Here is a 122,259-nt window from a genome sequence, read left to right on the forward strand (position 1 = left end):
TAGAAGTTACTACTTTCTTAAGTAAAAGTGGTGCAAAAGTAGGCATTGCAGAGCAGGTATGGTCATCATGGGCTCGGGTTCCTTCTAAATCTTTCACAATCTTTGCATGTGGCTTCCATTCTTAGGATTGCCCTGTGGCCCAAGATGGCTACTGGAGATCTATGCATCTTGTCTTCACTGGAGGCCAGAAGCAGTCCAGAAAAGAGGGATCCTATCCCGAAGTCTCAAACAACACTCCAGCTCATCAGTCAAAACTTGGTAATATGATGCATTCACCTATAGGGAAGGTGGGTAAAGAATTTCTCAGTTGGCCTCCCTGCCCACGGTTCTGTTACCAAAGAAGAGAATGGAGTGGCAACTCAGATAGGATCACCCTTTTATTTTTCTTTTAAAGATTTTATTTACTTATTCATGAGAGACACAGAGAGAGAGGCAGAGACATAGGCAGAGGGAGAAGCAGACTCCTTGCAGGGAGCCTGAATCCGATCCTGAATCCCAGGATCTAGACCTGAGCCAAAGATAGGCGCTGCCGCTGAGCCACTCAGGCATCCCCTTTTAATTTGTTTTGAAGAATTGGAGGCAAAGAGCAGCCCCGGTGGCCCAGTGGTTTGGCGCCGCCTTCAGCCTGGGGCCTGATCCTGGAGACTCGGGATCAAGTCCCATGTCTGGTTTCCTGCATGGAGCCTGCTTCTCCCTCTGCCTGTGTCTCTGCCTCTCTTTCTGTGTCTGTCATGAATAAAAATACATAAAATATTTTTTAAAAGAATTGGAGGCAAATGTCAACAATATGAAGTCAGCAGAAAGTATAGTATGATTTTTAAATCAATTTACTTGGCTTTATAAAATTAAATGGCTGAATTTGGAGCTGTTAAGTTTCCACACTTTAAAGAATTGAAACCCAAAAAGGATTTAAACTTAAAAAAATGCTATGGGTTATATCTGAGATCCATATATAGTTCTGTTTTTCATCATGGAAGTTCATTCTATGATGAAATGTGAATGTCAGTTATTATCTTTAGAAAAAGTATGGGGGAGAAAAGTTTGGATTTATTCTGATAATGAACTACTTACTATTTCTTTTCTCTCTCTCTCTTTCATTGTTTTTCTCTCTCTCCTCCTGCCCTCCCTCATTCTATTGCTTTGCTTAATTTAGGAGTCTAATTTTCCCATTTAGCATTCTAAAAATATATCCTAAGCACAGGTCCCTATGAACTAAATGAATCTTAGAATTGAGGCAATTATCTAAATAATCCAGGCAGAAATCCCACTTTCCCCTCTATTATTCAAATAACTCAGATAATACCAAGGGTTTTGCTTGAATTCCTTAGATAACTGCTTCATTTTTCAACTTTACAATGCCAGGATTATCACCCAATAACAGATTTAATTTTGATTTTTGTGAGCAATATTTGGACATTTTTTTCCTTGAAGACTGAAGGCTCCTATAACTCCTAGACATTTACTTGTCTCAATTTTTGTCTACTTACTAATTTCCTAAATCATCCTGCCTTTTCTTCAATCTCATTCCAGTAACTCCATTAAAAAGTGGATCAGAAGAGCCAATTTACCTCCTTCCTTCCGTATAGGCATAGTTGCTCCCTCCTTTTTAATAATCCCATGAACTGGGCTTCCTCTGTCCAAAGCAGTGGGTACTATATGATAACATTTTTAATTATTCTAGGTTTAGTCCAAATCTAAAGAATATTAATGAAAATGATTTTAACAAATATTGTTTTTCATTTAAATAATTGCCTTTTAAAAAAAAATAATAATTGCCTTTTTTAGAACAATTATTCTCAATTTTCAATTACAGCATTTGGAAGGGAAAATAGATTTCTTACAGTGATGAATAATAAGATTTAATCCACATGCCATCCTGCACATTTGAAGGTAATCCTAAAATGGTGGTGATAGAACAACTAACATAATCCATATTCATCTCCTTGTTTGATAATAGGAATTTATTTAAGGTGACTATGAAAATTGATAAAAGCCCCTATTCCCTAGCCTCACTGGCAGCTCTGCATGGCGAAGTGACTATTTATGGCCAGTATAAGCAAAAATGTTGTGAGGACCAAATAGGCCTTAGAAAGAACTGACTTAACTGGAAGAATAGCTCTTTTGTCGTTGCCTTCTGCTGCTGGCTGGCTTGAAATGAAGGAATGATGTCTGTAGCAATAGAAACCATGTTTGACCATGAAGTGACCTTGTGATTGGAAACTAAGTGCTGAGGATGATGGAAGAGGAAAATAGACTAATAGGTTAATCAGCCCATCTTTAGATAGCGACACTAACAACCCTCACATTCCAACCCAAAACTGTTTTCAAGAGGAGGAAATAAATTTCTATCCTAATTAAATTGCTATCATCTGGAGTCTTTCTCATATACAGCTGAACTTAATCCTGATGATCAGTATTTTTATTGAAATGATGGAGTTGCTTCAATAGTTCCTTCTACACTATGGTCACACAACACTACTTCCAAAAAATTTTTTTTCTGAAGACATCATTTACATTGTTTTTTTGTTTGCTCCTTTGCTTTATGGTTTAGAACACTACACATTTCCCATCTGGTATTCATTCTCCCTTTTTACCTTACTGACAGAACCACACTTTTGTTTAGAGTAGCAATGTGCCCAGCTTCCCTTTGGAAACCATGAGAGAATAGGAATGAGGACAAAAGCCACAGCTAAGGATGATAGATCAGAAAAATAGGGGACTGAAACACTTATGACCTTACAGAGCCATGGTAAAACTCTCAGGCTGCCTACATCCAAACTTCTTATTTGGGGAAAAAAGAACTCCTTTGCCTTAGGCATTGCCATTGAATTTCTGTTATCTCAGTTTCATGAAACTGAACAGAATTCAAAAATCCTATTGTTTTGCAACCCCGTTTAACAAGGGACACACCATTCCTGATGGCTGTTTATGAGCCTAATTCATTGGAAATAGTGGTTTTTCAGTAGTATACAAATGTGGTACATTTTTTCATAATGTATTACAGAATGGTAAGCTGGAGTGGTTTCATGTCATTACATTTCCATTCACAAACTAAACATGCTAAAAACATTAGCCAAAATCCAGCCAAACACAGTTGGTATTTCATGTAGGATTTAGTGCACAGAGATGTAGAGGAGGGATGGGGAAACCAAGGTCTAGGAGCTATTGCTAGGGTTTGAAAAATTAGGAAGAGCAGGAATCATGGGGTATCTCTCCAATGATCTTTGTCCCTGTGGCAGCAAGGTAAGTCTCAGAGCTTCCTGACATCCCAAAACTGCTGGTATTACACCTCATCTGCCACTTGTTGATAACTATAAGGTTACTGCTGCTGAGATTAGTGATTTCTTTTTCTTTTCCTCCTCTTAAATTTTACACCAGTGCCTCTCCTTGGTAGAATTTAGTTTGGAATACTACTGACCACAGAATCTGAGAAATATCTCATACAGGGAGAGAACATAGAACGATGAGGATGGTGCTGGATATCAATAGGCAATATTTGGCACAATGTCTAAGCCATTTGGCATACATTCTGAGGTACCCCAAAACAAAACAGAATTATTATGTCCATTTTTTCATCAATTCATTCATCGATTCATTCATTGTATCTGTTAAATTTAGAAATGTCTGTGCCTCTAAATAAGATTGAATATGTAGAAATATTTATCATGATATTACTCTTTTGATTTCATCAACAAATCCCAGTTGTAAGTGCCTTGAGCTATCCTTCAGATTATTAGGGAAACTGCATGGTAGTAATGTCAAGGTCATTGTTTGATAGCCCCAAAGTCACTGAGGAAATGTAGGTTTACATAAGTGTCCATTTACTTCAACCTAGATTTCTACATCTAGACTCCTAATATTTCTGGAAACCAGTGTCAAAACTATTTCTGAAAAATCAGACCTTATTCTTCCCAACTATTTATTGCTTTGAGCATCATCTAAGAACAGTCAAATAAGAGCTACTATATATAGAAAGAGATTATGTAAAAAATTACTAAAATTAATCAGTCCTCAAAATATTAGGTTTATACATTCTCCTTAAAATTTTCATACTTTTAGGTATTCTTTTATGCACTAGTCACTAACTTCAACTTTTTTTACTGACTTTTAGGTAATATTGAAAGATAAGGCCCATATGTAAGCCTTTCTAATTGTCTTCGATAGTTGCCTAAAATGAATTTATATCTTACTAAACATTCATTCAGTTCAGTTTTGCCTAGAATATGAGAAGTGTGAGTTTTATTTGGCTAGCTTCATTTTAGAAATCTGATATCAAGTATGCAAGTATTTCTTCTTTAACAATGCACACATTTCTGAGGGGAAAACAACTCTTGTTTTACAAAATTATCCCCTAGAAATAACTCGCCACTTCAAAAAATGAAAAGACAGACTAGGAGGAAATCTTTGCAAAACATGTATCTCATAAAGGACTGCAAAACTCAATGATAAGAAAGCCAATCACCCAATTAAAAAGTGAAAAAAGAGCAGCCCTGGTGGATCAGTGGTTTAGCGCCGCCTTTGGCCCAGGGCCTGATCCTGGAGTCCCGGAATTGAGTCCCACGTCGGGCTCCCTACATGGAGCCTGCTTCTCCCTCTGCCTATGTCTCTACCTCTCTCTCTCTGTGTCTCTCATCAATAAATAAATAAAATCTTTTTTTATTTTTATTTTTATTTTTATTTTTTTTAATAAAATCTTTTTTTAAAAAAAAAAGTGAAAAAAGATCTGAACAGACATCTCACCAAAGAAGATATAAAGATGAAAAACAAGCAGAAGATGTTTCATATCTCGTATCATTAGAGAATTGAAAATTAAAACAATGAGATACCATAACATAGCCACTAAAATTGCCAAAATCCAAAACATTGACAGTACCAAATGCTGATGAAAAATGTGAAGCAACAGGAGCTCTCATTCATTGCTGGTGGGAATGCAAAATGGTACAGTCACTTTAAAGGGTAATATAGCAGTTTCTTACAAAGCTAAACATAGTCTTACCATTCAACCCAGCAATCTCACTCTTAGGTATTTACCAAAATGAGTTGAAAATTTATGTTCACACAAAAACCTGTACATGAATGATTACAGCATGTTTATTCATAATTTTCAAATATTGGAAGCAACCAAAATGCCCTTTAGTAATTGAATGACTAAACTGTGGTATATCCATCTAGTGAAATGTTGCTAAGCAATAAAAAGAAATGAGCATCTAGCCATGAAAAGTCAAAGAGGAACCTTAAATGCATATTGCTAAGTGAAAAAAGCTAGTCTGAAAAAATAACAGAGTCTGTATGATTCCATACAGACTAATTCTGGAAAAGATAAGACTATAGAAAAAGTAAAAAGATTGGGCAGCCCCGGTGGCTCAGTGGTTTAGCGCCGCCTGCAGCCCAGGGCGTGATCCTGGAGACCCTGGATTGAGTCCCACGTCAGGCTCTCTGTATGATGCCTGCTTCTCCCTCTGCCTGTGTCTCTGCCTCTCTCTCTGTCTTTATGAATAAATAAATAAAATATTTTTTAAAAAGTAAAAAGATCAATGGTTTCCAGAGGTTCATGATGCAGGTAGGTGAAAATGAGGTGGGGGACAGATATTTAGAGAAGATATTTAGGGAAGTAAAACTCTTCTGTTATAATACTATAATGGCAGATGGATGACATTAAGCATTTGTCAAAACCCACAGAATTGAACAACACAAAGATGAACTCTAAGGTAAACTATGGACTTTGTTAATAATAATGTATCAGTATTGGTTTACCAGTTGTAACAAATGCACCACACTAATGCAATATTGTAGATAGACGTAACTGTGGGGCAATATGTAAATAGATAAAACTGTGGGGCAAGTGGAGAGGAGGTATATGGGACCTTTCTGTACTTTCTGATAGATTTTTCTGTAATTTTAAAACTGCTTTAAAAAAGCAAAGCCCACTTGGGATGCCAGGGTGGCTCAGTCAGTTAAGCATCAACTCTTGATTTTGACTCAGGTCCTGCTCTCAGGGTAGTAAGATCAAGCCCCATGTCAGGCTCCAAGCAGATCATGGAGCCTGCTTAAGATTCTCTCTCTCCCTCTCCCTCTGCACCCCCACCATCTTTCTCTATCAAAAATAAAAAATAAAGCCAACTCAATTAAAAAATAACTGAAAGTGTTTAGGAAAAGAAAAATCATATTGGGGGGAAAAATGTAGAACCCATGAAACTTCACAACCAGAACACCACAAAAACATTTACAAACCTAATGAAAATTTAGCAGTTAAAAATATACATTGCAATATATCTAGAACTTCGCAAGAAAATACTTAGTTAAAAAAGAATGATAGAAAAAGTGAAAGGAAAGGTTAAATTTTGAAAATAGGGACAAATGCACAAAGATTAGGAAGAACTGATAAGTAAGCATTTTCAAGACAGCATGTGGCCAAATTGAACCAGGAGTAAAAGGAGTGAATGGGCATGTGTACAGGACCGCTTTCCTTCATAGTTTACTGCATTCAGCTGTTAGTGTGAACTTGGGATTAAGCTGCTTTTACTTGGCAGTCAAACCCTGATATATGGAGGAAGACTATATAAACTAATTGATTTCCACATTCTATTGACATATATATTTGCCAATTATGTATTAACTAATTCATATTACAGAAACATACACTGCAGCAAAATACACTGCTTTTGTTTCTTTTTTTTTCTTTAACCTAGTAAAATAAACCAATTAAACATTTTACACCATGGTTATGGCTCACACGCTTGTGGAGATTGTACCCAAGGTATTCTATCATACATACTAGATTCAACGGTAAATATAGTAGAGGGCTTGAAGTATACTTTAAATGAAACAATTTAAGGCTTACAGGCTGTAAATTAAAACCAATTAAATGAAACTTCATTTAAATAGATCACTCTGAACTGAAGCATTTAGCACATTTTTTCTTTGCAGAGAAGTTTACCAGCAAAATATAACATCTCATTTTCAATGGTACTCATCAAACAGACCAGCATTAGATCATTATCTACACTGAAGTGTCATCATGCTCAATTCACTTGTGAGTCCACTTACTTTAATTTCTTCACTGTTGATAAAAATCCCAGTCATTTTCTAATCAAATCTAATCATCCTATTACTGTACTCTCTAATCCTATAGGAGCATATTCAGCATTGGCTACTCTAAAGATAAGACGTTAAAATGACCAACAGGAAAAACTCCAAGGAAAGAAAATAGAAAATTAATAGAATGGTTAAAAAATATATATAGGACTTTAAGCCAGTCAATACTTAGTTGCAAAACTGAGAACAAGACCATTCATTTTTGTTGAAATTTTTAAATCATTCCTTGGATTCCTTTGGGATTATAGAAATGGACTTCCAAGGGCCCATGAATGCTCAGAGTTGTGAGCAGAATTTCCTGCATATATTTTTAGGTAGAGGGAATATATTTCTTATTGTATTTCCAATTTAACCCTCTAAAAAAATTAAAACCACTCCTGTAGAGAAAAGGGCATGGGTAGCTAAAAATAATGCTAAGAACAGGTAAGAATGCATTTTTAAAAGATAAATAGGTGACTTTTGGAAATAGCTAATTATCTAATACCATCTAAAGCCAAATAAGCATTGGATTAATTTTTAATGTTTATAACAAAAATAATTTGTCTTTAATATATTTTTTAGAGTTCAACATTTGAAAGTTGTAGTGTTCAATATTTGAGTAAATAGTAACATTTCAAATAAAAAGACACAGTTACATTAAGATATTTTAACTTAGAAAGAATAATCAAACTTCAGCCAGACAAGATGTAGATTTCCATGAAAAACTGAAGGTAACTTGTTGGCCTATTAGGTTCAAGAGATAATCCCACTAGAAAACTGGAGAGCAAGAAGTCAGTTGGAGTCAGGGTGGCAAGAATGTACAGCAAAAAAAGTTTTCCTCTGAAGAGAATCCTAAACTGGCTTGTTAGAAGAAATTCTCACTTTTAATTCCTTTGTGATACTCTTATTCTAAAGTATATTTTAAGAGTGGAGCTGTCATGTTCTTTACATTTCCGTAGTTGCTACGTCTTCTAACAAGGTAGACAATCAACACTTCAGCTCTCTGATATAAAAAAATGGCCTTACTCATATAAATGACACTATTTAGGATATAGAAGGAGAAACAGAAATAAAGTGTTTTGAAATAAAGCTGGTCTATAGTTAAAATTTCCATCTGTTAGGTTAACATTTATTATTTAGTCATAATAACTTATATTTTTATCTTCATCGCTAACTACATGATTGTTTTCTCTGTATTTTAGCATCTTGGTTTTTTTTTTTAAGATTTTATTTATTCATTCATGTGAGACACAGAGAGACAGAGAGAGAGAGAGAGGCAGAGACACAGGCAGAGGGAGAAGCAGGCTCCATGCTGGGAGCGAATGTGGGACTTGATCCCGGGTCCCCAGGATCACACCCTGGGCTGAAGGCAGCGCTAAACCACTGAGCCACCGGGGCTGCCCTCTTGTTTTGTTTTGTTTTGTTTTAAAGATTTATTTATTTATTCGTGATAGACACACACACACACACACACAATGAGAGAGAGAGAGAGAGAGAGAGAGAGAGAGGCAGAGACACAGGCAGAGGCAGAAGCAGGCTCCATGCCAGGAACCCGACACGGGACTCGATCCCGGGACTCCAGGATCGGGCCCTGGGCCAAAGGCAGGCGCTAAACCGCTGAGCCACCCAGGGATCCCTTATTTTAGCATCTTGATAAAAACAAATTTGTAGAACAACTAACTATATATACCCATACAGTAGTCAACATTTACGGCCAAAAAGTAGAAAAATAAATGTACTTACTTACTTTTAATTTATTTACATCATTTCTTTTTTTTTTTTAATTAAATTCAATTTACCAACATATGGTATAACACCCAGTGCTTATCATATCACATGCCCTCCTTAATTTCTGATTTTGTGAGGACATTTATATGACGACACACATAAAAACAGTTAATGAAAAGAATACCACTACTTGAGAAGACAAAATTGCAGTAGTCAGGAAATAAAGAACACAAAAATAAAAGCCTTAATATTTTACACAGTTACTAATTTTTAGCTGTTAATTTAACTTTGACATCCCTAGTAACTAAAAGAAAATAGGATCAATTATATGATGTGCATTGTGTATAAGAGGAAGACATACCACTTACCTTTGGATGGTTTAAGTGAGGAGGAGGAGTATGAGAGTTCAATTCATTAGATTGGAAATGAAAGAAATGTTTTTAGAGAGATCTCATATAAGGAATAGTAAGTGCTGTCCAAGTCTTTAGTAGCAACCTATAATACACATAGAGCAAGGCATGTAAACTAAGGATTGTTTTATACAGAATATGTGCATATAAACTGAAAATGTAATGTTGATCTATTTTGGGAAGGTCTAAACAATGAAACCCTCTTACTTACCTTTCTAATAATTTGGATTGCTCTGAAAACAAATAATAGACTATCCAGAACTACGGATTAACCACATGTGCTTTAGAAAAGCATTCATGTGTTTCATAGCTTTCAAAAATATTTTAAAATAAAAATTGACAGCAGGAATTTATAAGGACCTGAAATGCAGGTATTCTGGGTTTTATCTATTTTTCTATTCTTCATCCTTCTTTGGCAATGGAGAATGAAATATAAATTATTAATCTCTGTGCTCCTATAAAACTTGGTAGAATTTGCCATGTTGTTTTACAATGTATCACATCAGGATCAGAGACCAAAGATTTTCTATCTTTGAATCCCAGCAACAGTAAGGAAGTGGAAATAGATAGATCTATCTATAAAAAAATAGATTTTTAATTCATTACATTTTCCTCATTGAGCCACTTTGCAGAATTTCCAGAGCATCACCACCTTTCATATAGCTAGAAAAAAATCAAGATCATGCACTAACTAATGCCAAGGAACCTAATACATAGTAAAAACTCGCCTTTGGCATCAATTCAAAAGCTTTGACTAAAAAATACTGTCTCAACTGATATATGTATGGATTATTTTTTAAAGAAGAAAACCATCCAGAAGAACCTTCAAAATCTAACTATACATGTGTTATGTCACTGACATGACAGGTCAGCATACACTCAAATGATTTATAAAACAATGGTCTTATCTTACTTTCTAAACTGGATGAGAATTAGATCTGCAACATTCAGATTTGTAAAATAAGTATAATAAACAGTTATTATGAAGCCATAGAAGGACAAGTCAAAATCTTCAATCATGACAACAAATCCTTGGCATGGGGCCCATACATGAGTCATAAAATCATGTAACTTGTTTTTTTTTCCTTGAGCTTGGATTGCAAAGAGGATGCGTGGTTGCAGGTTATAGTATGGATATAGAGAGTGATGTAAACTGTAGTATGTTTCCAGACAATGTCAAAATCAAAACCAAATGATCAAATTTTTAAGCAATTTGAGTTATAAATAATTTGTTAATATTGTGCAATTAACTTCTGAACTAATATGAATAGAACTTTCTTGCAACAGTCCAGAAACATACAGAATCATGGGTGGAAGAAAACTACCTCCTTTCCCATACTCTATGAGTGACTGCATTGCGAGAATACAATATTTCTAGAACTTTGCTATTTGAAGTGTGGTCCTTTGCTATTTGAAGTGTGGTCCTGAACTAGCAACCTCCAATCATGTGGAGTATTGTTAGAAATGCAGAATCTGAGACCCAAACTCACTCTTACTGAATGAAAACCTGCATTTTTTTTTCAAGATCCTGAGAGGACTTATGTGCACATTAAATTTCAGGAGGCATTGCTCTAGCAAATACTACCAAAACAGGATGGGGCCCTTAGCAAGCTAAAAAAAAAAAAAAAAAAAAAAAAGTCAATAAAGCCATGGCTGGGAACATGTTACTGGAAGAACTCCTTCCATTCTCTTCATTGGTGGGCAGTTCACCTATATTATAGGGTCTTTAATAGTTTTATTTGGGGGATCCCTGGGTGGTGCAGTGGTTTAGTGCCTGCCTTTGGCCCAGGGTGCCATCCTGGAGACCAGGGATCGAATCCCACGTCGGGCTCCCGGTGCGTGGAGCCTGCTTCTCCCTCTGCCTGTGTCTCTGCCTCTCTCTCTGTCTCTCACTGTATGCCTATCATAAATAAATAAAATAAAATAGAAATTTAAAAAAATAGTTTTATTTGTTGAAGATTTATTTATTTATTTGATGGGGGAGGGGCAGAGGGAGAGGTAAGGGAAAGAATCCCAAGCAGGCTCCCGGCTAAGAGCTGAGCCCACTGTGGGGCTTAGTCCCACTACCCTGAGATCATGACCTGAACTGAAATTGAGTTGGGTGCTTAACCAACTGAGCCACCCAGGCACCCCTAAGGCGTTTAAGAGTTTTTTTTAAAGATTTTATTTATTTATTCATGAGAGACACAGACAGAGAGAGAGGGGCAGAGACACAGGCAGAGTGCGAAGCAGGCTCCATGCAGGGAGCCGGATGTGGGACTCCATCCAGGGACTCCAGTATCATGCCCTGGGCCTAAGGCAGGCGCTAAACCACTGAGCCACCCAGGGATCCCATGTTTAGCAGTTTTAAATGAAAAAGAATAATTTTTTTGAGTATAGTCTTACATGAACTCCCAGTTATACATTGCCCATATTTTGTAAGACCATGAAATTTCCTAAATTAGTAAATACTCTGAATGACCATATACATTGCCTTCACCTTATTATTGAATTCTAACACATCTTTACATCATGTGCTTTCAGCATTTTTTACATGAACAATGACCCCATTCTGCATCTACATTTTCCCCAATCTCTGAAAATTTAATAATTTACAAGGTCAATAATTAAGTTTTTAGAGAATCTACAGGTGCTTGGAATTTGAAGGTTCTGGATATAGTATCCAAACACAAATAGAATTGGATCTTTAAAATTGAGCTGGACAAAAAGTCTCCTAAGTAAGGATGGGGGAAGAGGTTTTATTGTTGTTTTATCCCTTTGGTATTGTTTTGCTTTGCTTTCAATGTCATTTAAATTTGGATTCTATGTATTCAACGCTGTTTAGAAAACGTGCCTTGCAACTACATATGGGCTTTTATGGAGCATTCTTGTCCTGGTGTATTCTAGCTCAGAGGTCTCACTACGCAACATTTCAGCACCTCGGACAGCGCCTACACCAATCCCTAAAAAGCTTGCGGGGTTTGGGGGCAGAGAGGTGGGGAGGGAAGGATCTGGTTGGGTTTGCATGGAAAAGGAAAGGTGAAGAGTAGGAGAAAATAACTCCAAATGACGCATGCGGTCCCCAGTTAAACCAATACACTTTCACTCTCGTCTTTCTCTCGTCGGATGAGCAGAAAGATGTAAGTAGCGTCTACTCCCCGACTGAGACTGCGGTCAAGAAGCGCAGCCAAATGCCCGCGGCACAGCCACTGATGCAGAGGAGAAGAAAACAAGGGTTTTAACAATAAATTAATTAAACTTCCACTGCCTTAGGAAACCAAATGGGTGACGAACTCCGATGGCTAACCTGCAGTGAGTGTGATAGGAGTGAAAATGAGCAGCTTTTTTTTTTTTTTTTTTTTTTTTTCCTTTTTTGCAACACTGAGGAATAGATGGAGCCTGTTGCTGCGGTGGCCCATTCCCTTCCCCCTCTCATTTACCAACTCTTCTGTGTCACAAACACAGACGCCTTCACAAACGCGCGCGCGCGCGCAAATATTTACACTCGGCCGCAGCAGATCAATCCAGGCACAGGTTCCTGCAAATACACTCGCGCGCGCACACGTACTTCGCGGCCGCCCACGTCCTCTCTTTCTCACCGACAGATACAGACATTTACACACGTAGGCCAGGAGACGCTAACCACGGTCCTGTGACTCCACGCAGGTTCCCAGGACACGCCTCATACATTGTTACTGAACCGATCAGCGAACACAGACAAACCTGCCAACACTTAGACCTACTGGCTGGATTTCATCTCCATGGCAACAAGCATGGAAGGTGAGACATCGCTGTCTGCGAAGTAACTTTCTCCCCCTACCCTCCGCAGTAGCCCACAGGGTTCAAGCGCAGGTCCAGATGAAGCCTGTTCTCATTCTCCTGTATTTCTGAAGCTAGGGAGCGGAGAAGGGGGGTGGGGGGCGCGGGGATGGAGCCTGCAGGTCTGGTCAGTTCAAATTCTAAAGGAGAAAAGAGCCCTGATGTTTCCGCTGCTGCAGCTGCTGTTGCCAAAAAGGAAAGAAAAAAAAAAAAATGTGTGTTTGCAGTTAGCTTGCTGATGCTTCTCCTATAATATTTTGTAGGGGGTTTCTATGCTTCTTTAGTTTAATATGCCCAAAGAGAAGTGGGGACAAACAAGGCAGAATGATGATGACAGTCCAGGTTTCTCTAGTGAGACATTTTGAAAATTTTCAGACCTGATATCCAGTGCTTCGAAAACATCCAATGTCAGAGTCCTTGGGGAGCCATGGGAAGACGCTCTTAAGGTTGAAATCTGAAAGGTTAGAGAGGGGGATTCTGACAAATTCCAGGGTTTTGGATCTCTGGGAAGGCCTGCAATTTATGTACTTCATCATGATGAAGACATCTGGGTTTGTAATTTAAGGTTTTCCTTTAATTCCAACACATTCCATTCCTAATGATTAACTAGCTCCGTGCAGAAGTGGCCTGAATAATTCTTTTTTTCCCTGTTTACTTGGAATGGGATTTAATAACCTTGATATTTGGTAGGGTAATGTTGTGTATGTATTATGGGAGGATTCATTTAAGCCTGGGTTTTCTTATATGCCTCATTTCATGAAATCATGAGTCTTCATATTATTAGCATCAAAGATTACTGTATCTGATAACCAATATCAAAATACTTTTCACTGAAAATGCCATATTCCACTATAATAGTTGTTATTTCAGATATACTGTTTGGACTATCATTAATAGATAAATAAACCAGAGGGAAAAACCTGTTGATTAAAATAAAATGCAGGAAGTTCTTTTTTTTTTTTTTTTTTAATGGGCATATACTTTTCAATATTGGTATCTGCATGGGGCACCTGGCTGGCTCAGCTGGTGGAGCATGCAACTCTTGATCTTGGGGTTGTGAGTTCGAGCCCAATATAGTGTGTAGAGATTACTTTAAAAATAATATCGGCTCCTGTAGTTGCACATTGTAGCAAACTATAGGTTTCTGGAAAGTGAAATTTTATATTTCTAATCAGTAAACTTATTCATAGAAGAAAAAAATCACATACAACATTCATGTGTATGAAAGGCTATAAAATATAAAATTATAAAAATAGATTAAAATACTGTTATTTTTAACTGCTCACAATAGTATGTATGACTGATCATAGAAAGACTTTGCTTATTGGTTATTAACTACAAAACTATTGAGTGGGATTTTGGCCTTTTGGTCTACAGGTATACCATTGGCCCAATCCTATGACTCATCAGGACTTAGAAATCCCGGTTCCTGACAGTTGCCATGAAGGAAATGATGTACTTTCAACTCAATTGCTCATTTCTAAAGTACCTAAATGTTGATCTTCATATCCATTTTTTGTGGGGTAGCATATTTAAAATAACTTTTACCACACTATTTTACATCTACTCTTTTTTTAAAAAAATTCATTTCTTTTTTCTTAACAGGGTTTATTTATCCTGGTTTTATAACTTCACAATTTAAATGTCTCTCATTTTTCTTTTTCCCAGTAAACAGGATATTAAGATGATGCTTTCTCTCTGAGGTAGGCATTAAAATGTCTGTTTTACAGAACCTATTGATTTGTTTTTGCTTTCTCCTCTCTGTCATGGATTAGAGAAAGTGAAAATGTGTCTTTCATCCACATTCATTGAGTAATTCCAGATATCTTATTAATTATGAAGAAGTCAGTATTGTAAATGGAGAGTTCTACTAATTTTTAACAGTATTTTGTTATTAGCAATACTTTTTTTTTTTTTTATCAAATTGTGCTCTATATCAACAGAAGGGCACAAAGCTCATTGCACTTAACAATATAGCCTCAACAACTTCAGGTTTGCTGTTGAAATGAGACAAGTTGTTCATTTCACACAACAAGTAAAATGCAAAGTTTGGGCAAACATTTGAAAAATTTAGGGCTGAAAATACTCGTATTTCAACTGCTACACATATCACTTAAATCACCAACAGCATCTATTTGCCAAACATATTGTTAGGCAATCGCTTAACTTTTTACTTATTTGCTTGTGTAGACACTTCTTTTCAACCTTTAAATACTACCTTTTAAGTTGTTTTCCTTGACTTGAACTTTGTTTTCATCTTTAGTATAAGGTAGAATTTTAAAATGAATGTAGAAGTCCAAATTCTTCCCTCCTCTTTATCATTCCAATTTTTGGTTAAAAATGGAAAATTCCTAATTCTTTGAACCCCAGTGAATTTACTTGGCTCCACTTTTAAAAGCTGAATATATAATCATGTCCTTATTATCGGAAATAATTGGTCTCACGATCTCAACTTTTGCACTTAAATTTTTGTGCAAGTAAAACTTCCTTTGTGTCAGGTTTCTTTTATCATTTGGCTTCACTTATTCATTACCCATCACTCCAAAACCCTCTTCAATATAGTGTCACCCCTGGTCATTCAACCAAAATTTTTACAGTGATGAAAAACTTCTGAATGCCAAACCCAATGCCCTGTTTTTCAGCACTTAGTTTCCACCAGCGCTGCAGAATTTGACACTGTTTACCAATACCTATAGAACCTCTAGCTTCCTTTATTCCAGGTGACTTCCTACTACAGATCCACTTATGACTCTGATCATTCCATATACAATTCCACTAGCAGATCCTGCTTTCTTCTTGTAAGAAAGGGATTCTTTGAGGCTCATTGCTAGGATTCTTCCATTTTCAGTCCTTTTTGGTGACTGCAAATAGAACCTTAATGCGATTACATCAAAACTGCTTTCTGGATCAATCCAGAATGAGTAGATCTGGCTTCCTACAGTAACACTTCAAATATTTGAAAGCAGCTGTCATCCTCTTTGATCTTCCCTTTTCTGCAAACCTCAGCAATTCTTTCCTTAAATTTTGATCTGTAAATGCTTCTATGTATTAACTTTATTTGACAATAATATCCTTAAGATAGTCTCCCCACCAGCAATTTTATGCTGGACAACATGATCTGGATTAATTTGTTTAAAACTGCCTATTGACTAGAACTAAACTTTTCATTTACTTTTTTTAAAATTTTTATTTATTTATGATAGTCACACAGAGAGAGAGAGAGAGAGAGAGGCAGAGACACAGGCAGAGGGAGAAGCAGGCTCCATGCTGGGTGCCCGATTTGGGACTCGATCCCGGGCCTCCAGGATCGTGCCCTGGGCCAAAAGCAGGCGCTAAACCGCTGAGCCACCCAGGGACCTCCACACTTGTCCAGACTTAATGGAGTACAGTCATCTTTGATACCTCTCTTTCCATGGCCTACTACCTTCCATCATTTGCCAAAACTATCCCTGATATCTTTATAAATATCTTTCAAATATCTTTCATTTCCTCTCCCACACACCTACTTCATAGTCCAAGCCCTCATTGCTTTTCACTTGGACCATTTCTTTCCCATGATGCTCCTTCCCTGAAATCTATGTCTATTTTGGCCTCATCATAAGTTTAGACTTTTGGCAAAGAAATTGTAAACTCTTAGCTTGACAGTCAAAAGATTTTACATTTTGGCTCAACCTACCTTTCCAATGTTTTGTTTCTCATATTCCCCTTTGCTTGTGCCAAACTGCTCTGAACAAATTCAGTACTTTTCTGCTTTCATATTTATTGTAATGCTGTTTCCTTCCTCAAATATCTAAATCTTCTCTTTCATGACTCAGCTCAAATAAAATCTCTCACAAGAAAAACTTTTCCTGATCTCTAAATGAATGAAATCTCTGTTCCCTCTAGATCTTTGCATCTCTTTTGTCATCAAGATGTTAAAGACAATAATACTAATCCCATGTGGTTATTATAGGGATTAAATACAATAATAGGGCAGCCCAGGTGGCTCAGCGATTTAGCGCCACCTTCAGCCCAGGTCGTGATCCTGGAGACCTGGGATCAAGTCCCATGTCTGGCTTCCTGCCTGTTCCTTCTCCCTCTGCCTGTGTCTCTACCTCTCTCTCTCTGTCTCTCACGAATAAATAAATAAAATCTTTAAAAAATAAATAAAATAAAATAAAATAATAGATGTAAAGCAATGTTTGGTATCCAGTATATGTTAAATACAATTTTTTCCCTTTTCCCTTTAATTGCTTTTGTAGAAGCCTATGCTGTTTTCTTCCTGTTTGTACATGGATCCTCTCCCCTGCAGGTTGGAATTATTTGGAGTAAAATCATATGAATCTTTGTGGGAATGCTTTTATTAATCAATCTGATAAAAACAAGCAAGAAACACTGAACTCTGAGCTTCTGGATTTTGATATTTACTTCAAGGCCAATTTGTTTTTTAAATCAAACTAAAGCTTTCTTATTCATTTCAACTAAATGTTAAATGTTTTTTGACATGTTTTCTGGATGTCTAAAAATCAGATTTTCAGAACCAGAACTTTATTCATCAAAACTTAAATTTTTCAATAAATTTACTTTGATTCAGTTCAAATATTTATTGGATACCCATGATATGCCGGGAACTATATTCAGTACCTGAGAGGTAGTTATTTTTCCATTTAAAAAGAAAGTAATTCACTTCACAGATTGTCTGAGATTCTCAGAACAAGGCAATATATGGTATGGTAGATAATTTAACAAGGAATTTTGTATCTCTAACTAGGAAGATACTATGTTTTATTTTAAAAGTAACAAATGAGTTGAGTGTTCTATTGCTACAGCTAGAAAATACCTCTTTTATTTGTTTGTTCAGTTGATGGGTTTTATACAAATAATACAGTCTAGTAGATTAATCATTTAGAGCTAACTGACTTAACTCATCTAATGATCAGCTATGACCCTGTGTCTCTGTCTGCATTAGGATTCTTAAAAACAAATACATTCAACTAATATCATAATTATACGTAGAAGAAAGAAAGAAAGAAAGAAAGAAAGAAAGAAAGAAAGAAAGAAAGAAAGAAAGAAAAAGTTCTTGTTAAACCCCAAGGTCGTTAGATGTTCAGTCCGGTCTCATGTCTTCCACAGGATAAATAGAACAAGAGCTCAATTAGAAAAATCACTCTGAGCCACATAAGTGATACTAATTTTTTTTTTAATTTAGAGTATAGTCACTATGCCATATATAACAGGGAAGAAAAATGGTTTGATGGAAAGAAGTTTAACAGAGAGGTTTGAAACAATTTTTTCCATTTATTAAACAAACAGTATATCCCAAGTGTATTAAATGTTTCTAACACTTAAGATTTGAATATAAAGCTATTTTGTAATACAAACAATTATAAAATAAAATATTGTTTAATATTAACTGGTTTATTCGTTGGTAAATAACTTTGAAAGCCACGGGTTTGTTCTTATTAATTACTTCCTTTCTTTACTCCTTACATGCCATCCCTCTTCTGTCTCAATTGCTTTCTGAAAATTGAATCCAAAAAAATCTGAAGGGTCAGTTATTTTAATAAATAATTCTTTACAATTATTATTAGAAAAAGCAATAATAAAAACTCAAACACAAACATTTGATTATTCTCTATTACTGGATGACAAGCTATTTGGTAAAAGGTCCTCTCAAGAAGGGTGGCTGTGGGTTAGTAACCATTTGATTTAATTAACTGATCTCAATTTTAATTAATTAATTTAATTATTGTTAAGGTATCAAATGGGAAAATCTATTTTTTGTTCATTCAACCCATACTTTCTGAACACTTTTGCTGTAGTTTTAGAATCTCAGCACAGAAGGAGCTTAGGACTAGGAATCTGTTTGGGAAGAGAACTGGGAAGCTCATCTTGAAGTTGAATGTTTATAAAAAAAACATGCTGTTTAACTTGGGTTTTATGTTTATTTAGGGTGTTCTGAAAGCTAATGGGGATGGTGGGGAGATGGCTAATGATCCACAGCTATTGCTGCCTGCTATTTGCAGGATACTATAATAAGGTACTGTTTTTATTAAAATAATTTAAATATATATATATATATCTTTAAGAAATTCATATTTACCACTATAGAGTGGTAGTGGGAAGAAAAACACAAGTACATAAGTCAAAAAACTAAGAGAATGAAAAAGAACGAAGACATACCTATTTAAAAGTATCAGAGTCTGTATCAGACAAAAGGCACTGGAGACAGACCTTAAAACATGGACCTTAGAGAGCTTGACCAGTTCACACCCTATGATTATTTATGGTGTTATCTGCACGTGAAAAAATGAAGTAAAGATTAGATGACAGTTCAGGTCAAGGAGGCAGTGACTTAACTATCTCACAATGAATCAAAAGCTTCTGGGGTTAATTATTTGAATATTCCCTTTCATATCTGATTTTATATTTAGTGCATGTAGGTAAGTTTTGGATGTCCACAAAGGCCATTACTGTCATTACTGTAGTCTGTCATTACTACAATAGAAATAGCATCTCCAATGATAATTTGATCCTGATCCATATCTGATGATGTTTTCATGTGTCTTTTGTGAATTAAGTCAAGAAGGTTTGAAAACTGCCAGATTTTAGAAAGCAATTACCCGCTCACTAATATACATGAATAAGACTAAACTGAGTCCAATTTTGTATCTAGGCCAAGAGGTGACTCCAGCAGGAATTCTGAAGAGCCATAATGATGTGACAGTGAATAATGAGTAGTACCTACTGTGGCAACTCTTCAGCTAAGATGAGTGTCAACGAAGTATCAGCTTTTTCATTGACTCTGGAGCAAAAAACTGGCTTTGCTTTTGTTGGAATTTTGTGTATCTTCTTGGGACTTCTTATTATCAGATGCTTCAAAATTCTCTTAGACCCATATAGTAGCATGCCTTCCTCTACATGGGAAGATGAAGTTGAAGAGTTTGATAAAGGAACATTTGAATATGCACTTGCGTGAGAGTTCCACCTTTATGGTTTTTAGGCTTATACCACTGGGACACATGGAAGATACATTGTAATTTCCTTGAGCATGCTGGAAGAGGCTCATTTCATTCACTAAATTCAATAAACATGTGTGGTTGGACAAGTCATCTAATCTCTATGGACTTCAGTGAGGAAGCTAATCAGAGGATTTTTAATGTCCTTTTCAAATCTAGTGCTCTATGAACTCTGTGAATGTATCTGGAAACCCAGAGATCTGAGATCAATGAAGATTTAAGATATCATGAAAAGCTTTCCAGTTTAGGAATCTAAACTCTTATGATTTGAATTTTAATGTTGACTTAGTCAAGAACTAGCTTTATGACCTAGAAAGCTAGCTAAGGGGCACCTTTTCACATCTGCAAAACAAGGATAAATAAACCTATCCTTCATATTTTACAGGAATGTTGAGAGGACCAAATGATGCATAATGAATGGGAAAGCAATTTGAAAACCAGAAAACGTTGTCAAAACATACCTTGAAATTATTATTTATTCCCCTCATTGGCAATAGTAATAGAGATTCTCAAACTTCAAAAAACAATGGCCTAGTGTAAGATATTCTCTTTTCTATCTTAATTCTCTTCATTTGATAAATGAAAATATAGAATTATTTTATTCTAAAATTCTTTCCAACTACAATTTCTGACCCTTTATGATTACCAAATGGAGGAATATAGTAGGAGATAAATCAATACAAAAATATTTGTGTCACCAGAACGCACAACTGCCAAACATACCAAAAAACGAATGACTACTACTTACTCAGAGTTAGCACTAAATTGGATGCTTTCCATTTATTATGTGACTTGACATACTTATGAATCCTTTGAGTTCAAAATTACTATTTCCATTTTATTTATTACCTTAATGTCCCAGGTGAGGAGCTGAAGTTGAGAGAGCTTAAATAACTTCCCAAGGTCATCAAGCTAGAGAATGATTGTGTTAGGAATTGAATGTGGGCAGTCTAATGTCAAAGTCATTGTTTGTAAACATCATGCTATACTCCAAGACACGATCCTCAACATTTTTATATATCTTACAGAGATAGTTACTGCTCAAGTCTATGGCACTCCAAAACAAGCTGTCTCATCCCTGATACTTTCCAACTCCTAATATACTTAGAACACATCTGTGTTGGTTGTTAATCTTCTGGACCAAACTCACACCTCAAGGAGCTCTTTGAACCCCAGTAGGTAGAGGAGTGTCAGCCTAGGACACCTTATAGCCAGTCAGTAGTTTGGTCCAAGAACATTTCATTGAACCAAGTCAGCCAGACATACTAGGAGTTGTATGTGCCCAGGATGCTAGGTATCTCCTTCGTGACCCAGGTTTCTAAAGTACTTGTTAAGATATATGCCCAAGTACAAGATGCACCATTTTCCCCAGGGAAGACATTGAACAAGACCGTCCATTTTGGTCACTAGAACATAACAAGACCAGCTCTACCCTTCAAAGAAGAAAGACTCTAAGACCCAAAACAGAAGATAACTTCATGAAGTATGAGCATTGTTTCTGAAAGTTCACCACTCACAAGCTTTCCAGATATCATCAATTCGACCATAGTATTATTTTCAATCCCACTAAATGGAAATTCTTTTAACCAAAATTGTCCTCATCCATGGAATTTATTCATGATCTATTGTTCACCTTAGATTTTTGGGGGGCAGCAGATGGGAAAGAGTGGTCAGTGTCTATATTTTCAGAACCAGAAATAATACAAAAAATATGAGAAATGGTTATAGTATGGATACATCATGGAAACTTCATGAAATGCTAATTCTTTTAGGAATGTCCAATGTCATAGTTAGATCATTCTCCAGCTACACTTTCCCCAGAGCCCTGTCAGGAAAGACAAGAGGAAAATTAAAGGATCATACCTCCAGAAGTTTTCCTCCTGTTACCTTACCCACATACCTGAAAAGCCTAAATTGGGTTTACCTTTCAAGGTTGGCTTTATGGATGGTGTAATTTCATCCATATCCCCCAAACCATCTCCCATCTGCTCTAGAATGTCTGAATCCCCTTAATAGAGAACAAAGACTTTCATTTCACAGTTAGAGATAAAAGGCTTAGAATGAAAATGTCTGGTTGATGTAAGACCAAGACTGAAACTAATTCACAGGACACTGTAGTCAGGCAGGCAAGCAGCAAGGATAAAGGAAATTGACCACCTTTGGATGCATTCACAGTCCTTGGCAGAGGAAAAAGTTCAAGGAACAAATTGGTGGGCTCCTGAAAGAGGCATTGAGGAAATGGTTGAAGGAAAAGGGGACTAGAGATGGTAGAAATAACTGCCAGTGAGTTCACAGCTTCCATCCAGGGCCAATCAATAGGGTTTGTTTTGAGTCCTAGCCCCATCTTAGCTGTTCTAAATAGCAACAGCCAGATGATTCTGAAATGAATTTGAATCTGAAAGGCATAATTCTTATGCCTTCTATGCGGGGAGTCAGAACCCTTTGTTGAATGGATAAATGGCTTGTATTTAAGAACAGACTGAGTTAGTGGTACATAGTTGTAATTCTGTCTCTATTTCTGAAACAGCCTTATGACATTAGCCCAATTGATTAGTATGACATTTATCTAGTAGAGTCTAGGGCATTTTACTTAGGTGTCTCCAAATCCTTTTCTACAGTCCAGCATCTTTTCACCCATCTACCTTTCCTCCTACTTTATTAGAATAGTACCTATCCCAATCTCTAATGATTCACCCTGGAATCTTTGACTAAGTCAAAGGTTTTTTTTTTTTTAAGATTTGTATTTATTTATTCATGAGAGACACACAGAGGGAGGCAGAGACATAGGCAGAGGCAGAAGCAGGCTCCCCGTGGGGAGCTGATACGGGATTCGATCCCAGAACCCAGGGATCACAATCTGAGCCAAAGGCAGAAACTCAAACACTGAGCCACCCAGACACCCTCAAAGTCTTCAGTCAATTGTAAATATTTCCAAAATAATAAAAGTGTGAAGTACAAACCAGTACTGATCTAAATCCAACACACAAATTCACTCATTTAATCCACTCAATAACTGTACAGCAAAGTCGGTAACATTATTATCCACCATTATTGGTTGATGAGAAAGTTAAGGCAAGAGAGATTGATTAATTTGCCAGAGCTTACACAGAAGTGGCACAGCTGGGCTGTGAATTGAGTATACTGACTCACTTCAGAGTCTTGCTCCTAACCACTGTGTCAAGCTCCAAGTGTGCTGCTCAGGCAGCTGGAAATCACTTGGATAGCTTCTAACGTAAAAGACAAGGAGGATCCATTCAATCACCTCAACTGAAAACCAATGACAGAACCTGCACAGCGGAATTGTTTGTGCTGTCTAAATAATCACCACCTCACAGATTTGAGCAAAATCTTTCTCTCAATAAACCAAAAATACCAGGTTTGATATACATGTTTTGCCGGGTAGAGACAAAAAGACCACTGGGAAACTTAGTCACAGTTTCATTATTGCTTGAAATAGTTTTCCCACTAAGTAGAAATATTTTCAATAAATCACTGATTTTATATTCAATCTGCTCACTTCCTATTCAGAGAAGAATTAATCTAATATCTACTACAAGCAAGATAAAATGATTTCAAATACCACTTTCTAGTTACAAAGTATAGAAATTATCTCTGGAGGCCTTTATTTTGCTGTATGTGCTAAGCAATAGGAGGTCACCAGGAATCATGTGAAGACAGTGGGATTCAATTTATTTAGCACCAAACAACTGAAGCACTGCTTATATTTTGTTGGGTGATTAATGCTGAACAATCCAACTCCCCTTACAAATTAAAGAAATTTTATATGACTTCCTGTCTAAATGGATTAATGGTTTACTACTGGTTACTAGCTGAGGTGGTACTCAGGGCTAATGACTGGGGAGGGCCTACAGTATTATTCCACACCAATCACTGCTCAATCACCTCTTTCAATGAAGATTCTAACCAATAAGAAGAAGCCTATGGTTCTGGGCTGAAAGCTAAGTGCCCCATATATGCCTGGGTGATGTTGAAACAGGTAATCCTTCCTGAGAAGAAGGTTCCTTCTTCTGGTGGTAAGTTAAAAACCTCTCTGGGTGGGATAAAAATCACAATTAATATTATGTCATAAAGTAGATTCTGAGTAGTGAAATAAAGGCAAAGGATGTCAAGGACTATGAAGAGAAGTGAGATGTTCTACAAAAACTAAAGAGATGACAGCTTCACTTATAATTTTCCCCATAAAAGTTTATTTGCAAGTTGATGTTAAGATTTTTTTTTTTTTAGTTCAAAGAAATAGCCTAATAGTTCAAAGAAATAGAAATAACCTCAAGAGGTAGGTGCGTTTTTGTCTGTTTTTCTAAAAAGCCAAAATTTAAAATATCAATAAAGACATATTACTCTCATGAAAGAATGTTCTAAGATGGGCTCATATCATGGATTGTAAAGTGATTATATGGTTTATTTATCTCATAGTCAAAAATAAGCTTCTCAATGAATTTGAGACTATTTCATTGAAGGGAATCCATAGGGCATGGTTATCTTACCTAAATAGAGCATAAAACTTTATCAAGGATTGAGATTTATTTTCTTACACTGAATACTCGTATTTTTTTTAAAGATTCCTTGATAGCATTTCTAAAACATTCAAGTGTTTGAGCAAATGAAAGGCTAGTAAAAGATCCAAGAATTTATAAAGCTATCTTCTTCACAGGATGTATTTTTATAAACTAATAACCTGTAATTTTTAGAAGTTTTAAAAATATTTTTTTTTAATTTTATAATCATCATAGAGTATAATCATCATTATCACATAATATGTGTTCATATCAATGATAAAATACTTTACAGTTTCAACATTCAGTACTGTCAAGGAACTGTATTTCAGACTGAGGATATTCTTATCGGCTCTTACTATACTCAATTGGTAGAGTTATTCTTTTCTAAAATCATATTAAATCCAACTGCAATGAGTCTAAGCAAGTCCTATAAACAAAGATAACAGTTTCATGACTGCATTGAAAATTGTTTGCTTAAGCAGGTCCCTAGTTATTTATTATTGGATTTAATTGCTCAGGTGACTAAAGTTCCTGGACAGGTAATTTTTAAATGAATTTAAAATTGTATGTCTTGCGACATAAAACTGTTCCCTCATACCCTTATCCCTACTTAAGTGTATTTCTATTTCTTGAAACAAGTTTAATTTTCTTTTTCAATGGCAGCTTCGAAGAACATTCTGAAGATTATATAGGCGACAATGCATCAAGAATCTATTTATTGAGTCCTTCTAGAATAAAAGCCAGGAACTCCCTAATATAAACACATTAGTGTTTATTTTGAGGAGGAAATACAAAGATTAAAAAAAGAATAGACTAGTCAAAAAAGAAAGAAAGAAAGAAAGAAAGAAAGAAAGAAAGAAAGAAAGAAAGAAAGAAAGAAATCCACTTTGGAAGATGTCTCTGAACAACTCTTCCAATGTGTTTCTGGATTCAGTGCCCGGTAATAGCAATCGCTTTCAAGTTAATGTCATAAATGAGAGCCATGAGAGCAGTGCGGCTGTGGATAACAACACCGACCCTCCACATTATGAGGAAACTTCTTTTGGGGATGAAACCCAGAATAGATTCAGAATCAGCTTTAGGCCTGGGAATCAGGAGTGCTATGACAATTTCCTTCAGAATGGAGAAACTGCTAAGACAGATGCCAGTTTTCATGCTTACGATTCTCACACAAACACATACTACCTACAAACCTTTGGCCACAACACTGTGGATGCTGTTCCCAAGATTGAGTACTATCGCAACACGGGTAGCATCAGCGGGCCCAAGGTCAACCGACCCAGCCTGCTTGAGATTCACGAGCAACTTGCAAAGGTAAGCTTCAGGGCACAGGCAAGTATCCTCCCTCACTCCTTCAGGTGATCTCCTGCTCTGTAATAGTGCAATGAATGTCACAGTGTCTGGTGGAGGGGTCTATTCCAAACCACCCTTCTTCCTTCCACCACAGGCTCTAGTTTCCAATAACCAGAAAATGCAGAGAAGCGTCTCACAAATACTCACTGACTAAGCACAGAGAACTCAAGAATTAGCTCTGAAAGTTAGGCAATGTGTCGTATCCTGTTTATGTTTTCGTCCACTCGTTTGCACACTTGGTTAAACACGTCCAGCTAAATACTAAGCTGGTTTCACCGTAGTATCAATGCCTCCACAACAGTTTAAAAAAAAGGGGGGGTGGGGAATCACTGGCACTTGCAGTAGTTAATACTGTGGTGCCAGCCTTTGGAGCACATGGGTATTTTATATTCTTTAGAGAGCGAAGATTTGTAAGATTCAGCGTTTTATCCCTTCCTCTTCAAAACTTTGCCTGAGGCTCCTGAATGCACTTAAGCATGTAAAAGTAACTAAATTAAATTTAAGTACAGAAGCAACAGACGTGGCTAAACTTTTCATTATTTAAGGAATATAGCCAGGGTTCCCAAATCTGCTAGAAGCATGAGGCAGCACTTTTTCTAATCTTGTAGCAAATCAGTTATAAACTTGGTAGATTTCTTCTTCTCTACCTTGCTCTAAAATACTTTGAAGCACTTTATCTTCCTAGAGCACAGTTTGGAATGAATATCATTCTTTTTTTTTTTTTAAGATTTTATTTATTTATCATGAGAGAGAGAGAGAGAGGCAGAGACATAGGCAGAGGGAGAAGCAGGCTCCATGAGGAAGCCCAATGTGGGACTCGATCCCAAGGCTCCAGGATCACTCCCTGGGCCGAAGGCAGGAGCTAAACCACTGAGCCACCCAGGGATCCCCTGAATATCATTCTTTATGGATATAATTACTTGCTAAAAAGAGTAATTAGCTGTCACATAGCCAAATGGAGTTTACTTTTGCTCAAGTGTTGAGGTAAAATAAAAAATGGACTGAAACAATTCCTTTCATATTCATTCATTCAACAATTTTTTTAAATTAATCAATTACCCACCCTCGGGAGTCTGGGAATATTGCTTCACGAAAGACACTAATAAAAGTGAAAATGCCCCTTTAGTTTCTTTTCATTCTTCTTTCCACAAGGAAACTCATCTCTAAAACTACACAGGGCCCCTGACTCTGCATCCCACCACCAGAGACTGAGGGACTTCTTGAGGAAACCCCATGTTGGGAACTCTACCTTAACCTTTCTCGCAACAAGTCTTACTTGTTCCATATACCACATTGGCAATATTCAGCTTAATACTGGTTTCTTTACACATATAAGATTTAGGCTTTATCTGGGATATTTAGTGTTTTCATCAAAGGCAGTTAGCAATGTGACAATGTCAGAAGAAAAATAGCAGCCCCCATTAAGAATTTTGAGAAAAGGGTTGATTTGAAGTTCCTGAAATCGGACTGAGGTGTCACTTGGCTTTCTGTAGGAAAGAGGAGAGAAGAGAGAAAGGGGAGAAGGAAAAGAGAGAAAAGTTGGTTGTGAGAAGGGAGCACGGGAGTTTTCAAGATATGGGAAGAGCAGAAAAAGAAATTTAGGACATTATACAGAGCTTTCAATTTATGCTGAAGAAGTAAAATGAGCCAAGGTTATCTTTAAAAAAACCTAAAATTCTCTCCCACCATAATCAAACTCATTACATATGATAATTTTTAAAGCTTCAGCCTTTGTAAAGTCACCATCAAAATTTAAATATTCTCACTCACATTCCTCCCCCAATTTACAACAAAGCAAAGTAAAACTCTAATTCCATTAAAAAGGGAATGGAGCAAACTCACACAGATCTTTCGACTAATGTTGAGAGAAACGTAGCTTATTTACGATTCCTAAAGCCACAGTTTATGTAAATCTTTACATTGGGGGGGGGGGGGAATTCTCAGGGAACAATGGTCACTTGTTCAAAAGCCATCTGAATGACCATGATAGAAATGCAATACATGCATTTGACAGATTGCACAGCTGTTTGTGACATCGTATTCTTTTTGAAAAGATAAAATGAGACAAAGAATTAACTTTGACTCAAAGCTCTTTCTTCTCATCTGCAAAGGAATAGCAAATTAAATAGTTTAAAAATTAGCTTTGGTCCTAGAGTGCGTGGGTGGCACAGTCTGTTAAGCATCTGACTAGGTTTTGGCTCAGGTCCTGATCTCAGAATGGTAAGATGGGCTCTGCACTCAGTGTGAAATCGGCTTGAGATTCCCTCTGCCCCTCCTGCTTGTGCTCTCTATCTTTAAAATAGACAAGTAAAATTCTTTCAAAAAATTAGGTTTAGGCCCAGTGCCCTGAATAATCATTCTGAATGAATGAGTATAGTAATAAGTCGCTCTTTTTATGAATTTAGCCCGCACTCATCAACATTCATCTTGATTAAATCATACAGAAGTATCAACAAATTGGGAGCAGAATTCAAATACACCCATGGAATCTACATTCTAGTGTTTCTAAAACTCTAGGGCCCAGTTCACCTCTCTATATGTTCTACTTCTGTACTATCCTTTGATACCAGACATGAACAATCCAGGCCTTCTTCAATTCACCTCTTTCTTCCTTGTTAGTGATTTTGATCCTATTTCCCCCTGCTTACTTCCCCATAAAAGATGAAGACCTAGAGTGGAATGGAGCAGCTAATGTGCTACCTCTTTGTGGTCCTTGACATGTTTATGGTGGTCCCTCAAACTACAGCTAGAAATCATCAATAAAGCAAACATTGTATCATAATGCTCAGACACATCACAGATTTTGTATGCAAAAAATTATAATGTGAAAAAAATTATAATGCCTAAGTTATAATGTTTACTTAAACAATTTAAAAGTGGGAAGCAATAGACATAGTACAAATTTGGTGACATTTTTTTGTACCCATGATTCTAATGCTTTAAAAAGCCATATAGTAATGATACATTCATACTAAATGACAGGACATATTTAGACAGAAACCAGTTGGATTTGTGCAAATCCTGGTTATTACTTCCAAGTCAGAAAAAAAATTACATGACAATGTTTACCTAGTAGTAGAAATGAAAAGTAGGTTTAAAAGACATTATTTCAAGACTACCTTAACTGAAGCTCTAGGAATGATACATATTGACAAAATTTGTAATCCCAATGATTTGAGATCATAGTTAAATAAATCTTTTCATTTTCTATGTAGTAAAGAGCTAAATGCCTAGACGGGTGGCTATGAATTATGGATTTCCAAAAACTCTAGTTAAAAGCAGGAAAAAAATGACTCTATCTTTTGCTTTCTCTGCAATATTATACAAGCTACATAACTCCAACTGATATTGTAGGATGTTTGTGAATACTATAATTTTTATGTATATACAGTCTAGTATGTTGACTATAATGGATGGAAACTCAATAAATGATTGTTGATAATGATGATGGAAATTTTTGTATTAGCTGATTTTTATTTAAAAAGTAAAATATGGGCAGCCCAGATGGCTCAGCGGTTTAGCGCCGCCTTCAGTACAGGGCCTGATCCTGGAGACCTGGGATCGAGTCCCACATCAGGCTCCCTGCATGGAGCCTGCTTCTCCCTCTGCCTTGTGTCTCTGCCTCTCTCTCTCTCTCTCTCTCTCTCTCTCATTCTGTCTCTCTCATGAATACATAAATAAAATCTTTAAAAAAAATAAATAAAATAAAATAAAAAGTAAAATATACACTGATAAAATATTTAACAAGTACTAAAAATTATAGAGATGCCTCTTATCTCATAAAGATCTTCAGTTAGTCTCTACATGACAATCATTATTGGCAGTTTCTTATAAATCCTTCGAGACATTTTCTATGCCTATACAAACGTACTTACTTAAGTATCTATATTACTACCCATCTAATTTTCTGTCTATATTTTTTAAACACACATTGAAGCATATTTTACACATTGTCCTGTTTTCACTAAATAATATGCATTGGACTTCTTTCCATATCAAAACATGTATAATGATTATTAAACACCTGGCAAAGATTAATCTAATATTTTTACTTTGTAAAAATAATTCTACTTTTTGTGTCCAGTATAGTCCTGTGGCCACCTTTTTAAACACAGTTCCTAACTACAGAGCTAACCAAAATGTTTTTAAGGAAACCAACCATTTACAAACCAACGGAAACAAAAACAATGGAATGACTTCACACTGGGGCCATTAGGCTGTTAGCAACAAAAAGAAATTTGTGAATAAAAAGCATTAGGAATAGTGATTTGTGGAATCAAACTCTGTTGTAAAAACAAACTTTTTATTGAGAATTTTTTACCTATAAGGGTGCTCACACTTGGCAAATTCTCATTCAATCCTTAGAACGATTCTTCAAAGTAGGTACTGTTATTATTGCTATTTTATGGTAGCAAAGATTTTATAAAATCCTATGAATCCTTTAGAAGAGAAAACAAAACTTAAGTCAATAAACTTCCAAAGTCAAGCCAAGGTCATGTGTCTAATAAGTTGAGCCCAGTCTGCATGACTCCAGAGTCCATGTACTTTCCATCTTCAGCTTACTCTCCCATAGCACTCTGCCTTAGCTCATCTGACAGCTACAGGAAATAGTGGAACTCAGGCCCAAAGAAGAAATTGTATCTCAGTCCTAATGGGTAGAACAAGAGATTCTGATTCCTTTCCTGGAGATGCACCAAAAGATAATGTTGCTTCTCCTACAGAATTAATTTTTTTTAAGATTTTTATTTATTTATTCATGAGAGACACACAGAGAAAGGCAGAGACATAGGCAGAGGGTGAAGCAGACTCCCTACGGGGAGCTTGATGCAGAATTCAATCCAAGGACCCCAGGATCATGACCTGAGCCAAAGGCAGATGCTCAACCACTGAGCCACCCACTGTTCCTCTCCTACAGAATTACTTGTAGGTCTCAATCATTTCCTGTCATCATCAAAAGCATTTATTAGTTTTCTGTTTACAAGAACTGCTGTACACAGTGAACTAAAGAGATTTGATCTCTACTCCCCAGAATTTTATACGTCAAATATCATTGTTATGGGTAGAAATAAAGGACATGTAGTCAAATATGCACCACAGAAACCAGTGTGTAAATGCTTATATTCTGTAAAATGACAAACAAAAGTATACAAGTGCATTCTCTGAAAAATAATAGTTTCTAAAGTGTTGCAAAGTTCAAATTTGGAACTTTAGCATTCAAATTGAGGGTATCCAAAATTGGAAATATCATGAAGCCAAATAAATTAGACATGAAAATTGAGGCAATAAATGCCTCAATTGAAACCCAGTAAGGATTAGTGGCCACTTCTAAAATATTTGTTGGAGTGAAAATTTGCAACTAGAGACTCAGAATCTAATATTTACTAGAAGCTTTAGTTACAGTTTTTAGTATTCAGTAATAGATGGTGAGTAAACTAGGGGTTTCCTTGAAGTATATATGGAGAGTATTAAGAATCTTTTAGTTTTATTTTCTTATGCTGTTTATTTCACACATAGTTATCTTTTGGCCTAAGTTATCAAAAATATAAGTCCATTTGTGTGTAAGCTACATATTTTCAGACACAGTAAAATACTGAGATTATAAATGGTGACCATTGGTAGTGATTTAGAGGCATGGTTTATCTGTTGAAACAAGGAAGAAAAACCCCTCATTTTCATAATTTTAAATACTCCCCTATATCATAAAGGGCTAGTAATGTATAAATATAATAACATTGATCAACAAGATATAGAAATGTGACTAGACTCATGCTTTTCATTCTGAAATGAACCTTAGGAACTGATTCTTACTAGCATTGGTTTTAAAATAATCCCAGGGTTGTGAGAGGTTTAAATAGAATAATATTGGCCATGTGTTGATAATTATTGAAGTTGAATGATAGGCACATGAGATCTAATTATTCTCCCTACTACTGCATATATTTAAATATTTCAAGAAAGTTTAAAACAGTTGAGAGGGAATTCTGTAGTCCTAAATATTTATGGAGCTACTTCTCATTGATGTGCTAAGATTTCTACCATCCCAAGACTAAACAGTAAAAACCTAAAAACATGTATAGTAGCTAATATTATCTAGTTAGAATTTATATAATTTATAGAATAATTTATAGAATTATAGAATAATAATTTTTTCTTCTTTGATAACAGCTAGAAAGTATTTGTCATTTTTATGGGGTCTGAAAAATCACATATTTTATGTTAAATAAAATAATTTATGTGATTGAAGCTTCACTAATTTATCAATATTGGAGGGGAGACATGGCCTATTTCTTTTTCTTTCTTTCTTTCTTTCTTTCTTTCTTTCTTTCTTTTGCACTTCATTTTACCTTCTCTGAATACTTAATGCACAGGTAAAACTTTTGGTAAATAAATAATCATTCCCTAAAGCTATGCAATTTAAAATGCATTTACAAAAGGTGGAAGGGTCATCATTTATGGTAATGGAGTGTGAACAAACAAATTAATTCAAAGTATGAGGGGAAAACTGGTTTCAGGCAGCAATCATAAAACTTTTAGTCTTTGAGACTTTGGTCCCAAGTACATGCACCAGCCAGGAGCCTGCCAGCCACTGGTTATAGCTCACAGCCATCAAGTACCCACAAACCCTCGACCCAAAGTCTTTTCAGTACTTTGATGATAAGTTGACTTTATAATTGCCGTATGGACTTACAAAGGAGGCATTTATTAAAGAGTGAAACCAAATTTTGCTTTGCCATGTTAGAAGAGAAGATGACAAACATAGAAAAATGATTTTGCCTTAGAGTAAATTACTTCAAAGTAAGATTTTCAGAAAACCCATTGGATTTATCCTCCTTGGCAGTATCCAGGAAAGGTTAAGTAACTTGCTGGAGGACACACCCTGAATTAATTGCATAGCTGAAACTAGATTCCAAGTCTCTTAGTTCATATGGTACAGTGATTTTTCAGCTCCTGTAAGACAGTAAGCAATGGAAATGGATTCTGTACTTATAAATTTACTACCAGCCCTTTATAGTCAAAAGAAGAAATATACATTTAAAGGTTTTTTCCCCTCTATGGCATGCATATATTAAAAACTTTGAAACTCAAGCAGTTTGAACACATTCAACGAAGAAAGAGTTGAACATCTACATTGACTCTATTTTTGAATAGTTTTAGATATTTATTGCCTTACTAACTTCCATAAATGATGATTTCCCTGATATGCCTGCATAGAATATTCCTTTTGCTTCATATTGTGATGTCCTAGTGATAAATTGAAGAACTGTTAAATTGTGCCCAGAAGGGCATCTACCGGATAAAAATGTCCATTTAAGGGGAAATTTTAAACATCTTATTCATCCTTTAGCCTCTTTTGTAAGATTTTTTTTTACCATCATTGGTATTCTCATTAATCCAGATGTAAGGGTCATGGTTACCTTCGGAGTTCAGCTAGGAGTAAAGCAATTTCCTGGACCAAACCCTCAAGTTCAGGTTTAATCAGAAAACATAGGTTTTATTCCCAAGATTGCCTTTAAAAAGCAAGTGACTAGGGTTCTGTCTCATGGGATCCCCAATTAACTGAGGAAAAGGAAATTGCCTTCTCCTTGAATGAGTAGCTGCTGATAGTCTGGCCGTGAGATCTTGATTAACTAGAATATTGACAATTTTAAAAGTTTTTCTCTAATCAAGTCAAATAAATGAATTTCTTAACCAAATAATCTCTTCAACATTCATGGGCATTTTAACACATACCTCAATTCTCTGCTCTCATTGATTTTCTAGTTACGGAAAATGAAAGTTACATCTGAATCACTCAGCTGCCTTATGAGTATAGAATCTATTCAGAGAAAAATAGAATTTTTAATTGCCTGGAAAAAAAACTTCAAATGTTTCATCCATCTCTAATAGACTGCAGTGTATAGATAGGTGCACTCCAATATGATAGCGCCAGCCACATGCGGCTATTGAGCACTTGAAACGTGGCTAGTACAAATTGAGATGTGCTATCAGTGTAAACTACACACCAGATTTCAAAGGCATAGTGTGAAAAAAATGTAAAATGTCTCATTCATATTTTTTATTGATTTTATGTTGAAATAATATTTTATATAGGTCTATTAAGTAAAGTACATTATTTTTTAAAATTTATTTATAAGAGAGAGAGAAAGAGGCAGAGACACAGGCAGAGGGAGAAGCAGGCTCCATGCAGGGAGGCTGACATGGGACTTGATCCTGGGTCTCCAGGATCAGGCCCTGGGCTGAAGGCGGCACTGAATGGCTGAGCCACCTGGGCTACCTGTAAAGTACATTATTAAAACAGCCCATGATCAGGTTCCTCCTACAAGGTGGGATGCCACTATAGCTAATGAATATTACATTGCAAAACTGAGAAAATGATATTGTACAAAAGTTAAGTGTATTTTTAAAATTTAAAAATCCAAATCTGAATTCATTTATTTCACTAATTTCCTTTCACTTTTTAAAAAGGAGCTACTGGAAATTTTTGAATTACATACATGACTTGCATCTCTAGCTGGTACAGATAACCAGTTTCTGCCCTGCTGGTTCAGCCTCAATTTCTGTGGACTTTGTTTACCCGTATCTCATATTGGTGTGAACATATTGTGTCAGCCTTCAATTATCTGTGCAAATAGGGACTGAGGATGCTTTAAATTAAGATATTCCTCAGGTAATTAAAGGCAATATTATAACTATTAATTTCATTCAGTTTTACTCTGAATACTGCCAGAAAATAGTAAGATGATCTGACTTGAGATTCATTCTCTTCCCCTCCTTTTTTAAATGTGGGTTATAGAAAGGAAACAATGAGAAATGAAATACCCAATAGGGATGAAGAAAGAGAAAAGAAATAGGAGGCAAGAATGGATAAGAAACTAGGTCATCTGTTCTTCAGTGGTAGAGCTTGGGTGGCCTTCAAATCTACTTTATGGATTCAGTAATGTTTTCTGATGACCTGCAGTATGGTAGGCTCTTGGTTGATATTGAGAAGTAGCCCACATCCTTACCACATTGTATTGCACTGGTTACCCAAGTGGCTTACTAGTGTGAAAAAAAATCTTGTGGAATAACAAAGCTGGAAGAAATCCTTACTTACATAGATAAGTGCAAAAAACATGGAGACAAGAAGTCAGTCACTTGGAGCAAATAGCCCAAATTAGAGTCAGCTTACAGTAGGTATGCTAATGATACACCAAAGCCCAAAGAAGCAATAACCCTTAAGCATGGCAAGGACGAGAACTTTGGTCACCTTCAAATAAAGTCCTTCTAATAAATATTGGATATTTATTTCACACCAGACCCATTTTAGAAGGGAAAAATAATTGCCCTTGTCTGAGACTTCTTTAGCTAGGAATTTGGGAACACATCATCCCAGCCTTAAAATAATTTAGGCCGCTTAACTAGGATAAAGTTGTTCTTTAATAATGATAATTAAGTGCTGAATCTAAGAGACTTCCCCAGTGGTTTCAACCCCTTACTGGAAAAGTTTGTTTTGGGGGAATTCAGTGGGTAACTCAGTCTAACCATGAGAGTCAGGTGGGTGCCAGGTAGACTAAATTAAGTAGATGCATCTTAAATTATTCAAAGTCACATCTAACAGAGAAATTAGGGTTGTTCTTACCTTGAGAGAAGCAGAGCTATTTCCTTTCCCCATTAAATTCAGATTATCCTACTGACAAGGAAGGTCTTCAAAATCAGGTCACCAAAAACCACTAAATAAGCTTTTGACATTTTTTATACAACTCATTTTTTACTTCTACTCAGCTTACCTTTTAGTAGTCAGTCATGAGAACTTCTTACTCTTTGTGCAATACTACCAGCACATCCAGCAATTCTCAGGCAAAGGCCTAGCAAGTCTGAAAGAAACTTCCTTTATAGGAATAACATTCTTGTTGCCAAATAGTCCCTTTAAATCTTTTTAGAACTGTAACCCTTTTTCTGCTTGTTTTTGAATAAAATGCTTCTATGTGTTCTTTCATTCAATCTTCTTAAAGATGATGATTATAGAGGTTTTACTATCATTATTTTAGGGGAATAAAGTAAAGCCCAGGGAGGTTAATGGAAAGATGTCCAGATAGTCTGCATCAATGAGATTAACCTCCTACCATGCCTCAAAGACACTGATTCACTTTTTTTTAAGCTTTTATTTATTTATTCATGAGAGAAAAATAGAGAAGCAGAGACATAGGCAGAGGGAGAAGTAGGCTCCCTCTGGGGAGCCTGATGCGGGACTGGATACCAGGACCCCGGGATCATGACCGGAGTCAAAGGCAGACGTCCAACCACTAAGCCACCACTTCATTCACTTTTGATAGGCTTTCTGCCACACCTTTATTTCTTTTTCTCTCCTTTGTTCTTTTTGTATTCTAGACATACCCAAATCTGACCATTTTCTCCTAAGGTAATATTTTCACCAGTTGAACTGCCCAAGCTCCTTTGCCACCCTCACAGTCTCACTGTGCCTGAAATCACTCATAAAATGAACTCACCAGCTCCCAGGAGGAAAAAATTATTACCTTATTCAAATGCTAGAATGTTTCCTTTTGTGTGTATGTCTAAAATTTTATGTCATTTGTTTTGATTTGCCTTTGGAAATTCTATGGGCCCCTGTGTTGACCAAACGTTGTGTTTTTGCTACCTGTACAAACGCAGAATGTGGCAGTGGCGCCCGGCTCGGCTGACAGGGTTGCTAATGGTGATGGGATGCCTGGAGATGAAGAAGCTGAAAACAAGGAAGGGGAGGATAAAGCCGGTGCTGTGAAGTTTGGATGGGTGAAAGGTGTGCTGGTGAGAAAGCTCCTATGTTTCCACCTGAAATCTGTTTGTTCGGTGTCCTCAGAGACTGTTAGCAGAGCCCCATAGCAGAGCTGCAGAGCCAGCTAGGTTTTGCCCCACTATCATGTCTGACGTCCCTTTCCATGCCCCTTCAACCCACAGGTAAGATGCATGCTGAACATCTGGGGTGTCATGCTCTTCATTCGCCTCTCCTGGATTGTTGGAGAAGCTGGAATTGGTAAGCATGTCTCCCCATCCCCCGCGTAGAGTTTTCAATGTCAGCTATAAACTCCATAAGCAACTTGTTTTGACCACGAATGCTGAATGTGAGTTCAAGGTCAAAGAAGGAATCTGCGCTCCAGCTCTCTAACGTTGCCTCTTGGACAATGTTTGTCACAGAGGAAAAGTGAAGCGTTAACTTCTGGGAGACTGGAATTTTCCAGCTTGCCGATCAGATAAATGCTTGGGCAAATATTTCTATCTTTTCTTCATTGAGTTTTAGGTATACCAATACATAGAGACATGTATATGTGAAACAGCACTCTTCAGATTTGGGGACATACTGAGATGTGTGCATCCCCCTTATTGATTATTGGCAAAATTTCACTTGACAAAAACAACTTGTGGGAGAAGTGGTAACAGCGTGACCTGACTCATGCTGAATTAGTTGGACATTTTCCAAAGAAAATAATTGTGTTACTTTCAGATGCCGGTGGTAAGAAAACAAAGGTTAATAAAATATTGCCAGGTAGAGGCTTTAAAATAATAGATAAAATGACTAAGATAACATATGTAACGATTACTAATTTTTCTAAAGGAAAATGCATGACGTTGAAATTATTTCCAGTGATTATTTGATGTTTTTAAAGGTGATATTTTATTTAAAATATCATTTCCTGTGGCAAGCTTTTTATTTTATTGGGAGCATATTGATAAAAGTTCTATAAAAAAATTATTTGAATTTTATCAAAGTCCCTGATTTAATGTGTTACAAATTAATGATGTTCCACTCTATACATGGGAAATACATTATAGATCCACTTTTGGAGAAGCCAAATAAATCATTAGTATCAAGAACATAGAGCTTCAGATGTGCTTTTAGATACTGCTCCAGAATGTATCTTAATTCACATTCAAAGGTACTTGGTCATTATTTATTGCCTTTGCTCCTCAAAACATATTGAGCATCACCAGAAGACTAACTCGCAACAAGAAAGAGCTGAGCTATAAATTGAAACACTGGAACCAGTTCCCATAGTTTTTCCATGTTTCATGTTTGGCAACTGTTGGGTTCCTGACAAAGGGCTGCTTGCCAGCTTTATGATGCATATCAAATGAATGCTTATAGCCGCAGGGTACAAAATAAGTATATGCTGTTCCATGGAAAATCTGCATCTTAATATTGCCAAGTGTTTGCTCCAGGGTTTCATGCAAAATTAGTTTTTTAAGGGCAGTTTAGTAACTTATTGAGATCATCAAGCAACATTACTTTGTTTGGAGGTGTGAGTGTAGCCAAGGGCAAGAGTAATTCTTTCTAATGCAACTTATTTAACATCCATGCGTTTGGGCAATAATCTGAACTTTAATCAGATCTTACATTATTCTTCACAGTTTCATGCTTATTACAGAGTTATAAAATATGAAGAACCCTATCTTCTGCTAAACTGTATTGTACTTTCAGACATCAGTATTGTTTTAACAAGGACCTATTTATTTAAGTAGTCATACCCTACTTTAAATGGGTGTCTAGTGGATTTTCCTTTGAACAAGAGTTTGTTGTTGTTCAGTTCTCATGGAGTAGACTTTAGTGAGTCATAGAAACTTATTACCACCCTTACTCAGTTTTACTGGCCTTTGCTGTGAAATTAAAACTAAATGAGTTGATTAAGTCACCTTCTGGGTCCCATTTGGATTCCCTTTATTGGGTAAGAAAAGAAGCAAATACAAGTAGTTTCTCTTTGTTGTGGGGATAGTTTGGAGAAGAAACCTGAATACATTTTCAAGAGGAGACTCTGGGAACAAAGCCAGAAGGAAGCTGTAGCCGTGAGTCACTGTAGCTACAGCCCCTGGGTAGTCGTTCCAGGGCCATGAGTTTGGGCTGTCCTTTCCCCAAAAGCAAATGATAGAATAAACCACAAATGCCGTTGAATTGGTCTTCTCTGACCTGGAGACTTTGGCTGGGGCAAGATAGTTTCTAATAAACATCAAGCATGGAAGAAGGATATGATGAAACAGGTATGACCTGAAGCAAGTCATTTATATACTCCATGAGTTTCATTTCCTCATCTGAAAATTAAGGAGCTGGATTAATCATTTCCCAATCAATTCTTTGAAGATAAAGCTAAAGAACCCTGCTGTCTAGGCAGACACAAATTGAGATAGGCTAAGGTAGTGCAGTAATCTTCAGACTGTGGGGTACCTGAGAATTACCCAGGAAGCTAGGTTACAAAACCACAGAATCCTGGGATTCTCTTTGAAGGATTCACACTCAGTGAGTCTGGGCATTTTTAATAAACACTTCAGGACTTTCCTGAAGTAGGTGATTCAAGGACCTCACTTGGAGACGACTACAAACTGAATGTTCTTGAAGCTGCCTCTTACCCTGGGATTTCATGTTTGACTGTGAGAGAAAAGCAAATCTCTTGCTGTTTAAATGTATAAAACTTTGTTCCAGGATTTCAAATGGTTTACAGAAATGTATACAATGCAAACAAATAAGTAAGAATTGTTGGGGAAATAGAAGCAAAGGGAAAATAAGGGTAGGGAAATAATAAAGTCAGAGTAGCTTTAGTGTCCTGAAATGCAAACTATAGAGCTCTGTGTAGTTGCTGGGGTGAGCTAAACATTTGACATCAAATGTCCTCAAAACAAAATCAGAAGCAGTAGTGTGCAAAAGATAAGAAGAAATTACCTGTTGGGGTGCAAAGAACTGAGGCTACATGGTGATGCAGAGGTGATGGTCACCAAAGAATCCCTGCCATACATTTGAAGAATTTAGTGCAACTGTTTCTCACAACACCAAACTTGAAGAGTCTTTAGGGACTGAAGCAATATGGTCCAAGTTTGCATCTCATGCCTACAGTTAGTCTCTTCCTATTGCACTTCAAACTGTAAAAGAGCCTGGAGACTTCTTATAGAGCCAAGATATAGCATGGAGCATCAAGAAAGGCAGCCTCCAATGCCTTGTTTCCATTTCTGAATGTCCTTCCTTCTCCCAGGGCGTGGCCAGAGAGATCACAGCTTCCTTTAGAAGACTCCTGTTCTGATTATCTCTGGAATGAGAGAGCCTTCCAACAACAATTATGCAACATCCATTTCATGTGGGGGAGCATACCTAACAGACCCAGGCGAGAGCATTCTGGCTAGAGCCAGGGTGATTTCAGTGCCTGTGACCCCACACATCTTTCTGTAACACTGGCAACCAACCGCCTAACGAGAGAAAAACAACTGGAAGTTTATTAACTCACACATCATGTGTACACATGAGAAGACTCAGCAATGAGTCATTCAAAGGAGAGGGCTTATGTAGCATATTTTTTTTATTTTTTCTCTCTTTTTTTAAAAGTTTATTTATTTATTTATTTATTCTTGAGAGACAGAGAGAGACAGAGAGAGAGAGAGAGAGAGAGAGAGAGAGAGAAAGAGAGAGGCAGAGACACAGGCAGAGGAAGAAGCAGGCTCCATGCAGGGAGCCCGATGTGGGACTCGATCCTGGGTCTCCAGGATCAGGTCCCGGGCTGAAGGCAGCGCTAAACCGCTGAGCCTCCCAGGCTGCCCTTATATAGCATTTTATTAAGAGAACAAGAGAAGGAACAAGACAATGGAAAGGACTGAGTTTCTAGGGTGGCAAATTGCGGGAAGGCAGACACATGGGGAAAATAAGTAACGTTTGTTAGTAGGTTCCTCTGGTGCTACCCTAGCTGATAAGGCTCTAGAATTGGCTCTGACCATTACTTTCTGCCCTTCTCGGTATAGAGGAAAGTGGAGACCACTTTACAAACTTATATCTTGTTTTCAGGCAAAAAGGGGGGAGGTATCTGGTTTTTTTCTGTCACCTTCAGTTCAAAATAATCTTTCTGCTAAAGCGGTACATTTTGGGGTAGCATATCAGGCTACCCTTCAGTATCCTCTTGACTGTATGTTTTCTGAAGCTGAAAGCAGCCTTGTCTTTCTCTGAATTCCATTTATCACCTTCTCCCTCTTAGAATCATTGACCTTTGCACCATAAGATCCTTGAGGCAGCTTTCTTCATTTCATTTCATTTGTTCCTTGCATCTCGCATGCTACCTGACACCAGCTGGATGTATAGCAGGCTTTCCGTGAACAACACCTATTTACAGCTATCGTGGACATGACGAAAAAGCAGGGCCACTGGTTGTGTACTATGTTCTAGGCACCGTGCTAGCCAGCCACTTTAGACATGTGCTTTCAAATTTCATTGCTCTTTTTGGTTCAGAAAATAAGTAACTTGCCAGAGGTCACATAGCCAATCGGTAAATGTAGTTCAATTTGAATCTTTCCACTTTACTTATCTGCCAGATGAACAATTTACTACATTGTATATAAATCTGCACTCCCAGACAACCAAATGTACATAAAAAGATAGTTACCTGGAAGGATGAACATTTACTCTCCAGTGATATTAGCGGCTTAGAATTGTATTGACCAATTTTTATGTCTGTAGGCATCTAGAACAATGTAAAAACTGGGGTTCACATTAAATTTTGACCAGCCATGGTTGTTCAGTTCTGGGCAATTTTCACTGCACATCTTAGCTCTCCAGTTTCTAGGATCTGTGCTGCTACAGGCAGAAACCTTCAAAGCTGAACATTTACTCTGGTGGTTTCCAGGCCAACTTGTTAATTCAAATGTGGTCCTTTGGTGATTACCCTAGATTTGCTGGCTTTTATGTAAACGATCTAATGGATTGTTTCACTGCTTAATTGCCTTTATTTTTCCTCTCTCAACTGAGGTCTTGGTGTGATTATCATCGGCTTAGCCGTGACAGTGACTGGTATCACTGGTTTATCCACCTCTGCTATTGCCACAAATGGATATGTCAGAGGAGGTAATTAAACGTGTGACCCGCATGATCATTTGTAAGGTAAAGGCAACACAGGCTCAGATAGCTCACCACTGACCTTTCTGGAGTGTGTTCAAAGGTAATCCAAGTCCGTTCCTTTCTTTTCTCCTCCAGGCAAGAGAGATGCAAGAAAAATGGGGAAGGATTTAACCTTTGTCAAGCCCCCAACTTTCTCATTCAGGTTCCTCTCAAGCAAGAGAGAAGGTCAAATGTCATGTTTTCTCTTTTCACAGCCAGGGTAGTTCCTCTCCCAGGACACCAGCAGAAGTCAACTTTTCCTTTCCAGGGCTGCATTTTAGATTGTGTTTACTTTGGGAGACCATCCTTCATCATAATGAGCAGGCCTCCGACTTGATCTTTATGCCAGGCAAACCAGTTTCTCCGGAGCACAAAGCAACTCCACTGGGGCCCAAGGCGTGGAGGTGAAAACTTAAATCAGAGGCAGTATAGTTTGCAGCAATAGGGAATCCAAGTAAGAAAAGTAAAATGTACTATCTTTTATTTTTCATTGCTAACAGGTCTTGGAGTTCTCATAATTCTCCTTTCCACCATGGTAACTTCTATTACGGGGTTGTCAACTTCTGCAATAGCGACTAACGGGTTTGTTCGTGGAGGTAACATTTTTAAGATACCTAAATGCCCTCATCGCTTGCCACGGGTAGGAAAAGTTTTTATATACTTCTTTTTGACTGGAGCAAGCAAGTAGCCTCGATGTTTTTGATGCCTGGTGAACTACATAGGTGAGCTGGATGCAGAAGGAACCTAAGGTACCGTGAGTTCAGGCCTGGTCCGCGCTGGTCACCTATGGGATCTCCTCTAATGGACCTCTCTGGCACATTGCAGCTCGTGGCTTCCAGATGCTCAGATTCCTCTGGTGAATGTTTTCTTTTTCAGGCCAGTTTGCACACCCCTTGCCAGCAGTGTCTTGGGAAATGATCCCTGGACATGGCTTCAGTTTTAAAGTTCAGTACATTTCAGGGGCTCCTGAGACCTTTATGGACTGGGATTATTTAGAACATTTCAGGTTTTTCATGGGGAGACCAACTCTGCTGTGACAAGACTCAGACCACTGCTTCCTCAAGTGCTGGTGACTTCTTGATTTACCAGAACCAAACACTTTTCTTGGGGGATTTTGCAGGTCTCGGAGTCATCATCATTGGCCTGAGTGTGGTAGTGACAACACTCACAGGTATTTCTATGTCCGCTATTTGCACAAATGGAGTAGTAAGAGGAGGTAAGCCAACTCATTTGCTTATGACTACAAGCTTGGGTTACAAAGTCATGTCTAGAATTGGTTTAATGCTCGAAGCAAAATTTGCATATTCATAATTAGTCCCTAAAGCCTTAAAGCAAAGTGAACTAACCCAAATTTAAACATCAAGGCAAATTCTCTCAAATAAAATTAAGAGATCTCCAGAAGGTTTTCTTTGACCCATTTCCTGTGATTAAATATGTTTATAAAGAGTGACCAGGTGTCCAGAAAGAAGGAATAAATAATTACAGTAAAATATATGGTTTCTTTGTGCCTTGGCTGAGCCCCACTGGCCCTCTCTCATGCCCACTCCGCTCCCCAGCTGACACTTCCCATTTGGTAAGCCCTCAGAATTCACCCCAACACGATGCTCCCAGTGGCCCACAGGCCTGAGAGGATCCTTTAAAAGAAAATAGAAGCAAATAAACAGAACAAAAAGTTACTTTTAAATCATCCAGGAATAAGCAGGACTAGCAGAAAGTGAAGAGGGTGAGTCTGTCATTGCTGCTGTAACTCATCTTCCCCTCTCCCATTCTATTTGGCTCCTGGGGCCTCAATCTTAATCAGATGTTCCTACCCAGGCCCTTCTAAGAGCACTCTCCCTCCCACAAACACATATCCTCTCACAGCTTCCCCTGCCCCTCTCTCATTTTGACGAAGCCTAAGTCACTGGCTAGCTAATTTATTTAATGTAGAGTGGACAAAAGGGATAATGGAGATTTGCTCCACCAGAGAACTGGTTACATCTCTAAAGAGAGCTTTGACCCTTTACCCCAAAGGAGTTACTACAGTGGAGGAAATTCCTTTTCCATAAAAGGAAAAGTTTTTGTTCTGTTTTGAGATGTTTGTTTGGTATCATTCCCCTACCAGTTCTGTCCACCTCTGAGACTCGCTCAGTATAGGAAGTCATTAGTTTGCAATGGTCTGTTGGAACATCTAGCTACCTAGGCCTCTTGACATTTAGCCTTTTTTACCTGCTCTCAGCACCCTCTAGGAGTTAACCAACACAGCTCAGACTTTTGTGCACAGAAAGAAGTTCACAGCCATACACAGAACCATCTTTTCAAGGTCCAAAGGAGAAGCAATTGTTCCAAACCCTCCTAACCTTCCTTCCCATTTGCCATCCCCATATACATATGGATATTTGGCAATAATCATGCCTTCTTGAGCTAAAAACATAGAGAACTCATTCCAATTTATAGAGTGGATAATGTGTAGCACTATACAGAAAACTTTGTTAAAAAAGATTTATTAATTTATTCTGCGGGTGGTGGGGAGGGGCAGAGGGAGAGAGAAAATAGCAGACTCCAAGCTGAGAGCAGAGCCCAATGCAGGCCTCCATCCCACAACCCTGAGATCACAACCTGAGCTAAAACCAAGAGTCTGCATTCAATGGACTGCGCCACCAAGGGGCTGTGTATACAGATACCTGTTTATGCAGCAAATATGTACCAGAAAGGAAGTTAGAATAGCAATGATAAACTTCACCTACTTTGTTTTCTGCCTAGACCTGCCTGTTCCTGGAGATTTCAAATACAAAATTTTACTTTGACTACATTATTGATTTAAACTTACCAGTGAATTTTTTTGAAAAGGCAAAGCACTTTGTTTTGGTAAAGTTTACTATAGTCTTATTTGAAACATTTGTATACAATTAGGTTTCGATAAATCAGAACTTACTATGTATGTCAGGATAGTTCTACCATGTTCTGTTACAGTTCTCAGAGTACAAGGAAAGGCTAACTTACTCATTAAAGTGACACAAGATTCCTAAAATTATTAGGAAGTTGCGATATTTTTACTAGAATAAAAATTATCCAAAATTATTTGGTCATATAAACTAAATCCCTTAGCAGTTCCTTAGAGTAAAGTATGTTCATTTTTTTGTTTTAGGTGGGGCCTACTATCTTATTTCCAGAAGCTTAGGGCCCGAGTTCGGTGGGTCTATAGGCTTGATCTTTGCTTTTGCCAATGCAGTGGCTGTTGCTATGTATGTGGTGGGATTTGCTGAAACAGTGGTAGATCTTCTTAAGGTAATTACAAGTTTTTCTTTTCTTCAACCAAGTAAGATAATTCAATTCAATTTGCCTTTTTCAGAGCGCTAGGGGATATCATTATGGCAAGAGAGAAGAAATAGATTTATTCTGTAGAATGTGGATGTTGGATATAGTTGAAATTCTAGGCTTGGCCTCAGAACTGACTTGGAATCCTGGCTCTCTTATTTATCAGCTGAGACATTCTCAGCTAGTCCCTGTATTCATCTGAACATTGCCTCTCAAATCTATCATATGGGCTAATAATATTGATCTATGTATTTCATGGAAATGTGGTACAGAACAAATGAAATAATGTACATGAAATACTATGTAAAATATGAAACAAAAGATAAATAATGGGTTAGTTATTGTCAGCAGCAATATTACTACCATGGTTATAGATTTCCAAAAGGAAAGATAGTTCAAACGTTAAAACAACTCACTGCAGAGAACGAAGCATTTCCTGGTTTAGGTGCTCTGTCTACACAGCATTATGTATGTGAGCATGTTAACTAGTTGATATGTGAACTAACTTCTAGTTCTCCTTTCATGGTCATGATAATATTCACTGAATTTAATTAATAATATTACCTTTATTTGAAAATTAGATGAATAAATGAGTGAATTATATAGTTTATAAGGTATATTATCTTCAAGAAATGTGTTATTTCGTTTATAGAGTTTATTTAATTGAATATTTATTTTCCAATATTCACATTTAAAATGACTTATTTTCATTTCTCTAAGATTCCCCTTGATACACAAAAATAGTCATTCTTCTGAAGCAAAACATTGTATTTATATGTGTACCTACTTATCTTAGTGCTATAATAGTTTTAAAAGCTGTGACTAGAATGAGCATCTAGGATTTCCAACTCTTAACCTTGGCTACCAAAGGCTTATTATTATAGGACAAAATAATATTAATCTCCAATTTAAGGAGCACTTCATTTTTCTATTATCCTACATGGTCATTAGTGCACAGTTTTTCTTCTTTACTGTTCAATTCTATACTACGGCATTCGGGCAAAAAAAGCTCTGTCTCTAACCATTTTGGCGACTTTTGTTGTTGTTCCAGGAGAGCAATTCAATGATGGTGGATCCAACCAATGACATACGGATAATAGGCTCCATCACAGTGGTGATTCTTTTAGGGATTTCAGTAGCTGGAATGGAATGGGAAGCAAAGGTGATTTTCTCAAAATGATGTTATCAGCCACTGCTGCTCAGGTCTTGACCAAATTGCAGGAATAGAACATACCCCATATTCAAAAAGAATTGCTATTATTACTTGCTATGTCAGAAGTTTCAGGTTAACACTGGGGGGCAGGAGCCCCAAGCCCTCAAAGCATGATGTTGAGGCAGTCACGACTCACCGCTCATGTGTCACATGATCAGGCCTCAACTCTGTCCTTTGTGCTGTCATTACCATGACATAGACACCAAGGTGGCTGCCATCATCACACACAGACCCCGTATGATCGTGGCAACGGTACACTCTGGGAACACCTCAATCCCACTGTGGTCCTATTCTCAAGCTGACTGTGAGTGCTGAAGCCCAAAGGAAATGGCCTATGTGATGGGACAAGGGAATAGAGGCAGAAGCTATCATTCTCCTCTGAGACACAGTACTTCAGGAGCAAATTTGAGATTACTGTAGGTCCTGGAACTAGAGAATATCTGGACTTAACTAGTAGTAATACAGTAGGTAAAATTCTGAATGATGGGAGCATATCTTTTCCCTGATTTAGGACTCTCTAGAGTGACTGGGTGTAATCACAACAGGTATTAAGTGCCTGGAGATACAGTACCTAGACCTCAAGAGGTCACCAGCCCGCCCACCTACATAAGGCAATGGAAATCATTCCTTATATGGCATTTATTTGTGGGTTATTTAGTCACATGTCAAATGAAAATTAATTCAGTACTTGTTACATGCTGGGCATTCTGCTACGTACTGCGTATTCAGCTGTGACCCAAACAAGCACAATCCTGGCCCTAGTTGAGCATATGGTCTGTGGGGATATGAGTAACAATCAAGTAGATAAACAAGTAAATATAGAATGGTGAACTGTGAATGTGCTATAAAGGAAATAAACAGGGCACTGAGATAGAAAATAAGGGGAATCTGCTTTCAATGACTTTATTCCCTGAGGGAGGCAATGTAGCTTTGTGGCAGTTAGAGGGCAGATTTAAAGCTCTCGCTCTATTGCCACAGCACCTGGATTTTATTCTGGTTTACATCCGTATGATCTTACCTCACCTCTCTGTGCCTCAGTTTATCTTTAAAATGATAACAGTATTACCTACTTCATACAGTTATTGGTGGTATTATTTATCTGAAAGAATACTGGTAAACTTAAGTCTGTCTGTTATTGTAAGCCCTCAGCGAATGTTAGCTGCTATTATTTAGATTCGGTGGTCAAAAAAGTCTTCTCTGAGTAAGTAACTAAGACTTAAAGGATGAAACAAAGGAAATGTTATGCAAAGAGTAGGAAAAAGGTGCATTCTCTACAGAGGGAACAGCATATGAGAACGCCAAGCCAACAGACCCCAGAAATGTCAGCAGGGGGAGTAGGGGATAAAGAAAGACCATTTGATTGGTCAAACTTGCAAACCACATATGCTGGGCACACACATATGGCATCAAGGCATCACAGGAACTCTATGAATTATTGTGTTATTAATGCAACTGCTGTTGCATTTAGCACTGGGAAAGGAAAGAATCCATAGGCACTCTGCCTAGAAAAGAAATAGATTCTATCAGTGATAAAATTTTGGGCTCCACTTCTATTCCTGAAGACCCTGTAGTAAGCTATCCACCTAATACTTAGAATGTTTTTGAAATATCCCCTTCAAGTGCCCACACATATGCCCCCATTGAAAATGTAACTTCCACACTCAAGTCAGATAAGGCTTGTTAAGATGCCATTCTATAGGGATATACTATTACCTACTCTGGATAGTAGTTTTAACCAGAATAACCAGACAGAGTCTTTCTCCAGTGGACTTTCAGTGGACATGACTTTTATAATTATGTAAAAAATTGTTACATAATTCTCTTATTTTGCCCTTCAGGCTCAGGTGATACTTCTGGTCATTCTTCTCATTGCTATTGCAAACTTCTTCATTGGAACCGTCATTCCCTCCAACAATGAGAAGAAGTCCAGAGGTTTCTTTAACTACCAAGGTACGTGTGACAGATGAGTTGCTTCACAATCAGTGGTTCTTCACTGCCTGTCTCCATCATCATCCCTGTGATCCCCATGCGACCATGAGAATCCCATTGTGATCCAGGGAAGAGCCTGGAGTTGGGCTCAGGAAATCTGGAGTGAGTCTCAACCCTGCTGCTTGCCAGCTAGACCAGTCACATAATGTGTTTGGGGCTCGAATTTCTCTCTTGAAGTGTGAGCAATAACTTACTGAGGGGATTTTTGAGAAGTAAAAAAGATCGTGAAGATCGTGGATGCAAAGGTGCTTTGAAAACCTTCAAGTGTGGGACAAATTGTTGTTGCTGTCAAATACTAGAAGTAGAGTCATACATGCAAGGAAAGAAAACATAGTTCAGACAATTTGTTCAACACTTGAGAACACTAAAGCCAAACACAGCCATTTTACTGCTGGGGTGTTTTTCTTAAGGATTTTATTTTTGAGGCACCTGAGTGGCTCAGTTGGTTAAACATCTGCCTTCAGCTCAGGCCATGATCTCAGGGTTCTGGGATCAAGTCCCATATGGTACTCTTGCTCAGTGGGGAGTCTACTTCTCCCGTAGCCTCTGCCCACTACTCTCCTTGCTTGTACTCTGTCTCTCCCTCTGTTTATTTTTTTAAAGATTTTATTTATTAGTAATCTCTATACCTAGTATGAGCTGAAACTCACAAACTGAGATCAAGAGTCATATCCTCTATCTCCTGAGCCAGCCAGGCACCCCCCTGCTAAGCTTTTTTTGCACCTTGCTTATCTATAGCATTACCTAGTTAAGCACCACTGTCAGGTTTTCAAGCACAAAAGATTGTTGGCATTGGTGTAGGATCCTGAGGGAATGTCACAAAGCATGAAATTCTACTCCACCTATGCACATCTTCCGTGCTTTCCACTCTAGTTTACTCAAGAATCCACTGTTGAAATGTTGTTTATTTATTTTTAAGATTTTATTTATTCATGAGAGAGACAGAGAAAGAGAGAGAGACAGAGAGGCAGAGACACAGGCAGAGGGAGAAGCAGGCTCCATGCAGGACTCGATCCCCGGACTCCAGGATCGCCCCCCTGGGCCAAAGGCAGGCGCTAAACCGCTGAGCCACCCAGGGATCCCCTACTGATGATATTTTAAAAATATTTCCCTTTATTATTTATTCAGTTATTAGTATCTGTTTCCTTTTGGTATCAGATCATTTCTTTCTTCCTGATTCTTCTTCTTTGTAAAGTTTGTCTTTTTTGCTTTGTAGGTTAACATCCTTTTCCTTTCTATGTTTTTCCCTCTTCTAGCTCCTGCTGTATTTTTTCTGATGACTTGAATTTTCTTTCCTTGTTTTTATATCATCCCAGATTCTTTTGTTTGCATTTTCTTTCCCTCATTTTTCTATTTTTCTTCTACATTATTCCCTTCTCATTTAAGTAATTTGTTGAGACCCCCTGGGATAGTATTATTTTATGACCAGCATTCCTCGTTACTATTATTCTCCCATATATGAGAATTTAGTATAAGAATTTAAGATCTAATCTCTGGGAGCAAGGAGTGGGAAGGTTAGAACATAAACATCAAAAATTTAAGATAGTTTTGCCCACAAGTTTCTCCTATGATTTTTTTTTTTAAAAAAGCATGTAAAAGCAGAAAAGCTGTGTGTTGATTAGAGTAGTTATGCATGTAAGAGAGTAGTTATGTGTGTGTATAGGGCAGGGTATGTGTGTGGTGTGTGTGCTATATTTGTGAATATACCAGTATGGTCATGAGAAGAATTCTCCATTTCCCTATTTCTCAATATTCTAGATTCAAAAAAGTCAGGAGGCCTTGGTCTCTATTGGCACAAAAATTTTTCAGAGCCATCTTCTGGAGATCTAAAACCTTGTTATATATATGCTGACTCTTAGCAAATATTAACACGAGGTTTATCAGGAATATACCAACATTTTCAAATTAATTCCATTTAGCACATAGGGACCCATTTACGTGATACATTGATAGAAGCTAAAGGTAACTATCTACTTTTCTGTAAAGAAAGTCTACATGATAATATTCTCATTATTTGTGTTGCAGCATCAATATTTGCAGAAAACTTTGGGCCACGCTTCACAAAAGGTGAAGGCTTCTTCTCTGTCTTTGCAATTTTTTTCCCAGCAGCTACTGGGATTCTTGCTGGTGCCAATATCTCAGGAGATTTGGAGGTATGTTGTTTTCCTCTGCTTTTGTAGTACTAGGAAGTCGTGGTGCAGTTGGTGAGCAGCGTGAGTTATAGAGGTCAATGGAGACCATAGTTCCCTAAAGATGTTAAACCTAAAATTTCTGTAAGAGTCCCAGTAATTTAAAAGCTTTCTCTTTTAATGCCAAAATTTAATTTCAGACCATCCTATTTCCAAGAGTCCTTCCAAAAAGTCTTATTCAGTGATATCAGAAAAGTAAAGTATATTGACACCATATAAAATTTCTAAGAAAATGAATATAACTCAGTGAAAAAAAAATATCAGAGCTCTTTTTAAAACACATAAGGAACAAAAACACATAACATTCAGGAAGAAAAAAAAACCCACCCACTTCCCACCAAATCACTTTATTAGTGAATTTTTATGTCATTAAATTCAGAGATATGTTCATTCATTTAATCGGTATATATTTAGCACTCTATTCATATTACTTGATGTTAAGTATTGTAAGGAGCATTATGTTAGAATATTGAGTTGAATGTTTTATAAAAGATTGGTAGCAGTGACCTAACCAAGATAGAAGTTTTATTTTTCTAGTGAATAAAAATCTGAGCTCATAGGCCATGCAGTGGAATAAGAAAAGTCTGCTCCAAAAGGTAGCCCACAATCCCAGATGCCCTCTCTTGATTTATGGAAACCTTGGAGTTTGCCCTCACCTGCCAGGTCCAAGATGACTGGTCACTTCCAAGATCATGTTCTAGCCTATAGGAAGTGAAATAAGGAATAGAGGGCAAGCAATTCCTGGACCTTGAAGGTATTACTTCTGCTGACATTCCATTGGTCAAGAGTTTAGTCTCTGCGACCTGGCCTACTTGAAAAGAAGACTGGGAAATGTAATCTCTAGCTGGGCAGCCATGTTCCTAGAATTTTAGAGAGTTCTAGTGTTAAAGGGAAGAAGGTGTGAATGGGTATTAGGGGGTACTAAACAGTCTTTACTATATACAAAAAAGGAGAAGGCATAGGTTTTACTTCAATAAATTTATAATCAGGGCAGCCCCTGCGGCGCAGCGGTTTAGTGCCGCCTGCAGCCTGGGGTGTGATCCTGGCGGCCCGGGATCGAGTCCCACGTTGGGCTCCCTGCATGGAGCCTGCTTCTCCCTCTGCCTCTCTCTCTCTCTCTCTCTCTCTCTGTGTGTGTGTGTGTGTGTGTCTCTATGAATAAATAAATAAAAATCTTTAAAAATAATAATAATAAGTTTATAATCAACTTTGGAAGATAAGAAATATTTGCAAGAGCTATCAAGAGACATGGTATAAATCAAAATCATATGTACTGTCTAAATAAATCGTGAAATAAACATAATAGTTGTTAAGTCCAGGATGATTTCCTCAAGGACGCTATCTTTAAGTGTGAACTTAGAGCAAAAGCTCAATACTGACTATTGATAAGAAAATGTAAGGGTATTCCAGGTAGAGAAGACAAAAGAACAGTCAGTCATGGGGATGCTGGAGGCAGTAAGAGATCCCTCACAGTTCAACTGGAGAAGCCCTGATGAGGCTGGATGACCTTATAACATAAGGGGAAATAGCTATTGGTGGAACCTAAGCAAGAGAGGCCTGCCCTAGAATATATAACTCCATGAGAGTGGAGACCTTGCCTTTGGTTATATTCATTGCTACTTCCTCAGATCTAGTAAGGTTTCAATAAATATTTATTTATTGAATGAATAAAGGCATTTTGATTTGTCATATTAGGGGTCACAGTGCCATGGTAAATTCTTGAGCTGAGATACGGCATAAAATAGATTAGATGGAGGCTCAGAAAATTAGATTAACTTGTTCAAAGTGATTCAAGTAGTTAAGTATCGCTGCTTAACGAAATTTAGTAATGGATGTGGAGCTTCCAGTTTTTCAGATTTGGGAAAGTATCAAAGGTCACTGATTTAAAGTCCTGCAAACTGTAAGCACACATTTAAATGAAAGAATATTGTGCTTTCCTTAGAAACAAGTTCGTATTAGACACTTAGTCATCACTTCAGCTCAGCCAACACTTACAGAGTGCCTACTGACAGCAGGCACTGGGGAAGCAAAGAACTTAATCCTCCCTTCTAGTTGCTCATGGTCTAAGGTGAAGACAGACTCCCTCTGTATGAGTCGTAAGAAGCAAGAACAGAATCATGCACAAGGGAAAGAGGAAATAGTAATCGCCTGTCCCTGAAGAAGCAAGGGGAGGCTTTCAGAGGATGGGGACACTCCATCCAGATTTCAAGGGACAAACAGGGGTTCATCAATAGAACAAAGAAGAGGGAGACAGTCGGAACAGAAGGCCTGGAGTGTCAAAAGGCACAGGGAAAGATGCTGCTGATGGAAATTAATTTATGTGTAGACTGGGGTATGCAAGTAAAATCGCTTCAGCAAAATTTTCATAAGCATGTTCATAAAGGACCTTCTGTGTGTCCTGATGCTACGGGAGCAAGCAAAAACCCAGAAGATATCCCTATCTAAAAATGGTAGCACATAAAGCTCCTTTCTCACAAAATGACTGTTGACTTGATTTAGAGGTGCTATACTACTAAGCAGTTTTATTTCTCTATCCAGTCTGTACTGAGAGTCTCTGAGTTTGAGTTGATACATAAAGAAAATGTAGAGAATGTTCTGTCATGATTTCTTTTTTTAAAAAAAGATTTTATTTATTTATTTGGGAGAGAGAGAAACAGAGATAGCAACAGCACAGGCAGAAAGGAGAGGGAAAAGTAGGCTCTCTGCTGAGCAGGGAGCCCGATGCAGGACTCGATGCCAGGACCCTGGGACCATGACCTGAGCTGAAGGCAGATGCTTAACTGACTGAGCCACCCAGGCACCCCCCTGTCATGATTTTCAAGGCACGTGTGGTCATAGTATTATAAAAAGTTGCATTCTTTCTGCTTAAAAATACTTAGGTGATCTTGCAATTAAGTATAACTTTCAGCACATACACTACTATATTCTATTAAGTGGAAGTCAGAGACCCTTTAAACTACAGAAAAGGGAGTTTGGATGTTATCCCAAAACTAGCTAGAGACACTAAGGCAATTAGTTCAGGGAGCAAGCTGTTTAGATGTGTGTTTTACAGAGAGCCAGCTAGCAGCTTGTAAGGATGGAGTAGAGGGTGGAGGGGGGTGATAGGTAGGGAGGCTGGGGGCAGAAAGATCAGTTAGACGATAACACAGCAGTCTGGACAAAAGATGGCATGTGCCTGATTTAAGGCCATGGCAGGGGGAAAGGATCAAAGGGGTCAGCTTTTGTTAGGGTTAGGAGAGGAAATGGAAAGAGTGTTTTCTAGGATGATCTGCAGTCAGAAGACATTATACATCACAATCAAGTTCACACATATAAAATTTTCCCGCAGCAGTTCTTAACTTTATTACAAATGATGTCTTCTGATACTGTCACATCAGTTCTATTTTATTGTATTTTTTTTATGCTGGGTGTAACCTACCCATGGAGAGGTTGAGTGGGGCCATTCCTTCCACTGCATGGAAGTGATTCCATGCAGTAATTGCTAAGGGTAAAGAAGCACAGATCTGGCCATTTAGGTTGGCATGGCAAAAAAGGACATCAGAGTGGAGCTGTCTAGTGGGTCACTGGATTTATGAGTCTGGAGCTCTGGAAAGGTACTAAGGCGGGACTCAGAGCCATGGCCTGGATGAGTTCATCCAAGACTGTGCAAGAGGGAGGAGTGAAAAGGACCAGGAAAGTGCCCAGGGAACATTCAAAATATATATGGTAGAAAAGGTGGCCATCAGAAGAAAGACAGAGCCATCTTGGAGGTAAGGGAACGCAACAGCGAGTGGGATCATGAAGGTCAAGAGAGGAGAATGCTTTGAGAACAGTAATTAACAGGAGGTGCCTAGGTGCCTCAGTCAGTTAAGCATCTGCCATTGGCTCAGGTCATGATCCCAGGGTCTTGGGATTGAGCCCTGCATTGGGCTCCCTGCTCAGTGGGGAGCTTGATTCTCCCTCTCCCTTTGCCCACCCCGACTCATGTTCTCTCTCGCTCACTCTATTCTCTCTTTCTCTCTCTCAAATAAATAAAAATTCTTTTAAAAAAGAGAGAGAAGGAGTAATTAACATGACCAAAAGCCAGAGTGGTCAAATATGTTAAGAACTGAGAGGTGACTACATAGTGGGAAATGACAAGGAAACTTCAGTACTTAAAGATAGTAATTCTCTGAGAGTGAAACTAGAAATAATCACAATATAACAGATTCATTTCAACTTAGTAAACATGTATTATTTACATACTATAGGGATATGCAAGATGTTACCTCTGTTCACAGCCTCAGAATCCTTCTCATGATGGCACTTCAGGTTGCCAGTGACAACAAGAGTTGGCACAAAGGGATGCTACAAAGCTCCCACCCTGAGCCTTCCATTTGTTAACACATTAATTCATAATCTGTAAATATGCACCAAGGAGAAGATTTGGGAGGTACTCAAATCAAGATAGTTAAGATGTGGCTTCAGAGATTCAAGATTAGGACGTGGTTGACACTCAAAAAACCGCAACCTAGTAGATTTCTTGCGTATTCTGTCTTAAGAAAAAAATGTAATATCTAATGAAGGAAGTTTCGATTTTTAAGCTACTGCTGGGGAGATGGAAACCAGCACTTAGAGTGGAAACTAAGAATTTGTCAGAGTCCTGGTCCCTGTTTAGGGGAGAGGGAGCCAGAGCAGACAGTGTGAATATATGATCATACATTAAGATACTGATATCTGGATTTATATTGGGCCAAGTCTGACCCTCATGTACGTTCTAAGTAAGTAATTTCAGAGTTTGTAGCGGATAGTTCTACATAAAAAACTAAGTTTGCGTGTTTGAGGTACATTACTGCCTGCCACTTTCTAATCCTTAGATATGTGTCCTTTCTTTCCACTTAAATTAATCCTCCCATTTCACTCAGATCACAAGAAATAGTTAATCAATAAAATAAAACCTGAAACATACCATGAGTTGAGAGGTTGAGTGGGTCCCATTTCAACCACAATTACCTTCTTCCTTTGACATGCTGTTCAGCTGCACCCATTAGCTGAAATCACTCTTGGAGACAATAGTTTGGAAGGAGGAGGCTAGGTATGTATGCAGCAGAACCGGCCCTATATGCAAATATTCCTAAAAAATTAGGAAGGACTCAATGACCACAGAGCAACGCCATAGGGCTGACTTGACTCCCATTAGGGACAAATTCACATGTATAGTTATTTCCAGCTGTCAGGTTGGGTCTGCATGTACCATGTGTTGCCCCCTAGGATGGATTTGATCAGCAGATTTAAGTTAAAAACAAAAACAAAAAAGCTCAAATTTTGACTGCATTTATTGCTTATTTGTATTGAAAAATCTCAGGTCCTCTGGTAGGGGAATTAATATCTACTGAGATTGTGCCTCCCTCAATTCAATATTTATTGACTCCTACTATATGCCAGGCACTGTCTTATAAGCAAGAATACATTGAAATCTCTATTTAATAATCCCTGTTAAGTTGGATTCAATTATTTAGAAGTTATGCTGCTTGGAAATTGATTATGATATGATTTAGCCCCCAAGATAGGATATAAAATGATATATTATATATGATGTGAGCTCAGCCCCATGAATTTATATACATTCATAAGCAAAAGAAAAGCCCATTTTCTGGTATAAGCTTAAATTTGCCTCTTTCTTTATGCCTGCTTATGGAAATTAAATATCTCCCATTGCAGTCATTCCTGAACTAGATTCCAAATGGAGAATATGAGGGATTGGAGAATTTAGTAGATCATCCTTTTTGCTTCAAAGTTATTTTTTTCAAAGGCAAGTCTAAGCTTAGTACAAAACTAATACCCACACACAGAAATTGTCAAGGAGCATCAATATGCAGGGTATGTTTATGTCTTTCCCCTAATACTTTAAGGTCTGATACATCTGCATGAAATTCACAGGAGATAAAGGGAGGGAGATGCATTTGTGGGTGAGCTAACTGGTCTACCTTTCTATAAAAACTCCATCACGGACGGTTAGAGATTGCCCAAGCACCAAGTTCTAGAGATTTCATTATTCACCTTGAATACCTTATATTTGTCCAAAAAGAGCTCAGGCTCTCTACTTTGCCATTTGCCTGATCTTTTCTTTAGAACCTGCCTCAGGAAGGACAGCCTAAACATTTGAAAAATAGTAATAAATCCAAGTCATTTCTATTTCTTAAGCCACTCTGTCTCTTCATCCCACCATGTTATTTCTTCAAAGGATCCCCAAGATGCCATCCCGAGAGGAACCATGCTGGCCATTTTCATCACCACTGTCGCCTACATAGGAGTTGCTATTTGTGTGGGTAAGCTGTCTATCTCTGGTGTCAGAATGCCAGAATTACAAGGAATCTGGTCATTCTTCATGTCCAGTGGGCTCTCCGTGGATCATAAACAGAAAGTTTTTTTTAAAAAAACATTTTTAATTCCCTCCCTAGGTGCTTTAGGGGTTTGAATGCAATTAAGCTATGATACAGATGTTTCTGGGTCAGAGCCAGGGTAGAATTAATCAGATTGTCATTCTACCTGAACAGAAAGAGATTCCCATTTAGCTATTCCAGGTGATAATCCCACTGCCAAAGAAGCCACCACTCAGCATTTGCTTCCCTTGCCCTGGGAGACAGGTGAGAAACAGAGCAAAAGAAAAGAAGCCAGAAACAAAACAAGACAAAAACAAAAGCCTTAGGAATGTATGAAAGATATAGAATTGATAACTGTATCTCCTCCTTGCATTACTGTACCTACTATGGAAATGCCACTGTCACCAGTTGGCAGGAAATCAGAACAAGACCCACCTGCCTGCAGTGTAGGTGGTCGCCCTCACAATGCTCAGTAAGCAGAAAATATGTGGATGCACCTGCTGTTCTGAAGCTGACTTTCTTTCCATGGGCTGCCTGCAGCCACACCTCCTTCTGGCTGGGAGTCACTTCATGCTTATGCCATAGGAGGAGAGGAAGAAATGTGGAACACTGTTAGAAGAAAACTTTTCTGTGCACACTAGGGAATATAGCTCCCTACTGCGGAAGCTCGAATGACCATTTTACTGAAGGGCACATCCCACTTGTCCTCTGCCTGAAGGAAATCGGGGAAGTGCATTGATCTTCGTTGGTTTCTGGAGAGAAAAGCAAAACCATTAACTTGAATTTTTGCTTCTCTCAGTCTCTTATTTGAGGAAATTGGATAATGTTAGCTCTATTGCTGTGGCATTTCCAAGTTTAGTCACATGTAAAGAAATTTTATTCCAATACTTTAGAAAATTGACATATTTTTAAATGACATTGAAATCACCTTAAGTTAAATTTCCCAAATGGTTTCCTATCTCACACAAAGTAAAAATGAAGAAATGAATAAAATTATAGACCTGAAATCAGAGTTTCTTCCAGTCTTTGCCTGGGGGAAAATCCCATTTCTATACTTTTCCCTGGAGAGGATGATAGTCGTGGGGTCCATAGCCTGTCATTAGTGCAAGTTATGGCTCATGGCTTGGCTTCATGAAAATTTAGGGAGCTGTATTATGCAAAAGCGAAGATCTACAATTCAGAAAAGTCAATTCAACATAGATGAACAATACAAAAAGGTAAAATCTGGAACAGATGGTTTTGCTTGGTAACCAACATTCATAATTTCAACTGTTTAAGCAGAGGCTAGGAGGCCACCCCTCAGGGCTGTATAAACAGATTCCTGTACTGATTATTTTAAATGACTCCTTCAGCTTGAAGATCCTTTTAAGTCTTTCGAAGATTCACAGGATGTGAATTCCGTGGGTAAAATTGAGGGTTCCCATTAGTACTTGTCACTGGGCCTTCTCTTAAAATTATTAGCAAATAATGAAAATTCATTCTGGCTGGAGTTTGAAGAGCAAAATGAACAGTTTTATTGGTTGGGATTTAGTTTGTAAAATATCTACCCTTCACGTAGTTCAGAAAAGTTTCTACATATTTCACACATATATTCATATATTTCAATAATCTTATCAAATAGACAATGGCAGAGATTATAGTTATTCATAAGGAAAGTTGTTTAGTAAAATATGTATCAAAGATCTTTAAAAAGTTAATAACTCCATTTCTAGGAATCTATCCTAGAAAAATATTTTGAAATACACAAGAAAAAATGTAGGCACAAAGATATTCATCCTAGAATATTTATAATGGAATATAACAGAAATACCAAAATGGATAAAAATAATGGAAGAAAGTGATATTTGATAGAATATTATTTGACCATTAATATTACCAGGAAATCTCAATATTTTATCTCCATTTTCCTCATTATTTAAATGATTAACATTCTCTATAAAGTAGAATTGCAACTGTTTAAGAAATTGTGCAAGGACTATCATCAGTTGAAAACAAGGGCTCCGTTCTCTTAATTACCAGAATTCAATAATGCTATCCCTTAGGTATCTCACAGATGAGGAAATAAATCCTTCTACCTGAAAAAACACCTACTCAGTAGCATCAAGCCAGAAATATGAATTGAATATCATGTGCAAAGCACTGCCATGTGCGTTTCAGAAAGTAAGAGAGATCCAATCCCGAAGTGTCCTACAAAGGTAGGTGAGAGCTTGGACCAAAACCACCCAAAGCAGTAGCAGTGGCAGACTGTCAGCGACAGGGGGCGCTCTCAAGCCCCTGAGGATGGGAACCTCCTCCTACTATGTCCCCAGGATGACAAGAGAGGATGGATGGCAGTGGACCTGCTCAGACTCACAGTAAACTGTGTTTTCAGTAGAGAACCCCATGGGAGCAGCACCCTTATAAAGAATTGATGAGCCATGATTGTTTCCCCAGGGGCTTGTGTGGTCCGAGATGCTACCGGAAGCATGAATGACACCATCATTTCTGGGATGAACTGCAATGGTTCAGCAGCCTGTGGGTTGGGCTACGACTTCTCAAGATGTCGACATGAACCTTGTCAATATGGGCTCATGAACAATTTCCAGGTTTGAGCAGAAAAAAAAAAGTTTATTGCTGTTGTTTCCATTTGTAGAATGTCATGTGAGGCATAATGAAAGTTCTGACTTTGTAACTGATTGATTATTGATCCATTTGAATTCAGCAAGGAAAAATTTATGCATGAGGGAAGGGAGCACTCTAGGGATTACATGGCACCAAATCCTGTGGTTACATTTATTGTGGGGTGGGGGGAGAGAACAGGCAGTCCTATGAATTGCATCACCAGGGAAAGAATACCACCTGACATGCATCTTCGAATCAACTGTGCAAGATTTCATGGTGGGGAGAAGAGAGACTTAGGTAGTACTTGGAAGGAACTTCATGCATGGACTTCAGTTTTGGGAAAGCCTCTGATGCAGTCCTCGGGTGCCTGGAAAACAAGGCCAGTAGGGAAATTGTGAGTGGCAGAAGGGGAGGTAAACAAGGGGGATAAAATAAGGGAAGTTGGGAAAACTGTGGAACTGGAAACATCAATTTGTCTGAATGATTGGTGAGTGGAGGGAGAGGCAAATTTGTCACGAAGGCTTCATTCATCTAGTTTAACAACCAACAAAGAGAAATTAGCTCAGCTGAAGTCATTATTACAAAATATGACTTAAGTTGATAGAATATCATCATGTCTCAGATCTAAAATTATATTTAATGAGCACAGAGAAAGCAAAGGTTTGAAAAGCCTCTATGTGCAAGAAGGACAAGAAAGCCTGAAGCTTTTCAAAAGACCTGTAAACAGCTGAGCCCTCCCTAAACCCTATCAAAATACCACTTTCTGCTGGATAGAATTTCCCCATCACCAAAGAAACATATGCCCACAAATCACGAGGGAAATGTCATCAAATTCTTTGAAACCATTGCCTTCTTTATTCTTCCTAGTATCTCCTGGATGTATTGTGGTGAGCCCTTCCTATTTTTATAAACAATCATAACAAAACGGCCATTTCCATTTTGAAACAACAAATGTTAAGAACTTGAGAATGAAGCAAGGGGGAAAGAAAAATCTGGTTAGAAGCAATTAGCTTATAAAGGAGATTCCAAATAACGGAAAGCAGAAGGGGAAGCATTTGCATAAGATTTTGGCTTTGTTTGTGTTTGTTTTTTAATTGTCCATTGGATGAGTCTCCTGACTTGAACATCTTTTCTCAAGGTCATGAGCATGGTGTCAGGGTTCGGCCCCCTCATCACTGCTGGCATCTTTTCTGCAACGCTCTCTTCAGCCCTGGCCTCGCTTGTCAGCGCACCCAAAGTGTTCCAGGTAATTCAGGCCAAGAGCATGTGCTTCTCCCTACGTCTGTTTCCACTGAACATGGATCAAGCTGAAATACTCATTCTCACCAGCAATCATTTTCCATCATTTTCTGAAACAGTTTAACGTTTGCATCTGGCTCAAATGCTGTCTGCCACATAGTCAAGATCGATTCAAATAATATAAAGAATGATAAACTGCAGTGTTAACTTGTGCCTATATTGTGTATCACTTCATCTTTTTCCAAATCTTCTTGTTTGAATCACCTAGGGAAAATGACTGTGCATAGATATAAATGACAAATTTCTCCTCTTCTTTTCCATTAGGCTCTGTGCAAGGACAACATCTACAAAGCCCTGCAGTTCTTTGCAAAGGGATATGGGAAAAACAATGAACCCCTGAGAGGATACATTCTCACTTTTGTTATAGCCATGGCGTTCATTCTTATTGGTTCGTATTTTTCTTGTGCTTACTGGAAGCCAAAGAGTTCTTCTGATTACTGATAGGGTTTTCCTTTTAGCTTGAGGAATTTCCTGTTTTGTGTTTAATATCCCAATTGGTAATATTGGAGTCTAAGAAGGAAATGAGGAATTCTTGTGTGTAGAGCTTTTGAGGGCTTGAGGTAGACTTCAGACTTTAATCTCTTCTTTGAATTCAAATTTTGGAAATCCATCCAACCAAATGCAACTGAATCCTTCCTCCAAGCTGCCCTATATCATCTAATTCGAGAGCCTTCCCCAGCTGCCACCTGTCTCTACAGTCTACTGGCCTGTAGCCAGCAGGAGAATCCAAGGGTCATTTACAAAATGTGGTCCATTGACCGCCTATATCAGAATCAGAAGCACTTGGGGTTTGTTAATGTGCCAATTTTTCAGACCCAACCCTGGAGTTAGAATCAGAGTCTTTGGGGATAAGGAACCTGCATGTGTACACGCTCCTCCAGAGATTCATAGGTCACTGAGGTTTGAGAACCACTTGCCAAGACTATCATCTCGGCTCCCTCTCCCTAAGCAACATAGAAACTGCTGCATAATCTTGGAGAGACACATTCATCAACTTTAGCCTGCACATTCCTCATTCCTCCCCAAGGTGCCACCTTTGCTGGTGAGCATATGAGAAGAGAAGAATCAAAAAGTGAGGCCACGCTAACTTGCCTAGAAGGGCAAAGCCTTCCTCAGCACAGTGGCACCAAACAATAAAGGCTCATCATCATCACGTAAGCTCAGGAAGTGACTGTAATTCCTGAATCGTCATAAGATTTCTACAGGGTTGAAGAGGGGGAAAATATAGCTATGTTTGTTAGATTTTTAAAAAAATTAAACAAAAAGTGATAATGTACAGAAATGTTTCCATTACAAAACCTAAACTGTAAGACCTCAAATCATTGCCCTGTAATGCATGTATGTGATCGAATAGCCAAAGTGTTAAAAGAAATTGTACAAATTAAATATTATTAAAAATCACTCAGAACAATGATTAGCTTCATGGCACAAACTTCAAGACAGCTATTTTTGCCTACTTCCTGGCTGGCATCCATGGTTGAGAATCACACCCAGCTGCCACCTGCATTTGCATCACAGAGGTTGATAAATGAGAATGTCTCTAAATTATTTCTTATATCATACAGTAAACCATTCAACTACGATTAAATTATACCAGATATTTAGCTACTGGGGTAATCATTTTTTTGGCAAACCTTGAGAGGTAGAACTCTCTAGAAATGGTAAGAAAAGAAAAGGGCCTAGGACTAGCAAGGGTTTTGAGAGCCAGGGAGAGCAAGATGGGTATAGAGATTTCCAGTTAGGCATTTCTGGTGCCCTGGTATTTAACTAACCTGTCACTCTGTAGAGCTTTTTGCTTATATCCATAGCAGAGAAATAGTGCAGGATTTGGTACCTCTAGAAGGGTGACTGGGAAATTTATCATCTGCCCAGTACCCAAAACCTCCACCCATGCCCATTTGAATGTTTGGTAGGCAGAGGCCTTATATATTGTCTATTTTCTCATTGGGAGGTTTTCTTGCTTCTTGCTTTATGGAAACCCTGAGAAAATATTTTTAAATAAATACAATCCAAAAGAAAAATCACTAACTTCTTAAACTTTGACAGATGCTAGCTAGCTATGTTTTCAATTGCCAAATAAAGTCGAGCTTCCAGGCTCTGACAGCTGTTCAGCCCCTGGTCTCATCACTCACGCGGACATGCTAACTTCTGCTTCATTCACAGCGGAACTGAATACCATCGCCCCCATCATCTCCAACTTCTTCCTGGCCTCATACGCACTTATTAATTTCTCCTGTTTCCATGCCTCTTATGCCAAATCTCCGGGTAAGTTGACTCTTCAAAAGTAAAAGAAGCCTAAGCAGACAGTTTGTCTCAATAAAATGAAATAAGTCAGTGAAAAGTGCTCAATCGGTGTTCATATGTTTCCCTATATCCTAGTGGGCAACGTAATCCACTTTATTTTGGTGAGTTGAGGTGGGGGGACTTCTGAAATAGAAAAAGAATCATTTGAGCAATGGCCTTTTTGACCAACCGTAAAGTCAATTTTCTCCTGCGGCAATAAATTATTCATTGCAAGAGAAACCACATTTATTTCAGCAGTAGAAAAACACCACTATTTATTTCCAGGGTGAAAGTGACCACAGAAGTGGAATAAATGTATATATTTGAAACTTCCTTACTATCAATTTGTTTCCTGCCCATGGTGCAGAAGAGAGGGATGAGTAGTTCCCATAATTACCTGCTGAGTACAGTCAATGCAGATTCGTGTTGAAGCCAGTGACATCCCTGCCCTCCGCAGACTGTGGTTGAAAGAGGTGCAAAATTTCACACCAAAGAACCTTTCCTATCTTGTCACCTCTCACTTCTTCCTTTCCTTCGTTGGCTATTAGAATTCCTTCTGCCTTTCCACCAGAATAGATACTCATCACTATTGACCTTCAGAAAGTTCTTCACCATGAAGGCCTTTATCAGGGATATAAGCTCATTTCCCTTCCATTAGGGTCTGTTGTGGTCTCAAGCCTCCTTCAGAAAACCTGCTGCCGATAAGACAAAATACAGATGGAAGGGCAGCTTTCATCCACCCAAGGCCACTAAGCTCCAGAAGAAAACTGAAGAATTTTTATTTCTGTTGTGTCATCTTCCTTAAAGCAGTGAACAGAAAGTTCTAGTCAGTGACTACAAGTCATAGAAATGTGTGCCTCTGTGCCATGTTATGTTTGTCTTTGAAAAACAAGGTGAAATAATAGAGGAGGTAAGGGAAAGAGTAGAAATGATGAAGGGAAAAAGAAGAGAGAAAAAGAGAGAAGAAAAAGAGAAGACCACGTAAAGACACATAGATACACAAAACCACAAAACAACACACACAGTGCCCCTGTGACACGCGCACAGCCAGACTGGAAAAATAAGGGCATTTCCAGAGATGTTCTCAAAGTGCTATTTCCATCTTGTGGCCATTTCAGAAATTGCTCCTGAAGATTTTGAAAGCTCTGTTGTGTTTTGGCAACTACAAATGTAAAATGTACTTCACCCATGGGCCAAATGCCCTTCAGAGTCTCCCCAGCCTGACCGTGCTGTCTCCCAGTTTCTGTATTGCAGGGAAATAATAGAACACAGGAAACTCCCTGTGTTTATCCATGAGAAATATTTTCACTGTAAAATGCAAAACTTAATAATGCATCAAGTTTGAGAAGCTATTGCAGAAAAATTTCACACACACCCCCTTTCCATAGATGATGATGATTATTTTTTTTAGATGCTTATTTCTGAAAGGGCAGATACTATCCTCTTAAGGTAAAGACAGAGCTAGTAGGGAGTTAGTGGCTTGACTTTCGATGATGCTCTGCCATCTTCATGGGAAAAATAGGCCCATTGTCTTAACTTTCTCCTTCTTGGGCCACCAAGGAGTTTCTTCCCCTCCTTTCTCCTAGACCCCACTCTTCTTATCTCTCCTTGCCTCCTTTCAGCTCCTGATAGTATAGATATCAAAAGCTTAAGGTCTTGTAGTTGAGGGGAGACAATTGTGGCCCACAGGAAATATGAAAAGGCCCTAAGTGCCACATTTTCTGTATTTCACAGCATTCTTATTTGGTATACCTTCCTAAGCCAGGGACCCAAGATCACAGAGAACTAATAACAGAATTGGGAAGTTGACCTAAAAGTTCTGATTTTTATACTAGGAAAAACTGTTGCCTGCATTCTAATCATGTGTAGTGGTATAGTGTGAAAGTTTTTGTTATGCACCGAGATTTTTTTTTTCAGGATGGAGACCTGCATATGGAATTTACAACATGTGGGTATCTCTTTTTGGAGCCATTTTGTGCTGTGCAGTGATGTTTGTCATCAACTGGTGGGCGGCTGTCATCACCTACGTCATTGAGTTCTTCCTCTATATCTATGTGACTTATAAGAAGCCAGGTAAGATAAGGACTGTATAGGAAGGGGTTTTGAAAGCACTTCCTACCTATTCATTCATTCAACAAATGTGTATTGAGCAGCCCCTATGTGCTTAAGTGTGCGATGTGAGTGGTGGAGATTAATAATATAATATAATCATATACCATGTGCCCATTGAATCTTCACAATAATGTTACATATTAGGTATTATTAGACCCATTTTACAGATGAAGAAACTAGAATTCAAAGAGTTGATCACTTGCCACGGTAACAGACATGATGGAGCTGACATTTTAAGTAGAGTGTATGATAACAAATTCCCCACGCTTTCCATTATATCACCTTCTAAAAATCCTGATAAATAAGATATAGTCTCTGTCCTCAAGGAGTTCACTGACCCCCACACAAGAAACTAACCATAATGCAATATAGTAAGTAACATGCGGTGGCATAAGAGAGGTATTGAGAAGAGGAGAGGGAGTGATTAGCTCTCATTAGAGTTGTCCAAGAAGACTCTTCTGGTTCATGGCCTGTATTCTCAGGGCCAAAACTCAGTAGATACGTAATAAACATTTGTTGAATGAACAAATAAACTGCCTTGGGAAAAAAAAAAGAGACAAGAAACTAAGGATTGGTTAGTCAGATAAAACAAGGAAATGTTATTCTGGGCAGAAGGAAAAGCATAAGTGAAATTAGGAGGCATGCAAGAACATGGCATAAGTTGGAAGCTCCAATGCCTATAATACGGATGGAGTTCTTGGGTGTTAAGGAGAAGAGGCATGAGGTGAGCCTAGAAGAGTAGTTGGGGTCAGATAAATAAGAAACATAAATGTCATGCTAAGGAATATGTGAACAAAAGGCTACCAGAGATCACTCAATTGTATCTGAACTTTAGATGTTAGCTTTAGAATCAATGAGAAGGATGGACTGAGGCTGGGAGAGACTAGAGACTACAGAGCATGGTAGAGAGAGGTCCAGTCTCAGGAGCCAGGTAGCCCTGAAGTACCCTCCTATGTCCCTTACCTGTATTTCATAAGGAAAGTAGAGAAGGTAGTTAACTACCTTTGAGGGATTTTTTGCTGTTTGTCTTTATGACTTATTGCATTGGGCATAAATTACATATGGTGAAATTCATCCCTTTAGATGTATAGTCTATAGGTTTTGACAAACTTCAACATTTTTGTAACCACCATCACAATCAAGACAGAGGACTATTCCATCATTGCTAAAAGTTCCCTTAACACTCCTACATGGTTGATCTCCTTCCCTCAACTTACTTCCTAGTAACCACTGTTCTGATTTCTGTCACTATAGCTTCAACTTTTCAGAATATTTTATAGAATCCTGTAGCATATAGCCTTTGTGTATGCTTCCTCTCATTTAACATGGTATTTTTAGATTCATCCATGTTGTTGCATGTGTAAGTGGTTTAGGTTGAGTAATATTTCATTATATGAATATATCTCAAATTTTTAAAAAAATTTATTCACCAGTTGATGGACATCTGGATTGTTTCCAGCGTGGGATGATTTTAGATAAAGCTATTATAAACATGTACACACAGAACTCTATGTGAACCTTTGCTTTCATTTCTCTAGGAGTAGGATATCTAAGAGTGGGATTTCTGATTATATAATAAGAGTGTGTGTGTGTGTTTGTGTGTGTGTGTGTGTATACATGCATACGTATATATAAATATCTTCACGAGAAATGGCCAAACTGTTTTCCACAGAAGCAGTATCATCTTCTATTCCTACCAGCAATAAATGGAAGTCCTCATTGTCTACATCCTTGTTAGCACTTAGTATTGTCAGTTGATTTAAAAAAAAAACATTCTAATAGATGTAGAGTACTATCACTTTGCTTTGCTTTGCATTTTCCTAATGACTAATGTTGTTGAACATCTTATTTACCATCTTCTTATTTATCATCTTCAGTCAAATTTCTGTTTAAATCTTGTGCCTATATTTTTTCGTTGTTTTTCTATTATTCAGTTGTGAGAGTTCTTTATGTATTCTAGATGCAAATCTTTAGTTGTACGTGTTTTGAAAATATTTTCTGTAGGACTATGACTTGCCTTTTCAATTTTCCTTACAGTTTATTTTGAAGGCAGACACACTTAGTTCTTATAACGTCTAATACATCATTTTTTGCTTTTATGTTTTTTTTACTTCTAATCTATCTTTCCCTAATCCAAGGTCACAAACTTCTTCTAAAAGTTTAAAGCTCTAGTTTTTAAATCTATGTCCATTTTCCAATTTGAGTTAATTTTTACATATGGCATGAAGAATGGTTCAAAGTTCATTTTTTACTTTCAAATATCTAATTAACTAGTAAGATTTCTATTTAAATAAAATAACCTAAAGTATGCTAAATACCTGTTGCATAGTCAACCTTAGGCAATATCAATCCTTTTTTATGTCTTCACCATTTCCCTGATTCTTCCAAGCAAAATTAGGGAGATGACTCTATCTGCCATCTGGAGTAAATCTAAATTCCCATCAGGGACTTCCTGGTGGGTAGTTCCATCTAATATTCAGTTTATTTCTTTTTTCAAAAAAGTGTAGGAAAAAAAAGGGGAGTTAGGAGATGGTAGTACTTACCTCCCTCATTACAAATCAGATTAAAATGCTTGCTGAATCCTCTTCATGGATACCCAAGAAAGTAAGAATTTCTGAGCTATTCAGTTTTACTATTCAAAATATAAAGATTGCTGCACACTATCTGTGTCTACAGAAATGCCTCTTTTCAATTGAAGAATTTGTGAAGAACTTTATAATTTATTTAGGGGCTAACCATTTTTCCAAGTCTATCCACTTGCAGTGTGGTTATCACATAGCCCCTCCCACCAAGCAAAATTTCTAGGTCTTTGGCTAAGTCTGATCCTTAACTGGAAAGAGAGCTGTCACTTCTAAGAATTCATAAAGTGTTCAGAGAAGAACACAATGCTCTTTCGAGGAAATAGTACACTGTGTTTTCTCTAACTTGGGCACTCTTCACTGATGACATGGCCAAGGAAAATCATAGAAGGCAATGACTTATAAAAATTGTTCATATACAGAGGGAAGGCCAATGCTTTTAATGCCAAATTCTTCTGTTGTCCACAGATGTGAATTGGGGCTCCTCCACGCAGGCTCTTTCCTACGTCAGTGCATTAGACAATGCCCTGGAATTAACTACTGTGGAAGACCATGTGAAAAATTTCAGGTAAAATTTACTTCCCAGGCATTCTAGTGTTGCTCCACATTAGAAGTGGCTTTCCTTTATGGGAGACCAATGCACTAGAGTAGTGATACACTTTATGGGTGTATTCTAAGAATAAGGAGTCATATAAAAATGCCTCATTTTCACAACATCTCTGTGAATGAGTGCTTCTTCTCTTCTGCTCTGAGATTTGCCCACTTCCAGCTATAAACCATCATAATGTCAGGTGTCACCTTCCATGCACAGAGATAGAGAGGTTATCTAAAGGTGTGATTTCAGGGAGATGTCCCCAAATACCTTAATCATTGGTGCTATCTCCATTCTGCTTAAAGCTCTGTGGCTTACCGAATTCTGTTAGGAAAAGTTATATTTTAAACTCTTCATTAGTTATATTTTATTTTGAATGGAACCAAAAAAAAAAACAGGCTTTGCAAGGAAGATGGAGGAAAGCAGCATAAAGATACCAGCTGGAGAGTGATAGTTTGTATTGGGGATTTAGGATATGGTAGTGCCTGGAGAATAAAAGACAGGGGGAACCCAAGACCACCTTTTCTTACTTCACATTTTTGCCATCACTAAGGAACTAAGAATACAAAGATGGCAAGATGAACAAGCAGGATGGTTCAAGAATTCTGATGAGAAACCCAAGAAATATTTAGGGGAGAAGTTGTCCCATTTTGCCAAACTCTCCCCATTCCTGCCATTTCCATTGGGGATGTTCTTGGTCCTAGGCCAGTTCTCACATCCTCTTTTCTTATTTCCAGGCCCCAATGCATTGTCTTAACAGGGGGACCTATGACAAGACCTGCTCTCTTGGACATTACGCATGCCTTTACCAAGAACAGTGGCCTTTGCATCTGCTGTGAAGTTTTTGTGGTAAGAGCCACTTCATCCCGGGAAGGTTCTTCCCTCCCTACTCACCTTGTGTTATTTTACATGAGCCAAGTGGGTACAGGCAGTGATAGGAAAGTGGCAAGCCAGTTTAGACAAGAGTCCTTTTCCTTGATTCATAGAGGAAGAACTAGCAAGGGCCGTGATCCTGAATTTAAATGAGTGGATAAAAAGTGTTTCAGATTTCATAGAAGACCAACTAAAAGTGATAAATATTTCCAAATGATGGCCTTTGAGACAAGAAAAAGAGAACTGGCTCAGAAATAAAATGAAAGCATTTGGGGTGGTAACTGTCCACAGAAATATAAAAGGATGGAATGAGCCAGAGAGTGCTATTATATAGATTAACTGATGAGGAAACCAGACATAATGTCCTGAAATGACAGCACATAGAATTTAGATTAAATATTTGGATAAAATTGATGACACTATAGATATCTAGGGAATTAAACCCAGTTTCTCCTGCCTTAGATAAACATTCAGAGCCAAATGAGTTCCTTTCTGTTCAGGAAGTTTGTGGTAGACTAATGGGAACTTATTGGTGGTGTTCCCAGGAGGTATTCAAAGTAGATGCTAAAAATTTAACCAAATCATTGACCAATCACCAATCTCTAAAGTGAAAAGAAAATATTAAAATTATAACAAAATAGTGGGTCCTCCAAACCAGTCTATGTCTACTTGTGTTCCCATAATAATCACAGTTTCTCTGTCTCTCTCTCTTGCTCACAGGCACACACACTGCTCAAAATCCTTAGCTACTTCAATGTATTTTTTTTTTTTAGTACATACCTCTTCCTCCAAGCATTTTCCTGCAATTTTTCTTACTTGATCTATATTACAGCCTAGTGAGGCAGAAAGGAAAAAGAATCTCTGTTTTCATTTTACTGGTTGGAAAAGTGAGACTTAAGAAAATCAAATTATTGGGATGCCTGGGTGGCTCAGTGGTTGAGCGTCTGCCTTCAGCTCAGGGTGTGATCCCAGGGTCCTGGGATCGAGTCCTGCATTGGGCTCCCCATATGGAGCCTGCTTCTCCCTCTGCCTATACCTCTGCCTCTCTCTCTGTGTTTCTCATGAATAAATACATAAAATCTTTAAAAAAAGAAAAAGAAAATTAAATTATTGCACAGGGTCATGTGATAAGAAAGTGGCAGAACTAGGATGTTAGTCCAGGCCACCCAACTGTGCTCTGTGTTTTTCCTCATGAGGAGAAAATCTTAGCAGACTTGTGTCCCTGGGAGTGCTGAAAGAATCAAGTGCCACTACCCAAACTTCCAATAGGGAGTAGGGTTGACAGGGACCTGTGTAATTCTGGGGCCAGTTGGCTGTGCCATTATGCATGGACAAATTTGCCACACATCATCATGACCAGTTCTTAAGCATCTTTTTACACTTGGCAATACTCTAAATGCTATATGAAGCAATTGGTCGTATTCTTCTTCCTCTCAGTGCTTATATGCTAGGAACTGAGATAATATAGCTCAACGCAATTATCTGGAAGGGAGTGAAAGGAACTCTACTGACTACATGAGATTGACAGGTTAAGTAATGACCAGCTGTGACTCCAGAGGATTTTTAAAAATCTTATCAAGCACTCTTCCCTCATATTATCAACTTTGGTGCCCTGGATTACTGAATTTCATTTTGGCCAATATAATACAGGAGCTGGTTTTGATGGAATAAGCAGTTTGGGGTGTTTTTCTTCTCCAGCAATTTAGAGAAAACTTAGTTTAGCAGGCAATAAAATATCTTTAGGACAGGAGAAATGAACCAGGAGTATAAAGTCATATATATATTGGCAAGGGAGAAAAGGTCTTCTCATAGAGACAGGAGATATTGCTTTTAATTAACCCTTTGCTGCTTTCACTCTAATAAAGAGTGCGATTGTGGACCTTCATGTGAAGTAGGCACCAGTGTCTGTGCCTCTGATGGCCCTGTTGTGTGACATGTATATTGGACCATATCATATATTGCTGTGCTTGTCTCTCTGAGTAGGGCCCATGGGTCATGCTCCCAGGTTCTGGGGTTCTCTTGGGGAGAGAAAATAGTTACTGCATTAGTTAATGACTTTCCAGGTGGTTACTCTCTGTGAGCCCCTGGGGCTGCAGATGCCATCAGCATTTTTCAACCAGAGGCTCAGTCGTCAATCATCTTTGCTAAGAAACAGATGGAAGGGGGCACGGGGAAGACAGCAGCATTTCATTAGAAAACTTTTTCCAAAAGCACAATTGTTGGTAGTTTGGCCAATCTTATTGGAAGGTTAACTGGGAGTGATGATCTTGAGAGGTGACGATGCAGTTCTTAACCCTGGGAAGCTGGTACTCACGGGCTTTTCAGACATCCGGTCAGGTTCTGAATCACTGTTTTGCCACCTGTTAGCTGTGAGTTCTTTAGGTACAGAATTTAGTCTTTCTGGGCCTCAATTTTCTCTCTTTCTTTATAAAATGGGAATCATCACAATAGAGCACCTACGTCGCACAGCTGTTGTGAGAATTCTATCAGGTAAGCTTTCCAGTACTTGGCACAACACCTGTCAGATAGTAAATGCTCAACTAATTGTACTTGTTAATCTTGGTACTTGTATTTTCATCACCACTATTATTTTAGGTATACCATAGTTGCCATTTTCACTCCAAAAATATATCCCTTTCAACAAAAACTGGAAATGTCCTTTCTCAGGGAAACCAGATCCCGATGCTGGATTTTGGACTTTTTTAGTTGTCCAATATGATTATGATAGAACGGTGAGCTATGTATTCCCACTAACTAATCATAAGACTGCGGGCTCTGTGCTCTGTTCCTCTGGTGGTCTTTGGTTATTTAGGTGCTAACTTGAAATGCTACTACAAGGAAGGAGCAAAACTCAGAGCTCATTGGTATTTCATTTCTGGTGGGTAGATGGAAAGCATGTGGCTACAGCTGCCATTTTCTAAAGCAGAGACTTCTTTTTTTTTTAAACAGAGACATTTTTCAAGGACTAGACATCATAGCTCTCAGAGCTCCTGAAATTGAAATGCAAAGAGTAATTCTTTTTGCTGAACCCCAAGCTCTCACTGTGTCCTTCAAACTCTCCAACTAACTCTTACATCCACCCATCAGAGCCTCTTCCTCTTTGCTTCTTTCCTAACCAACCTGAACACTTTAGAAATATCCTTCATCATTCAAATGTGGGCATCTTTCTTTTTTTTTATTTTAAGGAATCCAGCTTACAGTATTATCTATTCTTCTCCTTTGAATTACTTGTGATAAATCATTGACATACTTATATCCCAAGAGGCCATGTACAGAACAAAAGTGATTTCTTCTTCTCTGCCTCATTTCTATCATCACAGAAAGATCAAAAGGAGTGGGACTCTACCTTCTAGTATCTTCTCAAATTGTCAAGCATAGCCCAGTTCAGTGGGTTCAGCAACAGGGAAGTATTAAGTCAGGGTTTGCAAGCTCCACCCTGTGTACCATGGCATAAAAACAGACTGGCTTTCTTTGTCAGTTTCCTCACTTATTTGTAGGAGTTAGGAAGATGATAAAACCAATCATTGCAATAACTTAGTCTGGGCTTACTTCTCTGGGCACACTATGTTTGGTTCTAAAAACTGTATGATGCCAGCTCACGCTTCTCTTCCCCATGCAAGAAGACATCACGCATGCGTCAACAGTCAGTCGCTCATACACTTCTTAGTTTTAGTTTAAAGGCAGGTATTTTTTATTAAAACAAATCAAAGACAAGTATACATTAAAGATGGGAACTTGATCCAATTCATCTGGGCTTTAGATTCAAATCAGAGAAAGCCTTTATCATCCTCCAAATGCAACACTTACCTCTTTTCTAAATTTCATTTGTCCTAAAATTGCAAAAGGCTCTCATGTATGCTGTGGTACCTTTGATTAAGTCCATTTTGCTCTCACAGTGTCTAAAAAAGAAAAATAAAAAAATTTAGATTGCTTCTATTTTTTTTTATTTTGAAACTGTAAGAAAACTATTAGGTTGAATCATGAAATTTCCATTTTTGTCAGTCAAAACGGTGGAACACTGGCAACTTCATATGATTAAACTATATAGGATTAAATGACACCCATATTCAACTTATTTTAATTAATAACTGTTAACATTTTTATCATAGATGTTCCTTCTCACTTTTAAAATGGAACACATCATTGCTTAAGCTGAAGTCTCTCTTATAACCACTTTTTCATGACTCTCTCCCTCTCCAAAGGCAATATTATCTGAGTTTTATTGGTATTCTTCTACTCATTTCACCTAAGTGTGCCAAGATGTAGATCTGTTTTGATTAATGTTTCCTACTCTTTCACATCCTTTAAATCTTGAGTGTCTTGTTCTTTCCTCTCACAGTAGAGGAGATGACAGTTTCTGGCCAGTTTCTTCATGTAGTTCCCCCCCCCCTTTTTTATAATAAATTTATTTTTTATTGGTGTTCAATTTGCCAACATACAGAATAACACCGAGTGCTCATCCCCTCAAGTGCCCCCCTCAGTGCCCATCACCCATTCACCCCCACCCCCCGCCCTTTTAACAAAATTTCACCCTTACTGTTTGCCTTTCCCTTTTTTCTTGAAATTTATAAAATATCATCATAAACCCTAAGTCTCTATTTGAATTCAAAGATGCTCTACAGAAAATCCAGGGAATACAACCAATTCCTGTGTAGTTCAAGCACAGATGAACCAGGGGAAACTAAAATTCTCATTTTTTTCTTCTATCTTCAGCCTCTTCTTAATCTCAATGTTCACAACCACCAAGCTGATGCATTTTTATAGCTACATCTATTCTTCTTTAGCCGTCGAGTCTCTGTCATGATGTGTATGAGACAGTGACCTGGCCCAGTGTGGGAAAAATGAAATGACCTATGAATGGGCACTAGGCACATGGTGAAATGAAATATGGCCCAAATCAGGAAGGAAAAATTCTCTTTCCCACCATTCCAGCCGGAGCAACAATGAAAGCAAAGACAGAACAGAAACATTCTCAATGTCTTAAAAAATGAAAGCTGGAAAGAACATTGCTTTCGGCCCAAATTTCTCTGTTTGATCCTAATGATATTGGAAGTCCATTGCAAATTCTTCTCATAATATTCATTTATTTGAAGTAGCATCACATCAACTACTTCTCCAGACTAAATAATTAGAATTTCTTTACCCTTTTCTCAATCAATGTCAAAGTTATAATGTATACAAGATTTTTAGACCTTCTTTGTTCAAATTCTGAATTAATTTATGCATTGATATTTTGGATCCTAACTGAGCCAATCTCTATAATGTTTTAATTGAGCGGTAAAATCCATTTTTGTGACTATGATATATTTGAATGTTGAATAATTATATTCCAGTATGTCTTCTCTCTTTGTTAGTTTGTTTTTCTCTACTACATTTGTATTGCAGCCTTGCCTCACATTAATAAGTGTGCAACAATGATATTATAATCACTTTTAGCAAAGAGAGTTTCTGCCTGAAATATTTTTATGACTTCTCAATATGGCAAATTCAGGCATTAGAGTAAATCTTTCTGTCACAATTAATGCTTAATCTGGATTTTTGTAGCAATAATAGACATACATTAGACTGTATTTATTTAAATAAATGCCACTTTCCCCAGGGGTTCACAGTCATTGTGGTACAACTCAATATATTGATGGCCCAATACCTTTTCTAGTTGTTGGTTATTCTTCTCTCTCATGTTACCATTGAACTTCCCTGAATAAAATATTTCTTCTTTCTTTGCAGTTGACGGAGTCTAGAATGCCCAAGGAGATCTAATGGTTCAAAATGCATTGACATTCTAGAATCCTGAGCAAAATTTGATCCATAATGACATATTTTTCTTTAGGTTAGGTGTTCTGGTTTAATAACTACCATCCCTTATAATTTTATCTACCCCATCTTCATTGAAGGCTCTTGTTTGAAACGTCTTTTGAACAGTTGGTGAATTCTGGAAAGTATACTAGTAAAAACAAGTACACAAAGAATCTGATCCAATTCAAATAGAATATTAAAATAGAAGTGACCACAGAGATCATCTAGTATTATGGAATAGCAATATAGTATGTGTCACATATGTAATTTAAGATTTTCTAGTAGCTATAAAAAAAGTAAAAGGAGCCAACGAAGTTAATTTTAGTAGATTATATTTCATGTTATGCATCTGAAATATTATTATTTTAATAAGCACAATATAAAAATACTAATGAGATATTTTATATTCTTTTTTTTTTCCATCCTAAGGCTTCGAAATCCAGTATGTTTTTTACATTTCCAGTACATGTCAATGTGCACCAGACACATTACAAATGTTCAACGGCAAATGGATAAGGGCTATCATACTGGACAGTGATGAACTAGAGAGTTCTCTTATTTTTATAAATGTAGAACCCACACCAAGAAAGGATAAATGGCACACTGGGGTATTAGCCAGTCAGTGCCCGAGCCAGCTCTATACCCAATACTCTGGCTTCCAATTCAGCACTCTGTCGTAGAGCAAACACAATGGTGGAAAAAGGTCTGGGGCTTTAACAAGATTGTAAGCACTCATTTTAAGATGGTAAAAATCATCCAAATTTGGATGAGTATCTACTGTATTCCAAACATCAGACTAGGCACTTATCATTACTATTCAAAACAACATTTCAGGGTAGAGATTTTATCCCTGTTTTCAGAAAAAATATATCAAAGCTCAGAAATAATCAGAAATTTCCAAAGTGGCCAAGCTTAGATTTAAAACCAGTTCTGCAGATCACAAAGCCTGGCATCTTTCTCATACATCTCAAGCTCATTTTCTCCAATCGAAGACCATCTGAGACTTTGACTCTAAGCATGGTCTGAGGACCAACAGCATCCATGTCACCTGGGGGGTTGTTAGAAATGCAGAACTTAAGCCTCATCCCAGACCTACCTACATACAGCATTTCTTTTTCTTTTTTTTTTTAATATTTTTTTCTTTATTTATTTATGATAGTCACACAGAGAGAGAGAGAGAGGCAGAGACACAGGCAGAGGGAGAAGCAGAGGGAGAAGCAGGCTCCATGCACCGGGAGCCCGACGTGGGATTCGATCCTGGGTCTCCAGGATCGCGCCCTGGGCCAAAGGCAGGCGCCAAACCACTGCGCCACCCAGTGATCCCGATACTGCATTTCATCAAGATCCCAGGTGGTGGGCAGCCTGGGTGGCTCAGCTGTTTAGCGCCACCTTCAGCCCAGGGCGTGATCCTGGAGATCCGGGATCAAGTCTCATGTTAGGCTCCCTGCATGGAGCCTGCTTCTCCCTCTGCCTGCGTCTCTGCCTCTCTCTTTCTCTATGTCTCTCATGAATAAATAAATAAATAAAATCTTTAAAAAAAAAAAAAAAAAAGATCCCAGGTAGCTCGTAAGAAATCTAAGACAATTCAACAACATACTTACTCTCTCCATGAGTTGAAAGAATTTCCTACTAAAATATTGGATTCATACCCTATCAGCCACATTATAGATCACCAGAAACCCTTTTTGGGTTTGATTTGAAACTTGCAAAGAAAAGAGCTAGCTTGGACCTTTAGAGGAGAAGAAAAATAATCAAAATTTAAGTTAAAATGTGTTTCCAGAACTCCAATCTTAAAACTAAAAGCTACCACAATAACACCTGCCTCCTTCTCTCTTAAACTCTCCTATTCTTCCTATGCATTAGGTATATGAACTTTTGTTCCTACCAAATTCACCAAGTGAGAGGGAAATCTTAATTTATTTGGATGGGAGTAAGTCAACATAATGGTGCAAGGGTGTTTTAACCACACACAAAAAGTAATGAAGGGCCTAATAGAATTGTCAAGATGTGGTAATTCATGGCAGGACTTGGCAACTCACCATGTTCTGGCTTCCAGGATCTCTGTCCATTTCTTCAAATTGGGCTCCAGCTGAGATTTCCTTAGTGTTCCTAAACATGCCTCTTGCTATTGAGTCAAAGGTTGATTGTGTATTTATCCTGAATTTCTTCAGTGGCATTTTCAGTATTTTTTTCCTGTGCTGTGATGCCCTCCACTCTTGCTTTCATTGGCACGAGGCAGTTAATTAAGCAAGTGTTAATGCATCTGGACATTCTGGGTGGCAGGTGAATGATGGGAGGAGCACAGGCCCACTCCAAGGGGTTGGATCTGCAGGAACCATATTTAGTGAGGTGTTTTCCCCTCTTTCCCATTTCTTAGCTCAGTGGGGCATTGCTGGCTATTTTTGTCCTTTAGAAAACAACAGCAGCGCGATGGGTAATAGCAGGGCTTCTAACCAATATTTCATCGTGTTGTACAGGGACCGCGCAAGCTGTGCGTTAAAGAGATGAACAGTGGCATGGCAAAAAAGCAGGCCTGGCTTATAAAGAACAAAATCAAGGCTTTTTATGCTGCAGTAGCGGCAGATTGTTTCAGAGATGGTGTCCGAAGTCTCCTTCAGGTAAGGCTGGCATTGAGTGAACGACTACGGAGGCAAAAGACAATTAGTACTCCTCTGTTAATGAAGCTCCCAAAATGAATGGCTCCAGTTAGGCAGCATAGCACCAGAGATCAATGCAGATGGTTAAGGAATTCATTTTGAATTCCTGAGGAGAGGCAAAGCTAAAACAAAAGCAGAGAGGTTCTATTACAATGAACTATGGATGATACACTGAAAATGGAAAATGAGGTTGCCTTTGGCCACCAGCATACATTCTGTCCCCACACTTATTGAAATGCAAATTTGTTCTGATGGTTGACGACATTCAGGATCCTATTAAAACTTCAAACTATTTTTGCATCTCATACTGCATATAGCAATGCTCAAGTCAGGCATTCTGCTCCTTTTTTCTTTTGCAAATGGCGTGAGGGCAAGCTGCTAGATTCGACTAAATAAATGCGTGGTGATCTGGGCGTAAAATCTTCCTATTCCTCTAAATTATTTCCAGAATGTTGAATAAAATGTAATAATCTCTGTGGCTCAACACTAAAGCCTGCAGTTCTATTTTCTTCCCCCTTATTCTTTCCTTTTTCCTCCCCTCCCATAATAAGTACATAGAATCTTTCCTGAGTTCCCATCATAACTTAGACTGGTGAAGTATCCTTAAAATAACCCAAGAGATCCTGAGAAACTGTAGGGGTTGGCTTTCTAATCATTCTGGCTTTATGGGGTTGGAAAGCCCTGATTCTACATCTACCAAATTTTGTATTCGCTTTCAGAGTTACCGTTTCCAGGAGTGTCAAAATTCAGGACAGCGTCCAGGTCTCTCTGATGCTTATGCAGACAGGAAAGAAAAAACATTGATTAAACTGCAATATTTTGGAGGTTAAGAGTATTTGGTGCATTCCTGTCTCTAATATTCCTGAAGAACTCTTGCAAAGTAGCTGCACATGTAGAGAAACCATTTCTGAAAGACCTCTTACCCCCAGTGAGCATTTTTTTCATCTGTTATTAATTTGCGAAGCCATGGAAATACATGTCATTTTAAGAAGCTGATTTTCTGTAGTGAGTTACTTTTCAGTAGCTCTTTGGTGAAATATGCTGAGAAGGTTACACAACCTAAGGTAAAATTATCCCAAAAGATTGATAAACAAAAATCTCAGCGAGGAAGTTTCAATGAAGAATGAGCAGGGAGAGAAAAGACACAGGTCTTGAAAATAATTGTTATATTAATCTGGAAGAAACCAAAAAAATTGACAATGCAGAAAGCTTGTTCACTTGAATTTCCTCAAAGAAAATTGGAGTACAGAAGGAAACCAGGCCAAAAGAGCAGGATTGGGTGGAATTAAAGGAAAGCACAGGTCTTTACACCATTTTGGATAAAGCCTTCTTTGCATCTAAGATCCTAAGGTACGAATGATCACATCCGCAAACTGTAGTCACAGAAAAGACGAGCTCCCTCCTGCCAAGTGTCAAATGACAGCCCTAAGGAGTTGTCCTGCTACCTGTATAGTTCTAGGAGAAACACAACAACCATGGAGACAAAGTTTATTTCAGGAACCCTTCCATCAATGCCTGTCTCCTCCTACTTTCTAAGTATCCCCCTTAACATGTCCCATTCTGGTGACTGGTTTCCCTCTTCCTGTAACCCAAGAGTGTCCTTCCTTCACTCACACTGCTCTCCTTTCTGTGCTTGTCAACCTCTAACCAACTTGTAAGTTCTGGAACAAATATCACCTCTCCCTTGAAGCCAGCCATGAATCCACAGCTGGAATTCAAGTCTTCTTCATTTTTTGCTTCCAGATGAGTTCCTACTGCATGTGCGCTTGAATTATTATCTGTGTATATCTTGTCTCCTTCACATTACTCTGAGCTCTATAGGGCCAAAGATTATGCCTCACTGCTCTTCCACCACACCTACCATAACACTCTGCAATTAATAGGTGCTCAGTAATATTGCTGAATGAAGTTTAATTAACTGGAAGCCATATCCTGCCACCTAATGGGGGGAGTGAAACCTGAGGTGGAAGATGACTATTAATGATACTGTCATGTAAGAGGATTAGGTCCTGGAGACATAGCTCACTTACTCGTCAATAAATAATGTAACTAGAAGTTTCAGTGATCCTTGTATCTAAGAATTTTCCAAACAGGGATTTTATAGCTAATGACATTATGGATAAAACAGGTGGAAATGAGCTTTGAACCACTAAGTTACAACACGCATGCCAACAGTTAAGCCGACCCTCACTTGATTTTAAATTATTGAACCATTTTAATGAGTGTGTCAGAAGAAATGCAAATGACTGCTAATTTGGAAAAGCTACATTTCTGTCATCTAAAATCCATTTATGGCTGAGATGATTTAGAACTAATCTTTCTATTTTATGCTTGGGTACGGGCATGAAGGACATGCACTAAAATGTAATCTAATCTTCAGAATCTTCAGGACATTACTTCAGTGCTCTTGTGGGCATTATTTTTCATTTGCAGTGGTAGTTTCCTGGTATGGAAAGGATTGCCTATGTGTTTATCTCCTCTGTTTAGGCCTCGGGCTTAGGAAGAATGAAGCCAAACACTCTGGTGATTGGATATAAAAAAAACTGGAGGAAAGCTCCCTTGACAGAGATTGAGAACTATGTGGGAATCATACAGTAAGTAATGGCTTTCGAGACGGGTTCTGTTTACAAACACTAACCAGGGTGGTACATAACAGGTGCTGCTGTACCAGATTAAATTGCCTAAGAGGAGGACATTCCCCCAGTACCCTGAATTCTTTACCAAAGTGAAAAAATACTGCCACTAATAGAACTAGAGGGGGGATCATAATGTCAGAGGTGGTAGGGTGGAAGAAACTTGACATCAAAGAAAAAGATAAATATTAAGGGTTACCATCTCAAAACCAATTCATAAGTTTAAAAGCAAAGGACAGCTAGGTGAGGAAGGAAATGTTCTTTCAAAACATCTGGAATCTTGGGTTGGCTAGTGTGCCCAGTTCACTCATTGTCTTCTCCCGAGCCTTGGGATCAAGAGTTTATTACCCCAGAGCCTCAGCTCCCTCTTTGGCTGATATGAGGCTGTCATATATCAGTGCCTCTGTGTTGGTTTAAGACAAAAGGGGAGTTTTAAATGAGATGTGACATCTAATATCTAAATATTGGGAAAATCTTAGAACAAGGGCAATGATGATATCCTTAAAAGACTAGCAGGTTCCAGGCTAGTGTCCTTAGCATGAATTATCCCATTGAATTCTCACAAGGAGCCTTGGTAATACTAATACTGTTCCCATTTTACAAGTAGATACGGATGTTAAAAATTAAATAACCTGAAGAAAATGACAGTGTTGTAATAGAGCTGGAATTTCAACCCAGGACAATTAAATTCAGGTTCAGACTCATGACCACAATGCTCTGCTGCCTCCCAAAGTACGTGTATACCCAAAGTATTACCTAGTTTAGTTCTTTCTTCTGAATTAAGGGAAAACAAATTCTTCACATATGGAAAGGCTCAGGGTGTCCTCAGTGACCATTCTAGAAAATAGCCTTTCTTCCAGGCCTGAAAATATTTAATCGGATTTGTCTCATGAGGAGCAATGTTAGCTATGCTAACAGCCATCTTTTGTCAACAACTCTGAAAATGGAAGATTTTCTGTCTGGAGTCTGGCTTTGCTCTGATTCAATACCACAGGGCAGAGAGTGTGCCCTGAGAAGTCTGGCTGTACTTTAAAAGTCTGTAATACACAGGAAACAAATCCTCACATCTTCAAAATAATATATACACACACAGTGCTTCTTATACCAGGCTGTGTTGCTGGCCCCTGCTAGAACAAACATCATATTTATCATTATCTGGGGGAGGTTTGGGGAACATTACAAAAGCATTCGAGTATTAGTTTGTTGAAAAGAAGTATAAGACAATAATTTTTCATTTTCTGAAATTTATATGCATTACTTATGAAACAGAAATTCACTTAATAATCCTCCTAACATGGAGAACCTGTGTGTTAAATGCATTTGCCCAAATTGTGTTCCCCAAAGGTATGAGGTCTGGATGCCACCTACTGTGGCCCCTGCTGATGCCTTAAGTTCAGTAGGTTAAGGCTAAAGCAGGTGATCAAGGTCAGAATTTTACCATGCTCAGCAACCAGCATTTTGATATATTTAGAATCATAGTTGCTGACCATTCTTGGAAATAGCTTAGATCTGCTTTCTGCTATCCAGATTCTTCAGTAAAATTTCATCTTTACCATCAGGGGAGGGAAAGGGTGGAGAGAAAAGAAATTTCACCTTCATCTTCCAGAAGAAAAGGGTTGGAGCAAACAGAAAGACATATGTAAACCTTCAGTCATTAAACGTCCTTTAGTTGATACAAAATTATCTGGTGTTGTCTTCCACCCTCCCCACAATTCCAAACATTCTAGAAATCCAAAGGTACCAAAATAATCAAACCCAGTAATAATAGGCCAAGGAGACTTCTGGGTTTTATACTAAATTAATAATTGGTCTTCTCGGTAGTAAAGTTCAATGTTAAGGTGGCTCAAGTTTGTACTAGTATAAAACTTAGCTGGCTTAGTAAAGTTAAATGACTTTAACTTTTTACTACCACAGCAGTGAGGTCAACATAGAAGGAAGACATACATCCACTTTGTGTTATATTTCCCTTTCTGTTTGGTTTTATTTTATGACTTAAAACATGGTATAATTGTTAACATGGGGTATTGTTACAGTAGTATAGTATTTTATCATTTTTCTTTGAGTAAAAGATTTTAAATGTTTATAATATTATTAGATATGGTTTAATTTTAATTAGAATCTATATTAGTTTTCACTGGCTGCTGTGAAGAATTTACCTCAAACTTAGTGGCTGAAAACAACACAAATTTCATAGGCTAAAGGTCTGAGACTAATTCACTGGGCTAACACTGAGGTGTGGGCTAGGCTATATTCTCTTCTGGAAGCTCTACAAGAGAATCCCTAGCCTTGCCTTTTCTAAATTCTAGAGGCAGCCCACAGCTCATTGCCCGTTTCCTCCATCTTCAAAGCTCTTGATGGGTCAAATATTCCTCAGATTACTCTGACCTCTCTTGCTTCCCCAATGTACTTTAAGGAGCCTGGTGATTACACTGGGCCTTCACAGATAATCTAGGTTAATCTCCTCATGTCAAAGTCCTTAATCTAATCACACCTGCGAAGTCCCTTTTGCCATATAAGGTGACATACTCACAGGTCAGGGATTAGAATGTGGACATCTTGGCGGGGTTGGGGGAGGGTGTCTAAAATTATTCTGCCTAATACAGGATCAAATATTTCTTGTGGAAAGCATTGTCTAAATTTTATAATTGTGGACAATGGAAACAAGATTTACCATGAATTTGTTTTGTGGCAACTTTTGCTACAATGAGTCTATGTTGCTTGATGAAGATCACTTACAATTTGAATTTTGCATGGATGTTCATATTACACTGAATTTATTTATATCATTATTTGATAATTCAGGTTCACTTTGGCTATTAGAAACTTGTTTGCCTGTGGTAAGACAATCAAAACTGCATTATTTCTGGTAGAGGGTGACCTCCGATGGGAAGTGTACAAGGCTTCAGATTCATTCGAGACTGAACAAAGGAACATCCAAGGAGAAAATTTTAAATGAACTCAAAAGTACTGATTGGTGTGCCCCATATTTAGGGGAAAATATTAAGAAAAAATATTCTACAAGAAGAGAAATAAAAGAAAGAGAGACTTTCTTTTCCTTCTAATAATCTAAATCTATTGAATCGAGCGTAGATAAAGCACAACAGCCAACTTCAATGGCACAGGATTGTCATGAGAAAGCATCACTTCAAGTGCTCTGCCCAGAGTCAATGGTGAAATTTCTTTGGAGGATCTGGAGATATTTTTAGCCAGGAACTTGATGTCAGAAATGTTGTAGGATTCTTTCTCAATAAGTAGGGATTTATTTTTTTTTAATTTATTTATTTATGATAGTTACAGAGAGAGAGAGAGAGAGGCAGAGACACAGGCAGAGGGAGAAGCAGGCTCCATGCACCGGGAGCCCGGTGTGGGATTCGATCCCGGGTCTCCAGGATCGCGCCCTGGGCCAAAGGCAGGCGCCAAACTGCTGTGCCACCCAGGGATCCCCAATAAGTAGGGATTTAGCTAATAATTTCAAAGGGTCTTTGCAACCTGGAAACTCTCTGTTCTAAATATATGCTTACATTAGAAAAGAAACAATTATTTTAAAAGTATGTGACAAACTCTTAATCAAAATTCTAGGTGACAGTATTATTTGAATAAATTGGTTCCAGAGTAAATGAATTAGTTACCTTTTGCCAAAAAACATTTTTAAAAGGCAGAAAGGGAGAAAAACAAACTAACAAAAAAGGCATCATCTCTTGGCTGTATTCTAAGGGAATTTTCACAGTTTAGTTCCATTAAAATCTTAGAATTGAGAATCTTAGAATTTCTTATTAGTAGTACAAAGCCTCAGGATTAAAGGAGTCTTTTAAATCACTAACTGCTTTGCCTTTTCTTTCAGTGATGCATTTGATTTTGAGATTGGTGTGGTCATAGTCAGAATCAGCCAAGGGTTTGACATCTCTCAGGTTCTTCAAGTGCAAGGTATGTACTTTCTTTATTAACCAACAAATATTTGTTGAGCACCTATTCCACACCTGGCATTTTTCTAGGTGTATGCTGGAGATACAGCAGTGTACAATACAGATAAAACCCCTAACGATGGAGCTTACATTCTTGTGCTGATCTGAGATGTGTACACTTCCCTGGTGTTTTCTCCATTGCTAACACAAAAGGCCTTTGTCTAAGTAAATAAAAAACAGAATAATCCAGGGCAGTCATAAATTATTCTTCTTATCACAAAACCACAAAGCCAGCATCACTGAAAATTAATATCTTTGGTGAAATAAACTGCTGAATTAATTTCGGCAAGAAGTTTGAGAAAACAAAGATTAATTCTTTCCTTGAAAAACCATGTATTTTTTTTTCAGAGTCTATGATCTGTTTGCAGCTAACATGGAAATGAGCTGAATGTATCAGACTGTGTATCACTAATCTAAGTCCAAGGCAGAAACACTAATTCAGATTAGTGATTCTGCTTTTTCCCTATAGAGGATTTAGTATACTTGTTTAGTCCTAAGGGTTTAAATATACTCTCTTACATATGAAATAAAGGACACATCTAAAGAGTCATTGAATTAGGACAGGGCACTAATTTGTGACTTACCTCTTTCTATGAACTTCAAAATAGAGTCCACTGATGACTGACACTAAAACAAAGGGATATTTTTCTAGATATCTCTTGTGTACCAGGCATGGTGTAAATGAAGTGCTGGGTTAACCAAGCCTAATAAGAGTGTGTATCCTCAAGAGATTCACAGCCTAGAAATGGGTATGGGTGTATTATTCATGTGCTAACAAGTATATTAATAGAGTATAATGGGAAAGAGAGGGGGGTCATCATACTCCAAGAAGTCTTTCTGGAGGAAATTACCCTAGAGATGAGTAGAATTAACTAGGCAATGTTGGGTGAGAGAGAAATGAGAGAGTTTGGGGATCAGCATTCCTGGCAAAGAGAAAAGCATCAGCAAAGGTGTGAATACATGAGATTATGGAAGAATGGGGTATATGGGCTACCCAAAACAGATATGTGTTACTGAAATAGAAATTATGAAGCAGACAGTAGTGAAATTTGAGGCGGCTGATACATGATCCTGATTTTAAAAGCTTCATTTGCCATATTAAAAAGTGTGGACATATTGTGCAAACAATGAGGAACAATTGAAGAGATTTTAGTGAGGGGACATGGACTCCAAGGGGACTAGAATGGAAACAGGGAGACAAATCAAAAATCAAAAAAAAGATTTTTATGATAATCAAAGGCAGAGAAGGCAACAGCCTGAACTAGAACCAGGGATGGAGTGGAAAGGACAACAGTACTTTCAAACAGTGCTACCTGTGGAAATGAGAAACACAGAGGAAGAGTAGATTTAAATAATCTCCTTTGGGAGTTTCTACCAGAAATACCCCATAGCCAGTAGGCAGTCCTGGTCTTCAAGGAGAAATGTGATCTGGAGATACAGATTTAGGAGATGCTATAGGCCAAACTATGTCCCCTCAGAATTCTATGGTGAAATCCCAACCTCAGAATGTAGCTGTATTTGGAAGTAAGGTCTTTTAGGAGGTAAGTAAGATAAAATAAGATCACTAGGATGGGCCTTAATCCAATATCTTTATCAAAAGAGAAGTTTCACTCAGAGGAAAGGGAAAAGACAACCATCTACGTTCCAAGGAGTGGGGCCTCAGAATGAAACCATCCTACCAACACCTTGATTGTGTACTTCTAGTCTCCAGAACTGTGAGAAAATAAATGTCTGTTGTTTAAGTACCCAGTCTGTGGTATGTGTTGTGGCAAGCCAAGTGGACTGATACAGAAAACATTATAGTTAAGATGAAAATTGAAACAGCGACACTGGAAAATATAACCCAAAGACTGCATGTAGTCAAGAACCCCAAGACACAAGGGATGAGCCCCAAAGAAGGAGCAGGAAAGGAGCATTGAGAAAGGTAAAGGAATCAGGAATCTGTGGTGTCATGGAAGCCATGGGAGCAGAGTGCTCAAAATAAGAATCATCACTATTGTCAAATACAGCAGGAAATTCCAGTAAGGTTGTGAATGAAATGCAATTGACATGGCACAGATAACCTTAGTGAGAATATTATCTATAGAGCTGTGTTGACAGGATCCAGATTGCAGTGGGTTGAAGAGAAAATATGAGACAATGAAGCAGAGAATATGGGTGTGGCCCAACACCTTTAGAAGTTTGGATGCAAAGGAGAGTGAGATTGAGAAGATTTATCATAGGAAGACCCATCGACCTTAGAATGGAAGAGAGGGGGATATTTCAGATTGGAGAAATGGGTCCAAGAGAATGTGAGAAATTGAATGTAGAGGGGAAAAAAAAAATAAAGGCAACCTGTGGAGTAAGATTCTGGAGGAACAGGATGAATCAAGGGAAGGGTGTGGATGGAAGAGGCAGCTTGAAAGAGAAAAACTAAAAAATGCTTCATCTTCTAAAATTAGAGCAAGAGAGGTGAGCATTGATTATGAGGTATGTAGATAGGGTGGAGTGGTAGATTGAGGAGGATCATGCACAATGCTCTCAAGTCTCTTTGAAGGTGGAGGAGTCTTGCTGGTTGTCCAGTTTTTGTTTAGTGGTAGTTGGTCATCAGATAGAGGAAGATCTGAATTTTGCAGGATCGGTTCAGTTGAAAGGAAAAGCCTCCAAGGGATCTGAGAGTGCCGGTGCCTGACGGTCCAGATTCTATCTGGCCATGTATGATTACCTCCATCATAACAGCAGGCAGCGTGCGAGGATTAGGCCAACTTCCTGATGCAGCCATTCTGGTGTGTGTTAAGGGAGAAGGAGAAAGAAGAGGAAACTGGAGATCAAGCATTTACATAGGATAGAGAATCACTATCCAATGTGTATACTCTATGATTATGTATGAATAGCTTTAAAAAATAAAACTGAGAGTCTATCCTGTGCAAAACTGTAGCAAAGAGGATACTCTGGTGCCTCAGGCTTCCCTTTTCTTATGTCCCTATTGTCTTTTATGGACATTTTACATTTCCAAATGGATATACTAATTCCCAGTGTTCATGATTAATTCATAGTTCTTTCTAGTAGAACTTAATACATTAGCAGCAACAGCTAGCATTTTTTTAAGTAGGCTCCATGTCCAATGTGAGGCTTGAACTCACAACCCCAGGATCCAGAGTCACATGCTCTGCGCCCAGCCAGGTACTCTTAACCATTTTTGAGCACTTATCGCCATGTATGTACTTAATGTTCACCCATAACACTTGTCATCCCAACTACCCTATGAAGAATGAAGAATGCACTATCTTTAACCCCATTTTATGGCTAATTTACCCAAGATGCACAAGGCTAGCAACTGGTAGAGGTAAGATTCAGACCCATGTCCATTTGAAACTACTTTTCTATTTTTTAGGAAGGAGATCTAAAGAGGACAATGACTAAGATAAGGAGAACCAATGATGAAATCTGAGATATGGGGATGGAACAATGCCTTTAAAGTGGGGGGGAGGAACTACCTGTTGTTCATGATAAAATAGACATGATGTTAACAACAATTAAAAAAATCTAATATTAAGAGAGCTGTTCTGTTGCTAACTTTCTACATTTTGCTTTAATTTTTTTTGCCTTTTGTGCTATAGTGTTTTCCCATCTAAAAAATGAGAATACAAAATACAATTTGTATATAGATTACACATTTGCTTTGTACGTTATCTTGATCTCTTCAAGCCGAAAGATGTGACGTAGCTGGAAAATATTGCTCCCACCTTCACTTCTCCATCTGCCAAAAAGCAACCATCAATATAGTCCTGTAAGGTGATACAGCAAGCAAATTTTGTAGTATTTCTGAAAGAATCCTGGCAGTGAACTGCATCCCTTTTTAATTTCCCAAGGGATGTATCCAATTTATATCAACTTTGATGTTTGAAATATTTCTGCTTCTTAGTCAAGAAAGGGAAAAATACAGTTGGATGTTAACAAAATAATTATAAGTACCAATTATCTAGGATAAACAAAAAACAGTATTATACAAATACATGACGAACTTGCAGAAAAACAACAGCATAATGATAGAAATTAACTTTACGCCACACTTCTATGCATTGTTTTGAAGTTTATGTAATTTATGACACCACACTCATATTAGATTTTGAATTGGAAGAAATAAGCTTGTGTTTCATTATATTATACTGTAATATAGGGCTTAATAAGAGCCTGATAAATCTTAAGTATTGTATTACACTATGTTAATGATTATCATCATAGCTTTTCCAACACAGGCACCACAGTGTCATCACAGATTATAATTTAAAGGAAATATTAGCAATTCAGAGTGCCCATATACTGTAGTTAATAAAGCAGTGAATAGAAATCAGCTTTATAGGTAATTTACCAGCTAATGACAATTATTTCTATACTGTGTCACAGGCTTATGTGAGGAGAATAACTTTTGTATATAAATAAGATCGATGCTCATAACATTCTAACTTGTATACCGCAGCAACTCTTCCGATACTGATGGCTGATAGTTTCTCGTAATAAATTAATTTATTGCCTGACAACACCAAAAATGCAGTATTTCATATTGTTTGCTTCCCAGGGGTATTTAGCAAGTTTGCCAACTACAACAAAGAGTCCAAATTGTACTGGTAGGAATAAAGTGATGAAACGTGATCCGCAATATATTGCGGTCAAGTGTTCCATGTAAGTACTACACGATTTATGGCCATCTCAGAGCATGGGGATTCTGCTGTGTCTGATGGAGTGGCTTAGCAAAATAAAGACAGATGGCAGTGTAGTAAATAATTACTTGATTGGAAGACGACCACTGCAGGATTGCTTCCTGCCTTCAATTCAACGAGACTTCACCTGGGGTAAGTCACGTTGATTCATGTGAGCATTTACAGCTCTGAGCTGATTGACCCAGGAAAGAATCATAATTTAATAATTAATGAAGAGTAAGGATGCTGTGAAGTGGGAGGGGACACGATTCCTCAGTGGGTTTCCCTGCTAGCTCTTCTGCTGTCAGATAATTGACTGCTCTCCATCTGAGAGATTCAAAGTGAATCGTAATCTGTAGACTCCTGCCTATTTCTAAAAACATCTTTTTAAAAAAAGACGAAGGGGAACTGGCTGGCTCAGTGGTTGAGCATCTGCCTTTGGCTCAGGTCATGATCCTGGGGTCCTGGGATCAAGTCCCACATCAGGCTCCTTGCAGGGAGCCTCCTTTTCCCTCTGCCTGTGTCTCTGCCTCTCTCTGTGTGTCTCTCATGAATAAATAAATAAAATCTTAAAAAAAAAAAGGAGATAGAATATTTGAAGCAATCTTGACAACTAAATTGAATTTCAAACTGTAGTCACTCCAGTTAGTTACCATACAACCAATTTATAAAACACTTGAAAATGGATAACTACTGTTCAAGGGGTTTTGGCATTTGTATGAAGGCATGGCTCAGGGTCACTCTTTGTTCTTATTATGAGAACTGCTTGGGGAGTGTATCTAAAGAATTGGTTAGAAACCCACTCAACTGGGGCAGGCCTGGTGGCTCAGTGGTTTAGTGCCACCTTCAGCCCAGGGCCTGATCCTGGAGTCCTGGGATCGAGTCCCACATCTAGCTCCCTGCATGGAGCCTGCTTCTCCCTCTGCTTGTGTCTCTGCCTCTCATGAATAAATAAATAAAATATTAAAAAAAAAAAAGAAACCCACTCAACTGAGAGACTATAAAGGTCTAAGCTTTTTTTCCCCCCATCATTAGAACCTCACAGATTATCAGGGCACTGAGAGACAGGCAGGCTTTTATTCTCTCTCTCTCTCTCTCACACACACACATTGTGGTTTTGTCAGTCGTGATAGAACTATAGGATTCTCTACTATGGAAAGTTCAAATTCCCACCTGATGCCCAGATGGTGGATCTTTTCAAGAAAAGGATCCCTTTCCTTGCCTCTCATTCTTCGGCTCAAACCTGCCTGTCCTAACTTCTGTCACATTCCAGCCTGCCTTGAAGCCCTGATTAGGCCCCTATTAGGCCCTCTTTTTATAACTCTGTATACAGCATTAACCCTGCTTCCTTGCAACACAGTACATTACACATGCTCATCCCTGACAACTATCCTTTTGTTTTCCTTCCTTTCCAGAGATACTTTCAAATATATTGAACTGTGTTGAATAGCATTGACTTGTTCTTTTATTCCAACAGACTCTTCTCGGTGGTAGACTCTAGTAGGGAGGCATGGACACAACTAAGGATGTGAGAAGTCTAAGCATAGGCTTTAAAGTCAGTCAGAACTGGGATCAAATTCCAGCTTGACACTTTTTCTCTGTGCAGCCTTAGTCAGATTACTCATCTTCTCTGTTTCACTTTTCACATTTTCAGATGGAAATAATCATATCACCTAGCTCACAGATTTGTTGTTTCAGATTAAAGATAGTATAGCTGCACAAAATGTTTGGCATTGTATGTGGCACAAAATAAGCTCTCAATATATGGAGGCAATGAAATATGACATAAGCTACCTCCAAGAATTTGCGGTCTAGAGGGCGTAAAATAAACATGTATCTTAAAACTCTATTCCCTGTCTTATAGTTAGTGGAATAAAGGTGGAAGCAGAGTATCATGGAAATGTAGACATTTCTCCATTTGGGAAGTTGGGGGGTGGCTTCTTCAAAAAATGCAGACTGTGTATTTCTTCAATAGGCAGATATTGGCAGTCAGAGCATATCACTGAGGGAGGATGGTAACGAGGGAGAATGCTAGAATTGGAAGCAGGAGCTTGCATCACCAGCTGTGCAACCTTGAACTGTCTGAGCCTGTTTCCTTCACAGTAAGATGGGGAGAATGCCACTAGCTCTGCCTGCATCCCAGCACTGGCACTGGTAACAAATAAGATACCACATGGAAAGGGCTTTGTGAATCCAGAACATTACAAATGTGATTGTGATGGAATGAGTAATTTTTATTGTCAGCCCCGTGGAAATAGGTTTATATCTATCCATTCATACCCCCTTGGCTCACCCCCTTGTGGCCAGTGGCACACTTTTGCAAGTCAGCTAGCCAGTACTCTCGAAAGGATTTTGACAAAGTCTATCTACTCTTCTTGACTCACACATGAGCAGAGGCAAGCAGTACACCAGATAGATCATTCAGAACAGATCATCAAACCGTCACTTCTGCTTAGCACCGAAATTAGAAAAGGATGGATTACACAGGAGGAGGCCTTAGATCACCTACAAAGTGAATAATTAAGAATTAGCTCTAATAAGAATTTGCAAAATCACTGTGCAAGTGATCGGATCACTGTGTGAATGTGAAAACCCAAGATGGCCAGGCAAGCAGATTTTAGCCCCTTAGAACAGACTGCCTCCATTGGCCTCTGTCTGTTGTCTTTGAGGGGACTGCTGAATCTGACGCATTCAAGCGAGGTCTGGTTTTGTCTCTGGGGCCTGGGATTTTTGCGGTTTGCTCTGTCCAGGATGGGCTGTGTACATACCTTTGAGCAAATAGTTGGAGGAGCTCCCAGTTCACTCAGCCAGCTGTTACAAAGGAGGATTTATCTTTTTTCCTCTCTTGTCCAACCTAGAAGACAAAGAACATGGCAACTAGTGCCTAATCTCAGGGTGTGCTGGAGCCTGCCAAAAAAGTAAAGCTAAAGAAACTTCCCCCGGCATGGCCCTTGCAGTTGCCTCCAAAGAAGCTCACAAATATGCACCTTCCAGACACCTGCAAAGAGGTGACCCCACAGCCTCCCAAACAATAGATAGTAGCGAGGGGGCCATTACCCGGGGCAGGGATGCTGCCAGCGTCACTGCCCTGGGGCAGTCTGTCACATATATTTTTAGGGTCCTCCCTTGAAAATGACATGTGTGAGGGCTGTAGTTTGGGGAAGGAACTTGGCATTACACCATTTGCCTGAGAGTGCGTGGGTTCGCCCAGTGATGAAGTGTTGGAGGTTAATGGAACAGCTCTGAGATAATAGTAATGAGAAAAAAAGCAAAAGGTCTTCAGAGGGGAAAGCATCAGCATTTGGAGTCAGGCTGACCTCTTTGCATTTGAACCCTGTTATTTACTGGGTGACATCAGACAAATTACTTAACCTTTCTGAGCCTTCATCTACAAAATGAGAGTAATAATAGTAACTATCTTGAGTCACTGGGGAAGGAGTAATATGCAGCACAGTCCCTGGCACCCAAAGTGTGCGCAATAAATAGTAACTGCTAAAATAACTCCCAGGCTTCTCAAAATACCCAATATGCTTTGCATGACTGAGCCCATTTCCAGAAGTTGCATAAATACACTGCCTATAGAACACGCTCGTTGCTTTGTTCTTTCAGGAGCAACAAAGCACCATGCAGAAAGTGGTGTTTATTTCTTTTTGTGGAGCTGAGAGAGTAGGAAAGGGGAAGGGTTACAATTTTCCATTTCACAGATAGGAAATCAGAGGCATAGGAAAAGTAAATGACTTGCTTAATGTCACATAAAGCCCGCAACAGAGCTGTAATCGGTCACGACCCCCAGTGCAATGCAGCTTGGGTTCACCTTTCGAACGTCAGAGGTAAGCAACTCCTGTCTGAACTTTAATACCATCAGTCTAATTTATCAGATTTTTCTATAGTTGCTGATCTTGAGAACCTTTGAAGCTTTGGGGAAATCACATGGGTGATTTGACCTTAAATCTCATGCCACTGGCAAAAGATTAATTGCTAAGACCTGGAAAGAGGCCAGACAATTCTGTGTAGCTGAATAACACCACCGTCTAGGGATGTGACTGTCCTGACAGATTTAGTTAGTACATAATTGATAAATCTAGAGTTTGTATAGCTTCGCTTCCCAGATAGATAAGGCAACAGGCTCCAAGGGTTGACATTTACAGAAGCCCTACCAGAGTTGTGTAACACTAAAGCTAGGTTTTCTACTCTGTTCCTCAGAATATTGCTCATTTTCTAAGTGTCTGTTCTCAGTGAGCAAGAAGATGAGGGGATCTGACAAGAGGCCACCTCGCCTACCATTCCTGTAAGCAGGAATGCCCATCATGCTTTAGCACTGTCCCGGGACTGCTTTTGAAGTCTTATATACCCTGACCCAATGCAGGCTGAGGTCAGAGACAGATGCAAGGCATTACATAACAGTTAGGAATTTTTTGTCACAATCAGAATCCAAAACAGATAAAAGGTAGCCAGATGCAACATCAAAGCTTGGACAGTAGGTCTAAGCCCTGGACAGAAAGCTGCAAGGCTTGCCTCTTATTCCAGACTTGAGTGTTGTGAGACCCTTTCTAGCAGTTTGAAATCTGATAGGCACACAGAAACCTAAGCTTTTCTTTCTTACTCTTGGGTCACTCATTCCAGAAAGTATTTTGCTTATCAGAAGGAATTGTTGGGGTGCCTGGGTGGCTCAGTCAGTTAAGTGTTTAATTCTTGATTTCGGCTCAGGTCATGATCTCAGGGTCGTGAGGACTCTGCACTGGGTGTGAAGCCTGAGTAAGATTCTCTCTCTCTCTCCCTCTGCCCCATCCCTGGCCCCCGCCCAGTGCACACGTGTGCAAACTCATGCTCACTCACTCTCTCTCTCTCTCTAAAAAAAGAATTGTTAGTGGACATGGTTCACTGTAATTTTTATTTGGAGCCCATACAAGGCTTTATAATAAGGTTTGGTTACCTTTCCTTAACTCTTGCCATCTAGTTTTATGCTGCAATTTAGGAGGCTTTGTCGTGTACCTGATATATACCCGGTATACTTTGGTAATTTTGGCACTTCCACTTGTCAAATATCAAACCCAGTAGTGTAGGTCAGGAAATCAGTGGTGTACAGTGTACAAGATCTTATGTACCGTGGATCTTTTTTGGGTTTTGCCAGATGTGAATGAAGATATCGTTACATAGCCTCCCTTACCTTCACACATAAAAACCTATCAACTTCATGTATTATAACCACACATAGAGCTATTTTCCTGAGCTAGTTATCACTTTCTGAATACAATTTGCTGATGTATATTACTTTTTAATAATCATTTGGAAAAAAATCATATGATGTATAATTTTATTACATAGACACCATTTTTATTTTTTATTTTCTTGTTACTTAAATTTAGTGAACATACAGTGCAGTATCAGTTTCTAGAGTAGAATTCAGTGATTCATCACTTACATACAACACCCAGTGCTCATCACAAGTGCCCTCCTTAGTGCCCATCTCCCACCCTCTTCCCTCCATCACCCCTCAGTATGTCCTCTATCATTAAGAGTCACTTATGGTTTGCTTCCTTCTCTCCTTTTTTCCCCCTTCCCATATGCTCATCTGTTTTCTTTCTTAAATTCTACATATGAGTGAGATCATAGGGTATTTGTCTTTCCCTGACTGACTTACTTCACTTAGTATAATACTCTCTAGCTCCATCCAAGTCGTTGCAAATGGGACACTTTTTTTATATTAAAATCTTTTATAAGGTCGCTACTAGAAGCTTTGTCACTCTGAGTTAAATAAGTGATTTTTTTGTCTTCTTTCATTAGATGAATTAGAGAAATTGGAACAGGAGAGGCTGGCTTTGGAAGCCACTATCAAAGATAACGAATGTGAAGAAGGAAGTGGAGGCATCCGAGGCTTGTTTAAAAAAGCTAGCAAGTTGAACATTACTAAGCCAACTCCTAAGAAAGGTAAGTACTTTTAAAATTCACAAGTAAAGGAGCACCTGAGTGGCTCAGTGGTTGAGTGTCTCCCCTCATGGGATCTTGGTGGTGATCCTGGGGTCCTGGGATCAAGTCTCACATCAGGCTCCCCGCAGGAAGCCAGCTTCTCCCACTGCCTATGTCCCTGCCTCTCTCTTTGTGTCTCTCATAAATAAATAAAATCTTTTTAAAAATAAAATAAAATTCACAAGAAATAGACAAAAATGAGCCACTGCTTAAGTATCTTAGGGTTTAGAAGTCAGCATCTAAGATGTTGGGAGCAATGAGTTAGAGAAGAACTTAAGAGATGCTTCTTTCCAGACAGTAGTATAGATGAAATGTGCATGTTATTTATCAGTAACAGTAAGCTCTTTGCACCATCTTATTGTAAAAACTTAAGTATAAAATAGCAGAATTTGGTTTGGGAGTCTTATAGTGCTTACAGAGATTTGAGTGCCATAAAATAGATATTTCTTAATTAAGATGGAAAGGGGATAGGAATTTTAGAACCAATTCCCACGTGGACTTATCTACACACACACACACACACACACACACACACACACCCCTTGCAGACATTTCAGGAGACTGAAAGGTAACCAGTACAATTAAATGAGGGATCTATTTAGAACCCTAATTTCGAAAAAGCATCTGTCTTTAACACAAATCAGAATTCTTTCAAAAAAAAAAAAAAAGAATTCTGGCCTTGCAACTTTCTTAATACTGATTACCTGTAGATTTCAGCTGAGCGGCACACTTACCTCTGAACGTCCAGTATGCACCCCAGGAATAGAAGACCACAGACTGAGAGCTTTTTGTACAACTTTTATTTTTATTTTTTTTAATTTTTATTTATTTATGATAGTCACAGAGAGAGAGAGAGGCAGAGACACAGGCAGAGGGAGAAGGCAGGCTCCATGCACCGGGAACCTGATGTGGGATTCGATCCCGGGTCTCCAGGATCGCGCCCTGGGCCAAAGGCCAGCGCCAAACCGCTGCGCCACCCAGGGATCCCTTTTTGTACAACTTTTAAACAGGTGATCTGAGTTTTTTGAAAACTGAAAATTGCTTCCTTCTCAGAAACACTGCAGGTTGAGTTTAATGAGGTCCATGGCGACCTCTGCTGGTAGAAAGTTAGAATGTTAACATACACAATCCTATACCTGAAGTCACTTGGTGTGAGCCCCAGAAAAGATCATTTCTCTGGGAGAGTTTTTGAGTTAAATAGCAAGATCCAGATTGAAACTTAGCAGGCTTCCAGTCTAGTCTGACAAGCCTCAACCTTTTAAAGACGTCCTTCAATGAGGCTCTCTAATACCCCAGGAGAGGTTTGGTTCTCTTTGCTTGTTTTCCTACTGTCACCCAAGGACAAAGTTTCACCTGTAATATAATATTTTTTATATATTTACATAGAATAACATGAAATATAAACATTGCCCTCACTCAAATACTAAAATACCCTTGGGTTCCTGGAATATTTGATGGGCTATAGGAAAGCCTATTAAGTATTGCATACCTTAACATGACATTGTCTAGGAAAATGATGTGTTTGAATCTCAAGCTGGAGGTACATTGGGACCTTCGGGGTGTAAATATTAGAATAAGACCATCTGGATGCTAACAGTCTTCTTTCCTTTTCAATTATTTGGTTTATTCATGAGAAATGTTAACTATTCATTGAATCCGCTCTGCCATTCAATCATTCAATGTTAGTTACAGTTGGGAAAAGCAATGGAAAATTCAGAAGTCATAGCCCAATACTGGTTTTTTGGCTGATGGGGGAGAAGGGAAGCATCAATGTTCTTATTAATGAAAAGGGACTTATTATTTCTTCTAGAAGCCTGTTTCTGCATCATAGATCTTTTGGCAAAAATACATCCTCCGAAAGTCAGCATGTCTCATTGCTCAGAAAAGCAAAATAATGTTAGGTTTTCTTTCCAACACCTCAAATTTCAAACACAGCTCTAAAGTAGGCTCCTTCACAGCTCTGGGCTTTCACTGGTTGACAACTCTTTTTGAGTTCTAGATCAGGACAAGCCCTACCTCCAGGCACTAATACAGGAGTCCTCGGGATGCTTTGATTTGCATGTAAGTGGGGGCAGAGTTTGGTCCATTTTGTCAAGATATTTACTTTCTCCCTCAGCAGTCCTAGGGAGATAGAAGCCATGTAAGATAATTGCTTCGGAACTGACAGGCCCTAAACATGGAAGCGGCAAAAGACGGAACAAAGCATCTTCAGAACCCCTCAGATCAGAGAGGAAGCTCTGAAGCAGCTGTCAGCCCTACTCTAAGCACTTTGCTGACACCATCCCTTTGAAACAGAGCAATGAAGTCACAACTTTAAAAGATGTGGAAATGAGAAATAATATATATGGTGTAGCAATGAAAATCTCTACTGGCAAATAGGAGCCAGGGTCCTGCTCAAACACTGGCCTAATTCCCTGGTATACTTTCACTATATCCTTGAGAGGGTGGAAAGTGCAGTAAAAAAATTAAAAATAAAATAAAAATAAAATTTGAAGAACTTTCTGTACATCCTTATCTCTACCTCAAGTAAAGGAATTTTGTCTTTCTGTATTTCCTGGCTTGTTCATCTCATTCATTGAGATTCAAATAGCTCAGTGGCTTTCCCTTTGCTTCACAAGTCTCCTTGGAAACAGAAAAGCATCAAGCCAGGCTAATATTAGGACCTAAGGGGCATAGAATCAAGATGCATTTGGTCCCTAGCCAACTTTATAATCCAGACATTCATGGAATTTACACCCATTGCACTCAAATGAATGCTCTAATGAAGAAATAATTCTGCTTCTATTGCTTATATCTAGAAAACCAATCACCACATCTTCTACTTTCAAGTAAATTTGAAAATATGATTAAGTTGTTATATCTGAAATTTTGGAAAATGGTGATATTTTAGCTATTGTATCAGATAATTTAGCATTGTTACCTGCCTAAATAATAATTCTACCCTGAGATTACTAGAGACCTGAAAATAATCTACTGCTTTATTATAAAAACTGTAATCATGAAACCAGTATCAAATTTTTTTGAACTTTTAAAGGTGACCTAAATTACTATGGGACTTGACCTTTATCTCTTCTTTTCAGAGCTCACTGTTTACCAGTAAGTATAAAAAAATACAGATCCATGACCCTTCCTCTATTTCCCTGAATAGATTTATTGTCAAGTTATTTTGTTTCTTTCTTCAAAATGCAAATGTGTATACTACTTTTTCTTTCATTACAGATAGCAGCATGAACACGATCCAATCAATGCATGTGGGGGAGTTCAACCAGAAATTGGTGGAAGCCAGCACCCAATTTAAAAAGAAGCAAGGAAAAGGCACAATTGATGTGTGGTGGTTATTTGATGATGGAGGTAAAAACAATTCCAGAATATACACTAGGGAGCAGAAGTACTATGTTGATCAATTTAACAAACAGCACGGGAAGGTATATAAACACAGTATCAGTTAAAGAATAATATTTCTGTGTTTTCCAAAGATTTTAAATTATTTAGGAGCAATGAATGTGGGAATGAATTAGGATGTAAAGCTATTCATTTCCTCTTTGTGAGACATACTCATTCCTTCTGTCATAATTTACTCTTTCTTTAGGGTTAACACTCCTTATCCCCTATATCTTGACTCTCAGAAAAAAATGGAAAGACTGTAAATTAAGAATCTATGTTGGAGGGAAGATCAATCGCATTGAAGAAGAAAAAATTGCGTAAGTAACTCATCACTCTGTGTTAGAACACTTTGGATGTCTGTTGCTTTAATTTTAAGAACTTTAAGTGTTTCTGAGACACAAGAGATCTAAAGACAAAGCCATAGTGATAGGCCTTGTGTTTAGTTAGTTTTTTGGTCATTAAATTATCTGCATAATTCTTGTAATCACTCTCTTTGTGTCTCTTGATCCCCTGCCACAAATGCTTTCAAAAAGGAGTTTGACACAGAAGCCTCATCTCAAGTCTTGAATGAGACTATCATTGTCTTGTATAATGTTTGCTTTGCTTTGACTAGTGACTGTATCCAAGAAAGGAAAATCCCAAAGGAATCTGTGTCCAGTAGCTTCCTTGGGGCAGGTGGAACCTGTTAATTTGTGGTGATTACTCCAGCAGAGCACCCTAAAATAGAACTGAGAGACCAAACCTGGTCCTAGTCCCAGCCCTGCCCTCAGTGAGCCGCAGGACCTTGCAACAACAGTCAGGGCACAGATCTAGGCCCTCTGTTTCTCATCTGTGGCTTGAAAGAGTTCAAATGGATGACTATTGAAAACTCTTTTACTTAAAAAATTCAAATCAGTCCCCAGAATGATCTTTGGGAACTAAATTTGCATCTTTGTCATTGATTTAACTGTGGAGAGCCTGATGTGTAGCTGTGGAAGCAGCAAGCATGTTGAGAATGTGGTGCATCCAAACGTCTCTGGTGGAAATCTGGAAAGAGACCTTCAGCAGCCCTCATGGCAAGCCTAAGTCCTGAGCCCTTCCAAAAGTCACAAAATAATGGCAGACATTTATTCAGTAATTTGTCATATTTTCTCCCCCATCCTGGAAGGATAATATATATTAAATATATAATACATGCTTAAATATATAATTTTATTATATATATTATATGATTAATATATTTCATTCCTCTTAAAGAGAGTCATATTATAATGAAAACTAACATGATGGCTATAATAATTTGTATTTTCTTAAGGCCTCCAGTAACTTACTGGGGGCAAGTGATGAAATTTAAAGATGGCTGGTGGATTAGATGATAGCATGGCATCAGCGTTAAATTTCCTGATTTCAAAGACTGTACTCTGTTTGCATAAAAGAATGTTGTTATTCTTAGAAAATACTGAAATATTTATAGATAAAGGAGCCTAAGAGCAGTAGCTTACTTTAGATGGAAGCTAGGCAGGTGGTAGGTGAGCAGAAAGCAAGAAGAAAAGGAAAGAAAGCTGTAGATAGACAGCTGTAGCTGTATATAAAGAGAAAAAGTGTTAAATCAAATGGGGCAAGATATAAACAATTGGCAAGATCTGGTATTTCTTTGTGTATGCTGTCCTTGCAGCTTTTCTGTAACTTTGAAATTGTATCAAAAATTTCAGTTGCCAGGGGAAGAACCGCCAATATATAATAATATATCATAATTATTAGTCTGTCAGTACATTGTCAGTAACTCTAAAAATTATCAGCAAGATGATAGTCAATAATATTAAATTTGTCCTCTTTTTTCCCAAATGATAAGGAAGTATGTACAGCTCTATGTTATCTTACCTGAAATGCGAATGCAGAGTTGGGTTTGCTCTTCCTAGGATCTGCACCTACAAGAATTTGTCTTTGCCATCAGTGGAATAGCTTGGTCGCATTTAATATACTGTGATGGAAATCAAACACTAAGCAGAGCCTTTGAACATGAAGCTGAAATAAGCTGTGAACTCTTTGCCTGAAAATAGTCACCTATGCAATGATGAAGTATTTCTCTCTTATATTTCCAGAATGGCTTCCCTTCTGAGCAAATTTAGGATAAAATTTGCAGATATCCATATCATTGGTGACATCAACATTAAACCAAACAAAGAGAGGTATGAAACATTTAACAAGATCCGTTGTTTACTGCTGGTACTGTCTCATTTTCTTTTGTGTTGATTATTGAAGGGTAAAAATGTTGTCTATCAACTGCAGTGACCTCCTAATAAGATATAATTAAAAGGGACTTACTTCAGATAACCATGCAGAGCTATCAAATAAATTATAATAGGAGGAAAAGGTTTTATGGTAAAGTTAAGCTTGAGAGAAAGAGACTTGTTGAAACACAGATTAGTTCGCATTTTAGAATTGCCCTTCATGTTCTTGGTTTCTTTGGTGGCAAGAGTAGCAGGAAGCACAAGCTCAGCCAATTCTGGACTGAGCTGTCAGGGCAAGGTCTCATTATTTAAAATTACTGGTGGGGTACCTGGGTGGCATAGTCAGTTAAGCATCCACTCTTAATTTCGGCTCAAGTCGTGATCTCAGGGTCTTGAGATGGAGCCGGGCCTCAGGCTCTGCGCTCACTCAGTGAGGAGTCTGCTTGAGATTCATTCCCCTCACCCCGGTCCCTCCCTTCCCTTTAAAATAAATAAATCTTTTTTAAAAAATTCTTTTTAAGTTACTGGTGGTACATCTTGGATGGGGAGCTCTGACAGAGAAGAGAGAAACAGCTTGAGTTTTCCTTGCACAATGACAGGGCCGACCCTCCACAGCTATTTTCACTTTTAGGTACTAAGGGCCCATGCCATAGAGCTATGAAATTTTGGGAGTCCTCTAAAACTATCTGAAACCTGGCAAGGAAATGTCTTGGTTCCAAATTTTTAAAATGCCGAAATTGAAATAATTGTCTAAATGTCTTCAAGCCGTGGCATAATTTTAACCCTCATTAATTATTAGATTTGCCAAGTCCATGGTATTTGAAAACAGCTTGTAGGCTAGATCCTCACAGGAATTCCCAGACGTGCAAGAAGAGTGTCTGGAAATTAGAGCTGATGTTAAACAAACTACTTTGAGTGATAATTTACCAATTATAATATTTTTCAATTGTTTACAGTCCAAAATCATATTTACTGTTGCATCTGCATACGACTTAATACATTTGATTTGGTGTGGAGTGGGGCGTTCAAGGTTGAGAGTACAAAAGGGACACAAGGATCTTAGTAGAGCTTAGGTTCTTAGTGGCCCATTGGACATCTTCTTATTTCTGTTTACCATCATTTCTCCTTCCTCCTGCAGTTCTTGATGGGTTGCAATTCCACACTCAAATCTTATTATTCTTCCCTTCTTTTGATTCACTGTTATCCTATATGAACTAAATATCTACCAAAAAAGCATCCAGATTTAAGATGCAACCTTAGGAGCTACCCTACCTTGAACTTCATGTCATCTGAGGGTATTCATGATGCCTCCAAGGCTGCGGGTCAGTTAAAATGGCTTTACAAAACATCCTAATTATGATAAGAAAACTATAATCAACAGAGTTCACCCTGGTTATGATTATGCAATATTTCCTCACATCATATAAACCACTAATGCCTTCTATTCCTATATTTCTACAGTTTTAAATACTTAAAATTAAGATGCAGTTAATAATACCTCTTAGTAAATGTAATTAACATTCTGATATGAACTGGGTTGTCATGTAGTAATCTCTGGTAGCCTTCCACATTTCATTTGAAGAATTTTAATTCCTAAGTCATTGGAATTGGCAATGATGTGATCAAACAGGCTCTTCTTACGTCTCTAATTGGTGGAAATGCATTCTATTTCATAACACAGCAGGTACAATGATTTCCTAGCATGTGCCACTTCGCAACAGGCCAGAGCCTGCCAGAGCTCTGTAAGCATAGGGCTATTTACTGTTGTCTGGAGGGTAGTCGTGGTGTCTCCTAATGACTTCAGTTTTTCTATTAGCCCTGGCTCAATGCTGGACACAAATTAGTCATCTACTCCTTGTAGTCAAATTCTTCTTGCTGTTATTTGTCTTAACAGCAACTAAGGACTGTCTTTGCTTGCTGATTAATTTTGTTTCTATATCCTTTGCCTCTTTACTGATCAATCTGATTTTCTCAAGTTTCTTTCCCTTTCTTTCATGCTAGTCTCTGCCATGCTGCCACAGTTACTCCCTGCATAGCTATCCTATCTGTCCTGTCACCAAGGATGTCAATGTACCTCTTCCATTAATGCTTTTCCATTGTTTGAGTGCCCATCAATTTATTTTACTAACCCTGAACTTTGTGCTCTTTTCATTTTTAAAAATATTTTACTTATTTATTCATGAAAGACGCACAGAAGAGGCAGAGACATAAGCAGAGGAAGAAGCAGACACCTCTCTGTGGGGAGCCCGATGCGGAACTCAAACCCAGGACTCCAGGATCACGACCTGAGCCAAAGGCAGACCCTCAACCTCTGAGTTATAACAGATGCCCCTGTTATTCTTTTTTCAGACAGTAAATATTATGGAGAGTAGTAAAAAATGAAGGACCAGGCATTTTTGTTCTTGTACTGGTGTCTAAATTTAATTTTAGACACCATTTTAATTTGTGTTTCTTAAATATCCTTATCATCCTGCAGTGAATGCAGAAATCTATTTCCCTGTCTCAGGAAAAACAAAATGAATTAGATTTCACAATTTGGGGGATATTTTTCTCTGATAGTTCAAGGTCTTGAGGAAAATGCAAAAAAAAAAAACAAACCTATTTTTACTGCAATAAAAGAATCTTTGCAGCTAATGTACCCTGGTGTGAAGAAAAAATACCACCAAGGAAAGGGGTGCTGGAAGAGTCATTCTCCTCTCTTCAGCCTTCCACTATAACTGATATCATATTGCTTTGTCAAACAGTCACATATCTGGCATTGGCAATGATATTCAAATATATAAAAGCAATCCTACTTTAAAACAGAGAATGATCAGTCGGTAAATCTCACAGATGGCCATTGGTAGTACATCTGGTACCTTTGTGATAATTTTTTATTAAGTTTTTAATCTTAATTCCAATATAGTTAACTATGTTATATTAGTTATATTAGCTTCAGGTATACAATAGAGTGATTCAACAATTCTGTGTATTACTGAGTGCTCATCATGATAAGTGTACTCTTAATCCCCTTCGCCTATTTCACCATCCTCCCACCTATCTCCCCTCTAGTAACCGTCTATTTTCTATAGTTAAGAGTCTGTTTTTTTGGTTTGTCTTTTTATTCCTTTGTTCAATTGTTTGTTTCATAATTCCACATATAAGTGAAATTACATGGTATTTGTCTTCCTCACACTAGCTTATTTCATTTAGCATTATAATCTCCATTTCCATCCATGTTGCTGCAAATGACAAGATTTCATTCTTTTTTATGACTGAGTAATATAATGGGGGATGCAAATATCCTTTCAAGTTAGTGTTTTTGTATTCTTCGGGTGAATACCCAGTACTACAATAACTAGATCATAGGCTAGCTCTATTTTAAATTTTTGAGGAACCTCCGTACTATTTTCCAGAGTAGCAGCACCAGTTTGCATTCCTACTAACAGTTCGTGATGGTTCCATTTTCTCCACATCCTGTTTCTTTTGTTTTTGTTTTTTTTTTTATTTTAACCATTCTGAAAGGTGTGAAGTAATATCTCATTGTAGTTTTGATTTGCATTTCCCTGGTGATGAGTGATGTTGAGCATCTTTTCACTGGTCTGTTGGCCATCTGTATGTCTTCTTTGGTGAAATGTCTGTTCATGTCTTTTGCCCATTTTTTTAATTGGATTATTTGTTTTGGGATGTTAAGTTGTGTAAGTTCTTTATATATTTTTGGATTCTAACCCTTTATTGGATATGTCATTTGCAAATATCTTCTCCCCATCAGTGGATTCCATTTTAGTTTTTCTGATTGTTTCCTTCGCTGTGCACAAGGTTTTTATTTTGATGTAGTCCCAATAATCTAATTTTGCTTCTATCTCCCTTGCCTCATGAGACATACCGAGAAAAAAGGTTGCTATGGTGAATGTCAGAGAAATTACTGCCTATGCTCTCTTTTAGGATTTTTGTGGTTTCAGATCTCACATTTAGGCCTTTAATCCATTTTGAGTTTATTTTTTGTGTATGGTGTAAGAAAGTGGTCCAGCTTTATTCTTTTGCATGTAGCTGTCTAGTTTTCCCAACACCATTTGTTGAAGAGACTGTCTTTTTCCCATTGCATATTCTTGTCTCCTTTGTTGAAGATTAATTGACCATATAATTATGGGTTTATTTCTGGGCTTTCTGTCCTGTTCCATTGATCCATGTGTCTATTTTTGTGCCAGTGCCATACTGTTTTGATTACTACAGCTTTGTAGTATAACTTGAAATCTAGAATGGTGATATTTCAATCTTTGGTTTTTCTTTTTCAAGATTATTTTGGCTATTTTGTGGTTCCATACAAATTTTACGATTATTTGTCCTAGATGTGAAAAATGCTGTTGGTAGTTTTATAAGGATTGCATTAAATCTGTAGGTTGCTATAAGTAGTATAGACATTTTACCAATAGTTGTCCAAGTTATGAGCATGAAATAATTTTCCATTTGTTTGTGTCATCTTCAATTTCTTCTATTAGTGTTTTATACTTTCAAGTACAGGTGTTTCACCTCCTTGGTTGTGTTCATTCCCAGATATTTTATTATTTTTGGTGTAATTATGAAAGGGATTGCTTTCTTAATTTCTCTTTCTGTTATTTCCTAATTAGAGTATAGAAATGCAATGGATTTCTGTACATTGATTTTATATCCTGTGACTTTACTGAATTCAGTTATCAGTCTAGTAGTTTTTTTGGTGGAATTTTTAGGCTTTTTGATATGTAGTAGCATGTCAGCTGCAAATAGTGTAAGGAATACTTCTTCCTTATCAATTTGAATGCTTTATGTTTCTTTTTCTTGTTTGATTGCTATGGCTAGGACTTCCAGTACTATGTTGAATAAAAGTGGTGAGAGTGGACATCCTTGTCTTGTTCCTGATCTTTCAGGGAATGCTATCAATTTTCCACAATTGATTATAATGAGCTGTGGGTTTTTCATATATGGCCTTTATTATGTTGAGTTATGTTCCCTCTAAACCTACTTTTGTTGAGGCCTTTGGATCATTTTTAAAAGGCAACTCCTCTGAATTCAATTAGAGAAAGAAGAATCTTCCTCTGAGCTGATCCAGGCCCTGTCCAAGGGCCTAACACTTATTAGAGTGCCAGCTCAATTTCAGCTCTCTTGGCCAGGAAGCCCCTACCTACTATTAATAATTATCTCCCCAACACTGCTTTTTCTTGGTCATCATGTGACATACAATGTCAAAAATAGTTTGAGAATGATTTCCATGTTGGAGGCTAATGTTAAATGTACCTAGATTGCCTCTAATAAATCCTTTGACTACTCATAAAACATCAGTATTATGTCAGTATTATCAGTAATATGGAGATATTTTATCATAGAAACATTATAAATATGGCTAGGCAAGGGTGAAAGGGAGTACAAAAGCAAAGTTAATGAGAAAATAACTGAGCCTGGAGAAACTGAAAATCTCTTGTGGTTAAATTTTATTTTTTATTGAATATACTGATTTAAAAGTCATAGGCCAAAAAGGCAACAATCTTTACATAGAAATTAAAGAGAAAGTAGGAGCAATTAACTGGATACTTTAAAGATACTAGAGTCGTGGGGTGCCTGGGTGGCCCATTCTGTTAAGCAGTTAAACAGTTAAGCAGCTGACTCTTGGTTTTGACTCAGGTCATGATCTCAGGGTCATGAGATCTAGCCCTGTGTGGGGCTCTGCACTCAGTGGGAATCGGCCTATCCCTCTCCCTCCTTCTCTGCCCCTCTCCCCATGTTCTCTCTCAAATAAATAAAATCTTAAAAAAAAAGATACTAGAGTGGTCACAAAACAACTAGCCTATTAATTTGAGAAAAATCTTATATGAACTTAGGGGGAAATTTTTTTTTACAATTAACAAATTTTTATACTTTGGTGTCATGAAGAACAAGGATGAAGAAGGCAGGGCAGGTGTAAATTAATTTTTTAAATTGAACTAATGGTCATTTACATTCAATGGCATGTAAAACTTGGCCTATTCTGGAGTCAATTAAAAAAAATTTTATAGGGATACCTGGGTGGTTCAGTGGTTGAGTATGTGCCTTTGGCTCAGGTGGTGATCCTGGGATCCTGGGATCAGGCTCACCACAGGGAGCCTGCTTCTCCCTCTGCCTATGTCTCTGCCTCTCTTTCTGTGTCTCTCATGAATAAATAAATAAACTCTTTGGAAATTTTTATATAAAAAATCAGATTTCATAAGAATCAGAATAAAAATCTTGAGCCACCTTTGCATCATCTAGCTAGGAGAATGGAAAATGGTCAGCTCAGGGATAAACCTTAGGAGGAAGAAGTCAAGATGAACATAGACAAAGAACAGTAAGAGTTGAGAGAAAATAAATGGGCAAATACAATCCCATTATAACCCATTATGTCACTCAGCATGTTTTGATGCAAATAAAAAGTGACTTAAATGATGCAAATTATTGGTAAACATAACTGAAAAATCCAATTATGTTTTGGCTTTCAGGAAAAGCTTGATCTAGAAGGTTAATTTTGTAATCAAGGACTAATTCTCTTCCATTATCTTTACTCGACCTTCTATTATGAAAGCATCAATCAAAATTGATTTTGTTCGTAAAAACAAGATGACAGCCAGTAGCAACCAGGACTACATACTTGCTCATTTATGTTCAGTGGGACAGAAAGCTTGTCTCTTCTTTAGTCATTGAATTCACATCATGGGCTCCATTGCACCTACCTAAGCCACTAAGCCATTTTACTTGGTCAGTGAAATGCTAGGTGCCCTTTGGTCAAGTTTGCCTGAGATATGTGCCTACCCTGGCCAAAGGGCTCTGGCAGATGGAATAGAATTGTGCTGATTAGCTTATGCTGGCGATGGAGTCACTCTCACCCAAACTGCACTGGGGAGGATAGTATGGATGCCAAGGAGACAACAAGCAACATGCACTCCACTTCCTTTCTTAGGAAACTGTTTTCAAACTGGTTTTCCTAATAAGCACCTGGGCTGAGATGCAAATAAAACTTTTATCTTGATCAAAATAAGTATATAGAGAGCTTAAACAGAGAGCCTCTCAACTGCTAGCCTCAGTCCTATGACTGTGTAACCAAGACACCTTGGTTTTACAGGGCACTATACACTTTTCATAGCACTGTCACCCAAATCATCATCTAACCATGACACCAATCTTCAGGCCAGCTCTCAGCAGCCACCATTATCTCCTTTTATAGGCGAGGTTATCCAGGTCCAGGAGGACAATGGAAGTGTGGGAGTGAGAACCCAGGTTCTTCTTTCCTAGGCTGGCACCTTTCCATTGCACAGATTACAGCCAAGGGTCTCTGAAGGCATGGCACTTGGAAGGAATAGCAAATAAAAGTATCATGTAGAGGGTATTATGCTGAGTGAAGTAAGTCAATCGGAGAAGGACAAACAGTGTATGTTCTCATTCATTTCGGGAATATAAATAATAGTGAAAGGGAATATAAGGGAAGGGAGAAGAAATGTGTGGGGAATATCAGGAAGGGAGACAGAACATAAAGACTCCTAACTCTGGGAAATGAACTAGGGGTGGTGGAAGGGGAGGAGGGTGGGGGGTGGGGGTGAATGGGTGACGGGCACTGAGGGGGACACTTGACGGGATGAGCACTGGGTGTTATTCTGTATGTTGGTAAATTGAACACCAATAAAAATTAATTTATTTAAAAAAAATAAAACATTTATTAATGTTTAAGAACAAAAAAAAAGTATCATGTAGTTGAAAGAATAGGGCATATCAGTCATTCCCCATTGTTGTCTATTCTAAATAAACCAAAGTGTCAGAAATCTACTACATTCATTATCTCTTCAATCCCTTAATAAAGGCTCTGGCAGGTTCTCCTTTATAATCTCTGCACTTTGATCTGCAAATTCAAAATCAGGGCAACCGATGAGATCATTGAACTCATATTTTAATTCCTTAACCCAGCAGCACATTGATTCTAGTTACCTCTCATTCCAAAGTTACTAAATTATAAGCTATATTATATAAAATCAAAAGATATTGTATTATTTGGCATCATCTTACAGTAGCACACTGAAGACAACCATTCTCATAAATTGTAAGCTTTGTTTTTTGTTTAAAAAAATCTTTGAGATTCTTACAAAAGACAAGAATGAGATTTTCTGGCACTCTTTAAAATGTTCCACAGCTGTGAGATACTGCTATTAGTTTTCCACTCAATGATTTCTTCTTAATTGCTCTAAAATGGCCTCAGATTTTTAGACATAAAAATATTATTGATTTTTGTTCATTCCTCAAACATGCACCTGAAAAATAGTCATTTAAACATCTCAGACAGCAACAGTAGACATGAGAAGGACAAAAGCTGCATTATTTGCTGCAAACATCCAAATTGCTCTATAACCATTAAATTTGCTGTTCTTCTAGCTGCCCATCCACCGCCCCCTGCTGGCAGGGAAAGGGCCCTTTGGACTAAAAGGAGAGAGAAAGCCCAGCCAAATCCTATCCCAAGTAACCTAGTTCATCTCCCACATTAATTCAAGAATGTCTCCTAGACAGTCTGTGCAATGAGCAGATGGAAACTCATTTAAGCAGATGGAAACTTATTTATGAGCTAAAGTGTTTACATTACAATGGTGTCTTTGACTATACTGTGTAGAAAATGTATTTGCAGAATAATTACTATCTATGTGTTGATGCGTTTTTATTGAGGGTCTATTGCGCAGTAGGCTAACAGGGCTTCAAACATGTTAAGGCCTTTCCTTAGGTAGGGAGGCAGTACTATATCCATGGCTTTACTCACAGTAATTCCCCTGCAAAGATAATTCTTAAAAGATTTGCATGACATTCAGCTCTGATTCTGCAGCCAGCAGAGCCAGTCATACCTGGAGTATCTGTGAAATAATGAGTTAGTTTCCCACTGTGAGCCCTCCTTTATAATTCCAATTTCAGCTGGAAAGTCTTTGAAGAGATGATTGAACCATATCGTCTCCATGAAAGCTGCAAAGATTTAACAACTGCTGAGAAATTAAAGAGAGAAACCCCATGGAAAATTACAGATGCAGAACTGGAAGCAGTCAAGGAAAAGGTAAGGACTTGTCTTCCTTAATTTTTACTTTACTGTCTAACTAGCTGAAAAAGAAAACAGTGGTTGATTTAAAGATCAAGAAGTAACGATGTATCTGTTATAGAATTTCATTATTCCAGATCCAGGGTTTCTGCATTTTTCAAGTCCTTTTCAATCATATATTACTGGATATGAGGATTTAGAAACTGGTTTCCATTTCTTAATATAAAATCAATGCTTTTCTTGAAAGATAAAAAAAATCTCAGATTATTGATATATATTGCGAAGTCTCCTTTCAGATTTAATTTTATAGACCAGGAGATAGATCCATCATTCTAAAATAACTTAAGTCAATATGTGTACCAAGTTAAAGGTAAGTGACTCACAATTTAACACAGTAACAAAAAATTTTAACCTGATGAGGTTATGAAAACTAACAAAGTAATCTGAGAAAATACATAATTGGAATAATGATTATCAAAGTTGGGTTGAGCACATTTTGTAGGATGGATATAATAAATTACATTAGGAGCTGAACTTGAAACAAATTAGAATGAGAGATACTAAAGCTTTTCAAATTTAGTGGAGAAAATACTGAGCTAAGATTGATAAACTGTATAATAAACTGGCCAGTTATTTGTTTGCTTGTTTATTAGGGGAAGTTGGGAAGATTTTTATTTTTATTATTTTTAGTTTCACTTTTTTTTTTAATTTTTAGAGAGGCAGAGAGAGAGAGAGAGTTGGGGGATGAGCAGAGGCAAAGGGAGAGGGAGAGAGAGAATCTTAAGCAGACACCAGGCTCAGTACAGAACCCGATGCGGGGCTCAATCTCAGAACCCTAAGAACATGACCTGAGCCAAAATGAAGAGTTGCTTAAGCATCTGAGCCACCCAGGCACCCCTAGTTTCACATTTTCATTTAAACTCCACTTAGTTAACATACAGTATAATCAGTTTCAGGTGTAGAATTTAGTGACTCATTACTTCCATACAACACCCAGTGCTCATCACAAGTGCTCTCCTTGGGATCCCTGGGTGGCTCAGCAGTTTGACACCTGCCTTTGGCCCAGGGCGCAATCCTGGAGTCCCAGGATAGAGTCCCATGTCAGGCTACCGGCATGGAGCCTGCTTCTCCCTCCTCCTGTGTCTCTGCCTCTCTCTTTCTCTATGTCTATCATAAATAAATTAATTAATTTTAAAAAAAAATGTTCTCCTTAATCTCCATCATCCATTTAGCCCATCCCCCACCCACTTCCCTCCAGCAACCCTCTCTCACTCTCTCTCTCTCTCTCATAAACTGCCCACTTCTAACAAAGATTTTTCACCTAATTGAGCAAATCATACATCTAAGCCTTGATTTCTGAACCAATGAAGTATAATGGTAAGTATTATTCTCATCCCTGCAAAATTGTCAATGTAGTTATTTTTCCAAGTGAGTCTTTGGCTGACATTTTAGTTGAAACCAGTCTGCTGTGCTGATAAAATATTCAAAGAGCCTATATAATGTAGACTAGGATATAATTTATGTGCTTAGGATATTAAATTGGTATCATGATTCTATTAGTTCTTCTACCTCTAATCTGTTCCCAGATCTGGCCATTCTCACCTTCTCTTTACTGTTAACCATGTTTTCTGCTCGCTTGTTTTTTTTTTTCCTTAGACTTCAATAAGCCACTATAGCACAACAACCTGATCTTATTCTTTATCTTTCCAAAATTCCTCAGGAGTTTTTTTTAAGGTTTATCTATTTATTCCTGAGAGACACAGAAAGAGACAGAGACATAGGGAGAGGGAGAAGCAGGTTCCCTGTGAGAAGCCCAATGCAGGATTTGATCCCAGGACCCTGGGATCACTACCTGAGCCAAAGGCAGGTGCTCAACCACTGAGCCACCCAGGTGCCCCTCCCAGGAGTTTTTAAAACACTACTAGTATCCAAAGCTGAAAGAAATAATTGTAAGTTTTTTTGAAGTGAGGTCTTTTTTTTTTACTTCTCCATAATTTAAGTAGATTCACATTCATAATTCTGGTGGAACTGCTCTCAACAAAATCTAAATGTTGTCCACAGAGCTACCGCCAAGTTCGACTGAATGAACTCTTACAGGAGCACTCAAGAGCTGCTAATCTCATTGTTCTGTAAGTATCACTGCAGACATTTAAGAATATTACAGGGGAATCTTAGGTAAATGGGTTAATTGACTTAAAAAATAATGACTATTCAGGTGGAAAGTTTTAAAATTTTGGAACACGTGGGATTTTAGACAGTGAGAAAAAACGTCACCCTGAGACCCTGCCACTTGGACTTTCTCTCTGGTGTGCCCCACATGTAGGGCCAAGGCATGTGCCCACATAGAATCTTGGCTCCCTTTTCAGCCCATGCTCCAGACCCTGACCCTGGAACCTTCTGCCTAACAGGCCTCAAGTCAGCCACTGAGGCTCATGGGCTTCTTCCCTGTGTAGTGCTCCTGAGGTAGAGTCCACAGCATGTGGCTCCCTGCTATGTTGAAAGAGACCAAGGTAGGAAAAAAAGGCATAGGACTCTTCCTGTTTCCACTCTTGCCCTTCACTTCACAAATTTTAGAGGTGTACCTGTTGGAAATAGGAATGCTAACTTAAAGATTGACAACTAAACATGAAAAACAGCTATTTCACATTTTACCCCATGATATGATTCCTATGTATAAAGATTAATATGCCTTCAAGGTCTACAGGAGAGGACTATCCATGTAAGACCTAGAACAGTCTCCCGAATTGGGTAGCTGTTTTCTGAGGCTTCTGCCAAATACAAGAGTTTTAAAATATAGGGAAAATCATTTCCATCAAAAAAGGAGAGATATTGGTTGATCAAATTTTCTATTTATAGAGGAGTAAAAATTTATGGTTATATTTTGTTGCTGCTCTACAAGGCCTAAGACTATTTTTCTGGTTTATTGATATTTGTCTTATCTGAGAAATACATCGGTTTAATATCTATGTTCAGAATAATTTCAGTGCTTTCATGTTTGGGGGGAGGGTTACAAAAGTTTCAGGCCATTGGTTATTAAATAGCTCAGATGACTAGTGATGTTACTGCCTATAGTAATTGTCACTTTTTAAATTTTTCTTCCATGCTGTCAGGAGCCTTCCAGTGGCAAGAAAAGGATCTATATCAGATTGGTTGTACATGGCTTGGTTGGAAATCCTCACAAAGAACCTCCCTCCTGTTTTACTAGTTAGAGGAAACCACAAAAATGTCCTTACATTTTACTCTTAATATGTGAAAGATTGGAACACATTTTAATATACGAAAAATTAGGAAACATGTTCTGGTACTTTATGTTGGAAATCTGATCTATGGATTTACAAACCTCTGAGACAATCTTACAGGATTCCATAGAAACTGTCATTATTTTTTATTAGTTATTGGGGGCTATTTTTTTTCTATCAGCTTAAGAGGGTATCAAAGCTGATATCCTAGAAATGCTACCCCTAGGAAAACATCTTTATTGTTGCTGTTGATAAACAAGAAAATTAAGGAGACCATGCTGGCTTATCCTCATGAAAACCACCAACTTGATTGTAAGCATCTCCAGGCAAACCTAATCTTGTGTTTGCTGCTAGGCCTTGGTAGAGGCCTCAGCCCCACAGCAGGTCCTCATTAAATGCTTATTGACAGGCTAGTAGAGTAACTGTGGGTGGTTATCAAAGGAAAAGACAGACTGGGCAGGAACCTCGATTACATTTGGCCTTCTGAGAGGCTTATACCTACAAAGAAGATTTGAAAATCAATAACTGAAAACTTTAAGAAGTACTTGAGTCTACAACATGTTTAAAGCAGTTACCTAAATAAGGTTATTTAATGTAACACAGCGTATATACTTAGAGTGATCTGAGTGATTATTGATAACATATGGCTTCAATTTGCTGCTGACTGAAGAGTATGTCAGCTGGATCAGAAGACAACAATATTCAAATTAGATGAACTAGATTCCATTTTTAATATATAGACTTTGTTTTGCCTACTATTTTGAAATCTCCATCATAGTATTTCTTTGCATATTTGTTTCTAATTAAGTGGTTAGCACAGATGAGATCTTCTTAGATGTCTATTGAAAACCTAATACCCAAATTTTCAAACCATTATAAAGAAATATATCCTGAATCATATACTTAGTTACTCTCTATACTGATTGTATGGATTGAGAGGAATAATCTAATATGAAGTGGAGAAACTTACAAAATTACAAAATTGTGTGTTGTAGACAACATACAAGTATTGATTTTTTTATTTTTGTTAATATTCCTATAATAATCATACTGAAAAATCAACAATTTTTTTTTCTGATGAATGACTTGATTTTTTTTTTCTTAACACATTTTGACTGCTTATTCTAACTGATAAAATACAAGGGAAAAAATGAACCTGAAATAAAAGCATTGAAATTTGTATGCTTTGGCCAGGTCACATTTTTGCTTTCAAGTTGATGAAGATCACCGTGCAATGGCATATCAGATGTAAGCATTAAAAATTCAATCAGTTGCCTCGTCTCACGCTTGCCTAAAACCAGGAATTAAGATTTGGAATTCTAGGGGCACCTGGGTGGCTCAGTGGTTGAGTAACTGCCTTTGGCTCAGGGCGGAATCCCAGGGTCCTAAGATCAAGTCCCGCATCGGGCTCCCTGCGGGGAACCTGCTTCTCCCTCTGCCTTTGTCTCTGCTTCCCTCTCTGTGTCTTTCATGAATGAATAAAATCTTAAAAAAAAAAAAAATCTAAATTCTAAGCCCCGATTCAGCTCAGGAGGATAATGAGGGAGGAAAAAGGAAACAGTCACCAAAACTTAAGTAGCAGGCTAGCCACTCTAAATCTGGGACATTTGCCTCACTCAGCCCCAGATTAAACCATCCCTCTTGAGCCCTATATCCCCAAAACCTAAAGACTAGACTAGGTATGATCCCAGTGACCAGGGGAAGGAGCATCCAGCTTCATCTGGACCTCACAATTTTCAGAAACACTTTTGGAAACACTTTCTCTGGGAAAGGTGAGAAGTCATAGGACTTCTGTAACAGGGAATTCTGGCTCTTACATGCTTGAGAAGCTGTTGCACATGGGGTTCCCTGGGAAACAGACTCTCGAAGAACATTTAACATGGAGCATGTTTATTAAGGAGTGCCCTTGGGATCAACGCCTATGGAAGGGAGGGCTGGGAAGGAGGCAGGAAAGGGGAAGGAAAGCATGATGTGGGCCCGGGACAGCCTCAGCCACCTCCACAGGGAGCTCTGGAGACAAAGTTCATTCAGAGGTGTCCCAAGCCGGGCTGAGAGGGCCCAGCCTCTATACTCATGCATTGATCGGTCACTAGCAGGGTGAGGCAGTTCTCTGCTGCAGAAGCATCTCTGAGGGGCCTGAGAGCTGAAGTGTGTCTGCTAATTGCACTCCCTGCCACTGGGTAGTCCTTGAAACAGGGTCTGGTGGGACATCGTGATCCCACCACAGCAGTCCTATAAAGTAGTGGTCTAAAATAAAACAAAACACACAAAAAAAGCCCAAAAACTTGGACTGGCTTGAGTTCAAATTTTAGTCTTACCATTTATTAGTGGTTTGGCCTTAAACTAGTTATTTAATTTTCTGAGGGCTAAATGCAAGAGAGGGACTGAAGTGATGTCCCTGGGCTCCAGGTTAATGAAACAAGGGTAGACAGCCTGAGAAAAAGGGGTGAATGGCAGTAGGGACTGGCAGTTTTGGGGTCCAGGGTAGCTATACTGGGAATCGGTTAGGGTAGCAGAAAATTAAACAGATAGAGGCTGTGGTCAGACACCTGCAGATTCATGTAGCCCTTGGTGTCCTGCCCTTGTCCCTTGCTTCACTCAACTCAGTTAAGCCAACTACCCATCTCTGTGTCTACACTCAGCTTTCAGAGCAGGACGGAGAAAGTTGCATAATCACATGCATTTGTGTCAAATTTTCTCTGCCCTCTCACTTTGTTTACATTTCTCATCGGCATGCCCACTTCTTCCTCACAATGACTTCTCAAAATCTTCATCACTTTTTCAATTGATGACCATGCCGTCATCCCTACAACATATCCATGTGTGGTAGACATAAACCTTTCTTATCTAAATAGGACCATTCTGGGAGCATTGTCTTAATAAGTTCTTCTCTTAATACCCAATTCTAGAAATCTTTATTTGGAAGCTTAAAAAAAAAGATTGTAGATTCTTGGGACCCATAGATCTGCTAAATTAGAATCTGGGAGATGAGTCAATGATCTGCAAGGTTTTGGAACCTGCTCGCGGCAGTCTCTCCTATTCCTGTGACCTGACTGCCACTATAGGCTGATGTCCCCCAAATTTATTTATTTTTAATTTTTTTTTTAATTTTTATTAATTCATGAGAGACAGAGAGAGGCAGAAACATAGGCAGAGGGAGAAGCAGGCTCTCTGCGGGGAGCCCCACAAGAGACTAGATCCTGGGATCACGGCCTCAGCTGAAGGGAGATGCTCAACTACTGAGCCACCCAGGTGTCCCTGTCCCCCAAATTTATATTTTTCACATCTCCCCGAAGTCTCCAATACAAGTATGGAATTAGTAATTTTCACAGTGTTTCTCTTTGTAAATCCTACAGATGCAGGAAAACCAGACTTCTGTTCAAAAAACAAACAAACAAACAAACAAAAAACAGTCAAAACACACAATTGGAGCAAAGGCTTTCTCCATTGTCTACAGCTCCTCACCCCCCAAATGACCAAAGTAACATAAAAATAGGAAAGATCTGTATCACAGTAGGAACTAAGGAAGGATGCCATCCTTATGATAACATTAAAAAAAATCAAGTTATAGTTTACTTGGGACAAGATTAAAGGAAACTATCAAAGGTCAGCTTGTAACCAATACTCCAGAGAAAAAAATCACAAGAAGACCCTGAAAGATTTCCACCAGCCCCTCCCCCAGTTTGCATCTGGAGATGAGAAACTAGAGATGGGACTGAGTACAGCAGTGAGTGGGATCTGTTTTGCTGAATACAAAGAATATTCAGAAAAACCTACTCAGAGGGGCCACCCAAGTGCCCAGAACAGACGTGAATGCCTCTGAGAGGTACCAGAAAAATCTGTCCTTGCCATAGAGACTGAGCCAAAGACAAAATCAACTCTCAGTACACAACTTCTCCTAATACAAAGAAAAGTCACAGAGATGGACAATCTTGGCCCTTGGTCTCTGTTCTCAGGCTGCTAGGTTACTAAGCAGGTACTACAAGGTGCTATCAAGCAGACCTCTAGCTAAGATTAAATAGGAAAACTGTCACAATAACTAGATGGTGTGGTAAAGGGCCCTGTGTCAAGCACCAGTCCCGCCACATCTACTTGTCATCAGCATGGTTTAAAAGACTCACTGGGTCCTTAAAAGCCCATGGGGATGCTTACTGGATATTGCCACCCAGGTCACCTAGATATTTATTTCTAAAGCTTTCCTCTGCAGAGATTTAGGGACACATGACATAAGGGTGAGATCTGTCCAGACTCCACAAGAGGAGAAGAGAAGTTTCTCTGTTGGTGTAACTCACTTTAGTGCTATTATATCCCAGCTGCTGACAGATCATGACACCCCCAGCAGTTGCAGTAACAGCCAAGAAGTTAGATTCTTGCTCCAGCCCCAGCAGGTGGCCCAACTGCTCTTGCAGAGCCACCAGCTCCCCTACATCCTGTCAGCCTGGGTCAACAGGTGGAACCAACTTTCCACAGCAAGGTGTGGCCAATCTTACTTATCTCTTTTAGGATTTCCGAGGTTGAAACAATGATCTCAGCCTTCCTTTATCATGCAGGAAAAATGTTTTCCAAAAAATTACAAGATTTCTTCTCACTTATTTCACCATCCTAAATACACCATTATTTTAGGTCCCACTAAGGGAGAAAAAATCCTTGCCATTTAAACTATGACATGGTATTTGATCACTTGACATTTTTGCTATACTAATTGAGATACCTTTTTAAGGCTTATGTAAGTGTAGAATTTTAAATCATATACCATTCTTATAGATATAAAAAGAGGGGAAAAGAAGTAAAATATGGTTCCACTTCAGCGCCCCACTCTTCTATTCATATTTATACTCAGAGTTGATGTCCCCATTTTTCCACATGACAGGACTCTGGTGCCACCAAGAGAGCTAACAATGCAGTTTCTTACAAGGGAAAACCAATAGACACTATTTTGTTATTGGCATTAATATTTTGGATAACTATAAGTCTAAGCATGATTTTTTAAAAAATAACTTAAAGTTGTCTTCCAGTAGAAGGTAAGACATTGTGTGTAAATTTTAATACATAAAGAGCACAAAAACTGGGAAAAAAATCTATAGGAGTAAAGTCAGAAAAAAATTCTCATTAGAGAAGGGAAATCTTATCAGAGGATCATACAACAGAAGATCACACATACAACAAAGAAACAGAAACTATCTGTATTTAACTTTCTTAATGAAGACTCTCAAATTTAACAAAAAATAGTCAAACTCTAGCATCATATTCTAAATTATATATCAAAAAGGCTAAAAACAAAAGAATAAACAAAAATACAGAAACAGTCAAACAAAAAGTAGAGTTGGCAGTATTATTAAAAGTTTAGGACTAAAAGAATTAAGAAGAAAAAGAGAGTATCGTTTTGTGTTTCCAAAAAACGTATAGCCACAAGATAGCTATCATAATAACCGAGCTTTATGTAAATAGCATAATATTGACATAAATCACATAAGAATTGTTGGAAACAAAAAGAGTCACAGAGAGTCAATTTTCTTGGGAAACAGTTCACCTATATCACAACCTTGAAAGACCAAGGATAAGAGAATTCAAACTACATTTAAAAATTTAATTAGGATTTAATAGGGGGTTTGGGGGCCCCAGTGGGTTAAGTGTCTGCCTTTGTCCAGGTCATGAACCCAGGGTCTTGGGATGGAGCCCAACATCGGGCTCCCTGCTCAGGGGAGAGTCTTCTTCTCTCCTGCTCCCCCTGCTTGTGCTCTCCATCTCTCTTTCTCTCTCTCTCTCTCTCTCTCTCTCTCTTTCAAATAAATTAATAAAATCTTTTTTTTTTTTTAATGGATTTAGGGACGCCTGGGTGTCTCAGCGGTTAAGCGTCTGCCTTTGGCTCAGGTCATGATCCTGGGGTCCTGGGATTGAGTCCTAGTCCCTGGGATTGGGCCTGCTTCTCCCTCTGCCTGTGCCTCTGCCTCTCTCTGTGTCTCTCGTGCATAAAAAAATAAAATCTTTAAATATGTATATATATAAATATAAAAATTAAAAATAGATTGAATGGGTACAACAGTGCTTATGCACAGAGAATACATTGCCTTTTAGGAATCTACAGTATGTTTTTAAAAACAAATTATATATTAGATACCTCAGTAAATGCCAAATATGGAAATAGTAAATATATTTTTATCAAAATCCAACTACCATTATTTACAGATATAAACAACAACATCATGTAAGCAACATCAAAAACCTCACTCATTGGGAAAAGAAAATTCTTCTAAATTCAATTCAAAAAAGAAATAATGCAATTTTAGAATATTTAGCTAAAATGACATTGATAATTACACATAAAATGTATCTGAGAAAAGTGGAACTCACAGATAGATTTATACCTATAAATAGATTCATTCATAAATAAAAAATGAAAGTTTTTTTTAAGACTTTATTTATTCATTCATGAGAGACAAAGAGAGGCAGAAACATGGGCAGTGGGAGGAGCAGGCTCCCTGCGGGTAGCTCCATGCAAGACTAGATCCGGGATCCCAGGATCACAACCTCAGCCGAAGGGAGATACCCAACTCCTGAGCCACCCAGGTGCCCTGAAAAAATGAAAGTTAACATGCAACTCAAGAAGTTAGAAGTTGTTTTGTCACCCTCACTGATATTTTCACTCATTTTCTCTCCTTTCCCTTTATTCCCTTTCACTAATTTTTATATTCCCTAAATGAATGAGACCATATAATGTTTGTCTTTTCCGATACAAAACATGAGAGACACCTAACTCTGGAAAATGAACAAGGGGTAGTGGAAGGGGAAGTGGGCGGGGGGTTGGGGTGACTGGGTGATGGGCACTTAGGGGGGCACTTGGTGGGATGAGCACTGGGTGTTATGCTATATGTTGGCAAATTGAACTCCAATAAAAAAATTAAAATTAAATAAATAAAAATTAAAAAAAGAAGTTAGAAGTTGTGCCAAGTAACTAGAGGAAAACATGAAGAAAAAATTAAGAAAAGCAGGGAAGTAAAATCTAAAGCTTAGTATCTGGAGTCAGAGAGCAGAGCAGAGTCTCAGTTTCCTATTTAGCAGTAGAAGGATCATGACCTAGCCTCCTGAAGAAACCATTTTCTTATATGTAACTTGAGATTATTTTAAAAAATCTACCTTTGAGGGTTGTTGCATAGAAATGAGATAATGTGTATTAAAAGCTGAGCACTTTGTGGTAGACATTAAGCATTAGACATTATTATTTTCAGGAAAGACAGAAACAGTACAGTTAATAAACTCAAGTGCTGTTTGTTGCTATTGCTAAAACAAAAAAGGCACATCAAAGCATGAAAGATAAAAATACATACAAATTCACATTTGGGCAAGAGACTGTTGGTACAACTTTGGAGAATGCTCTTCAAAACCCTTGCCTTGTAAATTTTTTAAATTCTAGTGAAATATATCAATTTCCAGTAAAATTTACATTTTTTACTTAACACAAGAAGACAAAATACCTGACAAAATCTAATACTTCAAAATAAAACACAAAGATTGTCAAATAATTAGCTGCAGAAAGATATCAACTCAAAGGATTTTTTTCTAGGTGATACCTTTTATTTTTTATGTTTTTAGGTGACACCTTTTAAACTTTCAAAGAAAAGATAATTACAATTCTATTTAAGCTGTTGCTGAATGGAGCAAGATAAAAGTCTTTCTCTTCTTGAGTTATTCTTGGAAACTCTCATGACCTCAATACCAAAAGATGAAAGACTATAAAAACTGGAAAGGACAAATAACTTTCTTGCATGAATAAACATAGAAAAATCCCAAATAAAATACTAATAACTCAATTTTATCAATATATTCAAGTAATAATTTGCCATAATTAGAAATGCAGATATACCTTATTGTCAGAAAATCAGTTAAATTAATTAATCGCACTTTGTGAGCATTAGGTACCATTTACTTATGCATAATTATTTGAATATTTAATTGTTACTACATAGAATACCTTCATAGAATGCTCAGATAACCACTAAGGGTGGACTCCAAAGAGGAAAACAAGATGAATCAAGGACAGGTGTGTGAGAGAGAGATCAAATTTCTGCTATATTGAAATGACTCCTTAAAAATATTTTTAAAATGAAATCCATAATGTATGGAATTGTTGAGTTACTATCCCATACATCTAAAACTAATATAACACTGTATCTTAACTATACTGGAATTAAAATTTTAAAAATGAAATCCATAAATAATGAAACTACTTGCCTGCCAGGTTGTACTTAATTAACTCATGTTGAAGTGACATATATCATGAGGGCCATATGTAACAAGCTTTAAAAAGATTTATAAAGCACAGAAAAATGTAAGATATTTTACCATCATTACATTCTGTTGCACTTACCTACAAAATAAATAAGCAACAAAAACACCACCATAAAAATTTTTTGATCCCACCTCCTACACACTGTTTAGTTTAGCTTTTTTTTTTTTTTTTTTTTTTTTTTAGTGAGATCTTTTTTTAAAGCTTACGATTCTCTCCTGGGTAAAAACAGTGATAGAGAAATGTTGGCTTGGACTTACTACTTACTACAACTCTGCACATTTTATTTACTGAATCTCAGGAAAGGACAAGGATAATATTAATAAATTCTTGGGTTTTATATCCTGGACTGACTAAAACTGAGAATTTATATTATCCATAGTAGGATGAGGTCATTATAATAATGTGATTACGTTTGTGTGAACCCATGCATGGCAAGTGCAATATGCTCTTTTACCTTTTCAAACACAAAATCCAAATAGGATGCTGTCTTAATTTTTTATTCCTTCATAATAAATAATCACAAATTTATCTGCTTAAAACAATACCCATTTATTATCTGACAGCTCCCATGGATGGAGAGTACAGATATAGCTTAAGGGAGTCCTCTGTTCAGGATTTCCCACTACAGTCAAGGTGTTGGCTGGGGCTGTGGTCTCATCTGACGTTCAAGATTCTTCAAATTCACGTGATTGCTGGCTAAATTAATTTACTCACAACTGTATAAACTCACGGCAGCTTGCTTCTTCAAAGCTGGCAGGGGATAAGACCGCTTCCCTCTAGATCCTTTTTTAAAGGGTTCACTTGAATAAGCCAGACCCACCTGGGTCAATCTCCCTTTTGATTGAATTAAAGCTGGCTGATTAGAAACTTTAATTACATATTCAAAATCCCTTCACCTTTGCCAAACATATAAAGTAAACTAATCACTAGAGTGCTATCCCATCATACTCCTAGGTCTTGCCCAAACTCAAGAGAAGGAGCTTACATAGGGTGACCATGAAGAGCAATATTAGAATTCTATTACAAATGTTATCTCACATTTCTAAGATCATGTATCAGCCACTAAGAGTAAAGTTAGGAATTAGATAAGTTAAAAATGCTCAAGTCATATCCAAATAAAAGCCCATTATCTATGCATAATCCATCATGCCTATTTTTCAGGAAATCTAGAACCATAAAAATAAAGCTGAAAACGACCTCAGTGCACTAAATTCTCTAGCACTAAATCAAGGTTCTCAGACAGATTATTTATGCACAATCCTGACTATGTGGTTTTTCAGTGTTTTCCAGCATGTTAAAT

The 122,259-nt window shown here is 38.0% G+C and overlaps 2 protein-coding genes across 8 annotated transcripts; both read left to right on the top strand.

The window, feature by feature from the left end:
* Nucleotides 1-12,833: 12,833 nt before the first annotated feature.
* Nucleotides 12,834-20,099, top strand: CTXN2 (cortexin 2). Of its 5 annotated transcripts, none has more exons than XM_025998665.2 (4): nt 12,887-12,971; nt 14,679-14,713; nt 18,942-19,029; nt 19,666-20,099. In XM_025998665.2, exon 4 carries the CDS (start codon nt 19,723-19,725, stop codon nt 19,966-19,968), a length of 246 nt encoding a protein of 81 aa, XP_025854450.1. In that variant the 5' UTR covers nt 12,887-12,971; nt 14,679-14,713; nt 18,942-19,029; nt 19,666-19,722; the 3' UTR covers nt 19,969-20,099. The 5 variants fall into 5 exon arrangements, with proteins under 5 accessions (XP_072594570.1, XP_025854451.1, XP_025854450.1 ...); XM_072738470.1 differs by lacking the exon at nt 12,887-12,971 and adding an exon at nt 13,499-13,561; XM_025998666.2 differs by lacking the exon at nt 18,942-19,029 and having other exon boundaries at nt 12,873-12,971.
* Nucleotides 20,100-23,962: 3,863 nt separating this feature from the next.
* SLC12A1 (solute carrier family 12 member 1) lies at nt 23,963-113,852 on the top strand. Of its 3 annotated transcripts, none has more exons than XM_025998668.2 (27): nt 23,963-24,042; nt 25,189-25,839; nt 36,529-36,663; nt 36,814-36,889; nt 41,624-41,719; nt 44,880-45,019; nt 46,101-46,211; nt 48,101-48,212; nt 50,277-50,404; nt 56,643-56,727; nt 59,215-59,366; nt 60,521-60,628; nt 60,946-61,069; nt 62,845-62,946; nt 64,882-65,037; nt 68,124-68,223; nt 68,985-69,096; nt 77,394-77,534; nt 80,061-80,167; nt 84,048-84,130; nt 94,632-94,775; nt 98,034-98,165; nt 98,404-98,515; nt 100,280-100,366; nt 109,316-109,451; nt 111,495-111,562; nt 112,544-113,852. In XM_025998668.2, exons 2-27 carry the CDS (start codon nt 25,420-25,422, stop codon nt 112,677-112,679), a joined length of 3,303 nt encoding a protein of 1,100 aa, XP_025854453.1. In that variant the 5' UTR covers nt 23,963-24,042; nt 25,189-25,419; the 3' UTR covers nt 112,680-113,852. The 3 variants fall into 3 exon arrangements, with proteins under 3 accessions (XP_025854453.1, XP_025854452.1, XP_072594569.1); XM_025998667.2 differs by lacking the exon at nt 41,624-41,719 and adding an exon at nt 42,253-42,348 and having other exon boundaries at nt 23,964-24,042; XM_072738468.1 differs by lacking the exon at nt 41,624-41,719 and adding an exon at nt 42,873-42,968 and having other exon boundaries at nt 23,996-24,042.
* The last annotated feature ends 8,407 nt before the right edge of the window (nt 113,853-122,259 follow it).

The sequence above is a fragment of the Vulpes vulpes genome, chromosome 15 (assembly GCF_048418805.1).
Source record: "Vulpes vulpes isolate BD-2025 chromosome 15, VulVul3, whole genome shotgun sequence".
Lineage (NCBI taxonomy): Eukaryota > Metazoa > Chordata > Mammalia > Carnivora > Canidae > Vulpes > Vulpes vulpes.

What these genes read in the sequence shown, in the direction of transcription:
- SLC12A1 (XM_025998668.2), top strand. Translation starts at nt 25,420, where the DNA reads ATGTCTCTGAACAACTCTTCCAATGTGTTTCTGGATTCAGTGCCCGGT. An exon ending in GAATGGAATGGGAAGCAAAG is followed by an intron (nt 46,212 to 48,100) that starts GTGATTTTCTCA and finishes TTTGCCCTTCAG; the next exon opens with GCTCAGGTGATACTTCTGGT. An exon ending in GTGGTTATTTGATGATGGAG is followed by an intron (nt 98,166 to 98,403) that starts GTAAAAACAATT and finishes CTCTTTCTTTAG; the next exon opens with GGTTAACACTCCTTATCCCC.
- CTXN2 (XM_072738469.1), top strand. Translation starts at nt 19,723, where the DNA reads ATGAGTAGTACCTACTGTGGCAACTCTTCAGCTAAGATGAGTGTCAAC.